The sequence below is a fragment of the Myodes glareolus genome, chromosome 5 (genome assembly GCF_982192425.1).
Source record: "Myodes glareolus chromosome 5, mMyoGla1.1, whole genome shotgun sequence".
NCBI classification, from domain to species: Eukaryota; Metazoa; Chordata; class Mammalia; order Rodentia; family Cricetidae; genus Myodes; species Myodes glareolus.
Genome location: NC_142030.1, coordinates 35,341,956 through 35,483,505, shown reverse-complemented (window position 1 = coordinate 35,483,505; position 141,550 = coordinate 35,341,956). Strand labels below are relative to the sequence as shown.

The window sequence follows — 141,550 nt, the reverse complement described above, 5'->3', positions numbered from 1 at the left end:
CACTTATTTAACATGAGCCATGTGCATTCAACACCTGCCATGGCTGAAAGCAGGGAGCCCAGAGTCACATCTAGACTCAGAGCATGGGTCAGAGAAAGCTTGGGTTTAGCTTCTGTAGGCCCAGACCAAGGCTCTGTTAGCATACACAAACTCTCCTTTCACTTCTATGGTACCTGTCCTCTCATTTATAAAATGCCATTTGGAATGAGGTGCACCTTGTGGGTGACCTAGCAGCAGTACAAGCTGGCCTGTTCTTGGTCTCCTGTCACCTAACAAGTTGGGTGTGAATTCTAAACCACAGCAAATAACAATTGCAACTCCCCTTTCTGACTGCCTGCCTCCCTGATGCCATCCTGTCTGAAACCTCTTGACACAGTGTTTTTTTTTAATATATAGTTGCCTTCAGTATCCATGGAAGAATAGTTCCAGGACTCCACAGATACCAAAGTGTATACGCTCAAATCCCTAGTAGGGAATGCCACGGGCCTTGGGTATAAATTATGTACATCTTTCTGTACTTTAAACAATCTCTAGATTACTTATAATATCAAATGCAATGGGAATACTATGTAAATAGTCATGCCATATTGTTCAGGAAATAATGACAAGAAAAAAATTATGTATGTGTTTAGTATAGACATGTCTTTTCCTGAATGATTTTGGTCCTAGGTTGTCTGAACCAACAAATGTCAGTTTTATTGTAAACTACGAGTTGCTTCTCAAATGTAGTCAACAATCTGTCCTGCTAAGAGAACTAGCGCTTGACTGAGTAGCTAAGGAAGACTCGGGATATGCTTGCCATAATTTGACTTCTGCTCTCAAGTTGCACCGGTATCCAGATAGGCTGTTGGCCACAGTCATAACACAGTAACAGCCCTCTGCACTCACCACCCTGGGACCTTCACTAATTGGAATGTAGGTAGGTAATCACTGGAGCCTGAGTTCCCTGCTAGACTGCCTTAGATCTGGATCGAGAGGGAATCCCCATTTCTACGAAACTTCTTAGTCTCATTGCCCCTTCAGAAACGGTTCCTTTTCAAGGCTTCGGCATATCCCGCAGCTCAGACACAAAGCCACTCTCTGGGACAAGAGCAGCCCTCTGAGCTCCACACACTCCCCATAGTTCCTCTTCCTCCTTCCTGGTCCCCACATCTGCCACATGGTAAGCAGTACAAGCGTGAGATGCCAACTGGAAGGGATGCTCACCTATGACCTCAGTCATAGTACCCTGTGTCCCAGGAATGTTTATGTCCCAGGCTGGCGGTAGAGGGAGGGGCCTGTGTCTTACCATGATCATGCTGCTCAGAGTCTTGCCGTACATCTTCTGGAACTGACCCTTGATAAGGTTTAGATCAATCTCACTCCTTGAAACGATGTTCCTTATCAGAGTCCCATCACGTGTCCCTGCTCCCTGGAGAAGACCGTGCCAATCAGCCATCACGTCTCACCTTTCCTATCTACCTCTGTGATGATGGACAGACCTGTGTGGGGGTTTGTGAAGGGCTAGAACTGCATGGGGGAGGCCTCTACATCAGTGGGGAGAACACCAAGAGGAGGGCTTGGCTAATACAGTTTTTTTTTTCCAAATTCTTTTTCTTGGTGGTGTTAGGGACAGAATCCAATGTCTTGTGCTTGCTGGGCAAGTGCTCTGGGACTGAGCTTCCTTTACAGTCCACGACAATGGGCCTCTCTTTCTCAGTCTCCTCACTCAGGGGCTGTGTCTTTCCTTAGTAGAAGCCCAATACCTCGGTTACCATATGCATTTGATTTGCCACATCAGGTTCTATACCCCAAACCCTCACCCCTCCAGGAAGGTTTTCTGTTTGACCAGCATCACTGCCAAGGTTACACAATTGGCCGTTTCACAAGCAGGACCTTCTGGCTCTCTCTCATCCCTGACTAGTCTCGGATCAGATGGAGCTTCATGACCAAGGAAATAGCAGACTTTCTCCTTCATGAGACAGTGTGTCTGGAGGGCTTGGGGTGCTGGTATGGCTCTCACGTTAGGTGGTGCCAGAGTCATGTACTAGCGAGGTTGGGCACTGATGTTAGTCACTGATAACTGTTTTAAATGTCTCTCTTCCTGTTTAGTTCTGGATCCCAACAATTCTCCTTGTAAAGAGCAACATGTCCACTTCTGTAGCCAGGACAGCTTTGTAGACAACTGGAACTCCGAAGCTAGCACCTGGTCGCGGGGAGGAAAACTGACACGCTAGATGTGGGAATGTCCCTACAGTCTGTCTGTGTCGAGGGTGTTATACGGCCTGCAACAACAAATGTGTTCTCGAAGAGGAGGGATAGCGCAATGAAAAGCCCAACCCAATGGGTTCAGGACTGGCACACGACTCTCCCACTTAGAAGTCATGTGACCTTGATCCAGCCTCAGCTTCACATTTCAGGTGCCAACTGTGTGTCAGCGTTCAGTGAGGCTTCAACAAACATCTGTCAGTGCACCTGCTCAAATGTCCCTTCTGGAGCTGTGGCTTCCCTTCCCTGGTTTGCCCTCTGAGAATGCAAACCTTTCTGACATATGAGGGATTAGAACAAAGGGACCCCAGAGTTCAGACAACAGTGGCTCTGAGCCCCCTGGTTGTGCCTCTGGCATTCTGTCGGGGTGACTCATTGTGAAGGAGGCGGCAGCCAGGATGGTTACCTTCATGGCGTAGTGGAGTCTCTCAGCAAAGTAGCTGTGGAGGTTCCGAGTGCATTTCACTGTCAAACAGAAAAACTGTATTAGCAACAAGAGGAGGGTACAGGCCGTGCTGCGCACACTTGCATCTGTTTGTGTGTTCCTGTGGGTGTTAAAGTTTAGTGTTGCGGAAAGGTTGACATGTTTCTTTGTGTGCCACCTAGCTTCAAAATGGAGGCTTTGTGTGAGGCAGGGAGAATGAGGCAAGGAGCAGAGCCTCGGGCAGTGGGCAGAACTCCAAGAGCCCAGAGCAGCCAGGTCAAAGGGGCAGATGTGAATGCAGTGGACAACTGTGGGTCTTTAGCTTAGATCTTGAGAAGAACGTCTCTAAACTGTCACATTCAGGAAGCCCCTCCATTAAGAACTTGACGACTTGGCTCCACACAGGTTGTCACAGCATGGTGGGATACACGTCTCAGAGTCCCTTATGAGTGGGAACCCCACAGTTTGAATTTTCATGTAACAAAAGAAGCTTGGCCTTAAAGACTAAGATACCAGGAGTCCTTGGCCTGGAACATGACCTCCATTTTTTCTTTTCCACAGAAAAATCTTTCATGGATTGTGGCATCTTTTATGGGGAGATAGTGTTTTAACCCAAGGCTGGGAGTGTGTGGGTTGTGTGGGAGCTAGGAATGTGTGTGAACTCTGTCTTAATTCTGTATGACTTTATTACCCAACCTTCTGACACATCTGTGACCTGAGGTTGACTAAGACTTTAAGAAAAAATGTGCAAGAACTGCCTGTCACAGTGTGGTCCTGCACACCTTTGCTGTTGAGGAGGCATTATTAAGTAGGGGCCATGGGTAGAATTCTAGGTGATGTCAGAGGGTGTGACTCGCTCTTGAAACATAAAATAAACCAAATACACTTTACCACAGCCATCAACACTGCCCTGGAAACAGCGCCTAGCCTGGGAATCCTCACCTCAGGTCCATTATGTGAGGTGGTACAAGGGTGGTCCTCTGCCTGGCTCAGGACTATGCTCTACTGTGACTCTTTCCATATGACTTCAGCTTTAGGCCCAAGATGCCCTATGGGCAGGTTACCATAAGCCGACTCAGTCCTCTGAGGCAGGCAAAGTTTTCCAGGTTTCTCTTGGCTGGGACTCAAATCATGCACACCCTCATTTCTTCCGTTAGCGACTAAGGTAATGACTTGGAACTTCAGTTAGACCCAGAAAGGTGTCTTTGAGCAGGGTACAGGAACAGAAGTAGGATGCTCACTAAGGAGTATATGTGGGCAGGTCTGGGCTCTGGTCCTGAAGTGTCAACACTCATGTACACACACACACACACACACACACACACACACACACACACACATTCATGCAACATGGGGCCCTGTATAGATAGCACAGATAATAGTTCTCACCAGGTCACACTGAGACTCTTGAGTGCTGTGAACCCAGGGACCTGACCTAAAGGGTATAGGTTAAGAGCATTGGGGATGAAGTGTGACCTTTGACTAGAGAGATCTCATCCTTTGCTTTCACCTTTATGGGTTGTGTATGCATATGTGCCAAGAATCACGCCCCTTCTTACCCACGGTGAGCATGGCCTCCTCCAGTGAACCATGGGTCTCGTTCTTGATGCTATCCTCAATGCTCTTATTGGCAATTTTTTCATATTCCTCAAACACTATGGGAGAGAAGAATTTACTCAAGAAACACATAGATTACACACTGCACATCCGTGTGCCATCTTTGCCTCCCTCTTGGCTCAGGGGAAAGAGTTCAGGTCTCCATGGCTTTCTTCCCAAGTTTAAGCCACGTATGACTATACATTAAATCTTCCCACAAAGGGAGAGGATGTGTGGCTAAGGCACCACATACTGCCAGGGCCCACGGACATGAGTCCTATTTCACCTTGACTAAAGGGCAGAGAGTTTGAGCTTATTTTTGTTCTTTCAAAGTTGTTGATGACAGGTGTGGCTACAAAGAATATATCCTGACCTAGGGTGTGGTTACTTGGTGTTTCAGATTAAGACGACCCACAGAGGTGGATCCGCTCCATCTTAACCAAAGGTCAGAGAACTCAAGCCTATTCCTGCCCCTTCATTTTGAAACAGGAGGTGTGACCCAGGGAGTGGCTGCCTACAGGATACTTGCTCTAGGGTATAGTCACTGCATATCCTGCCCAAAACACCCAATGTTTAACTCAGGAAATAGTGGCTTGGTGTCTCAAGTACTGAAGCAAGCAATTGTTCTGGTTGCCTTTGTGTCATGGTAAAGTAGTCTTTGGTCTCCCCCCCCCCTTTAGGATTGGGGAATATAAACAAAATGAAATATATGGAAAATAAACGTGGGAAGATTCAGGATTCAGTTTTAGTATTTACCGAGTTGCCCTCCTGGTATTATCCCATGTCTCAGTGTTTCTTTTCATATCTTTGTTCCTCCAACCTAATTTGTCTGATTAGGTTGTCCTCCTACCCCGGCATGTGCAAACCCATCGAGGCTGGACCCTGATCATGCACTCTGTGTTTCCCCCCTCCGCCCCGTACCTCGCATCAGGTGAGTGGCACTGCGTGTACACAAGATGGTGATGAATTTCATCTCATCAGTCCCATGGATCTTCTCACCCGCTGCATACAGATCCTAGGATTGGGAAACAAGGAGGTGAGAGAGGACTCCAGAGCCCCAGATCTGGAGTCAGCCTTCATTTCACTTGGACACTCCAATATGGTGGCTCACTGTCCTGGGCTCCTGTTCCACCAATAATGTTGGCTCAAGGCTCTTCTCTATCTGGGGCCAGAAGCTACTTTAGGAAATGCTCCTTCCCTGTAGCTCTGGGAACACTGAGCAACAAGCTCTCTACCGAGAAACAGATAATCAGAGATCCGTGTGTGAGTGAGCTCTGGGCTCTGAGAGAGGCTGTCTCTGCCAGGAGAGCCTTACTACTCTCCTTCCCCAGGTTCTCTAGCGTTTTCTTCTTCTAAGCTTTCCAGAGACTTCTCTTCCCTCTTTTTGTCACTACAAGGTGGAAGCTATAGGGGGAGGTCTGTACTAAAGAAGGCTCCCTTTGGCAAGGGGGATTACGAAACTCAAAGTTCCTTTGGTAAGACCAGAACACAGTATCACCTGTGCATCTTGGAGGGCCAGTCCTGGGTCTACGAAGCCGCTCACGTCGTCTCTGCTGCCCTAAGATCAGAGGAAATGGCTTGGTAAGGCAGGCCAGCAATGAGAACACATGACCGAGGGAACTGTGGGGCTCAGAGGGCGGGTAGGTAAGGACTGCTCCTTCTAGAGACCATGAGACCTGCAAGCCAGCTGTCCTCACCAAGTTTCATTTTTGACATTTGTCTGATATGAGCAGATTGCAATGGTGGATTCAGGGAGCTAAGCTAGGCAGAGCCTGGCACAGAGTCACACAAAGGTTGAGGGAAGAGGGCTCTGCAGTTAGGACACTTTTATCATGCTGAGGCATAGATAGTGTCCCCAGACCACTTAGATTCCCTATATCCCAGATGCTACTCAAAGACATTGCTCAAGAGTTGCTAGGGCCCAAGCCACAGATTCCTGAAACCTGGTTGTGATACCTGAAGAAGGCACACTAGAATCCGCTCCAGATAGCCACTTGTGTCCGCTTGGATGTCTTCTTCCAGGTTAGTCCCGTAGTCTGCAGGAGAAGAGAACCGGAAGGCATGGGCAGTGAGTGACCCAGGGCCTGAAACGTACTTCCTCCTCCATACCTACTTCTCACCTCTTCTTCCCATGGGAGGAAAAGTTCTTGGCACAGAAGGTGTACACATAACAGTTAGATGTCCTAGAGACATAGACCAATCTAGGTAATCATCCAGACCCCAAAGTGACATAAAGGAGCAACCTAGCTAAAGGGAGACACAGACCAGGCCAGAGAACCAGACCAAGACCTGCAGATGGAGGCCATACTGCTGCCAAGTTCAGTGAAGCTGGAGCCTTCAGGCTATCCTTCAGGCCAGTTGTACAGCATGGAGGGCTGGTTGGCCTTTGCTTGTTTGGCAAACTATGTACTATATGGGAGAGTTGGCCAGAGGGGTTCCCCTAGCAAAATGAGGCCCTAGCAGATAACTCTCTCCAGGGTTTTGGCTTAGTCCATGGGCATCCAGTAAGCCTTCTCCCATCCACTGCTGCCTCTGCTCCCCAATACGGTCACAGCATTAAGGGACATGAGCTTAGTTGACACACATCTCTCTCCCCAAGCTCAACCACTGTTGGGCATAGGATTTGGCACATATAGGTACTGGGACCAGTTTGAAAAGACCTCCAAAGGGACCTTTCCAATTTGGCATAGTTCCCTTGGGAGCTTCCCGACTCTCATTCCCTCTCAGTCTGCTAACACTTCAACCAGTCCCAGGTTTCCACCCCACCATATTTGCCACCCCCTTACCTTCCTCATAGGCCTTCATTATCTCTTTCAGATGGTTCTTGGTCCGAGAAGCCAGGATCTCAATGATGACCCCTTCTTTGGTTCCTAAGCCCTGGGGAGAGAAACCCCTATGTTCTGGAGTGTTCGGCTCCTTATCTCCTCCTGCTCTGTCTGCATTGTCTTCTCAGAAGCTACGGCCACCTCTCTGCCCTCCTCTGCTGGGGCCTCTGTTAGAGGGGTGGTATTGAATCCCCACCTTTGTTTCTTGTGACAGCCATTGGGGCAAACTATCTCGGCTCTCCTTCTTTAGCTGTATGGTCTCACACAGGTGGCTGCACCTGCCCATCCTTACGTATACTCATCTGTCAATGAGGATAATGAGCCAACCCTACCCTGAAGGTGGGCTTAGAAAACACAGCTAGAATTCCTGGCATAGATCACAAAGGTACCCTGCCCATGGGAAGGATTGTGGTTTCTGGGTCTCCAATGCCACCTCATCTATGAGAGTAATAGGAATGGTGAGGAGACAAAGATGGCCAAGGGGCAGTGCTCGGACTGTAGAGATGGGTTTCTGAGTCCCCTGCATTCCTTCCGGTCCCTAGTCTAAGAAGTACTGGTTGGGTCTTCGCTGTGACTGGCCAGCCCCACTGTTGGGTGGCTGTTTGAGCAGGTTGCAAGCTCATTAGGTAAGTTGGGGACCAGGTGGCCATTCTAACATATGGCAAAGTGGAGTACCTTCATGGCATCATGCAGCTCCTTGGCCTCGTATCTGTATGGCGGGTACATGAGGGCCACGATGAGTCTCTCAAATTTGCCACTCAGCTCTGACTTTAAGGTCTCAGTGAGGTCCTAGGGCAGGCAAAAGGAAAGGTGAGATGATGCGTCCTCCAAGCCCACTGGAGTCAGAGAGCAGGCGGGACCTGGCCTGGAGACTCTTCCTCTCCACATGACAGAGTTGTCATGCTGGTGTGATCTCTTGGGCCAGGTCCTGAGCCTCTCTTAGCATCAGCATCTGTGTCTGTTAAATAGGGACAACAGAATTTGTGCTTCATACCATTGCTTATGGGGTGACCATCATGTGTGACAGCTCTAGGAACAGTCCAATTCTGGGCACATTCTAAACTCCAGAAAACAGAATTGTCATCGCTTTCAAAAGGCAAGACCTGGGCATGGCAGCACCATGCTTAACAGGATTAAATGATTCAATGAGGGAAGGAAAAAACAATGAGAGAAAGAGGGAGGAAGGGAGAGGAGAAGATTCCAAGATTCCATCTCAAGCCTGTCTCTTTCTAAGGGCACATGTGTCTACAAGAAGCCACCAGGCGCCACACCCTCGATCTGTACAGGGCCTTGCCACTGTTGCTGATAGGCTCTGGAAGTAACTTTGGAAGTTACTCCGTCTCTCTGATGTTGAACACAGGACAATATGTAGTTTGAAACGGAAAGGAGAAGGAGTTGCAAATGTGTGGTTTCCCCTGGGGAGGCTTGCACCTCATCACTGGTGTTTTTGTGTCAAATCTGCTCACAGAGGGAGGTTCTCCAGGCGCCCATGTCTAGGCACAGACTTCTGGCATTCAGTGTGTACCTCCAAATTCCTGGCTCTGTGCTAAGAGCTGCTAGATCCCCCAGTGGCAGGAGAGATGAAGGACACGCAAGGGATCGTGAGAAGCATGTGTCTGTGTTGTGGAAGGGAGGAGGGCCAGGCATGCACTGTCAGGGTGCACGGAAGAGGTCAGGTAGTGGGGACAAAGCTGAAGAGAGCTAAAGCTGGCTCCTGAGGGACAATTGAGGACTGCAGTGAGAGAGAATGGGGGAGAAGTGGGGCCCCACCATGCAAGGCCAATGCCAGACCATGACTGGAGCTATGAATGAGTCTACCAGACACAGCAGAATGGCCAGGGAAATGACTATAGATGAATGGAAGGATCATTTTACTGCATTGTCCCCTATGCATATGTGTCCACCTCTGGAGGAGCTGCCCGGTCTTCAGCATGCACCCTGCTTACCTTGCCAAATTGAGCCTTGAAGGACTTGGCAATCTGCTGCCTCTGCACATTGCTTCTCTTGGTGAGCACGTCTATGATGGCCTGCTCATTGGTTCCTGCAGGGGTGTACAGTATGAGAATCCCCTCTACCTCTGGGGCATCAGAGACGACTGGGGAGGGGAGAGGGAGATGCTTGCTGGCTGGGTAACTGGGCCATACTAGCTGAATGCCACAAATGCTCAACTTCCACGGTGTAAACAAGACAGCCAGCTATCTCATTTCTTTGTTCCCCACCTCCAAGTTACACAGTGTTGGGGTGTGGCTCAGGCTTGACTTTATAGTATAGAACCCAAGAATTGTGGGCTTGGACCTTTGAAGTGTGGCCAAGTGAGATATCAAACTCTTTCCTTGTGGTGGTCACATTAGAGGAAGGTCCAGACCACTGTGTCTGAGAGCCTGTCCTGTAGATCATGGACAAGTAGGCTCATCTCCTGGAGCCTCCATTTGCTCAGTGGGAAGCGGGGATAACAATAAAGATCTTATAGGTATCAGTAGGTGGAAGAATTCAGTACAGGCACCCCTGGGAATGGGTGTTCTCTTTAGTGCCCCAGCTCACTAGGCAGAACTAGCCAATGGGTGACTCCCATCTGGAGTGAGACCAAGTCCTATCTTAAGCCAGTCCTTTCCCACTCAGTCATGCAAGGGTGGTACCAGAAGCAGTTAACCATCTGGTCAGTCAACACAGGACACAAGCAGGCGGACATCTGGTCAACCAACATGGAGCAGGGAACAAGCTGCAGAATCCACATGGCTGGTACCTCTGGTGCAGCATCCAAACTCCCATCCCCATTCCTAATGTAGGCCCTATGTCAATCCATCTTCTGAGTCCACAGTGACACAGTGGGTTCAGAGTTCTTGCAGCCATTTTTCAAGTGAGAAATCTCAGGCTGACAGTCTCCCCTGTCATTGTCCCTTGGGAACAAACAGTCACCCACCTCAGCTGGTGTGATTCCATAGGAAATGTAGTCACTCAGAATAAAATGGGTACACGTTTTATGCCTGACTGTCCCTGGTATCTCTTTCCTGGGGATATGAGCATGTGGGGCCCCAGTTGCCAGGCCATTACTCACCAATCCCCTTCATGGCTTTGTAGAGGGTCTCTGCATCAGGGTCTGGGTTGAAGTGAGAACTACCCTTCACGGTGACACCCTCCTGTTCAACCTGCAAGACAGCCAGGCCTACTCATCACAAGAAGTACAGGAAGAACATGGGTGCCTCGTCGTGCACCCTGTAAGGCTAAGGATCTACCCTAGGCACTGAGACCAGTGGAGCCATGTAGCACAGTGACTGACCTCTCCAGCCCCTTAGCTAACAGATGGGTGTGGCTGAGACCAGAGCTTGTATAAAGAAACCACCTTGGGGCTGCAGAGGTGGCTTAGGGGTTAAGAGCATTGGCTGTTCTTCCAGAGAACCCTGATTCGATTCCCAACACCCACATGGCAGTCTTGAAACTGTCTATAAGTCTAGTTTCAGGGTTTCTGATATCCTCATACAGACATGTACAAAGCAAAGCACCAATAAACATAAAATAAAAATAAATTATCTATCTATCTATCTATCTACACACACACACACACACACACACACACACACACACACACACCTATACATCCAAAACAAAGCAAAAAGCACCTGTTGACTGAGAGCAGGTAGCCGACTGGTCACACGTACCTCTTTCCAGTCCCGTATACAGCAGGATGGGAGGAAATGAATTCATAAGGAGTGACTTCTAAAAGTTGAGTAGCTGCCTAGGGAATGGGGAGCTGGACACAGGTCTTGCTGTGCAGAGAAGGGTCTAAGCCTGTCTTGGCCTTCCCTGTGATGAGGTGTGGGGATTTCAGAGGACCAGGAGCCAAGCTGAGCATCTCTCCCAGGCTCAGCTCATTTGCAAGGCCACAGCGTCATATGGGGCAGAGGGTTATGTTCAGAAAGAACTGCAGGATGTTCTTTGGAACTACAGGATGTCCTTAGATTGTGGCATAGACTTGAAAACCAAAGTACGCAGACCCTTGTCATACAAGCCTCCAATTCAGGGCTTGTACTAGGACCACTACTCTGTGAGTTCTGCATAATTTATTAGAGGCTTATCATGGATTATTCTTCTAAAGTGTGTGTTTGAGGGGAAGGAGTGACAACGAATGAAAGGAATTGAATGAGGGAGACCTGGGTCCTTCAAATGGAGAGAAGTTTAGTCAAATGCTAAGTTCTGGACATTCGCTCTCCTGCTCATTGTCTCCACCCACCCATCTGCGTTCTACTCACGCATCCTCCCAGCTGTTCACTAATTCTCCGCCCCAGCTAGACAACCCTTCCACCATCTGCCATCTGCCCGCCCTTCCCCTTCCTCCCCACTTCCTTCCTCTTTCTTTCCACTCCCCTCTCCTTTTCTTCCTCTCCCCATTTCTTTCCTTTTTTTCGTTTCCTTTCAAACATCCTCCATCTATCGTTCCTTTATTCCCTGCATTGATTCATTTCTCCAACCTTCCACCCAAGCCTCGTGTCAGATCCTGAAAATGCAGAACAGGTCCCCACAGATGGTATATCCTTAAGGGTCCTTCTTTTGAGTAAGAAGCAAGACATCTTTCTGTGTCCTTTGTTTGATTTTTCACAGGCCCAGAAATAGATCTTCATGTCCCATCTAGTGGACCATGGACATAACAGGAACTGTTAGGAGTAATTCCTGGGGTGAGCCAGGCCCTGGGTGGTCTTTCAGATGCTGCTCCACTGTCCACAAATGCATAGTTCTTGCTGTGAGGTCACGTGCTGCTACTAGAAGGCCAGGTGAGTGTCCCCTCTGCAAAGTGATGCTTAGATCACCGCCCCCCCCCAGGAGTCATATTAGGTGTTAATGCTCTGTGTTACAGGCCAGGAGGCTGGGCTTGGTGCTTAGCTAGTAAATGGCGCTGCTGGCATTTCACCCACAGCCTGACTCAGAATCCGAGCTCTGTCTGCCTCCCCCTCTCTACAGATGATTCACTCTTCCCCAGACACTGGTTTTCTTGGAGTGTTTCACTGGAGAGAGCCTCGCCCATAGGCATGTCAGTCTTCTGGGAGTGTGGAGGTGGGGAGCCTCTAAGTTCTCCCTTCCTAGTTTTGCTCCCTGCTCTCAGAGACCTAATGATTAAAGGGTGTCCCCATACCAAACAGGGATCGGCATTTGTCAGCAGCTTCAGGCCTGGCTGGGGGGTATCACCACATTGAGAAGTCGGTCTCACTTCCCTTGCTAAGTTTTTTTTTTTTTTTTTTGAAAGAGGGCAGTGTTCTGGGGGCCAAAGATCAGACAGATCCTGCCTGGAGTAGGGATCTGGAGGCATCTATCTATCCCAGCCCCTGTAGGTCGGTTTCAGGCTCTCAATGGGGCTATTCTGAGGTGGGTGGGTTCAGACAGATAAATTACCAGACAAAAGGTAATTCAGGCAGTACTGGATGCTGTGTCTAGAACACCTTCTGTCATGGGCACGCAGGAGCTGCCAGACTTTTGCCTGATCTATCACAGGTTGCCTCCTCAAGGGGGCCCCAAGGGGAACCTGTTCTGAAGACGGGCTCCTCTGACCACCCTTCCACTCCCTTCAGTCCTGCTCTGATCCGGATTTGTGCTCAGGGGACATTTGGTTCTCACTGGCTGCCCGGCCAGACACAAAGGCCTTGTCTTGAGTCGACTCTCCCAAGCGTCAACAGCCCTGGATGACTGACTCTGTGTCTGGACTCAGGCCACACAGACCTAGACACTTACTAGTGTGGCAACCTCGGCACCTGTCTAGTGCACCCAAGGCTGTTTCCTCACTTGTGTTTGAAGTCGTCGGTACCGGCCTTACAGACTTGCTGTGAGGCTCTGAGGGTCCTGAATGAGAGAGGCCTGGAGGAGGGTCCCCGTACAGAAGGTTCTGAGAGTGCCAGCGTCATCATCATTCTGAACCCCAGGAGGTTGGCCCCTAGCCCTGCCCTAAGCATTAGGTCACTGGGGCCAGCACCCACTGTTAGGAACTGCTCACCACTGAGATCTCCCTGCTCTCTGCACCTGCAGAAGGAGTGTTCCCAGCAGCTACTGTGAAACCAGAGGCAGCCACTGTCCTTGCTGTCGGCTGCTTCCCCTGAGGGTCAGGATGACAACCCCTTTCACCCTGCCTTCTAGTCTGTCCTATCTGTCCAGGGCATCTACACCTAAAGCTCCTCTGGGTGGTGACACAGCCACAGAGATTTCCCTGGAGTTGGAAAAGCTAGAATATTTTGCTACCTGGAGCCTGAGGACTATGCAGAGACCTGGGCTTTCTCTGGTATATGCTTCCAGTCCAAGGTACCTGAACCAGCGGCCTGATGTCCCAGGGCCGGCCTCTGCTTTCCCCTGAAAGTGCCCCAGCTGAAATGGGGAAGGTGTGTAGCATACATAGCCTTGTGCCTGCCCATGCAGTATTCCAGACATACATGGCTCCTATGAACTAGGTCCCACTGCCAACTCCCCCTTTTCCTGGCTTTGACACATAAACATGGGTACTCTTTGGTATGAGACTATTTCCTTTGGGACCTTGAACTGTGGACACCAATGGTTTCCTTCAATGACAATGTGTTCACCCAGAGCGCTCTCTAGTTTAATGTGTACCAGTGGCCCCCTGTTGTTCAAAAGTTGAGTTCCAGCACCTTAGCCTGTTATTCAAGGCCCTTGATGTTCCATCCTGACTGTTTCTCCAGATCTAGATCCAACCTACCCAGGACATTCAAATCACACAGGGCGATTTTTCTCCAGAGCTTCACATACCTCTGCAAGGTGCACCCCCTCCCCCCGCCGGAGTCTCTCCACACACAAATGCACACCCTGCACACATCCACAGAAGCCCTTCTCTTAAGTGGCCTTTGTCCTCAGAAGCCTCCCTCTAGACTCTTATCCTTCAGCTTCCTCTTACATTTCAAGATTTTTTTAAAAAAAATTTGTTTTATTTTAAACTGTCTTACTTTTCGCATTCTTGTAGTAACTTTTCTAAGCATAGACAGTTTTTTTTTTTCAGCTTCTTCACCAGGTCATGCCTAGCAGGTCCAGCCTTAACTCTTCCTGTCCTCACCGAGTGCTCATCACCCAACACGGAACAAGGACCCCTCCTCCAGATTATTCCTACTTACCCAGGCTTTCCACCAGGCCATCCTGTTCGCCTCACAGCCACTTTTCCCAGGGAGATGAAGATTCACCAGTTGGGCTCTACTCAGTGACTGAACACAGCTACTCTCCCGGCTAGTAGGTGTGGTTGTATACACAGGCCCAGGCCCCACCCAGCACTCCCTCTTTGCCACCTCAGGCTTGGTTTGGCTCTGGGCCCCTCCTGTGGCGCCCAGGCCCCACCCAGCACTCCCTCTTTGCCACCTCAGGCTTGGTTTGGCTCTGGGCCCCTCCTGTGGCTCCCAGGCCCCACCCAGGCACTGCCCAGGCTTGCCCTGAGGATCACATCATTGGTTGCAAATGTTTGGGCTTTGCCCTCACACATCTTGGAAACTCTGAGGTAGCCTTTGAAAGGCAACTTGGTAAACAAAACAAAACAAAACAAACACCAAAAAAAAAAAGCTGCTGCTTCTTCTAGGTTGGCTAGATCTCAGTCACAGAAGAACGGAATCCCACACGCAGCCCTTCAGTTTGTTGCCATCTCTATGTAATTTACTGCAATGAGCTCAGCAAAGGACAAGGAGACAGTCACCCCATTCACTGAGGTGCACTGTGTCTAAATCCCTCTCTAACCCCCCTGTCATGCTGTCCCCTTGAAACATTGTCACAGTCCTAGGAAGCAGGTATGAGGTGCTAGAGGGGGGAACATCTCAAGTGCCTAGATAAATTGCTCAAATGACAGGTCCAATGAGAGCGGAGTCACCGTCTGCCAGTTCTCTTAGACTAGGAAGCTGCTGCCTCCCACTGGGGGCCTAGGATATGCTAGTTGCCCAGGTGAAGGGCGATTCCGAACAAAATACTCATCTGGGGGATTTGTCTACTCTTCTTAGAAGGTTCCTCAGCACAGCTGTCCCTACCCCACCCCTTAACCTAGCTAACTCCCTCCTACCTGTCTACGTGAAGTCGCTGCCTCTGGGAGCATCACCTGTTACAGGGAGGCTCCTATAGAGCTCTCAGCTGCCATGAAAACGGTTCTGTGGTGACTTTTCAAATCTAAGAAAGCCTTGCAGAATGGCCTTTTAAGAATGACCCCATGAAAAGACCAAGGTTCCCACCCCGACTCCAGTGCTCTTTGTTCTACACACAGAGTCTTCAGCCTGCTCCTTTTCGTGGCATGGGCTATGGTAGGTAAGGGTAGACCCAGGCTGGCAAGCAAAGGGGAGGGCGGAAGCTATGCCCTGAGAAGGCAGCTACCGGGAAAACCAGAGAGCCACTGAGCAATAGTGCTGTGGAATGCTACCAAAGGAAGGAAGCTCCAGCTGCCTCTGCATCACAGGGTGATGGAGGATCCATTCTGGGCCTTGGAAGCTTGGACTCCCTTGCATTTTTAGGGTTGGTGTATACTCATGCTTGTGTACATTGAGATGCTTCTATCCAGGTACATTCTTGTGAGTTTTTGGAGCAGGTGGTTCTGGAACCAGAAGGGTCTGGCCAAAGCCTGGCAGGACAGGTGACTGAGATGGGTAGAGCGTCCTTGGATTAAATGCCAGCCTCTTTAGGGACACCTGGGCTCAACCATCCCATCCATGTATCACCTATTAAGCTTCATGTCACCATGTGCCTCTGGTGTGATACAGCACCCCCAATTTATCTATTCAACGTATACCCACATTCTTCCCTCACTGAGTATCAGAGTCATACAGAACCTGGGAGATTAAGTGCACTAGAAAGGGTCCTCACAGAGGAATTCACTGTTCCCTCTGTCTCCTCCCTCTGGGAGGACCACACAAGAAAATGATGGGAGAAACTTGCCTGGGATCTGGGGGTGCTCAGCACCCAGACCTAATCCCACTGAGTTCTGTGGCCCCCCAGATCCTACTCTGTGTGCTATCTATGTCTAAAAGTTCAAAGTGAGGCTTTTGGTTGTATTCTAGGCACTGAACTGTGCACCTCTAGCCCTGGACGAAGCATAAATAGTCCCACACATTAGGGCTGAAAGCATAGAACAGTGGTTCTCAACCTTCCTAATGCTGTGACCCTTTAATACAGTTCTTCATATTGTTGTGACCCCTCACCGTAAAGTTGATTGTGTTGCTACATCCTAACTATAATTTTGCTGCTGTTATGAATCATAATGTAAATATTTCTGGAGACAGAGGTTTGCCAAAGGGATCGTGACTCACAGGTCGAGAACCGCTGACTTAGAGGCAAGCATAGGATTTAGCTTGAGCGAAGGGCAGGAAGTCTGTTTAGCCTGGGACCTGAAGTGCTGGGAAAGGCTGTTCAGAACATAGGATTTTCCACTGGGTCATCAGTGTCATCGGAGCTCGCTATTTGGAGGGAGTCAAGGGAGGCCTGAGCATAGTGCTTGTGTATGGATGGAGCATGCATGCGGGGGGTCAGAGCATGTGCGAGCGTAGAGATGAGACTTGTGCCTCAGCTCACCAAAGAAAAGTCAGGCAGAGGAGGGAGAGGCATGCGAGAGCTTGTAGTTTGGAAGGGTGTGGCCTGCTGCAGTTGAAAATGAGCCGTGCCTAGGAAATGAGCAGGTGGAGTTTGGGACCGGCTGAGGCTCACAGACTGAGCAAGAATATCTGAGATGCTGAGAACACAGGGTAAGGTGCAGCAAGGGTTCCACCCAGCTGTACTCCCGGGTCCCACCCGACTGGTGGGAAGTGTGTCATACAATGTGTTCTTCTGTGAGGGCCTGGCTCAGGGTGCTTAGATGGCCTGCCAAACTCAGTATGAGGGTGGTTTAAAGGAGATAAGGAAGATCAGGCCAAAAAGGGTTAAATAGCAGAGGTTAGAATAGTCATGTGGTGTAAGCGAAGCTGCCCAGTCCTGGTGTTGGTTAGAGATGAGTGACCCAGCCTATCAGATCTGAGGAAACACCTATGTGGTGGTCCCAGAACATAGACCCATATAGAAGCCCAGCAATGGCGTTTGCTGTGCGAACAGGGCAGATTTCCACCTCTGCTCAGCTTGTCTTTTAGCCTCCGCCCATCCCAGGTCTTCTGGGATCTGAACCTCCTGGGTCCCCTCATCATAGCAGGCCCCTTTATGGAGTTTTCCACTGTTTGCTTAGGAGGCAGCACACCCAGCTTGTGGGGTTGTGTGTTCTGCTCAGGCATCTCCCTGTCACCTTGACCACTGAGAGTGGAGAGCTGCCACACACCCAAGTCTCTCATCTGCTCCTCAGAGGTCACGTTCCTCCAGTTTCCAGGGCTTCACCATGGCAGTCAACCCCTTTTCAGCTCCATCTAGCCATGCTAAAGTTTCTAAGTGAATTTGCTTTCAAAACATTGCTTTTTATTCTTTGCAAAGCCCGCCTTTCCCAGGCTTTTCTGTTCGCTCTTCTCATGGCTTCTCATCTCATCACTTTAAAAAACATTTTAAAATCTGTTCATTGGCGCTGGCAATTCTGTAATCTGCATGCGTAGCTATAGGCAGGAAAAAATCTGAACACGAAACTAACACATGACTGGCACTAGATTTTAACCTCTTGGCTTCTTGTATTTGTTTCTGGACTCTCCTTGTTTGGATGCAGAGGACTCCCCTGCTCCTTGACCGGCTTCTGCAGGAAGATTTTCCCAGGAAGCCCTAGTACGCTGGGTGGGCAAGGTGTCTCCAGGGGAGTTTTCTAAACCCATCAAACTCTATCAGCAGCGATGGGCTATAATGCTCATTTCTCTCTGCAGACTTGGAGCACTGATCTCCCACGAAGTCCACGGCAGGAGGCCTCTGAGTTATGTCTGGACAGGGGATGAGGTTTTTGGTCTGTTTTAGGAAGTTGGGATTGGGATAGCATTATCCCTCCCTAAATTGGCTTGTAGGGGTGCAGATTCCAACTCTAAAGTCTTGCAAGAAGCATTTTAATCCTTTAGGCAGAAGCCTTGTCCTTTTTTGTTTTTATTTTTTGAGAGAGGGTCTCTCTACATAGCCCTGTCCTGGAACTCACTATGTAGACAAGGACGGCCTGGAACTCACAGAGATCCCCTTGCCTCTGCTTCCTGAGTGCTAGGATTAAAGGTGTGCGCCACCACATGTACCTTGTCCTTATTTCCTTAAACAATATTTCAATAATTTGGCTTCGTTTTTTTCATTATGACATTCCTTACAAATCTTCTTATCTCTTCCTTTTAGCTAAATTTTGCATTGGTGAGTTGTGCTCTGCATGGAGGCTTTGGCTAAGTTGTGAGCATGCGCCTATGTGAGTGGTTGGTGGGCAAACACGTCTGGTGTTTGTTTTCCACTTGTAGCCCTCAGTAGCCCAGGACAGGCACAGAGAGGGCAAACAGGTGCCTCCATCCACCAGGATTCAGAGTGCTAACCTGAACAGGACACAGAGAAAAAAGTCAGAGACAGGTGTGGTGGCTCAGATCTGTAAACTCAACTCTGAGAAAGTGGAAACAGAAGGGTTCTCATAAGATTGAGGTAGCCTGGCCTATGTAATGAGTTCCAGGTCAGCCTAGGCTATAGAATGAGATTGTTTTAAAAGAAGATGAGGAGTGTGTGTGTGTGTGGGGGGGAAATCAGAGACACGTACGTAGCATGTTGTAATAAGAGTGGGTGGGCCATGAGCTGTACTCAGGGGTGGCACTGGAGAGAAAATGCAGGTGTGGTTGAGGGCTAAAATAAACTTCAGTTATGGGATGGGAGTATGTATATAAAGAATGTACACATTGGAAAGTTCCATGGAGCTGATAAGGGCATATCTGAGCTGTGTGTTTAGCAGATGGCCAGGTTCAAGAACTGGCTGAGGTGGGGGAGGATGATGGGCCCTAGTTGGTTATGTTCAGAGCTGGAAATGCGTGTTTGGTTGGGAAATGTGTGGCTTTGGGGAGCCCCATAGGCCGCTCCAGGCGTCTCCAGACTCTCGACTCTTTAAGGAAATATCTCTAGAAAGGGGAAAGTAGTTCCAACAATTAGAAATGTAGTACAACACCAGCTAAAAGATGGAACAAAAGTCTGCCTTGTAGTTGGTTTGTGGAATTTGGTATAGTGGGCAAACGTAAGCTCTGAGCGCCCCCTTCTGGAATAGTGGCTTTAACACCGGCTCCCTCGCCCTCATTCCCCAGATCTCAGAATGTCGCCTGGGACTTCTGGGCACAGAATGAAGAAAATGTGAAGTCGCCTAGGCAGGAGTATATTTATTCTCAGCCCCCTCTATCCTCAGGACACAGCTCCCACAAATGCAGCCTGTGTTCACCTCATAACTAAGCCCTGGCCTCCTCCTTGCCTGGAGAGTCCCACCAGGCCCATGGCTCTCTGGGTTCCCTTTCCTGAGACCTTCAGGCCACAGTAAACAGGGAAAAAAAAACTGCAGGAACTTTAGTCACAGGGATTATGCCTTTGAGTTTGAGACTCCTGAGTTAATTCTAGGCTCCTGAGCTGAACCTTGGCCTTTTAGCCTTGGTGTCCTTGACCTCCCCAAACTGTCACAGGGATGGTGAGTCCGGGGTCACCTCTCCCTCATCTGTCCAAGGGATGATGTCCCTTCCTTCACAACCTTGCAGCCTGGCCTGAGTGGCTGTGCCCCAGGTCACTGTGAGGACATATGCTTGACATGTGACAGGAAGCTGATGGGTGAGGGTTGAGTTGGGATATCCAGCCTCCAGAGAAAGATCTGCTGTTTTGGTCCTGGTCTGAGGTACTCGGTCAAGGCACCTCAGGAAAACCAATGCAACAATGATGCTGTTGACACCACACACCCATGTTTCATTTTTTTCTTAACTGAAGTTTTTCACACAATGTATTTTACTGTGTTTTCTCCTCCCCAATTCTTACCAGATCCTCCTCATTCCCTTTATCCACTCAACCTCTTGTTTCTTTTTCCATCTTTCCTCAAACAAACAAAACAAAAATCCAAGAAACCCACCCACACCCACAAGAACAGAAATAAAAATAAGCAAGCAAAGGACCAATAAGATGAAAAATATGCCAAACGAAACAAAAGGATACCATACGCATACCAGGTCCATGTTTGAGCATTTTTGCATTTGCCCAGTGACTCCTAGGAGTATGGCCTGCCCAAAAGTGTGATAATTCACATAGTGACACCCCACTGGAGAAGAACGATTTTCCCTTTGCCGGTGGGTATCAGTTGCAGATATCATCTTAGTCAGAGGCGGGAGTCTGTGCCCCTTCCAGTGCTGGGACCCTGTCTGGCTTGAACTTGTGCCTGTCTTGCTCATTCTACTATAGCGTCTGTGAGATGAGTTCATACGCAGCCAGATTCTTGAACACAGTTAATGGGACTTTCAGGCTCCCCATTGCCTGGGCCATGCGCACGTTGTCCATGTAGGCCAGTTTGTAGGATGGAGGCGGCAGGCAGGGGTGGGGCTCTCTCTGGTAGGAGAGGCTCTGCTTGGGTGGGTACAGGCTGATGGACTCTTCTCTGCCCACACAGCTCTCTGCTTCCTGGGGATCTCAAGAAAGGTGGGTGGGGGAACAGGAACGAAGTATGTGGAACAGCAGAACTCACACATGGGGAGACTGTGGGCCAGGTTCCTCAGTACCTTGAAGATCACTTTGGAGACACCTGCTCAGTCTGTGGTCACGTTCTTAAAGCCAACCCCCCTTCCCAAGGGCATTCAGCTGACAAGGAAGATATACACTTGCAATCTGGGGGCGCATTCTGAAGTGCCCTGTGGTGTTTTAGCAAGCTTTTTGTTTTATCTAAGAGATTTAAGAAAGAAATAGAGTTCTTTATAATTTGAGATATTTTTTATCTGGGGACCCTCTCCTCTGATGTTGGACAAAAGTCTTACGGCCAGAAGGCACCAACCGTGTCACCAAGTGCCCAGCCTGTATGGATATTTCAGTTCAGTTTCAGCCAGATGGGACAGGTAGGGCTAAGTCTCTAGGCCTGGTCACTACTTAGCCACCCTATGGTATTGTTACAATGAGGATGACCTCTCTGTGACCCTTGACTTCCGCCCCCCAACCCCCATGTGTCACCTCACTATTCTTAGACTCTGTCACCTTTTAGAAGCTTCCGTCCTGAAAGATGGATGGAGGTCCCCCAGGCGCATTGGTTCCCCCTGAGTCTGATCATTCTGGCAGCTGTGATAAACTGAGTGGCTTCGATAGAAATTTACTGCTCACAGCTCAGGAGGGTGGAGTCTAAAGCTGAGGAGACTTGTGTCAGTTCTGTAGCTCTTTGTGGGGACACTGGCGGTGTTCTCATAGGGCAGATGGAACCCACTGAGGGGACCCTGCTCTCTTGACTTCGTCACCCTCTGTGGTCTCATGTCATGTTGGGAGGGTAGGGGTTTCCATGCGGGTATAACCGGGGGATAGAACACACTGAGGTCTCATTGTAAGTTGGCTAGACTTACAGGGCTTCTCCCTCTCTGTCACCTCCTGAGCCAGTGGAGACAGTGTTGTCAACTGCTTCCTATACCCCATGCTGATCCTATACCCTTCTGCTGCTCTGGAGAATCCTGACCAATAAACATGACAAACCCCTCACTACTTGCCTGCTGGGAAGTGAAGTTGAGAACAAAATGAAGGGGTAGAAAAAAAAGAAGCTATGGGAATGAAGGGAAGGAGGAAAAAAGGAGGGAAGGAGGCAGAGGGGGAGGGAGAGAGATAGGGGGAGGGGGAGGGGGAGAGAGGGAGGGGAGGAAGGGGAGTGGAAGGGCAATGGGAGGAGGAGCAACCCAGTCTGCTGTGCTCCGCCTGTGCCTGTCACAGTCTTGATGCAGCACAGGTCTTTAGCAATAGGAGAGAATCCCGGGTATCTAAGTTCACACTTTGTCACCAGGAACCTCTATTTCAATTTGCCCTTACTTCTCCCAGAGGAGATGTTTGATTGACAGAAGCCAGAGAAGACTGGAAGTATGGGAGAGGCTCAGGTCCCATCCAGGTAAAAGATGGGACTCAAGTACATAGTCCAAGTTGTGACCGTCAAGGACAGTACCAAACAGGGAAGTTGGGGTAGTAACAGGAATCCCTTGAGTGAGTGCTTTGGAGGTCAATGCTATGTAATGGAGAGAAGAAGCCCACAAAAATCCCCTTATAGGAGGTGAGACAAGTGGGCATTGCCTGGTACATGCAGCATAATCTCACCTCAGACGACGAGCATCTCCCTAGATACGGAACCTGTGGATCAGCAGCCAGTTGTAGCTTTCTCGCTACAATCTAAGACCTGGTACCCATGTCCAACACAAGAAACAGACACCTCTTCAACTTAGAATTTTGGTTCTTTAGAGGATGGACGGCAAGGGTAGGTTTGACAAAGGGTTTCTACAGATTGACGGGTATGGGGATGGAGCAGAGGCAGCATCCTGGAGGGAGCCGGGGTACACCTGTTTGGGCATGAGGACTGTGAGCAGTCGAGAGCGAAGCACTTCTGACTCGGTGGGCACACCTTTGAGCACAGGGTTGGTGTAACAGGGAGACATTCTTGGCCTGCTTTAAGGCAGATCTTTGGGCCGCAGGATCCCTGTGAGATGCCGAAGCACTCCCCGCTAGGTTGAATGACAATCCTTGAGGAGCATGATGGTTTTGTGAGATGGAGACAGTCTCTATTGGAAGGAAGGCAAAGCTTTGGGCTGCAGGAGGCATGTGTGCAGCTGGGACTCAAGACAGTAAAGTTGGTGCATCTCCCCTGGGGGAAGGACAAACACAGAAGGTCACAGAGAGGTCCCTGGAATTGAGTCAGAAAGCTAAAGTTGCTTAACTTAAGGTGGTAGAGTGAGGACTTAATCAGGATTCGGCTGGCAGTGCTGGCCTTGTCAATGCGCCTTTGAATCAAAACAAATCATAATCAACCTGGAGTCAGGTGTGTCAAGTCCTAATAGGAACTATTAAATAAATTAAAAAATTTATTTAATAAATTTTTTTAATTTATTAAATTAAAATAGGAAAAGGTGATTATTTATGAAGGAGGAAATTTCATTCATATAGAAAAACTGTCACAAAACACTACTAGGACCCACACTGCCTGAAGATCTTTACAAGGTTTTCACATCAATGGCTGTGTACACACAGTAGCTCCATAGCAACCTGTAGCCCATATGCCTAGAGATACGTTGCCTTTTAAATCCCTTACACACAAGCATACGTCTTCAAGGACATCTGCCCATGAGTGACCCATTCCAAAGTGTGGACTGGTGCCATTGCCCCCTTTGTTCTTGATCCTTTATTGTTCTTTTATGATTCCTTGTGACAAAAGGTTATTGGCTCAGAGTAACTTGTGTGAGCCTTCTACTTTGGCCTTTAAAGTTTCCCTTTATTCTTTCTATGCGCACAGCCCACTCTGGAATGTGGGAGCATCTCACAATGCCGTAAAACATTTCCCAAGTAAATCATTATTTTTGGAGAATTTCTCTGACTGTTGATTAGACTGGTATCAGAAAAGTCCCCCTTCCCTCAGCTGTTTTAAGTAAGTTGCCTTCAAGAATCTGGCCTCTACCTCAGGACTGTGAGTAGTTTTCTACAAACTGTTTCTAGATCTGGTTTCTGTGAACGTAAAGTATGCCTGCAAAGACTTCAAAGGACCTCACAATTGTTTTTGGTGAATTCACACTTGGCTTTACGGGTCTAATAATTTTGCTTCCTTTGCACAGTTTAGATGCTGTGGAAATTCTTATCTCCATGTTGGTTTGTTTACGTGTGTCTGTAAATAATTAGGCTCTTTCCTATCTTGTTTGTTTGTAAACTTCAAGAACAAAAAGGAACATTCTGAATGTTGGGCATTAAATAGTCACTTTAAGGCCCATGCGATATGAATATTCATAAACACTTTGCATACATCACACTTTGTACTAGAAGATGTGCTGTCCAAATGTTTCTGTTGGTCACCCTGACACCCTGACTCCTGGGACAGAGCTTGGATGGAAGGGTCAGTTCACAACCTGGTTGTACCACTCAACAGCCTCACCATGCTGAGCCCCAAACTAAATGCCAGGGCCTCAGTTTCCACAGCTGTGAAGACAGCAGGACAGAGAAGGAGGCACACACACAATGCATGGAGGGTGCTGGTCTGACTGGCTCCTGACCATGACTGATGAAAGGTTTCTTGATTTTGCAGGGTTTCTAGTTTCCTCCCAACAAGAGAGTTATTGGTTTGGTTCATCATTAGCTTATGGGAAGTCCTTAGACCACGGCTATCTATACGGAAGTTACAGTTTCTCTGAGGCAGTCGTGAGAACGAAATGAGTTTCCAGGCTCCAAGCAGCTCCTGGATGGAGGGGGTAGGCATGGAAAGATGAGTGGGGTTGGGAACACCCCGTCATTATCGCATATACTCTGTTCAGGGCAGGGGGAGGTTTCACAGTTTTGTATATACTAAGCCAGATTTCCACCAGTTTAACAAGCAGAGAGACAAAAGCAGGGACTGAAGAGAACCCAGACCTCAGTGGATGTGACTCACAAACTCGACTGGATTTTGTGCATATTTATGAAGGAGATGGTGCCAACTAGACAAATTCCTTTGGGAAGTGGAAGGCCTTGGGGAAGACATTCATTCTTTCAAAGTTCAAGGCAGAAAAGCCACTTACTTCTCCTCCATAAATGCCCAGGTTTGCGGTAAACTGAAACTTGTAAAGAATTCCCTGGCTGAGGCACGGAAGCCTATGAAGTGACTGGAACAAGCGGGCTCCTTTCGAGTCCTCAAGCTTGTGCGCCACTCCCAACCAGGGTCAGGAGCTCAGGGACATCCTTCCCACTGGGTGACACAGAGCGGGAGGAGAGGCACACCCAGTTCCACCAGAATCTTATTCCTGTTGCTTTTCTCTAGGTGAGGTTGTGCCTTAAGGCGCCTTCGGGAAGGGTGGCAGGGGACACTCAAGTGGCCTACCGTGGGAGGCAGGGTGCGTGAGCAGGGTCCCAGACCACAACCTCCACTCCCTGCTGCTAGACTAGGGTTAAGGCCTCCAGAATGTTCTTAAGTGGGTCCCGCTTAGACAGTAATTCCTTGCTCAGGCAGAAGACCAGCCTGGTGGAGCATCCCAGAGTGCCTTCATACAGGAACCTGTCTGAACTTGCCAAGGGAGCTGGGTTAGTGTTTGGTTCCACTTCTACAAGCCCAGTGCTGCAAGCTGACTGTCCTGCAGGAGGCTTTAGGACCCAGATCAACCCCTACTGAATCACTGCCCTAAACAGTTCCCAGCTTTATTTATCCCTTTATTTGTCCCCACAGAGGGCACAGCAGTGGTCATCTTACTTTGTGCCTTGAAGGGAGCAACAGGTGCTGGTTGACACTCACTTAACTTTGTACCTTACAGGGGACTTCAGGCCCCTCCCACCACTTATTCACAGTAAACCATGAAGGAAGCCTTCTCAGCTAAAACCCACCCTTTCCAGTGCATGGCTCACGTGAAACCGTGGATCCAGAACACTGCAAGTTCAAAATACAAAAGCAATGGCCATTCTGTGCCCTGGAGTTTTCCTGTGTCTAGCTCACCTGGACCTTGGGATGACACCACATCATCGGTATCTGGTGATATCCTGGGTAAAAGCAACTGCAGCATGGATCCAGGTTTTCCTGAAAAACATACGGGACCATGAGCAAGCAGAAGGGCATGGGAGCTGCCCCCCCCAAAAAAAACACTGGGTTCTGCACTCACTAGAACTCTGTCAACATGGACACAAGAAATCAAATCCCATCCTCTCCTAAGAGGAACCAGTCTAAAGACTTGGTGTCTGGAGTGGGCACTGGGGGGCACATAGAAATTAGAACAATCTGGAAAAAAGGTGCATTGGAGATGTTCAGAGGCTTGAGGGGTATGTGGTGGCAAGTAGAGGCCTCCAGGGGAGCTATGGGTTTTGTGAAGTGTCTAGGTAGAAGGCCTGGGAGGAGAGAAGAAGCCAGAACTTGGGCCACATATGTCAGGAAGGCAAGAGGCTCATGTCTCAATCAGGGTCTGCTGCCCCATGGGCCCAGGTAAAGGAAGGTGAGGGGGCTGGAGGAACCCCAGGCCTAACTGTAGAGAACCTCATGGTCTCAGCTCTACAGCTCAGAGTCCTTGGGTCCTATGGAGTGAGCGGGGATGAGCCAGGGAGGCCAGGCCACTGGCAGTGACCATTTTCCTCTTAGGAGACCTGTGTTGGTTTCATTGTAGCTCACAGGCAGGGAATGGGCAGGCATGGTTCCAGATGTCCTTGGCGATGGCCAAAGACTTAGAAGCTCTCTGGAGGGAGCAATGGGCCCACCACAGATAGAGGCAGGGCAGGGAGGAAGACTACAAAGCCACGAAGGGACTGGGGCTCTTTTGTTCCTTAGCAATGTTCTTGCACTCTCCATAATGGGACCTGGGGCTGCTGTCTGTCTTCCCCCTTTCTTGAGGTGGCCTGGACCTTCTGGAAGGAGGGGCTTCAGATGAAAGGCTGCTGGCCTCCTGGAGCTCAGTTCCACATGGGAAGTTTGTGATGCCCCCTCAGAACTCAATGTCATCTACCTCCATCTTTTGTCCACCTCAGTGTCCGTTAAGACCACTCAATCAGCTCTTCCTCTTGTATAGGAAGAGCCTTGGTCCTGGCTGGCCAGGGCCACTGGTGTTTGGCCAGTTCTTGGTGGACAGATGGTAACTCATGACTGTTCTTTTTTGTTTTTACTGTATCAGACTTTGCAAGATATACCCAATACATCTTGATTCGTTCATTCACAAACTAAGGGGACAGCAAAGACATTGTTGGGCAGAGACAATGACATGGGAACCAGAGACTGGCAAGACAGGACACAGTGGCCATGTCCAGAGAACCTGCAAAAACAGGGCTGCAAGCACTTGGAAGACCCTCCTGTGTGCTGCTCCCCTCTAGCTGTGGGAGAAAGACAGGGAGCCTGGTGTTCTCAGACGTAAAGTGTTACATGTCCCACACCCTGTCCACAGTCAGACCTCTGCCGTGACGACTGACTGTGCCCACCCCCTCTGAGCTGAGCCTAGGGTCACAACATGCCCATTCCCCACTCACCTGGATGCCTCTGCTTCCACAGCCACAGCAGGCAACGATCACAGTAGGGCTTGGGTTGACAGGTGATGGAGATGAAGGAGGGGGGACCTGAGGAGCCGGTGATGATGTAGGAGGAGGGGAGGGGTTCTCTTCTGGATCCTGGAAGTGAAAGGGCTGGTGTGTGTCCTGCCTGCAGTTTCTTGAACAGGGAGGGGCACACCATACCTTACATACCCCTGCACTGGGGAGTCAGTCAGCTAATGTCGTGGAGCCAACGGAAGACTGTAACCCACACCCGGGAAGTCTTCCGTGAGAAGAACAGCCAAGAAAGCCCCTCTGGTTTGTAGATATTGAGCTTCCCCAAATGCCAAGAGCCCACTGCTGTGCTCTTGGTTCTCCTGGGACCACTCTTGCTGGCAGAAGCCTAGGCTGGAGGCTGTGCAGAGGGTGGGCAATGCCAGGTGACATTCTCCTCCACTAGGTTCTGACCTTTACAGGGGCAAGCTCCCAGGGCAACTCTGCAGCTAGCACTGTCCCACATGGATAGAAAAGCCGCTCCAACTCCAGCACAGGCCCAGGTCCCGGTTCTGCTTGCTCCGGCCTTTCGTTACCTCTTCTGGTCCCCACCCCCAAAGAAGGCACAGTTGCTTCCCCATCTGGTCCCTCTGCTCAGCTGGGAACATCTCTCATAGCTCACGGTCAGTTAGGATATCCTCTGTTTTCCCCAGTTCTGGACATCCTAGGCGGACCTCAGTGAAACCCTTTCAGCAGGTGACAGACAAGGAGTAGAGAAGCCCAAAGGCTCTGAGCCCGGAGACAGGGACCTGGGTCTGATGCATGCAGCTCCTATACTAAGAACTTGTTTGTGTCCTTGGTATTCTATAGGGAGTCCTGTGGGATCCACTGAAAGATACCAATTCATCAATGGATAGCTGCACACAGTGTAGCAGGTCACCAAAGCCCTGATAATTGTGAAATGCAGGGAGTCTGGTACTGGTGTTATCTGGGTGACATTATTTTGAGTCCCGTGACTTTCCCATTGATCTGCATTCCACCCATTCACTGCCAAAGTAGTGAGCAATTCTGGGCTTAGACTTCATGATGCCTCATGAAGACTTCATGATGTCATGTGACAGTGTCACCCTCTTCCCCTACCCAACTCACCTTCTCTGGTTCTGGTTTTGGCGGTGGCGGCTGCTCCTTAGGCTGGAATGTAAAACAAGACAGACGTGGGCTGGAGTGGGAAGGGTGGGCTTTGCCTTGGCCCTGCCGTCAATGGGGACCCTGACTTGGAACAGGGAGACAACAAGGCCTCTGGGTGCCTATGTAGGTGTCCACTGCCTGTGGTGCTGTGTCCAGTAGGCTCTACCTGGCCTAAGGCAGACCTCCTTCCTCTCTGGTGGAGGGGGAGGTCACATGGACCAAGGTTCTGGTCCCTGGAGAGGCCCACAACTGGAGCAGTGACTCATCAGTCCCACCACAACTATAGTGGAGCCCACACTTCCCCTTGGTAGAAGCTCACTCCTGTTCAGCCCGCGGCCTTCATCCTGCGGCCTCCTTACTCTCTGGTTTAGTTCCCAGATTTCTCTGTTCATTGTGCCTGAGAGGAAGTGGGCCCTGGCAGCTCTATGTTGCATGCTGTCCCCCAGGGCTGCTACTTCCTCCTCCTCCTTCAGCTCTCTGGAGGGTTCCTTCCATCCTAGCTCCCCAGCTCTTCTGCCTTCTCACACCCCGTCCCAGGATGCCAGTGCCATCTTTGCCTCTGGCTCTGCTTTAGCCAAGCTCTGGTTACGTCTCTGGATGGGTGCATTTCCCCCTGAACAGTAGCAGCAGCCCCCGGTGTGGGAGGGTGGCTCTGCTTCTTCTTTGTACTTCTGCAGCCCAGTATGGGGTTGTATGATATACCGGGATCAGGAAAGGAGCTGGTGTCAAGGGTGGCTCTGCCCTACCTAATCGTGTCTGATAGGCATCACCCTGCATACGGGACCACTGGGATCCTGTTCTGACACACAGGGCACCTCTGAGGTTTGACGACATGAGGCCTGTAGATGTGTAGCTGATACAAGATGATTAGGGTCTGAGGGTGCTGGGATGGCCTCTCTCCAGGGCCAGCCTCAGCCCATAGCCCAGGCATCTCAAATGGAACTCCTACTTCAGTGAGGCTGGAGAGTTCTCAGAACCCAGGCTGGTCTCGGGCTTGGGGCTTTAAACTTAAGAGTCTGGGTCTGTCCTGGATGATAGGAGGACCTTGGAACAGATGGGAAATTGCCAGCAGGCTGGATTATAATACTGTGCTTTGATACTGTTCCTTGAAGAGGGGGCATATGTGTGGGAGCCAGGGCAAGAGGGAAGGGTGGGCAGAGGTCTTAACCTTCCTGCGGCACAACTTCCAACAGCAGCAGCACAGCAACAGGAGGGCCACCAGCAAGACTGGTACGAAGATAAGAAATTTCCAGTTAAAGAGAGGGTTATCTCCCAGTGGCTCGTTGGGCGCAGTGGTCACTTTGCCTTGTGTTGTGTCTGCTGGGTCTGGGTCTGGGTCTGGATCTGGGTCTGGGTCTTCTTTCTGTGGCTGGTTGGGTTTAGTGTCTCTGCTGCTGCTGCTGCTGCTGCTGCCGCTGCTGCTCCTGCTGCTGCTGCTGCTGCTGCTGCTGCCGCCGCTGCTGCTGCTGCTGCTGCTGCTGCTGCCGCCGCCGCTGCTCCTGCTGCTGCTGCTGCTGCTGCTGCTGCCGCTGCTGCTCCTGCTGCTGCTGCTGCCGCTGCTGCTGCTGCTCCTACTGCTGCTCCTGCTGCTGCTGCCGCTGCTGCTGCTGCCGCTGCTGCTGCTGCCGCTGCTGCTGCTGCTGCTGCTGCTGCTGCTGCTGCTGCCGCTGCTACTGCTGCTGCCTACTGCAATCCCCTGTGATTGATAACAACATTGGCTTCTTCCCATGTGCCCACCCTTTGCTTCCTCTTTGTGCATACACTCTCTCCACCCAGCTTGCCTAGACCCAAGAGGCCACAGTCGAGTTAGTGGCCCAGGCTGGTCCTCAGAGGGCAGTCAACCTTTCCCAGCCTTGAACCTAGAAAAGGATGACTCGGTATCTTCCAGGGTCTGAGGTTGCCAGTTCTTGCTGTGGCCTTGGCGGGCAGTGCACTAGGCTATCAGTGATCAGATCTCAAGGAGAGGGTTGGGCTGCTGGGCCACTAAAGAGGTGTATGGCCGGGAGATGTGGGTCTCCCTTCCCTGGCTGCTCTCTGTGTCTCTCAGTTCTGTCTGAGAAGTTCACCCCTCCTTCCTCTGAATACTGAGAGAAACTCAAGAGTGGTCACAGATGGACACAAAGCTCTTTCTCTTGGGCATACCTCTCAGTCACACTGCACTGGTCTCAGGTGCATGGAAGACAGATGTGGAGTTGGGAAGGCAGCCCTTGAGGAGTAGCTCTTTCCCCCTCAGGGGCCCTGAATGAGCTGTGGGGTCCACAGGCCAGACAGCTCCCCCACCACGGTGGGAGAGGATGCCCTGCAGGTGATAGTAAGCCTGCAGAGGGGCAGCCAAGGATGAAGAGGAGAGGGGTAACTGAGGACCCTGGAAATGACAGGAGTCACCAAGCCAGCAGGTGCTTGGCGGGTGAGACTTGAGTAGGTTTGGGTCCACATTAGCTACTGGGACTCTGGTCCATTGGCACACGCCTTGGACTGTTGCTGGCAGAAACTCTGGATTTCTGGGCCTGGCACATCCATGTGGTGCTGTTGTGTACTTGCATGTCTTAGACAGTGTCTGGCAAAGCCTTGTGCCTGTCCCAGGGGGCTCTTTGAGGACCTGCCACAGACTACCTAAGGGACTTGTGTGCACCTCTAGGCCTTTTGTGACTAATCTTTGGACCTCTAGGTGGATCTGTAATACCCCTGGGCTCTTACCTTGGTACTCCCGCAGTTGTTGCCGGTTATGATGAGTTTGTTCCCAATGAAGGAGAGGCCATTGTTCAGACTGACCTGAAGAGAGACTTCCCTAGTGCACAGAAAAGAGAGTAGACAACTGAAAGAGCCCCGGAGACTTGGTTTGCTGAAAGGGTCACACACATCAACCCTCAGTGTAATGATGCTGACACTCTAGCAAAGAGCTCCCTGATAGTGAGTAGGTATGCAGGGAACTTTAATCCCCAAAGCATAACAAGTCAACCTCTCCAGGGATGGTGAAGGCTGCAGATGAGGTCAGAAGAGGACTTCATGTCATATGTCTATAACGGCCACGAGCTAAGGGATCAGGGAGGTATGGAAACATAGGTTTGAACCCTCAAACCCATCACCTCCTCCATCCTGCCCTCAGCAGTGCCTGGACACTATGTATTCCTGAATACTACCAGGGACACTAACAGGGGCCTGTGGAAGGGAAATGGAACCCACATATAGGCAGATAAGTGATTCACAGTAGAGGGTACACCCCAGATTTCCCAAGAATTGGTAAACACCAACCACTGCACTCCGCACTAAGCCTCTGGCAAGGGGCACTTACTCTGATAAACACAAACTACCAGACCTCCCCTAAAGCCTCCAGCAAAGGACACTTACTCTCCAGCTTGCTGTATCCTTGGACCAGGACAGGATATACTTTTGTCATTCATTTCAGTAGGGCCTTCATCTAAAAGAGAATGGCACAAGATTATCAATAGGGGTGTCCTCCCTCCGCTGTCACCCTGTGAAGTGTTCACACTGCTTGATGACTGCCTACATCCCCCTGCCTCTCTTTGTTCAAGGGCACCCACTGAGTCCCAGCACTGCCCACTACTGAACCCAGCAGGCACACACAGCCAAGGGCTCTTGCACCCCAGGGAAGAGAGAACACACACACACACACACACACACACACACACACACACACACACACACACGACAGTGCAAAAGACAAGAGTGCAGTGTGCTGTAACATGGGTGAGCAGAGAAATGGGTGGGTCATACTGGGGAGAAGACAGATGCTCAGTCACTGGTGACGTATCCCTTCTTTTAGAGATATGATTTCTTATTTTAAAAAAAACAAACATACGCACATGCAATGATACCTTGCCTGGGATTAGCTAAAGATATCCAGTGGTGAGACCGTCAGGCAGCTGCACTGGGTGGGTTGTGAGTTACTGAGCATAGGCCATGGGTGCGTCAAGACCATGGCCAACTCTTGGTACTTTTGGGTTTGGTGCACCATGTGCACCGACACTGATTCTGTGGGAATTGCTGATGTCTGAGCTAGGAGCAGCCAGGAAATGATCTTAGGGCTGGGGACTCTGGGCTAAGCGAGCGGCAAATGGTAAGGCACCTACTACTAGGTTGCTGGAAGCTTGGGCTCTGGGAAGAAGTTTGGACTTTACTGCTAGGGAGATGGGTCTGCCAGGGACTGTGGAGGCTCAAGATAAAGGCAAGATGAAGCGCTGGTGGACTCGGTACAGGGATAGGAAAAAAACGGACCAAGAGTAGCAACCAGGCTTAGACTCAGGAGGTGGGTGGATAGTTGTACTGTTTACTGAACTGGAGAAGGCTCATAAGGGAATAGAGATTCTTCTTTTCCTCCTTTGGGAGCCTGAGAAGAATTCTGTAACTGCGACAGAAGCCACTAATCTTTAACACACATCCCTTTCCTGATCCACTGAGCTGGGGCAAAAGTCAAGGGCTGAGCTGTATTCCCACTTTCTAGGCTTCTAGTTTTCCAATTCTTAGTTTCCCCCTCTGTGTGTTGTTATGAATGGTTTTCCAAAAAGGCTTCCCAGACATCTTCCAGGGTCAGTCTGGAGGCTGCTGTTCTGTCCTACCTGTAGGCACTTCTGGTATTTGACCTTTGGGAAGGGGAGCAGAAGACAGGCTAATCGGATGTGGTAGTCGGGGATGGGTCAGTGCTGTGTCAGTCTCCAGATGCCTTTGGGAGATGGGGGGTTATTCTTTCCTTATGTTCGTACGAAGGCAGGTGGGCCTAGGCATGCCACTTGGTCCTCTGTCCTTTGGTCCATGCTGCCTTTAGCTCCCCAGTGTCCATTGCACACAGTCAGCAAGGACAGAAGGCAAGGCTGACTTAGAGAAATGATTCTGTATGGTAATGTGGACTTCAGGGATGCCAAGGGACTACTTACCAACGATTCTGGAATCACTGAACGTGAATCTGCAAATAACTTGGCTCATGTCTTTCGCATTACTAAACCCACGTCCGCTAATGTTTACTTGGTAGGCTCCTGCAAGAAGAACATTTAAGCATTGGAGTGGAGGAGTTGGGTGCCACGTTCGCTCTGGTCTCACCTTTCATGAAGGGCTACTCCAAAGACAGAATTATCAGGAGCCCTTGTGAAATGACAGCATCCTTATCTGGATGTCACTGAGCATCCATGCTAATGTAACAGGGAGGGGCCTTGCCAAGTTAGGAGTCCTTCTGGGATACCTGAACCAACAAGTTCAAAGCTCATGTGGGAGTCCCAGTCCTGTTCCAAGCTAGGCTAGCTCAGCTAAAACCTTCCTGCTAGGAGGCCTCTGCACTCCTTAATCCACATGGGCACTGTACAGAGGCAGGGCCTTCTTTGCACAGGGTTAGGTACCAGCTTCCTACTTAATTGCCTGTGGTACCACTGAGCATGAAGAATATCAGTTCTTTCCTATGTTTATGGTATATGAATAGAGACCCCAAGAATAAGGGCTGGGGCATAAGGAAGTGTGTCCAGTCCCTGACCCACCCAAGAGAGTCCCTCATAGGAGATGGCCCTCTTAGATCCAGGTCCCGAGGCCAACACATCCTTCTACATCTTCACTCATCCTGCCAATCACTCTGAGGTTTAGCAAGGTCTTTGCGAGGATGGCTGGGTGGGTGATTGCACAGACTGGATTCCTCTACCTTTTCCTCATTTGCCTGCATAGCTGCTTCAGGGGCCCAAGGACAGTTCATTCCTGCAGCCCTTGTATTTCAGATGCCTCAGGGTGGTAGATCAAGGACCCTCCTCAGGCTCCATAGCACTTGAGATGACCCAGCACCACCTCAAGCAAACAGCCAATTCTGTTGTGTTTGGGGTCCTGTCTTCTGCCTTGGGTTTCCCTGAAATTGACCGGTATTCTCATGCGAGAGCTTGACACAAAATGGCCAGCACTTTAGCAGATCAGAGGCTGAGCAGATGGACATCTGGAAGCACCTGTTGCCTCCATTCAGCTTCAGGCAGGAAAAAGTGACAAACTGATGCTTTCATCTGGGGATTGTCACAGCTTTCCAGACACCAAGACCTGTGAGCTCCAGGGCAGTCAGAGGCAGGCTATACTGCTGGCCTTTTTATTTTTTATCCCAGAAGCAGAGGTCTTTTCTACCTGCATCTTATGGCATTGCAGATTCCTCACTTGTCCATAAAACAGGCAGGGGCAGGGGCAGCCCGGAGCCAATGACTAGGATGGAAACATCAGGGCTAGCTTCTGTCTTTAACACCTGAGAGCCTTCAGATGCTGCCTGTCCTCACACCTTCCGTTGTCTCTATATCTCACAACGTAGTTCTGTGTACTGGAGCTCCCACATACATGGTCCTCTGGCTTACATTGGTGTTGAGGGTGGCACAACCCCCAAGCAAGCTTAGTCTTGTCTTCTCAGGCCTGGAAACTTGGGCTCCCATTGAAGAACATGAAGGTCAGGACTCAGCTGCCTGAGCTAGAAGGCATAGGAAGAGCTGAACTGTCCACAGTGGTAAAAGGAGACTTAGGGCTCCCTGCCTCTCTCTCTTCTGCAGGACACCAGATCCAGCAGTATGGGGCCAAGTCTGCATGCAAGTACTGACAAAGGCATACTTCCTCTAGAAACAAACACATGCGTGTTCTTGGCACACAGATGCAGGGATCTGGGGATGGACAGAGGTCATCTTTGTCATTTCTGGTCCTGGAGGTCAGGTTTTGGCCATGACAATGCCGGAGTGCAGTAAGCATTCCTCTTTGTGCGTGTTTTTGCCAGGTACTGGGGGTTTCCTTGATTCCAGGAGCAATGTAGATGCCCACTGTGCCCAATGGTTTGTTCACCCGTCGATACGATCACCTTGTTACTGACTGCATCTTGTAAAAGTGGAAACTGCACACGGATTTCCTCTTTGGCAGCTCCTGGTCTTTCTAGCAAAGCCAGTGTTCTGAATGTGTTGGTGGTTCCATCCCATTTTCCAGGGTTTCCTTGAGAATTTCAAAAATACCTTCTTCTTAGCCTTATGACACCTTCTGTTTGAGATAAATAGGCAGTATTCGCACATAATGTGATGTATGTACAAATCACAGAATATACCTTTCAAATGTAGATCATACTATACCCAAACCATAGTCACCTCATGCATGCTCATCTCCCACATATACTGCAATACACACAGTACCTTCAGAGGAGCACATACACCATATGAACATATTTTATACACTGTGTAACACAAATATTAACTATAATATATATTATGTACTGCATACACATGCATACTGCCTATGGCATTTACAGCCATAAAACACAAGCGCACAAATATCATGCGTCTTTAGAAATACTACATTATTTAATCACCAATATCACAACTCTCTCTCTCTCTCTCTCTCTCTCTCTCACACACACACACACACACACACACACACATACTTCAAGCTGTTTAGTACCACACATATACTCATAAATGGACGTGCTCCATGTTCTACATAAAACAGCACACATGATTTATTCCACACTCACAGTTGAAAACATGCACTACAGATATCATATGTACTATTCTCATATAGCAGACAACATCAATGCATGCCATAAATCCCTTAAATATATACTAGACACCACATGCCACATAAAAATTCAGACATGTAGTACATGTCATAGCAAACACATCACGTGTTACATACACATTATATACCCTTCCACACCACATTACATTACAGCACAGAACATCCCAACATACATAGAACAATCATCACTTTCTCCTCCCAAGCCTATTTGAGCCATTTGTTCCACAGGCCTTCCACAACCCATATCATATTACATATACCATACACATACACACTGCTCATATACATCCATCAAAAGCACACTTACCACACACAACATATCTCTGCAAGACAGACTACAAACACTATCTATACCACAAGATACCATATGTATTCACTTCCCCAAATATCAAACCACACACATACCCTTCTTCCATAATATTCTCCTAAATTTTCCCAATGTAGAGGGGACAAGATATACTACATACATACATACATACATACCTTACCTACAAAACATACAAATCACACACAGAACATATAATTTATACAAAAAAACTCCAACTCAGTTTTCCAAACTTATACTACACAAAATATCACACCTACACATTCATCCATCATATATACCCACATGCATGCCACATGTCATAAACATATCACATACACACAAACCACATTTCCTATCTACATACATTTCTACATAGAAACACATGTGCACAAACCATACATCAGCCATACACAAGTTAATCACCTTTTTCATTCATTGTAACAAAATGTCTCATTAAAGCAGCTTAAGAAAGAAGGGCTTATTTTGACTGACAGTTCAAGAGTACAGACCTCGGAAGTCCAGCATGCTGGAGCTTGTATTGGCACCACTGGATCCAAAGGACTTGTGTAGCCCTGCCCTTCTGGCTCTGATTCCTTCAGCACACATAACCTCTCTTTGGCTAGCCCCACAGCGTGCCTGTAGCTTTCTTTAGTGAATGCTCCATGGTTCTAGAATTCCTAACATGCTGGGGTCTCCACTGCAACATAGGCTTCAATTTCACAGCTTTAAGCAAACGGCTCTAAGGAGCTCTCTCTGACTCTGCTACACATTGGTGGCCCAAAGAGCTCTCTCCAGTCTCTGTTACCCCCTGAGTATTGCATCTTGTGTGTCTACAAAACCAGTGCCACATGAATGACACTGCCAAGTTCTGCTGTCAGCTTGGGAGGGCGCTGGTCCCCGTATGACAAAGCTGTCGTGGTAATTATATGTCTTGATTTCTGACTCTGAGAAACCACTTTCCTAGAATGTTACTTTTGAACTGGAAATCCCTTCTGAGTTCAGGCTCTTTCTTTTCAAATAATTTTGCATTTTCAAAGAATAGACCAGTTTATAAGTATGAATCTTGCCCTCAGGGACATTTCTGACTGTCCTTGTTCTGAGCAGGAGATTTCTCTTGAATGATGCTAAGGACTTTAAATAACTACAGGTGCTTTCTCAATTCTAGTCTGGTTTGCAACCTTAAAATTCACTCCTTTTCTCCAGTCAAATAGCACATTTTTTTTTCATATCCTTTTTGCTTCTCTGGCTCTCTTCACCGTAGACCTGGTTAGCAGTGAGCAGTAACCATGACACACCCTGAGTATTATTATGTTTTGAGATTTTTTTTTCTGTCAAATAAATATTCCTTTAAGTTTGAATTCAGCTTCACTCGAGTTCTCAGGACACAAACACAATACAGCCAAATTTCCAGCCAGACTATGATGTTGAATGGCCTCTATCCAGGCTCCCAACAGAGTCTTTAAGGGTCTCTATTGTCTGTGTTTCTCCTGGCATTCTGGTCTTCCAACCTTCCATTAGAATGACCCACTGTGCTGGGCAGTAGTGGTACATGACTTTAATCCCAGCACTCTGGAGGCAGAGACAGGTAGATCTCTGTGAGTTTGAGGCCAACCTGGTCTACAAGAGCTAGTTCCGGGACAGCGAAGGCTGTTGCACACAGAAATCCTGTCTTGAAAAACAAAAACAAAAACAAACAAAACAAAAATGATTCACTAAGCTTTTCTTAGAGAATTCTTGGGCTTTTCTGTGTCAGTTTTCCAGACTTTCCCACAATTTTCTTCTACAAGCTGTTTTCAAAGGCTTGAGAACTACACAGTCAGAATTGAGCAACAATATCACTCCTGATACCAGTTTCCTGTATCAGAGACAGCGAAATCCCAGACCAAACAAGCTTAAGTTTACAGTTTTAGTTCACAGATCGAGAATACAATCCATCACGTATGGGAGAAAGTTCACGGTGGCAGGAATGTGAGGCCTTTGGTCATATCGAATCCACAGTCACGAAGAATGTACACGCCAGTGCTCAGCTCACTCTCCTCTTCTCCAACTACTCAGCTTGGGACCACAGGACGTTGGATGCTGCTGTCTGTGTTTGGAATACTGTCTCCACTCGAGAAACTCCCTCCCAGTCACGCAAAGGGGTTTGTCTTCTAGGTAATTCCAGATCACGTCAAGGTGATGATCACTATCAATACTACCACAATACATATATCACATGCACCATATATCATATATACCTGTGCAAACGTACACACCCTCTTGAGTTATACCATTTGCCCATGTCTGTGACCCCTCAGCTCTTACCTTTTATACACACATAGGAAGGCTGCACGGATAACACTTCAATACATGACTTGGCAGCAAGCTGAGAGAGAGAGAGGAGAGAGAGAGAGAGAGAGAGAGAGAGAGAGAGAGAGAGAGAGAAATGGGCAGTTTAGTAAGCCTTAGGGAATGCAGACAGGGTTCCCCAGTGTCCCACATCCCACTTGCTCACTGTGTCAATGATGCTCTGCAGAGCAGAGAACCCTTTTGTGACCGCGAAACTGTGACTTGGGCTGTCTGCAATCTCCATCATCTATGATAGGAGAAAACTCACCGGTTAGAACCTCAGAGCCAGAAACCAGAAGCCTGATGCAACAGGTTCCCAGACCTGGGGCAGTTACTGTTGCCCTAAGCCCATGGTGACAGGAGGGTGTCAGGCACACACTGACTTTCATTCAAAGCCCAAGCTTCGGGAATGGGAAGCTCTCCTGCCCACTCTATGAAGGGGGTTGGCTTACTCAACTATGTGAGCTACCCTTTTGCAGTGGATAATTCTAGACACAGCACCTTGGGTGGGCCAGAGTTTGGCTCTCCTGGCACTGTAAAGATGCCTTTACAATCTTGCTCTAATAGGCTCTACGGGGGCACTTGGTCACCTGGTCTGAAGTACCTGTACTTTGTCATACATATGCACACCCACGGTGAAAATGGTGGCTCCGAGTTCTCGAGCTTTTTTGGCCTAAAAGAAAGAATATGCTAAAACGTACAGCTCTAAATATCAGAGGCAAAGGGCTGATGCTGCTGGGCTGGACTCACCTCTTCCACGGTCAGCTTAAATGGCTTGTCCATCAGTGTCCCATCAGTCAGGGCAATAATCACACTGTTGACATTACTGCCTGCAGAAAAAGCAAGAAGTGGGTGGGCTTGGTGGGAGTGGCCTACTGGGTGAGGCTGCAGATCAATCCAGCACTATCCAGGGCAATAAAGTTGGTTGTTTCTAACTCCTTGGTCTCACAGAATGAAAAGACTTGGGTACTACTTGTTCCACAGATTAGGAGCCAGAGGGGTTTGAGATCCTCCCAGAAGGCCTGACTTCTTATTTCCTGGCCCTGGAACCTCTACCCTAATTAAAGGCTGTGCCACAAGCCCAGCCTCTCCCTGGACTGGTGGGGAAACAGGAGGGGAAACATCCTTCCTTGATGAGGCTACCCAGTGAGGCAGCTTCAGGCACAATGTTAGGGACATCTTACTGGAAACAGTAGGCCCAGTAAGTCAAGACCTGCAATGAGCATTGTGAAAAATGCCTTTTAGACATGTAAAAATAGCTTAATCAGGATCCCTACTGCACCCAAGGCCGCACCTGATAACCAGAACCCAGTGACATCACTCATACAAGATAACTGAACACAGTCCTAGAACCCCACGACACCCACTGGACACTCCATAATCATATACTTATATATAAGAGACCAAGAGCAATGCTCTGCTCTGTGTATCAGGAGAGACACCACCTTAATCTGCCCTGGGGCTGGAAAGTCTCCCCCAGGATCCTTGAATCAGAGACTTCTGTTGCAGGCTGGGCCTGACCTTCAGCTAAGATCCACACAGAGGAGAGCAGCCTTGGGGAGATAGGCTTAGGACTGGAGTTAGGGATTTAGAGTGTGAACCTTGTATGATGATCCTCAGCATAATAAAATATAGCTTTTGTTATACTAACTACTTTCTTGCTGGCCACAAGGATCCAAGTCAGAAAGTCTTAGGCAGGGAACTCAATGGCCACCAATCAAAAGCCCCACTGGATTCCACAAGACCCGTAGTCCAGAGGGACACAGGTCTTGGCTGGACATGATTGACTCATGGGCTTAGGAAGCTGACCAAACAAAGCAAGAGGTAGGAGAAGACTTAGCAGCCAGAGGAAAACCAAGCCCTGGCTCCCAGCACAGGGTCCTCAGTCTGCCCAAGTCCTGTGTTTTCTTCTATTTCCCAGTGCATCTGTATGCCAAGGACCCTAGTGAGAACAAAGCCAACACGTGACCACATACAGCTAACGGTTCTCTCAGAGTCTCCTGAGTGGGGTGCTGTGCTCCAGAGGGGCCAGCTGTGCACATGTGTGTGTGTGTGTGTGTGTGTGTGTGGTGGGGGGGGGGATGACAGGCTTCAAGAGTTAGACTTAAAGAGGCTCAGGATCTACACACAGACCCTGTAGGGAGCCCAGCTCCGTGGGTCCTGCCCCACTGAAGGCACAGGCAGCTCACCTTCCGAGTTGGCCTTTTTGATCTGCTCTATGGCCTGCCAGGAAAAGAAGAAAAAGAAACAGTGAGATGTGAAGATGTGGCCCTCTACACCGAGCCAGTGTGCCTGTGCCCAGAGAGGGCTACAGCTATCTGTACCTTCTGAATTCCTTTCTGCATGTGTGTGAATCCTGTAGGCACCTCTTCGAGGAGAGTGAGAAGGCCCTTTTGGATTTCTTCTCTGGAAAGGATAAAACAGAAACATGGCATGAAAGATATTGGCAGTGGTAAAACACCTCTAAGCAGTCGTATGGCCTTGTCCACCCTGCAGGCTGAGAGAGGGCACTGGACAAGGGACACTGTCTCTCCCTTCTGAGCCAGGTCTTCCTCTGATTTCATGAGCATGGAGGACAAGGCAGGGAATTCAAGGCACCCCACGGGAAGGCCTGGTTTTCTTTGAGTTTGTTTACGTTTTTAGGCACCCAGGGCCTTGGAGATTTGGACAGAGTCCTTGTCCATTAAGTCCTTGGAGAACATCCTGGGATTTAAGCTAGGGATTCACAATGGATCTCTGCCGGGGAGTTCCAACCACAGTTCTGCCTTTATCCCTTTGTCAGCACAGCCCAATCCAGTTCTCCCCCTGTTGGCCAGCTTAGCTCAACCCTATGCCAACCCCTATCCTTCTGCCTGAGCTAGCCCACTATCTTTTTTCTATTTCTATTCTCCACTCAGCCCAGGATAACCCCTGACACAGCCAGCGTCTCTTTCTGTTTCTCCTATGCCCCATGGCTTCTCTGCACTCCTTGCCAGAATCACCCTCAGGAATTCTCTCTGCCACTCAAATTTAATCAAGTTTCCCCCAAACCAAGCCACTAGGGTACACAGCATCAGGTCTGGCCTGGACTCTTGGGAGTCAGTCCATTACTGCCCCGCCTCCCAGATGGACCTTGGGTGCCGTGTCCATAAACTCAGAGACTCTTGTCCCTTCCTTGAGGTTGTCCCCCTTACTCTTGCTCCTGCCTTTTCCCCTAGGATGCAGGACAGAGATTTTCGCACCTCCAGACACCCCAATCCTTAATGTCCCCACAGACTCTGGCTTTCTAACTTTGTACAGAGTCTCCAGAAGAGCATGTAAAGTTGATCTTCCCTCTTCGTCAGCCCCCAACTTCTTACCTCTGGGATGCTCTCACTGTTGGGCCACCCCACTTTGTGGCTACCTGTTTCCCATATCTTCCTGTGACACTCAGTACAGGTGTCCTATGACCTCATCTTGTTGCTTCCTTATTGATGACCACAGGGGCCCTATGCTCCCCACAGGGAGCTCCCCATGCTCCAGTGTTCTCCTCAGACTTTCCCGGATGTCTCCCTGCTTCACTTACCCAAGCAGAGGGCGACTTGTTCATGGAAGGCCACACAGGCCATGATTCTAAGAGAACATGTATGTCTCACCAACTCCCTGTTATTATGGGTGATAAGGGTACTGACGTGTGTACCTCACCAGTTCCTGTATGTTGCCATAGGCAGGGCCTAGGTAAGATTCAGAGAATCTTCTAGAAGTATCAAGTCTATGAGTTCTGCTTAAGTACAGGCCCAAGAATGCTAGTAAACTGGGGTTGGGGGTCAAGTTGGGTACCTATGGGTGGGCAATGCTGGAGACGCAGGAGTCTCTACAAGCCCTCAGTTTCCTCGAGGTACCAGTGTCCTGGCCACTGGGCAATACCTACCTGTCTGAGGTGAGTGGTATGATAACTTCAGCGTCTGTTGAGAAGGTAATGACGGAAATCCGCATTTTTGGGCTGGGGACAAAGCACAAGCACTGAGAAGCCAAGACACTAGACCATCAGTCTGCCAGGGAGCAGAACATGCACAGAATCCCTGCTCCCACCCCAGCTCCTTCGCACTGGGGACAGTCAGAGGTGAGGTGTTAAGGTGAAGTCGGCAAAGGATTCTGAAGCCCACAGAGATATGTAGCTCTGGGGGAGAGAGAGAACACGTCAGGACAACCCCTGCTCCATCTCATGCTTCGCCTCTCTTCTCTCCCTCAGTCTCTCTTTCCCTCAGTCTCCCTCTCTTCCTGTCTCCCCTCACTCTTTTCTCTCCTTCTACCCTTTTTTTCACCTTCTACCGTTTCCTCTTTCATATGTGCACACACGCAAGTCACCCATTCCGAATAGGCAGAGAGGCTCACACGCTCCCCCACAGGGACATCATCATTCCTGGTCCCGGATATCAGATTCTTTGCGTCTCTAGCCAGCTTTCTTTACCCTTCCCGCCTCCAACTCAATGAGATCACTCTCTGTCTGGGAAGCCCTTCACACGCATGCCTCCCTCTCCTCCATCCCTATAACTCAGGAGGAAATCAGATTCCCTTGACTTAGCAAGATGTCTACTATGGCTTTGTCCCCAAACTACCTGTGGTCCTCTTCCCCCAGCCTTTCCTGAGCAACCTTGACTCCCCTAGTCTAAGGGACTGCCCACTTACTGGGGTCACTGCTATAGTTTGAGTTGGAAACATCCCTTATAACCCAGGTTTTGAGCACTCGTTCCCCATCTGGTGACACTATCTCAGGGGGCTGTAGAATCTTCAGGTAGTATCTAGCTGGTTGAGGCAGATTATCAAGTCAGACCATCAACAGTTAAGAGCCCGGTCCCTGTCCCTGCCATTAGCTTTCTTCTTGTTGGTCTACTTGGTGTGAACAGCCTTGGTTACACGGTCCTCTTTCCATGCCTGTGAGGGAGGGACTGAACCTGTTGGAACCTGTGAGTCATAGACACCTCTCTTAAGTTGTGCCTGATAAACATTGTGGCTACAATAATGTCACTCTTTGACCCTGCTCGTCCTCCTGCCTTGAGGACTCAGTTCACACTTCAGTTTCTTTAGGACCCTGAAACTTTTTTCTGAGGATTCCTGCCTTTTCCTTTGTCTTTTCATGACAAGTTCCCCAGCTCACTCCTCTGGCCCTGAACATGCTATGCTCAGTATAGATTACCACCTGTCATGGTGTCCTTCCTACTCTGAGGGTTCCTGGAGGGTGGACTCTGTCACTGTACTACACCAAATCCCCAAGGAGAATCAGCCAGTGTTGCTGTATCCCAACTAGACGCTGTCCCCCATGTTAGCACACCAGCCTGGGCCTATGCTCTCTCTTTGAGGGGATCTCATGCCCATCAAATCTAAGAGACAAGAAAACGACTCCCTGGAAGCACAGAGGAGACTACAGCCAGGAGAAGCCATACTTCTGGAATTTCTTCACCAAATCCTCGGCAAATGAATAAACGTGGATCCAGTTTGTGCCCACACTGCCTGACCTGAAGACAAAGGAGACATATGTCAAGGTATGATGTAACATCATAGGGTAGGGAAGGGCAGTTTTAGCCTTCCCAGGTGTTCATGGCTTTTATTTATTTGTTGGTTTATTTATTTTTATTTTAGCAACATGTTCCTGTGTCAGTGCTGACCATGGTGGATCATCACGAGAGGTGACTTTCTTCAGGGTCAGTAGTGAGCAGAAGGTAGCCAAACAGCTTCATCTGCAGAGACTGTTGGGTCCCCAAAGGGGCCTTTAGCGGTTCACCACAGTGCCTGATTATGCTCGGTGAGGGCTGTGTTGTCTCACAATGAAGGATGATGTCTTGATTGGAAGAGCTACCTATGTTTCGATATGTGAGGCTTTCCACTCTGCCTCTACTGACTTTAACTTACCAATTCTCAGTCCTGTCCATGAATGTGTGGGTCAGGGCTACCGGCACTATTGTTATCAGAAGGATTTTGAACACTAGGAAAGGTCTTAAGGTGACCCAGGCTTGGCCTGGAGCTCCCTTATTAAACTCTTGGGTTATTAGGTATCAAAGCTCCTTCTCAGGTGAGATTACTCTGGAGCTTGTGGAACATTTGGGGCATAGGTTGGGTCCTGAGGATTGTTAGGTCTTCCCAGCTCTTTGTTGGCCCCCATGTCATACCAGCTGTAGCTGTCATGTCTTGCCTTCCAGAATAGCTTAGTCCACTGAGCCATTCATGAACCAGAACAAAACTCTCCATTGTTTCCTGCTTGTCTGTTACAATATTCACACCATCGAGGGTCTGACAGAAAGAACTTCAAATCAAAACTAACCTGGAGATAAAGAAACTCACTTTCTTCTGATTATGGTGACTCCATCAAGAGGACATTGCAATTGTAAACACATACACACTGAGCATGGGCATGTCTTATTTCATTAAAAAAACATTACTAAAGCTGTGTGGTAGTGGCGCATGCCTTTAATCACAGCACTCGGGAGGGAGAGGCGGGTGGACCTTTGTGAATTGAGGCCAACCTAGTCTACTGAATGTGTTCTAGGGAAGCCAGGGCCACACAAGAAAACCCTGTCTTGAGAAAACAAAACCTAAACAAACTAAAACAAACAAACAACAACACTACTAAGCATAAAAGCACAACTTAACCCAAACACAGTAAGAGAAGGTGACTTTAACATCCATTGTCAGCAATAAATTGGTCTTCCTGATAAAGAAAAAAAACCCAGAAACATTAATGTTAAATGATGTCATAGTTCAAATGAACCCAGAAGACAGTTCTGGAACATTCCATCCAAACACTACAGAATGTATGCTCTTTTCAGCAGCCTGTGGAACTTCTCTAAAAGTGACTATACATTAGGAAATGAAGCAGGTCTCAACAAATTCAGGAAAATTGAACTTTTTTTGTATTTGCTCTGAACATAGTAGAATAAAGCTAGAAACAGCCACAGGGAAACTTGAGACAATGCACAGACTCATGGAGATTTAACAACACACCTAAACACACATACTAAACAGCAAGACCCATTCAACACACAGTCAATTAAAAAGTCAACTAGTAAGATCCAAACTAACAAAATTAAATAAAAAAGGGAGACATTACAACAGACACTAATAAAATTCAGGAAGTTTTAGACATATATTCCACTAAATTGGAAAATCTGAAAGAAATGGATGGATCTCTAGATGCATATGGCCTGCCAGAGTTAAGACAAGTAATTTAACCAGATCTAAAACAGCCATGAGATTGAAACAATAAATACAAAAAAAATCTCCCAACTAAATAAAGCTATGCTCAGATGAATTCACTACAGGATTCTACTAGATCTTTAAAAAATGAATGTGAATGAACACTAATCTTTTACAAATAATTCTTTAACATAGAAAATGAAGGAACTCTGAAGTTGCTAGTAGAAAAAGTAGAAAACACTAGAAGATACAGTCATAAGTGAGGATTTTAAATAGGACTCCATTTGTCAATAAATAAAGCCAACAATCAATAAGTGGGACTTTATAAAATTAAAAAGCTTCTGTATATCAAAGGGAATAATTAATCTGATGGCAAGATAGCACTCAGAGAAAAATCTTTGTTAAGTAAACATCTGACAGAGGATTAATATCTATAACAGACAAAGAGCTAAAAATCTAACTAATGAGACAATAAGCCACTCAATTAAAAGGGTAGTGATAGCAGCTAAGGAACTGAATAGAGAATTCTCAAAAAGAAGGAATTCAAATTGCTGTGGGACAAGGATCTTGCACCCTGTAAATATTTGTCACTATATTGTTTTAATAAAACACTGATTGGCCAGTAGCCAGGCAGGAAGTATAGGTGGGGTGACAAGAACAGGAATATTCTGGGAAAAGGAAAGGCTCAGTCTGCAGTCGTCACCCAGACCAAGAGGAAGCAAGATGAGAATGCCTCACGGATAAAAGGTACCAAGCCATGTGACTAACACAGACAAGAATTATGGGCTACTGTAAGATATAAGAGTTAATAAGAAAGCCTGAGCTAATCGGCTAACCAGTTTATAATTAATGTAAGCCTCTGTGTGTTTCTTTGGGACTAAACAGCTGCGGAACCTGGTGGGACAGAAACCTCTATCAACATCAAATGACTAAATTTTTAAAGGGCTCAACACCTTTAGCTGTCAGGGAAATAGCAATTAAAATTACTCTGAGAATCGATCTCAGGCCTGTCAGAGTAACTATGACCAGAAAACCAACAATAGTAAGTGCCCACACAGGTGTAGAGAAAGAGGGGTCCTTATTCATTGTTGGTGGCTGTACAAACTGGTGTAAGTGTTACGGATATTAGTATGGATATTTCTGAAAACAAAAAAAAAAACTAAAGCAAAAAGTACTATGCAGTACAGAAAAATACTTGTGGCCATACACTCAAAGGACTCTATATCCTACCACAGAGAAACCTGCTTATCTTTGTTTATTGTTGCTCAACAGCAGAGAAATGGAGTCCATGAAAACATGGTACATATATACAATGGTGTTTTCCTTTACTATAAAGAAGAATGAAATTATGTTAGCCCCATAAACAGTCATGCTACTATAGCACTAGTGAATACATCTTGCCTGGCAGGTCAGTATTGTGACATGTAGTGCCCAGCGCTAGATAAAGACCATTAATTTCTTCCCCCTCAACAGTCTGAATAGTACCTTCTAGGACTATGAAAGCTATACATCAGAGAGAGAGAGAGAGAGAGAGAGAGAGAGAGAGAGAGTGTCTTGGGCAGTTCAAGATTTATTTCTCTGTTCCTATATAACAACAGTATGCGGTGTCATCAGCAATCTGGTCTTATCATCTAGCTATGGTGGACAGCCAAGAGAAATGGCAATAACACGTGTTGTTATGGGTACCTCTGGGGATCCCCAAATCAATAATGTATGGAGAGCTATCCATGTCTCACACTGAGATTTTCACCTAATAACCCATGTCTTTTGTGAACAGCATTGTTCACCAATGTGGGGGTACTGTGTTCCAACTTCTTTTAAAATATTTTAAGTTAGTGTGCAAAGTAGGTAGGCTTCATAAGGCTTCCCCTATACCCTCAGCTTTGGCGAACCCACTCTTTACCGCTCCATTCCCTTTACCCACCTGTGCCCACTTCTGCTTTAACTTGAAGCTCCCAGGACCTCTCCCTCTGTCCTTTCATATTTGCAGGAATATAGATGGAAGGGGAAAGCACGATTTCAAGTGAGGTATGTGAATCCTAGATTCTAATTTTTACGTGTGCCACTTATATTGGAGTGTGCACATATCCTAAGACTTGAGAAAGAGGCCAAGCAAGCCTTGTGCCCACTGGTGCAATTGAAGCAGATCTGTTATTGATAACCAGTTGCTTTCTGGTTGAGTTTGAGTCCTACTCCACAAAAGGGACTTCTTATCTGGTCTTATAAAACATAGTCAAAAGCCTGTAGGGGGGGCTCATAGGCTTTAGTGGGGGAGCTAGTGCTATTGTTTTGCTAACAGGATACAATGTACCCATTAAACTTCTTTCTAAACAACTGTGATTACTACCAACATCGACTTTGACCAAGCAACCTTGGCCAAAGGTTTTGTTTGTTTGTATTTTGCCATGAGCAGCAGCAACAGCAGAGGCTCATAACTGGTTAAAGAGTAAGTAATTCCTTCCAAGTTAAATGACTTGAAATTCAGGTGAAAATGAGACATTTACATCACACACTCTAAGGTTAGGGGACTATCACCCAAGATTGGGTTAAGAAAAAGAAAAAAAAGGAAAAAACTGGGAAAAGATGGACCTGTAAACAACCTAATGAAACTCACTGGGTCATCAAAAAACAAACACGAGAGTAGATAGGGAGAGAGAGAGAGCGCGCGCAAAGGATTAACAGGGGAAGGAGCTGAGCAGGTAAATGGCAATGAAGTGGTAAAATACATTTCATACATGTTTGAAAATAAGAGAAAAATACAGACACATCAAATGACTAAGCTCAGGAGATAGAAGTGTAAGCAATATTTCCCATTTTATAGATGTTAAGAGCACACTGCAAATTTCTGTAATCCAAGAAACTGGATAGTTGGATGGGGCACCACCAGAGAAGCCCTGAGCCTATGTTGGTCTCTGACCCCCCTCTTGGTCTCTGACCCCATCTCCATACCCTCCCTTGGCAGTCAGGAGGGGTCTAAAGATCAGCCCAACTTTCCTACCACACTGAGAAAAAACAGGCTTTTCCTGGGATAGGAACTGTCCATGGCTCTTGTGTTGGGAGAAAAAAAGGGGAACCTTTAAGTCACTAAAATAAAGGCTACTTGGAGCAGCAAAACTGAGAGAGTGCCCACAGTGGCCATGGCAATCTCCAAGGTCCCTCTGTGGGTAGCCTGAGGGGCATGGCGACCAGATCAGGGTCAAGATGCTGGGGACAGAGTCATCCAGAAGGTCTGTGTCGGCCTCCTTGCATTCAGGAAGTCAGTGACAGCCTACATCCCGGGGTCTGACCACAATGATCTTGCCTGTCCTATAGAGTCAGACATACCGCTGATTCCCAAGGACTCTCTAGGGACAGTGCAGGAGGGCAACTCACTTGTCCAGGATGATGTAGAGGTCGAAAACGCCGAGGCAGTCCTCTGCCGTTTGGCCCTGGCCCTGGCTCCACTTTTGCCTCATCTGTTGAACCTCGCGTTGCTGGGAACTTCTGGAGCCCTTGCCCAGGCGGTGGAAGAGTTTCCAGCCACGGCCATGGTTGCCTAGGCTCTTAGCCTTAGAAATGGGAGGCGGTAATAGGAGCAGGAACAGAAGGAGTGCCAAGGAAGACATGCGGAGACCGTGAATACCCATGCTGTCTGTCCCCGTGGCCTTGCTAGCTCTAGAGATGCTGTGGAAGGTCACAGGTAGCTGAATGACAGCTACTCTTGGCCTTTATCTCCACCACCTCTGCTTGCACCCAGGGATTGAGGATCACAGCTTGTATTCTATCACCAATAGTAGCACTGCACCTGATAAACTCAGGACACGGGCTAGAAGGTAGTTACTCTGGGATATCCCTACCCCAACTACCTGCAGAGCCCTTCACCTACTGGGGGAAAAACACCCTAGGGTTGTGATGGGCAGAAAGGTTGACATGGTTACTTTGTGACCTGTCTCTCTGCTTAGCCTTTATGCTGACAGTGATAAGTGGCAGTCATAGGTCCTTTGTAGGAGTCTCAGATGAGGCCTCCTTGTCTCTGATCCTAGCCCCTCACAGGGCATCCTTAGGGGAACACCTCAAGGAACAAGGTGTTTTGTTAACTGAAAAGGTGGCTGAGCTCACTAGTTACTGTGGACAAAGCAATCAAGACACCAATGGCAAATCTGGGCTACTAAAGTGCTTATGAAACTAGTGAGGTAGCTCACAAATACAGTGCGAGTGTAAGCAAGTGCAAAGCCCTGGATTTGATGTTCAGCATTAGAATAAACAAATAAGAGAATAACATGCCTGTGAGGGAGCTTATGTGACATGATTGAAATATGTCTGTCTGCTGTGTCATGCACCCAGGCTTCGTTCAAGTTTCTTGGGGATGTTTTATAGTTTTCAAGGTCTCCTAACTGGACTTCATTTGGTCCTTGTGGTAGTTTGAATGTAACTGACCCTGTAATCTCGTAGGGTGTGAAAATGGGAGGCCAGTTGTGGGTCCTGAAATCAGCAGGCAATGCTGGTTTCAAAAAGAGATGGAGATTGTGGACTGCTGCCAGTGTCCCCTGTGAGTGGGGATAGATCCCCTGTCCACTGCCGTGTGACAAGGGGCCCAACTGATGACTTAACGGAACCATTTTATTGTGATCTCAGGTTAAGTGGGTCGGACCCTCAGGAAAGGTAGAGTAGGAGGCCCCTAGAAAAAGAAACCTGGGAAGTGCCAAGCACTAGCAGGGACTGGAATTGTCTGGAAGCTTCCTCATTGTCCCCGGTGGCACCAGGGTTGAGGAATTCTAGGGTGGGACTCAATTGGGATTGTCCTTAAGCCCTTGCCTGTGGTCTCTTCTTGTGACTTGGGCCTCTTTACAGCGCCAGTGGGTATGAACTTTCTTTATGGAAGCTCAAGGGCTTGAGGGGACAGGGTTTGCTGTGAGCAGTTTGAGATGTGGAGCCCTTTATGACATCACTTCAGGGTGTCATTTTATGCTGTCTTCTGGTCAGAGCTTCACCAGCCTTTCCAGGTTGAGAGAGGAGTGTGGGTGGGCTCTCCCTCTTCTTCACCCTTCTGTATTAAAGTAGCTGGAGTGGCAGAGGGGGCATGATGTGGAAAGACGGTGCCAGCACTAGACATCTGCCTTCATAAGGGATTCAGAACCAGCCAGAGCGTGAGGGAAATCACATTTCAAATACCATGCTCACTTTTCTTTTTAGGACGGTATGCTTATGAAAGACAATAAGAACTAAAACTTTTCCTTTAACTAATTCTAAAATTGATCTCAATACATACAACATAAAGAAATCTTGTGTTTTCTTTTGTTGTTGTCTTTAACGACTACCTCAAATAAGTAACATGTTGAAACTGATCAAATTTAGGATACTTGCTTTATCACATTGGAGTTCTTGTCATATCTTCCATGACAATTCTTATTGTCATAGTTTTATAGATATCTCTTAGACTGTGACCTTAATCTGCCTTTTACCCATTCCTAAGTGGACTGGCCATCTGTTTACATGACCTGGGCACTTATATACTTTCAAGAGTGTGGTGATATTTTGTTTGTGCTTTAACAAATAAAGCCTGAAGATCAGAGTGTAGCGTTAAACCGCTACAGGCCAGGGAGTGGAGGCATACACCTTTAATCCCAGGACTCCAGAGGGACAGAGGCAGAGGGATCTCTGTTAGTTCAAGACTACCTTGGGCTACAATGTCACTACAGTCTAAGAGAGAAAGAGAGCTCAAACAAAGGTGACCCCAGCACTTGGGATCCCATGCCTTTAACCCCAGCACGAGGGAGGTGGAGACAGGAGTGATATGGTTGCCAGAGAGAGTATAAGGTAGGAGAAGACAGGAACTCAGTGCCATCTAAACAGGCAGTCTGAGGACGTAGTCAAGGACACAGTCTGCTGACAAGGTCGTCCCTTTCGCCTGAGCACAGGTAGAGGTTAAAGATCTCTCCATTGGCTGCTGCTCTGCTTCTCCGATCCTTCAGCTTTTACCTCCCTCATATCTGACTTCTTTTTTTTATAGAACAATTAAAATTTGTGCTACAGAAGAGCCTGTGTGTATGTGTTCTTTCTCCATCTCGGGTGCTTATCCTTTCATATTGGCCCATTTACTTTGTATATTCTGCACACCAGGACCTTTGTCAGGCGTGGCAATATCTTCTTCCAGCTCATGGCTTGTTTTTCAGTTAATTTTGAAAGAACAATGCACAACTTCTTAGTTTTGATACAGATTGCTATGTGTTAGATGAAAGATCCTGGTTTCTAAGGTAGCAACCTGTATCCTAATGAAATTTTTTCCTTACTGGGGCATCCTTTAAGGGGCAATGAGCCCGCACTCTCTTCCATTTCTTTTCCTGGCTTGTGAGCTATGCCGGCCCACCAGATGCTGACCGGAAGTTTTACCTTCCTAAAAAGTCCCAGCCAAATAAGACTGCCTGATTTTGGAGTTTTCAGAACTGTGAGCCGAAACCTGGATGGAGGAGATGCTGCTAAAACCTCTCTTCTAGTTGGGAGCTCTTGGCAGCTGTGGTTGCCAGGGGACAGAATGCTTTCTGGACGGGTGCTGCCCACACTCTGTGCTGACTCTATACCCATGCATGCCTGCAGTTCTAATTAGACTCTATGGTTTACAAAGAGAAAAAAATCTTACAGTTTGAAATTTTTATGCTTAGTTTTAGAAATCTAATATTTTTAAAATGTGATTTAATTGGCTACTATTATAGAAGTAGGTGATATTGTTAAATATTATTTTTTATAGCCAAACAAATAAGTTCTAAAAATAAACTCATCTTTTAAAATAGTTAATTGCTTCAGGTGTTTTGCTATGGCACCCCAAAGCTAACACACAGATTAACTGTTGTTTTCCACCTTTTACTACTCCCAAGGCAGTTGTGTCCCTGAACACCTTCAGATTCTCCAGTGTCGCAGAACTTGTCCTAACCTGGTACAAGGCTGTCTTTCTACATGTGGGGCGTGGAGGCAGTAGGAAGCAGCGTGGAGGTGATCAGAAGGGCAAAGAGGTCGTGGCAAGCTTCAGCAAATACCCAGGAGAGTTTGGAGACCCCGGGAAGACCCAGCTCTGGTGGCTGCTGGACTGAATCCATCCATGAAGATCTCGAGGATGCTGGAGGATTTTAGGGAGTTTGGCAGAGAAAAGGCAGGAACTACGGAAGCAGAGGTCAGAGTGGCACTAGTGGAGGAGGTGATGGTATGAGCGTGAGGGCCAGGGATGTTGGGGTGGGGAGGGGTAGGGTAGAGGGATGGAGTGGAGAGGTGGAGTTAGGTAGTGAGTGGCTGGGGTGGGAAGTAACCTTCAGCAGCAGTGACAGAACCAGACAAGTACCCCACTCTTGTTTTAATTGAGCTCTACATTTTTCTCTGCTCCCTTCCCTGCCTCTCCCCTCCCCTTCAACACTCTCCCATGGTCCCTATGCTCCCAATTTACTCAGGAGATCTTGTCTTTTTCTACTTCCCAGGTAGATTAGATCCACGTATGTCTCTCTTAGTGTCCACATTGTTGTCTAAGTTCCCTGGGATTGTGGTTTATAGGCTGGTTTTCTTTGCTTTATGTTTAAAAACCACTTATGAGTGAGTACATGTGACATTTGTTTTTCTAGGCCTGGGTTACCTCACTCAAAATAATGTTTTCTAGCTCCATCCATTTTCCTGCAAAATTCAAGATATTTTTTTTCCTGCTGTGTAGTGTTCCATTGTGTAAATGTACCACATTTTCCTTATCCATTCTTCGGTCGAGGGACATTTAGGTTGTTTCTAGGTTCTGGCTATGACAAACAATGCTCCTATGAACATAGTTGAGCGCATGTCCTTGTGGTATGATTGAGCAGCCTTTGGGTATATACAAAAAAGTGGTATTAGTGGGCCTGTCATTGGAATAAAAACAGACAGGAGGACTAATGGAACCGAATCGAAGACCCGGATATTAATCCACACACCTACGAACACCTTATTTTTGGCAAAGAAGCAAAAAATTATAAAATGGAAAAAGGAAGTATATTTAACAAGTGGTGCTGGCATAACTGGATATCAACATGTAGAAGAATGAAAATAGACCCATATCTATCACTATGCACAAAATTCAAGTCCAAATGGATCAAAGACTTCAACATAAAGCCAGCCGTACTGTACCTCATAGAAGAAAAAGTGGGAAGTACACTTGAATGCATTGACACAGGAGACCACTTCCTAAATACAACCCCAGTAGCACAGACACTGAGAGAAACAATTAATAAATGGGACCTCCTGAAACTGAAAAGCTTCTGTAAAGCAAAGGACATGGTCAACAAGACAGAAGGGCAAAAGGGCAGTATACAGAATGGGAAAAGATCTTCACCAACCTACATCAGACAGAGGTCTGATCTCCAAAATATTCAAAGAACTCAAGAAATTGGTCATCAAAAGAACAAATAATGCAATAAAAAATGAAGTACAGACCTAAACAGGGAACTCTCAACAGAATAATCTAAAATAGCTGAAAGACACTTAAGGAAATGCTCAAGTACCCTACTCTTTTTTTTTCATTTCCTATATCAGCTTTATTTAAAACACAAATAAATATTTCTCTTTCAGTAATAGCAAATGGTTCAAATAATGTTGAACACAAATCATTGATTAATACAGGATATTAAATATGAACAGACTTTTTTTAAGCAAAAGAATAGAGGTTATATACAAAAGGGACTTACAATCTACAGGTCAATTCAAAAAAGAAAATGTGTTTATTAAATGTGTGATGAAAGCAGAACATTCCACCCCTGCTAGCGTACAACATTCAGTCAGTTGAAGATGGATTGGTCCAAGTGTCTATACATAAATTTCAAGTCATTTTGGTATGTGCAGAATCATCCAGATCTTCCCAGACTGAATGGGCAGGCCTGTGGCTTTCTTCCTTTTCCATATTCCCAACACGGCTACATGAACTTCAACTCCTGGTGAGCCGCTTACAACAGCAGTTCCTTAGGAGCAAACATGACAGGTGATCCAGGATTTCCCTATGAGAAACAAACTGGCCACCTACAGAAAGTACCACAATGAACAAGTCTTTCTTTCTGCCTTTCAATTCTGTACAGTGTCTCATTTCAAGACTATTACCCTCATGAGACTTGTTTCTTCACAAGTCTAAACCCTGAAGTGATATGAAGACCAACATCAAGAAAAGAAAACTCAATCCAAAAATGAAGAAACTGGAGGTATCCAATATACTGCAGAGCATCCGCCATTCCTGCAACAGTACGGCTCGGTGTGGTGCTACAGTCCGAAGATCAATACAGGCAGCTTGAATGAGTTTTTTCCTCCTCCTCCCAAGATTAAAGCACATCAAGTAAATACTAGGCAAGAGGAGTTTTTTAAAGTACCCTATTCTTACACAGGCACCTGAGCCTGGCTACAGTTAGAGGCAGTTGGCCCAGGTTCCGGGAGCTGCAGGCTGCAGACCAAAAACCTGGGACTCTGTTTTGGTAGTGTCTCCTGTGTGCCTACTAGCCTGGTTCCTCTTACTGGGCAGTGGGGATGCGGGGCTACAGACTATAAACTCTTGAAAATGTGGGTTGCAGAGGTACTAGCCCTCCTTGTGTCCCCCACCATGCAAAACCCGGAAGTTATGGGAAACCAGATCCATGTCAATGCTCCCCTCTCAGTTGTCTGCCTCTCTGTCCTCCCTTCTTCCTTAACTTCCCTGATGCGGGAGAATTGTCTGTATTCTGTCAATCATATTTTAATAAAACGCTGATTGGCCAGGCAGGCAGTATAGGCAGGAAAGCCAGACAGGAAGTAGGGGTGGAGCAAAGAGACTGGGAGTATTCTGGAAGCAGAAGCTCTCTCGCCACTTCTGCGCAGACCACCGAAGAGGCAGCATGTAACATGTCCAGCTGAGAAAGGTACGGAGCCATTATGGCTTAACATAGATGAGAATAATGGGTTAATATAAGTTATAAGAGTTAACAAGAAGCCTGACCTAATGGGCCAATCAGTCTATAATCTTATGGAGTCCTGTGTGTAATTTCTCTTTGGGATTTGCCGGCTGTTGGGGTACCGGGCGGGATGGAAACCCCAACAAGCCGGCCCCTCATGTTACATATGGCACCAACGTGTGGACAACTGTATCCACACAAAGCCTGAGACAGCTTGAGAAGTAATTCTAGAACAAAATAACAGCTTTATGCATGGTTTCTTGGTAGCAGCAATTTCTTGGGTCTGCTCTGTTTGCTAGAGGCAAGCAAGCACTCTCATCTAAGAGAGGCTTCCTGACTCAGCTTTAGCTGCAAAATCCTGCAGCTCTTTTAAGAGGTCCTGCCACGAAACACTTAAACGGTGTTGATGAAAAGGTGAATGCATGCTTTTCGGTTTTCAGCCGTAGCAGGAAAAAAGCTGCGCTGTTTTAAAATGCTGGCTTTCTGGTCTGTCCTGCCAGGGCAAACTCTGACTCTTTCAGGCAGGCAGTCCGACTGAGTGTGGTCTGTGAGCAGAATGCTGCAGCCTATGTGCTGGCAAGGACCTTGAAATGCCATAGAGTTGTGGCAGTGAACACAGTTCTGGCTGGTATCTCAGCCATGAGACTGGAGAGCTGGGGAGCGGGCTGGATCTAGCCGTCAAAGCTACTGCTCTCCATATTGCTTAGTAAATTAAAGGCTCATGTGGTCAGAAAAAGAGAGATATACAGTAAAGAGAGATTCAAATAGGAAGAAAACCTCTAAATGGTTTACAGTGTGTTAAAAAATATATGCAGGCTAAAGGTTAAAGTCATTAAAAATAAAAAAGAAAGAAAGGGAGAAATAGGGTGTGGTGGTACACACCTTTAATCCCAATGCCTGGGAGGCAGAGCAGACAGGTCTCTGTGAGTTCAAGGTGTGGTAGCATACACCTTTGAGTCCAGCACTGGGGAGGCAGAGACCAAGGGATCTCTGTGAGTTCAAGGACAGCCTGGTCTACAGAGTCATTCCAGGACAAAGATATACAGAGAAACTGTCTCAAAAAGTAAAAGTAAAAATAAGAGAAATAGAGGTTAAAATAAAGCCACATAAAGATGAAAAATACATGGAGAATCTTGATACTGTATGTTATTATGCTCTCTTTGAATTGTTTGAGTGCTGAAGAAGGAGCAACAGCTGCTAAAAGACTTTTGTTTATAAATACTGCTGAACTAACCCAAGATAGGCATTTTGGAAATACCTTGGCTTCAAAACTGAAGTCAAAAGGTATATTACTTTGGAGAAGAGATTTTGCTTTTGTTTCCACAGAAAATGAGAGGCTATGGATTCATTCTGAGTTAAGAAAAATCATCTTTGCTCAAGGGAGGCCACCTGAAAAATCTCTGACAGGAATAGGTGGCCCAGATGTCTGAGTTCTTCATCCAGAACAGGTTCAAGACTGCTGCCTGAGATGATCAAGACTCACAGGATACTTCAGTCAGGACTTGAATGTAACTCTAAATTTTCTTTAGGTCCCCATAAGATCATCAGCGCCCCCCAACCAGCAGGAAGTAGCTTGAAATACTACGCCCCCATTCCCAACAAATGGACTATGGGTATTTTCCTTTGTTTAAAAAAAAAGAGGGAAATGATGCGGGAGAATTGTCTGTATTCTGTCAATCATATTTTAATAAAACGCTGATTGGCCAGGCAGGCAGTATAGGCAGGAAAGCCAGACAAGAAGTAGGGGTGGAGCAAAGAGACTGGGAGTATTCTGGAAGCAGAAGCTCTCTCGCCACTTCTGCGCAGACCACCGAAGAGGCAGCATGTAACATGTCCAGCTGAGAAAGGTACGGAGCCATTATGGCTTAACATAGATGAGAATAATGGGTTAATATAAGTTATAAGAGTTAACAAGAAGCCTGACCTAATGGGCCAATCAGTCTATAATCTTATGGAGTCCTGTGTGTAATTTCTCTTTGGGATTTGCCGGCTGTTGGGGTACCGGGCGGGATGGAAACCCCAACAAGCCGGCCCCTCATGTTACATTTCCCTGCAGATATAAATTCTGACTTTAATTTCTTTCCTCCCAAGTTGACTTTCTGGGTCTTGTTTCCATCCATAAATGAAGTCATCCCTGGTGAGTGTTCTGTTCTTCTCAGTCAGGGTGTGTACTGGGCACGGGGTGAGGACCATACCCCAGCCACAGATCTTTCTTGGACATGTATTTCCAAACATCTGGAAATGTAGCATGCTCACTGCCCATCATGGGAAAAAGGAACAAATGATCTAATTATACATTTCTGGGTTTTCAGGGTGAGAGGAAAGAAAGTAATAGTTGGTTTTAGATGTTTCTGATTGGTGCGAGAACACGGAAAAGTGACAGAAAACTGAATGCCTGTGAATGTCCGACAAGACACACAGCAAGCAACATGTTTTTACTGCTTAGTGAGGCGTGGAGCATTTTTTAAATTCTAACTGTGGTAGTTGAAATTAATGTTCATGTGTTTGTTAGGTAGGAGGGCCATTGTGAAAGTATTTTTTGTGAATATCAGGTTTTCTTGGCCACATTTCAAGTAAGGATGTCTAGAAAAACAAGTCTGTTTAATTTGGGGAAAAAGCAGAAATAAGATATTGAAACCTTATATTTCTTGTAGAATTCAGTCTTGTTAGAGAGACGTGACTTTATTTCTGATATGTATTTTATTATATATATGCCCTAAGACACAAGATACTGAAGTTGTTTGTTTACCATTTAAAACCGATTTTGTAGTTTACTATGTTCTTTAATGTAAAATCAGTCGGCTGAGGCTTTTATCTGAATCTTCACAGGAAACTTGGCATAAGGTTACACAGAAATGAGCAGAAACCAAATTTTATGTAGGGAGTTACATTGCATTTAGTGAATTTGCCACGTCATGTCAAAGAATACTGAGCAGTTCTTGTGTGTGTGCATGGGGCTTCAGTTTGAGAGGTTGTAGCAAGAATTTCCTAAGCTGTAAAGATGGTTTATTTGTAGAAAATACTTTTGTGTATAAAATGAACATTTAATAATGAGATTATAACTTCATATCATGTTCCTGTAATCTTAACACTATGGATGAGAGAGGGGAGCATGTAGGATTTAAAAGCAGCCCTAGCTACAAAGTAAGGCCCTATCTCAAAACAAAAAAATAACCCACCCCAAGTAATGTTATCAGTTTCTGCAATAATTTAAAATTTTAAGCAAAATACTTTATTTAAAAGGTCATACTGCAGAAATGAAGGGAATGAAGGGATAAAAACATTACCTGTTACAGTAGACCAAGGCAAGTGCTTTAACACTCCCAAATTAACAGTGATACGTTCAGATTAACTTCAGCAGGATGGAGAAAGATGCTCAAGAGGGATGAAGAAACTCACCGTTACCCAAATAATCTTTCATTAGGATGTGTCCATTCCCTTCTGGAACCAAGACATGTGAAGGACACAATAGACTCTGATAGGGTAGAATGTGACTGATGACTTTTCTAATTATTGATTTGTGGGTCCTTCAATTCAAGTGTCCAGTTAGCTATATGTGGACTGAGGTTTCAGTCCCACTCGCGACCCACTCGCGACCGTTTGTCCCAAAGAAACACACAGAGGCCGACATTAATTATAAACTGGTTGGCCTATTAGTCCAGGCTTCTTATTAACTCTTACATCTTGCATTAACACATAATTCTTGTCTGTGTTAGCCACGTGGCTTGGTACCTTCATCAGTGAGGCAGTCTCATCTTGCTTCCTCTGCATCTGGGTGGCCTGCAGACTGAGACTTTCCTCTTCCCAGAATGCTCCTATTCTGGTCATGCCACCTATACTTCCTTTCTGGCTACTGACCAATCTTTACAGGGTACAAGACCATTGTCCCACAGCAGCTATATCTACAACTCTTGCCTTGTGAAAATCACAGAATATTTGAGGAAATGGTGAAACTTCTTTCCTAAGCATTAAAGAGCAACCTGGTACCCAGGTCTGCCATTGGGGAGATGTCTCCCAAGAGTATCTCTGGTGCAACAGGCATGTTGTCTGCTGGAGAGGGCAGAGCATCCTTGGTTAAGGGTGGTTAACCTCTGTCTCTCATCAGTGCCCAAAGTCACCCTTGACCAAAGGCAGAGTTGCACTTTTGGCCTCTGGGAAGAGGAAATCAGAAACTGAAGTCAGATTGAGAAGGAGATTTCTTCCCTGAAGTACAGATGGCAAGACCCCTGGGATCCTCTGAGTTCACACATTCGATCCCACGGAGAAGCAGTTGGGGACCAGGGAAGCGGGGGTCACATAGACAGAAAGCTGGGGATCTGGTTGCTGGGGAAATATCTCTGCTGTTGTACCAAAGGCCAGCTTCAGTCAAGTTCAGGTCCCAAAGAGGAGGTGTGGAGTCACCAAAGGGATGAGTGTACATCTGCGGTTCAACACAGCTTCCTCCCTCAATCAGACTCTCCATCTATACATCATATCATTTGTGTACATAAGTCATTGGACAAGCATCAGAGCCCGGATCTCTTTTTCACTTGTCCATTAAATGTCCAGGGTGAAGAAACAAAGCACAATGCAGACCATCTTATCTGAAACAACATCTTTTTACAGCCTGTGTCTAGGCTGGCTGCTCATGGGGTTATAATAGGTTAGACAGTCTGAAATTGTTTTTAACTTAACCAAGTTGCCTGTAGAATCATTTGATGTTTTCTAAAATGTAAACTTTACAAAATACCTCATAGTAAGTGTTTAACTTATTGACAATAGCATTTTTCTGCTCCTCGGGTTTTTATTTATTTATTTATTTTTATTTATTTATTTTGGTTTTTCGAGACTGGGTTTCTCTGTGTTTGCTTCAGAGCCAGTCCTGGAACAAGCTCTTGTAGACCAGGCTGACCTCGAACTCACAGAGATCCGCCTGCCTCTGCCTCCTGAGTGCTGGGATTAAAGGCATGCGCCACAATCGCCTGGCTTGCTTTTCAGTTTTATAGTAAGGGCCAGATTTTTTTCATACGCTCCCAGAAAGGAAGATTCTGGTACCTCATTCTCTTTCCATCATCTCTGACTATTCTTATTCTCTCTATGTAGGGCAACCGATATATGGGTGACATCTTGTATCCAGAGCTGAGCAAGACATTCCTCCGAATCTACCTCCTTGGTACCACAGTCCTTGGGGCACCAGGAAGACTCTTCCTTCTGTGATTTTCCCATCAGGCTCTCTGTCTTCAGAGTTTCCTCGGGAACACAGATATATTTGCCCAGGGTCCCTATAAGCAGAAAGTTCCCCGTTATGCAAGCGACTGCTCCAAAAAGGGAAAGCAGGAGCCAACACACTGGCGACCGAATCTCTCAGCCAGGTTTCCCTGGAACTTTGTCAAGCAGCATCCTCCATCTCAGGATCCCTCGTGCCATGGCCTGCGCCACTCTTGTCTCTTGATCACAATAAAGGGCAGACTCTCTCAGACATCCGCAGGAGTCAGGCTGCTCTCAGCAGGTGTCCATGAAACCCTTCCACTCCTACTGAATCCTCCAGGGCCCTCACACACTGAGAGGAGCGCTGGAAGGCTCAGCCCATCAGTTAATGTTTTAATTCTGCCTGGCATGGAAGCTGCTCTCAGAGAGGTCTGTGTAGAAGGTAGCAGAATCGACTCTCTGTGTGATCATGTGCCACCCATGACACCTTTTGTGGCCTGTGTTGGGACCACACATTACCTCGCCCATCAGGGCTCATTTTGACTCTTCTAAGACTGCATCGTGTGACTCAGGTAATGTTCAGTCATGGGGTCTCTACCCTCCTGGCCAAGGATAAGAATTGCCTCTGTCTCCTTTGGTTTGGTGATGCTTCACAGTGAGAACTGCCTAAAAATATCCTGTGTACCCCAGAGACACGGGAAGGACAAGAGAAGAGAGGGACAATGGAACAAAGGGCAGTCTCCCTGCAAGTCAGGTAACGACACCCCACCTTCCTTTAATCTAGGCTAGGAGCTTTGTTTTCTACTAAGACAGGGTGGGTTGAACTAGAACAGATCACGAATGACCAGGGAGACTTGTCACGGGCCCTTTCCCCTTGCTTTCTCTGACACTGATCACCATACACAGCCTGCTGCAGTTCCCTGTGGACGGCCAGAGTGGAGAGAACTTTTTGTCCAAAGTCCTATGGCTCCTGAGCAATGCTTTACTCCTCCATTCAGGGCTGCAACTTGAGTTCATGGTAGCCAGAGCACTCAGACGGTTTATTCATTCATAAACCGGCCTTTCACTTTAAGTGAGCTAGCCTGCTGGACCAAAGCACATGGCAGGTAGGGTTCTCGCCTCTCTAGGACAGGCTACATGACATTCATACAGAGAACTCGGGGCTGACTTCAGAGAAGTGTGAACTGTTTCCAGGGAATAGACTCTTTTGCACACTTACTCTTTTCTGGGTGTCATAAGTACCATAAATATTTATTCTCTGGGTTTCCAGGGATCCACTGTTCCGAAACCCTTTGTAAGCTTGCAGGTGGCTGCTCTAGCCACATCTGCAAGTCCCCTTAGGTAACATACACAGGGTAAACATAGATGACAGAGATATCTGTGTCCCTTCTCTCTGGACCCTGCCCCATGGGGCCTTGCCACTGTCCGGGTAGGTTTCATATGGCATTATCCTATATACCTCTTCCTGTCTAATAGTGTAGTGTGAGCACTCTGGCCTTCATTAAAATTTGTATGTAGATGACTTGAAACTTCTTTGCAAACCAACCTAGATAAAGAACAAAACAAAAGACTAACCAGGGGGCTAGAAAGTGAAGTACTTGACACACAAGTATGAGGACCTCAGTTTGGGGTCCCCAAAATCTCCCTGAAAGATAGGTGCAGTGGTACACATATATAGCCCTGGGGATGCCTCGGCAGCTATTAAACTTACTCAGGATCAATCAGGATACATTTGGGATTGCTCATGGAGATCTTGACATAAGAACCCTATGTGTCACAGATCTGGTGACAAAGTGGTGGGACTCATCCATACCTAGTCACGTGACACCAGGAGGTTTGGTAAACCTCAGCAGAAACACTTCGGAGGCTTATCTCCGGATGAGAAACTTCCTAATAAGCAACTCCAACTAACAAGCAGCTCCAAATTCTTTCAAAATTAAAATTCAAGAACAGATATACATGGTCCAGTTTAGCAGCAAAGACCTCTTGGTCTTGGCTCTGGGGCCTGCTACATGGGAGAGAATGACAGAGGGGTTCTGGGAGACTCCTGGACAGGAAGTGGCTGGGAACAAGTGTCTGGGAGATCATGGCCCAGATAACAGGAGGCCAGGGGCAGGCTGGCCTTAGAGGTGCAGGGAACAGGAGAGCAGAGGGCCTTCAGGAGGTCAAAGTTGATGCACTGCCTCTGCGGAGAGAAAAGAAAGATGAGGGCGCAAAAGTGTCATTGAAACTAGCTCAGAAGGTACGGTCCCTACTCAACACAGAGTGGTCCTGAATAAACTTCTCCTCTCCCCTGGAAGCTGTCCTCCAGCCTCTACTCTCTTTCTAGATGCGGTGCTAGAGGCAGAAGCTGGCCTGGTGTGAGGTCCCAATGATTTGGAGCCCCAATTTTTGGAATCAGAGGCTGTTGTTCCTATCAGAAGGGACTCTGTATCTTAGTTAGGATTTGGGGAGGGAGAAGACATGCTGGGGACCTGGGTGGGAGACCCTGTGCAACCCAAGGGTCTCCATGAGATGAACACCAGGAGACATATCAGAAGCTTCCTTTTGAGGTCTCAGGGCAGTGGGAGGAGCTTCCCTGGGAAGATGCAGGCAAGTGGGGCCCTGGAAGGCTCACTTTGCAAGTAGATGAGGGGGCTACATGCCAAAGAAGGCTGAGGCTTCAGTTCTAGAAAGAGTTCTGCTCCAGACTCCCAGATACAGAATCTCAGGACAGGTACAGAGGCTGAGAGCTACATCCATGCTGGGCAGGAACGGGGTGAATGCAAGGTTAAGCCATAGCTGGGCACTTTTAGTAATTGGTAGGTCTATCAGCAATGGCAATCTAGTACTGTCAATCATGCCTGCCAGCCAGTCCTCCTGGACCTGTGATCAGCCATGGACTGCCTAAGTGCCATGTCCAGAAGCCACCTGGGGGGTTCATGAGCACCAGGTCCCACGTGTTGGGCTTTTCTCAGCTTATATTGAGACCACGGCTCTGCACGCCCATGTTCTCTGACACAAATCAAACCAGGGGGAAACCAGTACAGGCAAAACAAACAATCCCTCCAAAGCAAGACCCCAGCTCTTCCCAAAAGAAACCAAAGGTCATTCTGTTCATTAGGAGTGGCCCTGGGTCTCACTTACCTGGTCACTAGACTGAGACCGCATCAGTGGCAATTGGTGGCGGCTTAGGGGATTGAAGTTGCACACGGTCACATTGCCCTGAAAAGCAGATGCAATCGTGAGGAAGAAGGTGGTCATGGACTCGGCCCCAGAAGGCCCAGTGGTCATCATTTCATAGGACTCTCCTAGGGAACCAGGAAGAAATCCCCAGCATGCCCTTGGGGAGTATACAAGCTTGAATGCTTGGGATGCTCGCTGTAGGACAGAGTTTCCGAATCTGGGACAAAGCAGTGTTTATGTGGAAAGAAAAGCCAGTACCTGGCTTTGGAGATGTGTAGAGGCTTGAGGGATTGTGTGCTTGCAAGGCTGGGCCTTTAGGGGAGCCATGCTGTGGGCACAGACCTGGAGAGGGGCACTGAAAATGGAAGGGCCTGTACCTGGGGCCACACTTGAGAGGCAAGTTAAAGGCCCATGTCCTGTTCAGAAGCAGGTACCCTGGACCAGAGCAGAGAGAAGAGGAAGACAAGAGGCTGGAAGATCCCTGGCTCTAATGGCGAGGGACCCTGTAACCTAGATTCTGTGGCTCAGATGCTAAAGGCCCTGAGTGGGTGGGAGCAGGATCTTCAGGGCTAGGTCATGTAACTGTCAGAAGCATCCTCGGTTTCTGGAAAGTGCGGATTGACTTCTCTCTGGTCACCCACAGGCATGGAAGGGGCAGGACTGACTCTCTGCTGGCCTGAATGACTATAGAGAACCCAAGGTTCTCAAAATGAAGTGGTAGAAGTCCCTCACAGAGAAAGATCAGTAGAGAAGAGAACCAAGTCCGATGGGAGCTGGGTTTTTTTTTTTTTTTCTCAAAGTTGGCATCATGAGTCCTCTCTGCCCAGGGCCCAGGGCTGCTTCTCTGCTGGTTTCTCCCTCCCCATGATGAACCTAGACCTTCTCAGACTGAGTGGCTGCTTCCCAGGGCTTGACTCCATACAAGGCCTTTGCAATGCCTTTGTCGGGTCTCTGTGTCAGCAGGAAGCAAAAACACCTGGGCCAGCTCCTTTTCTCCATGTGCATGAAGAGGCCCAGAGTCCAGGGCCACTGGCTTTCAGCAACCTTCACGGAGGGCAGAGGTTATGCAGGGCTAAGCCTCGCTGTTTTTACTGTCTCTGACTTCGTGAGCATCTTTGTCACTCAGTGTGCCTTGACTTCCCACATTCCTAAGGGTGACACCAGAGACACTGCTGGGGTCAGAACAATGACTTTGAGGACTAGGGACGGGACTGGCTAGTTAGAGTGCACAGTGGCTACTGTCCTTACACTTAGACTGCCAAAGGGAGACTTCAGCATTTAGAGAGTTCAGGTGGGGGAAGGGGAGGAACAGGCACTGGATGTGATCTCAAACCAATGGCTTTGGGTCTGTCCCACCGAGCCACATTCCCTCCCACACCCAGACACTGCTCTCAGGTCTAGGTGAGCCTGTGACCCTGAACCCAGCCTGAAGTCACGACCTCCGTGGGGTCCTCTCACCTCTATGTCTCTGCTCACACACACGTCGCAGCAGGTACAGCAACAGATGATCACGATGGGAGGCACGTTCACTGGTGGTGCAGGCACTGGGGGAGACGCTGGAGGAGAGCCCTCTTTCTTCTTTCTGGGCTGGTCAAAGGGTGGGAAACATGTTTGAGCTTTGTCTGCAGCTTCTGGAAAGGGGCATTGTGTGTCCTGTGCAGCATCTGGCATTGCAGGGCCCCTCAGCTATTGTTTTGGGGTGAACGATAGGATGCACCTTATTATCTTGGAGAGGTCCTCCAAAGTAACTGAAGGTGAATCCATGCTCCCTACAGTTTTCGTATGTGGGGTTTCACAAATTGACAATCTATCCTTGGTTCTCCCTTGCTGGCAAAAGCCTGGCCTAGAAATTGCATTAGGCCAACAATAGCAGGCAAATGTCCCATCTGTCTCTGGCCTTTGCATGGGCATCCTTACCCAGACCAACACAGTCCCATCAAGACAGGAATCCTGTTCCTATCTCATCCCAAACAGAGGTCCACCAGCCCCAGTCTCTCACTACAACTTCTGATCCTCACCTGATGTGAACCACAGATGCTCATCCACCTTGCTCCTGGGTTTCCCTGGTGACACCCCTCACAGCTCAGGGTTAGCTGGGACTCTTTCACCACCCTTATCCCTCGGGTCCCTAGGCTGATCCCAGCCAGTCCCTCTACCCTGCCAGGAGACAGGGATGAAGACAGATCTAATGGAGCAAGAAGACCTCCAACATGGGGATGGGGACCAGAGCTTGACAGAGAAGCCTATTCTCAGGAAGCTGCAACCTCAGCATCAAAGAGAGTTCACGAGAGTCTCCTGAAAGCCACCGATCGTGTGACCAAAGTCTGTTTGTTATCTGGTGACACTGAGAGTCCCACAGCACTGCAGCCTTTGCTTATCTTTTCTGAGGAGTGGGAGGCCCTGGGTACAGGCTGCACAATACCTCGTTTGCTGGTCACAAGATACAAAGAATGACTCACCTTTGGCTGTGGTGCAGGAGAGGGCTGTGCCTTGGGAGGCTAGAGGGGGAAAGAGGAGTGAAATGAAGGCTTGGCGGCACTATGGTTTAGATCACAGTTCCTCAGATGCCCCATGGCTAAAGTCTTGGTCCCAGCCTATGGTGCTCTCTGGAGGTGATACAGCCCAGGGTGGACATCGGGGGAGCCGTGTGAGGAAGTTAATCATTGGCCGTGTGTCCTAGAGTGGTTCTTTCTCTTTCAGAACTGGAGATGAGGTGTGGACTTCCTTGCCCCACGGTCTCATCACAATATGCCCCTTTGCCACAGGCTCTAAGGAATGGGACCTTATGAACTAAAGCCTTCAGATCTGTGAGCCAAAACAAAACTTTCCTCAAGTCGATGATTTCATGTATTTTGTTGCCGTACTGGAGGATGAATAACAGTCCCGTTGCCCCTCACCCCACAGGTGACCTTCATCTGGAGTAAGGGGTTGAAAATGCTCCCATGGGTGCATGTGTAAGCACTGCACGCTGTGGTGCTGGAGTGCTCCATCTGACCCCAAGGGAGCCCCCGGAGAGCGCTCAGCTCCTGCTTCAGCGGGCTGTAAGTGTCATGGTGTTGTCCCATATCCGTGCGCCTGTGTGGGCAGGGGCTGCTCACCTGTCGCCAGCAGAGCCACCAGATCCACCACAGCATTACAGGGATCAGCAGCAGCACCAGCACCATGGTGCTGAGCAAAACTTGCTTGCTTGGCTCAGCTGGTGGGGGCACCATGGCCAGTGGTGGAGGCAAAGTCGGAGGGGGAGGCAGAGGCAAAGGTGGAGGGGGTGGAGGAGGAGAGGAAGGTGCTGGAGGTGGAGGAGGTGGTGGTAGTTGTGGAGGAGGTAGTGGAGGAGGAGGTGGAGGAGGAGGTGGAGGAGGAGGTGGAGGAGGAGGTGGAGGAGGAGGAGGTAGAGTAGTGGGGACAGTAGGCGTTGGGATAGTACTTTCTGGGGTAGAGGTTGTCGGTGAAGTTATGGGAGTTGTTGGTAGGGTGGTGGTCTCAGGGATGACAGTAGTGGTCAGTGGTGGAGGTCTCTGTGGGAAAGGAAGATCGCCATATTTAGCAGACAGTCTAGCTTTGTTGTGGGACACTGCAGGGCATCCTTTCTGGATGCCCAGTGCATCCTTTCCTTTCTCCCAGGTTACCTGGTCTCAAGGTACCATAGTTGGAGTGGAGGATAGGTCTTATGCCTAGCTCAGTCCTTGCTCCAAGTCTCTGCTCTGAACCCAGGTAAGGACAGCCCCAGCTCCTTTGCACCCTTTGGATTTCACCTCTCACTGTGTTCTCAGATGACAGTATGCTGGACTAGGGGTGACCAGCTCGATGAGAAAATGGGCCAGGTTGCTGCTTGCCCAACCCCCACCCCACAGATATAGGACTTTGCCTTGCCTGCCACCTCTACAATGTGGAACTTGCCCCTCCTCCTCCTGGGCCCTAGCCTGCCATCTGTACAGAAGAAGGAGTACCTTCCCTTACAGGCACTTGCAAGCTTAGCACTCAGACACCATCCTGGCTGCTCTATGGGTTGTCACTCACATGAGCTGAGCCTATCTGACCCTTCCCCAAAGGGTCACATTCTTGCTTAGAGCAAGGAATACAGATAGCACTGATGTGAGGTCCTTGGAACTTAGGAACATCTCTTCTGAAACACGGGTCACATGGAGGAGGGTGGCAGCGATGGTGATGATTGCTGCTAGGGGTGGGTAGCACCTCCATCTTTCTAGAAACTAGATGGGCCACCCAAAGTGCTTGTGTATCATGAGCTGCCCCTGGTCTTACCTAGAACCCTCCCCATCTTTGACATTTCAGGAGAGTCTGCTTGCTCACAGGGCCTCTGCCATTACCCACTTGGAATACTCACACAGTCAGAAGTCTTCACAGGGATGGTGTGGGCAAGGAAATCTCTTCCGTTGTTCAGGCTAACTTCAACTGAGATGGTTCTAATGCACAGAAAGGCAGACCTTAGGAGGCAGCCTAGGGGTCAGGAACTTTCTTCATGGCAACAACACTGGACTTCCAGGACTTGGGCCTCTCAGAGTGGGCTGGTGAACCATGAGAGATTATTGCTCAAAGCTCAAAATGTCTCCTTGTGCAATTATGGCCACATGCATGGCTCAGGACACGAGAGGCCCTCATTTGCTGTCATCCTAGATGTTCTGTGGGCGTACAGAGTTGGTTGTTTTAGCTTTATACAATTGTCTGAAATACCAGGTATTGGGGTTTGTTCTTATCATCCCTTGCCCACAGTTCTGAACAGGGCCTGGACACTGGGCAATCCCTGCCTATCATGAAGAATACCAACAAGGTCAGGAGGTAGAGCATCCAGATGTTCTCCAGTAGAGAGGAAACCAAATTCTGTGCACTATAATGACGACATTGTCTCTAGATGTACAGGACCAAGAATTATGGGCACTTACTCTCCAGGTTGCTCTATTTCTGGTCTAGGACAAATGACGACAGTGAAGTTCTTATCAGTGGGATTTTTATCTAAAGAGAGAGACACGAGAAAAATGTCAATTGTCATGTTCAACACCTACCAGGTCTCCCCAAGCTACATATGGCAGGCAGAGCTGACATCTTAACACTCCGGTAATGACTGAAAACACATGGTTGGTGCTTCAAACCCACATACAGTTCTTGGGAGTTTTGCATACTGTGGACCACGGCCATCCTCTTTGAGCTGATGTTTAAAGCTGAGACCAACAAGTGAGAAGAAACCAGGGAAGAAACTGAGCTGAGCTGGTGAGAAGACAAGGGTGGGTAGGCAGAACTGTGGGAGAGGTCTGGGTTTCCTTTCAAGCTTACTGATTCTTCTGGGGCTATACAGACACTGGACATAGAGGACCCAGGACTTGCTGGTGGGTGTGAGGGTTGGATTAAGATGAGTCAAGGGTAACATTGAGATTTACGGCCAGTGTGATTGCATGGATACCATTTACCAAGTTAGGGAAGCCAGGAGAGAGGTTTTATGGGATTATTTCTGTGGGGACCTGAGAAGGGTACCATGATTGTGATAGTTTCATCTCACCTCCTAAGCTTGATCCAGAGGAGGCAGCTAGCTGGATTTCTACTGGCAAGGATTTCACTTTTCTTGCCTGTCCATCCCCACCTTCCTAGGTGCTTGTTTTCTCCGGGGTGAACTGGACTGTCTGGCCTCAGAGAGCCCTGATGGTCCTGCTATTTGAACTCGATGGAGGGCAACCATTTCCCTGTTATGACCTCCATTTCCTGAAACCTGCTGAGTTTCTCCTTCCCCAAAATTAGAGCCACAGCCCTGTACCTGCTGACTTCTGGCCACCAGTAAGAGAGACAGGAATTTCCTTGATGACCTTAGCCCTGGGACCAGGTCAGAGGGTAGGGAGACTACTCTGCCATCTTTAGTAATTGTCATGCCCGTCCTCCAGGGGGCACTAAGGACATTTCCCTGGTGTCAGAACTAAGTTTATAGGTCACTCTTAATTTTTGCACAAGCAGACTCTTTAGCTATTTAGGATGTTCTGGGGCAGAGTTATCATTGTGGCCACCTGGACACTTCAATCGTGATGCCTACATACAGACCAGTAATCTAACAAAGACCACTAGTCATGCCCCTGACCTCTCAGTGTTTGAGTGGTGCCCTTTACATTTGGGGCACTGCTAGGAACATATCGGTCATAACAACAGTTTCTCTGTCCCACTTGAGTTATCTGCTGTAAACCACATTTTAGTGGAATTAAACTTCTTATTGCGTATTTGAAATTATTAACTCTTACTATTGAAAAGCGTTAATGTTCTAATGCTATCCACTTCTATTTTGCAGTATGTAACATTTTTATTAGAGAAATTATAATGAACAATGTTAAAAGAATACTAAGCCCTTGTAACATTGAATACAAAATTAAAATCTCATCTTATATTATCCCTTTATTTTCTATCTTGGGTAAGGGATGCTGTGTATGAAATAGTTTATTGTTCCCTGGACCAATTTGTTGGCCATAAGTCCAGGTAAGTAACCTGATCGGGGAAAGGCTTTGCTCCCATAGATGGAAGGGTTGAGATTCTGGGTGGGAAGGAAGTCCCCTCAAAAGGGACACTGACTGAAGACAGAAATCTGCTTGGTCAGAAAGATGGAGGGAATCAGATACACCAGGCCCACTGAGGCAGCCACTCTGGATCAGGGTGGGCAGAGACACTGTAAGGTGCAGGCTGATGAGACCCAATTCTGCTTGTCATAGAAAATTTCATCTTATGTTGTAAAAGCACAGCCATATAAAGGGACCTATACTTGGGACCTCTGTGTACAACTTCTAGGCTCTGAGTCTCGCAGCTGTATTCAATGTTACAAGGGCTTAGGATTCTTTTAACATTGCTCATTATGATTTCTCTAATAAAAATGATACATACTGCAAAATAGTAAAATAGAGGTGGATAGATAGCATTATCTGTAGACTCAGGAGGGGGTAAACTGTGAACAAGCTGGGCAGATTCTGTGACAAGGACCTGTCAGTATCAGCCCAGCCTCCCTGAGGAATGAAGCCTACGCCAGATGCCCACAGAGGCAGGGGACTTACCAATTTCTTAAGTTCCTATAAAGAGAGGTGGCTGCCTATGCTATGTGGACGTTCTTCATAATGCCTCACAGTGTCCACTGGGCATGGGCTATCAAGGGTCGGATGTTTGCCTGGTTGAGAGGACGGATTTGTGTGGAAGATGCGTGAGTCTGAGTTACTGAGAGGGTTTACTTACCGATGACCTTGGAGTCGCTGAACTTGAATCTGCAGATAACTTCGCTGAGTTTCTTTGCATTATGAAAGCCATATCCTTTTAAGATGAGTGGGTCATCTTCTGCAAGGACAACGTGAGGAAGAGGTGGTATGGCCCTGGTTGCGTTGCTTATGATGGCCCCGGACAGGATTTCCAGGGCCCCATGAGAAGCAACAGCCATGTCTGTACCCACATCCATGGGCTCCACAGGCCAAATTCTTCTATGTCACCAAGGGGCCATGCCAATATAGCTGAGTGGAGCCTCCTACATGCTGGTTACCTCTCTCCACCATTCCTGATTTAATAGTCTGCAAAACCCAACAAGTGTACAGGGGACAGTCCTAAACTCCCCTGCCTCCAGGTTGGAGACCCTAGAAATAAGGTTAGAACAAGAGGGGACAAGGGAGGTCCCTGACCCACCCAAGGGTGTCTTTCACAGAAGACATTTTGTTTCAGCTGCAAAAAGACAGAGGCCAACATATCCCTTTCTCACCTTCTCCTTCTGCCTTACCAACTGAAGACTATAGCTCATTAGCAATTTCCTTCTGACAGCAGTGGGGTTGCTCCCTGGCTTTGAGTTCAGTATACAGGGGACACAAAGAGGGAATCTTGCTAGCTATTCCCACAGGAGAAAGGCAGGATTCTCTCATCGCCATTTATCTGAGCAGATTCCATGGGGATGGGCCTGGCTTATTCCTGGCCCCTGAATGTTTCAGATGTCCCGTGCAATGTCCCTGCTTCAATCTCTATGGCACACACGTTGACTCAACTCAGGGAAATAACCCATTGATGTGGGGTGTCCTTCTGTATGTGTGTTGCTTTTATTGCATGAATAATAAAGCTGTTTCAGCCAATGGCTTAGCAGAGTAAAGCTAGGCAGGAAGTTCAAACACAGAGAGAGAGAATAGGCCGAGTTGAGGAGATACCATGTAGCCGCAGAAGAAGCAAGTTGTGAGGTAACAAGCCACGAGCCTCATGGTAAAATATAAACTAATAAAAATGGGTCAGTTAATAGAGAGAGCTAGCCAGAAATAGCCTAGCCATTGGCCAGACAGTTGTAACTGATATTAAGCCTCTGAGTGGTTATTCAGGAAAAGGCGGCAGAGAGAAACTGGTCCAGGGGAACAGTGGAATTTACCACCCATTTGGGCTACTGGCCTTTGGAGTTCCCCAAAGTGACAAGTACCCTGTATATCCCAGCTTTGCACAGGACCAACACTAGTTTACCAGGTCCGTGGTTAAGCTGGTGCCTGGAGCTGCTTGTCATTGTGACTCAGCTGCAGTGAGGAGAATGACAACTTGTATTTTCACCTGGAGTTTGTCATAGCTACCCAGACACCAAGTCCTAGGTATGTACAGTCTAGGGACAGCCAGAGAGACATGTAGCACTTGGGTAGGTTGCAATGCTGGATTCCTTTACCCAGAAGCAGGAGAGAGCCTATAGAAGGGTCTTCTATCCCTTCACCTCTCAGTTACCAAACCAGGTTCTGACACACACACACACACACACACACACACACACACATATGTGAAGAAAGAGAGAGAGAAAGAGAGAGAGAGAGAGGGGAGAGAGAGAGAGAGAGAGAGAGAGAGAGAGAGAGAGAGAGGGAGAGAGAGAGAAAGAGAAGGCAGAGTCAGAGAGATGCCAATGTAGCCACTGAAGGAGAAAGATGTGAGCCACCAGTCAGAACCTTACTGGTAAACTATGAGCCTCGTGGTAAAATGTAAAACAATAGAAATGGGTCAATTTAAGATATAAAAGCCATCTAGAAATATGCTAGAGTCATTAGCCAAGCAGTGGCACCATGAATATAGTTCAGTGTGATTTTTGTGGGTCTGGGCAGCCGGGAAACAAACGAGCAGCCTCTGCCCACAAGAGTTAAAGACTAAATGTTGTAGCACTTACAACCTCCAAATGCTACATCTACTGCTTCTTATCTCCCAACTGACCTGGCACAGTATTTTCATCCATTGAAGGAAACACTGCAGCCTTCCCCACATGTGGCGCCTCACCCCAGACTGGGTACCATGGGTATCGGAGCTTAGATGTGAGTATAGCCCTGTCTTCTCAAATCTAGAACCAGGGCTCCCACAGAAGGCAAAAGCCAGGACCCAGCATCTGGGCTGGAAGCAGTTGCATAGCTGACTGTCCCCACAGGAGACTTGGGGTTTCCTCTCCTCCTTTTTATTAGGGTTCAAATGCCATCCACGTGAGGACCAAGCCTGCTGTACACAAAACTCCTGAACAAAGAGGCAGCCTTTCCCTAAGACCACACCAGCATGTTCTTGGCACACTGAAGTGGGAATTTGAGGCTTTAGAGAGGGTACCCTTGTCAGGTCTGTGAGTGTGACTGCCTATGTGGATATTTCTGTCAAGTACGTAGGCTTCCCCCTGTTCCCTGTAGCACAGTGGGTGTTCACGAGGCCTGATTCTTCCTTTTCATCCACTGACATGATCACATCGTTGCTGTCCCTGTTTTATGGATGTGGAGGAACCAAATGGTTCTTGACATGCAGCTTGGACATTTTTCATCTGAACAGGTGGAGTCTGAAATGCTCCAAAATTGAGAACTTTTTGAGACTCAACAGGACTCCAAAAGCGGAAACACTCTGAAAATTCACATTTTAATCCTGCTTGAGTCTTAGGTGAAATGCAGTTGCTCCAGAAGTGATGTCTGATCTCACCTTCAGCCTGTATGCACGCAGTGTATGGTGGAACCTGAGTCTCAAGTCATCTTATTATATCTATGTAAATCTTAAAAACTGGAATAGTACACTATCCAAGACCAATTCTAACAGTAAGGCTGCAAATAAGGGTGCTTAGCGTGTGATAGCTTTCTGTGTGTGTGTTTTTCCTACATTACAACTAAAAGCTCTGTTTTGAGACAAAAAGATGGTAGTTGCATACATGCCCACATTGCCACCACTGTCACACACCCTTTGACAAATGTCCATTGCATTATAACTAGTCATGAAGATAACACATCTACTTGCCCCCTCTAAACCACCAAATCCATGACATACTCCAGTTCACATAAGTACATAAGACACACAACACTGAATGTTCCATGTTTACTTGCTTCAATACTGTATCACATATCACACTTCTTAAAGATACACAACAAACACACAATAGCACACACCCCATACCCTACACACTCATCATATACATTTACCACACATACCATACACAAATCACACGAAACCCCCATGAACCACATGTGACATTAGGTATCACATAGAGCTTATGCAACTAGAATAACACAGTTCACACCTCACAAACACAACACACACATAATGGAGACATGTACACATGCTCCATTTGGTATCATAAACACCAAATGTGCTACATAGATACACACGTCACATAGACAAGTTGTACGAAAATGTATATCATATATACTATATACACATATGTTCATACTACAAGTAGGGGGTACAAAAAACAAATACACACAATATGAACACACTCTGCCACCCACATTATATGTCATGTGACTACTTACACCACATCCACCCACATCTGCACTGGCACATATATCACACAGCGCTTGTGCAAACATGCCACGCTCATTCCATGCATCCTAAGTACCCATTTGCATACACACAAATGACCTGTACCCAAGCAGCTACTCCACAAATCTCACCTCCTATGCACAGAGAGGAAGGCTCAATACTTCTGAGTTCAAGGCAGGTCAGTGTTCCAATCTGATAAAGAAAGAGAAGAATGGCTAGGCAGTGAGAACCCTGGGGGCCCAGTGAGATGCTGTGACCCACGCTGCTTCTCTCTACCCTACTCACCGAGTCTACTAAGCTATGAAACAGTGTAGCTGGACCTTCCACAATGAACACCTTGTCTTCGCTGTCTGCAATTCCATTCAGCTACAAGAGAGAGGATGCGTCTTGAGACCCAAGCTAGAAGACAGGGGACAAAAGGGGTCTCTAGATGTGAGACACAACCTCTTGCCTTCAAGTGATGATGACTATGAGGTGCCAATGTCTGAGGACAACTTATTCAACCGTTAGATATATTTCTGCAGTGAGACCTGTTGTTTGTGTCTCCTGGGACAGGCACACACCATCCTCTGGGAGGTAGGGTAGCTGCCTTTGAGACCTTCCCCCAGTTGGCTTCAAAGAGCACCTGCTTACTTGGGCCAAGATACCTTATTTCTGTCATAGAAGTCCATACCGACACAGTAAACATATGCCCCCATGCTCCGAGCTTTATCAGCCTAAGAGAAAGGAGGTACTGATTAAACAGGCAAAATGCATAAACTGCTTGGGAGGATGGGTTAGACTCACCTCCTTCTTAGATGCCTTCAACACTCGTGGTGACATTTTCCCCCAAACCGCAATGATAACCAGACTAGATCTTGTAGTGGCTGAAAAAGAAGCGAAGAGTAGCAGGTTGGATGGGGCTGCAGCCCCGTACTGTTTAAAACAGGCAGGCCTGGCGGTCCCCACTACTCGGCCTCCTGAGACATCACCCACTAAATAAAACTCCTGGAGAGTTAGGGCCCTGCTATCCAGTGACCAGGACTCCCAGTCACATACCATGAGTCCAGCCTATCCCTGGATGGCAGGAGGAAAGGGCAGCCCTTATGCCAGGGAGGTTTGTGCCAACTCTAGATACATTCCCAGGGCTGCCCTTCTGGTAATGGTGGGCACAGTGAGTCAGCAACACAAACAAACTGGCGCATCTTGGAAGAAAGAATGCCAATTTCCTTAACATTTTTTTTTTCTACATGGTTCAACTTATTTGAGGTAAATGCCACAGACCTCCACTCGGGAGGAACATGGGTCCTAGCTTTGCGTGGAAGTTATGCTGGCAGATACAGAGGCCCAGGAAGCAGGTCAAACAAAGGAGGAAGTGAAAGTAGCCTAATAGCCTGACGGGAGGGGGGGGCGGTAATTAAGCCCTGGCTTCCACACATAGGGTCTTTAGTCTGCTCAGGCCCTGTGTTTTCTTCTGTGTATTCTCCAGTCCATCTGTATGCCAAGGACCCTTGTGGGAACAAAGCCAACACGTGACAGCATGCAGTTTCCGGCCCTCTCAGGAGCCTCGTGAGTGAGTCGGGTGCTGTGCTCCAGAGGGGCCAGCTGTGCAGGGTGGGGGCACCAGCTTCCAGAGTCCAACTTGAAGAGGCTCAGAATCTGCCCACAGACCCTGTAGGAAGCCCAGCTCCGTGGGTCCTGCCCCACTGAAGATGCGCAGGCAGCTCACCTCCTGAGTTGGCCATTTGGATCTGTTCATTCACCTACCAGAAAATGAAGAAAACTCAGTGACAATGGGGTGAGATGGCCCCAGGGGTAGTCTACGCAGTGCCAGCACCCAAATGTGGTTCTAGACCTCCGAACCTTTTCCAGTGCTTCGTTTAGATATGTTAATCCTTGTATCAGAAGCGTCTCCACGCTGGTGAGTTCATGGCGGATTTTTTTTCTGAAGTGAAACAAGGGTTAGGTGAGGTATGCGGACAGTGCCAAGCTTGCTCCAAGCTCTTGCACAGATTCATTCATTGTACAGACTGCAAGCATGGGGCGAGCACCGGGTCCCCATCACCCTGTCTTTCTGTCTTTCTTTCCTGAGTCTTTCTCTGGCCCCTTAGCACTGAGGAAGCTCAGAAGGTGACAGTGTTGCCCAGTGGGTCCCAAAGAAAGGTTTGGTTTTCTCTGAGGTCATTCAGACTTTGGGTACCTTGATAGAGGCCCTACTTGTATCACCCTTGAGGCATAGAATGGCATCTTAGGGATGTGTGACTGAGTCACGGGGCACTACACTTCTAATGGAGAACCTAATGCCATAGACGTTCTCCTTTCCTTCCGTGGATGGTGTTGAGGAGGTCCATGCCACTCTCCTGGGGTGAGGTTGAACCACTGCCTGGCTCCTATCCCATGGCCACAGAGCCCTGGCCTGCCACGCTTCCTTCTGTTCTACTTAAGGCAGTGGTCAGTCTGTTTATACTTGGGGCCTGCTGCAGACTCCACGTGCAGAAGACCCATCGTTGAGAATGAGACCCAAGGACTGTCCGCGAGGCTTGTGCTCCCAAGGCTGGAAAGGAACACGGTCTGTCGGGTGCTATTAAAGCGGACAGAACACACTGGGGTCAGCAGTGACTCTGTGACTGTTCTAGGGCAGGAAGGAGATACACGTGGGATTTAGGATAATCCAATGTGACAAGGCAGTGCAGGCTCAGCAAGTGACCGAGAATAAACCCAGAGTGACTTTCTTCTGGGACAGTGAGACCCTGCTGTGGACTAAGCTTCAAGGGTCCCATGCCTGGCCCAGCTAAGCACTGCCTAGAAGCTGAGGACAGCATACCCATAATCCTCAGTGTGGGTCTGACCAGGGCTTGCCCACCCCACTCCAGCCCTTCCCCTCTGTCCAGTCCAGCCCCTTTTCTCTTGTCCAACCTCGCTCTATTCCCCAGTCCAGTCTAGCCATCCTCCCTCTGCCTAGGTCAGCTGCTTCCTTTCTGCTCAGGTCAGCCTTTTACTCGGTCCAGCCCAGCCCCTGCTGACTCTCTGGGTTCCCTACTACTCTCCTTCCCCTCCCTGCTACCTCCCACTCAGTCAGGAGGCTTGAAAACTGTGAGCCTGTTTCCGTACTGAGCAGAAGTCAGAGAGCTGGGATTTCCCTCTAATTCCTTCAAGGTTACTGTGCTTCTACCTCAAAACAAAGGTGCCACCTAGTTGTTGACCAGACAGTTCTGTTCTCTCAAGGTTGTTGTCAACAGGTGAGGCTAATGGCCAGACCTTGTGTTCCAGGAAGAGAGAAGTAGATTGTTCCTACCTCAAACAAGAGTCTAAGGACCCAACTAAGTTCCAGTTCCCTTTATGGAGATAATGTGGGATTCCACCCAGGGAGTGGTTTGCCTACAGACTGTTTTGGTCTAGGGTGTAAAAGTTTTGCTCTAGCAACAGAATATTTAACTAGGAATGTGGCCCTCAGCCTTCAACTGATATGTTTATTTCCTTGTATCCTGTTAATGCAGTCTTTTGTCTTACTCATACCTTTTGGGGTAAGGGGTATTTTAAGCCATTGGAAATTAAATGTGGGTGAATTTCAGTACTCACTGGAATTCCCTCCCCATATTGTCCTATATGCTTCTATATTTTATTATATTCATATTCTTTTCTAAATTCCCATGCCTTTATCTTGGCGAGAGGTATTTTTGTCGTGGCTGGTCTCCAACACCAAACCCAAACCACTATGCCTTCCTCAGGCCCCGAAGAGATTCCCTCCCTATTCCTTCTGGGGTGCTATCTCTATAAGTCTGGGGTGCGTCCCACTTCCCTCCTAATTTCTAGCTTTCTCCAAGGGCCCTGGACAGAGGGTCCCATAATTCATTACACCTCCAATTCCACATATCCATGCCTCCTTCTCTGTCTCCCTTGTTCTGTAGGAATCCCAGACAGGGCATCCAAAATTTTCCATTTCAGATAGACAGAGATCTCCAATTTTTAGCATCTGGGACTGTGGACACAAAAGGGCCACCCTCCCCCAGTGGCTGCCTGTCCCTCATACTTCCTCCTAGTACCTAGTTCTGGGCATTCATAGTCTCATGCTGAGGTTTCTCTACCTATAGTCAAAGGGGATACTAGATGCAGTCCATCTATCTCCCTGCTCACTCTACTGGTCCAGGGAGATGGTGAGCAACTCAGAATAGAACATGCATAGGCAAAACTTTGAGGGGATACACATATCTGCCCTACTGGCTCCCTAGATCCTACAGGTTTTCACAATCAGGGCCAAGGGAAGATTCTGGAGTGTGACGGAGGGAAAGAGTGGAGAATTTCTGGAATTGCAGGGGCCGTGGGTTCTAGTGAAGCAAGGATTTAAGGGGACTGGTGATCTGGGGTTAGAAGTCAGTTTGGTGCTGGCCAGCCACCCTAGGGACAATGGAAGTCACATGGAGGTCTTCTGGAGCCTGGAGATGCCTTGCCCAACCCACAAGGCAAGCCTTGTAGTCAGACAGTACCTACCTGTCTGCAGTGAGTGGCATTTTGACTGTAACTTTATCATCAAAGAGAATGAAGGACATCCGCAGATTGGGGCTGAGGACAAAACACGGTTGTGAGAAGCTGATGTAACAGGTCAGTAGCCCGATAGGAAACAACAGGGATGGGATAAGCCAAATCTCTGCTCCAACCCCATCTCTTCTGCATGGGGGACATTTCATAGGTGGGGAGTCCAGACAAATTCAGTGAAGGATTCTGAAGCCTATGGAAATGTAGGGCTCTTAGGAAGAAAGATTGCTAAGATGACCCCATGCTCCCTTCCTGTGCTCCAAACCCAACACACACACACACACACACACACACACACACACACACACACACACACAGATACATATTTAAATGGATTCCTACTTTCTGTGACAGAAAACCCTGAGCAAAGGCAGCTAAGGGGGAGGAAAGGGAATTGTTAGCTTACACTTCTAGGTGATAGGTGATAGTTTTAGAGAAATCACAGTGAGGGGATCTTGAGACAGCTGCTCGAATTAGATCCACAGTCAAGAGCAGAGAGAAACAAATACATCCATGCTTGCCTTACTTCACCTGTTCTATGTAGTTCAGGGCACTATGAGCTTGGTCTTTGTACACCTTCAATTAACGATCAAGGCAAGCCCACAAAGATGTACATACCCACAGGTCAATCTGATAATTACTCAAACATGAGAGAGTATGCTCATGAAGGGGGAAGGACAGAGGAGGAGAGAAAGGAAAGAGATATCTTGATAGAAGGAGCCATTAGGGGGCTAACAAGAAGCATGGCACTAGGGATATTCCCAGGAATCCACAAGGATGACTCCAGCTAAGACTCTAAGCAACAGTGGAGAGGATACCTAAGCTGTCCTTCCTCTGTAATCAGATTGATGACTACTTTAATTGTCATCATAGAACCTTCATCCAGCAGGTGATGGAAGCAGATACAGAGATTCACAGTGAAGCACTGGGCCATGCTTCCAGAGACCAGTTCAAGAGAGGAAGGAGTGATAATATGAGCAAAAGGGTCAAGATCATGATGGTGATACCCACTGAAACAGATGACCTGAGTTGTGAGATCTCACTGACTCTGTACTGAAAGCTGGGGAATCTGCATAGAACAAAACTAGGCCCACTGAATGTGAGGGACAGTTGTGAGGCTTGAGCAGTCTTTGGAGCCATTGGGAGTGGGACCAGGTTTTATCCCTAGTGCTTGAACTGGCTTTTTGGAGCCCATTCTTTTTGGAGGGATATCTTGTTCTGTCTAGATATAGGGGGGAGGACCTTGGGCTTGCCTCAAAGTGATGAGTCAGATTTTCTTGACTTCCCATGGTAAGGCCTATCCTCTCTCTGGAATGGATGGGGGAAGGTAGGGGGAGTGGGAGGAGGGGAGGGAGTGGGAAATGGGGATAGCCATGTAAAATGAGAAAAGATTGCAAAAAAAGAAAGACTGTTCTAGGTGGTGGGAGCTGACATCTAAAACTATCCAGCATACATGCTGAACAGGCAAGTTGACAACAATATTTCCATGGGTCCCTCCCACCCACCTGGCACTTGGACCGTCATGTCCTTCACTTGTCCAATCACCCTTTCTCATTCTTGTTCCCCATTTCTGAGGCAGGATTAGCTAATTCTAAAGAGATCCACGGGACCAATCTTCTATGTCCCCTGGTCTGCCTAGCACACTAGCTTTGATCTGTACTCACTCCACAAGGGATTCCCATGCCCTCCCCCAAAACCTAATCTGCTTGCCAGTGGACCCCTCCTGACAGGAGTCTTTAGGGCACAGACATACTTCAGGTATTTCTCCACCATATCTTCCCAGGCTGTGAACATGCCAGCCCAGTCTGTCACGGCACTGGACCTGCAAGGAGATGAGACTTAAGTCATCAGAGTGAAGTGGATGATGGGAGAGCCAAGTGGATCACACATCTTTCTACTTTTCTCATATTGCCCCCTATCAACTTCCCTCCCCTCTCCCATGGTCTTATTTCCTCCTCTGTCTCCTTAAAAGTCCCACTTTAATATCATTATCTACACATTCTCCTCTCTCTCTCTCTCTCTCTCTCTCTCTCTCTCTCTCTCTCTCTCTTACACATGCACACAGAGGAAGGTTCTGTACATGTTAAAGTTACTTAGTATCCAAGTTTCCTAGGAGCCTACCAAACTTGGACATTCTGATTGGGAAGGCTGTTTCATTCAGGCACCTTCACATGAGGGTAGGTACAGGCCTGGTCATGGCTACCCTGACATCACAGGTCCCAGCTGATGTGGGACTCCCCTCTGTATGCTGTGAATATGTTTTGTTATCATTGATTAATGAATAAAACTGCTTTGGCTTACAGCAGGGCAGAATAGAACAAGGCAGCAATTCCAAGCAGAGATAGAGGAGAAAAGTAGGTAGAGTTGAGGAGATGCCATGTAGTCACCTGGAATAGGTGGGCCTTCTGTGTATGTGTTACTATTATTGGTCAAATAAAGAAACTGCCTTGGCCATTTGATAGGACAGCAGCTTAGATAGGTGGAGTAGACAGAACAGAGTGCTGGGAGAAAGAAGCAGAGTCAGGCAGAAGCCATGGCTCTCCTCTCCAAGATGGACATAGGTTAGACTCATCCCGGTAAGCCACAGTCACGTGGTGATATACAGATTATTAGAAATGGGTTAATTAAGATGTGAGAGTTAGCCAAGAAGAGGCTAGGTATAATGGGCCAGGAAGTGTTTAAATGAATACAGTCTCCATGTAATTATTTCGGATGTAAACTAGCCAGGCGGCCAGGAGCTGGGTGGCTGGCGTGGAAGCAGCCTGTCACTCCTTTTACAACAGATTGGCTGCCCAACATGGTACCTAACTCCACGTAAAACCTAAGAGGGCTTAAAAAGGAATTGTAGACACAAATATAGCGTTTAACATAGCTTTTTACTGTTTGCTAGGGTGTCCTGACTCAGCAAAAGCAACAGAAAAAAAGTTGCGCCATTTCAAAAAGTGGCTTCCTGGGCCCTGCTGCCTGTGCAATCTCTAGCTATGGAGCATTTCTGGGCCAGAATGTTTGTGTGCCCACTCGGGGTTGGGAACAAAGTACCTGAGACTATGCCCGTGGCTCAGCTCTTCCTGCCTGAGTAGGCAGCAGGATCAGGTCTACCAGAAAGTGGAGACTTTGAAATCCCAGTTTCTGGGCTGTGCTGCCATCGCTATCTCTGTCAGGCTCCTGTGGGAGACAGAGCTTTTGAATGGAGCATTTAGAGTAAAGCGCTATGGTTTATTTGATGGCAACTAGACTTGTGTGTGCCTAAAAGGGGGTCATTGCGTGCTGCGGCTCAGAGGCACAAGCAGCAACACAGGCAATAAGCTCCGCTATGTTGGACTGGCTTGGGCAAGCAGGCAGTACCTGTTTTTGACATAGGAATGTCACAGCTTAGATTCTTAAGAGCTTAACGATTTGAAAGTGCAAAGCAAAAGTGTTCCTGGACAGTTAAAAAAAGTTACAGGCAATGCAGTAGGACAGATTCAGACATAAAAGACCTCTAAATGGGTCATAGTGTTAGATAGACATACATAGGCTTGGGAGAGAGAATAAGAAGAATATAGACAATAAAGTTAATGCTTTAAAAAAGGGAGTAAAGTCTTTTAAAAGACAGAGTACAGATAGTTATAGATTAAAAGAAATAAAGAAAAGTAAGCCATGTAAAAATGAAAAATTCACAGAGAGTTTGGATTCTATATATTGTATTTTCTTTCAATTTTTTGACTGTGAAGGAGCTAAATACAGAGAGACATTTCATTTTGTGGTCTGCTAAGCTCATCCAACATGTGTATTATAAAGCTTTCTTGACTTCAAAATTTGGATCTAAGGATATGATACTTTGGAAAAGAGATTCTTCTTTTGTTTTCACAGATGATGAGACCCTGTGGATTGCATCTATCCCAATATGGTATGATAGACCACGCCCTCCTGAAAGGTTGCTGTGAACACCCTCAAAAAATTACTTTGCTCAACTGCCAACTAAGATGAACCTAGCTGACAGGTTATGCCATGAAAGACCTAATTAACAGTGCCCCCATACAGCAGGAAGAAGTTTGGAGAGAAATAATTATGTCCATATTCCCAGATATTGTTTAAAAATGTTCTTTTACATTTAAAGGGGGATATGATATAGATATGAATAATTTACATTGGTATAAATCTTGATTTATTGATAGAAATTTAAGGTCAATTTTGTTAAATGTATATGTATTTCTACTCTTGATTAAAGTATTGTGTTTGTGTAGTTCATTTAAAAGTATAATGTATAATTAGGAAATATAGGTTGTTAATGGATAATCATTGATAATAGTCAAGCTTATAGTCATGTTAGATTTTCTAGATGTGCATAGATATATTTCAGATAGGCATTCTTCATATCTTTCAAAGACTACAGAATATGGCATTTAATGTTTTAATAACTTAGGGCTGTTCATAACAATGAGACACGTCTGTTCCTGGCAGCACCAATCTACTTCAAGAGGAAGATGAGCATTGAAGAGGCTCCTTATGGAGCTGGTTAGTTATTTGGGCAAGAAACTGCTCTTGCCTGGACTGTTGTATAAACTGGACACAGAGAACCCGCAGAGGGAGGACTGCTGAACTTGCCTAAAGGTGAGATGATCCTTCAGGGTTCCTGGTTCATGAAAGAGTCTGTGAGACATTCTGCAGGACACAGAAAAAAGTGACTGAACTGTTTTGAATTTTCCTGCTTCATGAACATGTCTGCTGGAAACTATGGGCCTGTAGGTTGAAGATGAATACCCCAATGGTACAAAAGAACTTTGGATGACTGTCCAGGCAGCGAGATGTCTCTGTCATTTAGAGTTTTGAAAGTTGCTTATTTTTTGTTTGCTTAGGTAATATTATATCCTTCTGGAGTCTTTGATGGAGTTGAAGAATGGTTAGTTATAGTTATAGTTTTCCTTAGTTATGATAAAAGATAAAATAGATATAAATATCGTAACTGTAATTCTTGCTTGATAACTGTTTTGCTATATGTAATTTTACTATGTTAAAGTTAAAGCCTTCCTTTTTGTTTAAACAAAAAAGGGGAAATGGTGTAGGAGGGTCTTCTGTCTATGTGTTACTTTCATTGGTTAAATAAAAAAAAACTGCCTTGGCTTTTTGATAGGGCAGAATTTATATAGATGGAGTAGACCGAATAGAATGCTGGGACAAAGGAAGCAGAGTCAAGCAGACACCATGGCTCTCTTCTCTGAGATGGACACTGGTTAGACTCATGCTGGTAAGCCACAGTCAAGTGGCGATACAGATTATTAGAAATGGGTTGAATCAATATGTGAGAGTTCTAGCCAATAAGAGGTTAGAACTAATGGGCCAGGCAGTGTTTAAATAAATACAATTTGTGTGTTGTTATTTCAGGTAAAGCTGGCCTGGAGCCAGGCAGTGGGAATGCAGCCTGCCACTCCTTTTACAACAGTCACCAAAGGAGACATCCACATAAAACCTGAGAGAGTTTTAAAAGAAATTTTAGACACATAATAAAAACAGAATTCAGCACAGCTTCTTGGTAGCTACATTTGCTTTCCAGATGGGCTCTGTTTGCTGGCAATGAGCAGGGCACCACAACTCCTTTAAGGGAAGTCTTCCTGATGCAGCATTGGCAGTGAAGGCTGTGTAGCTTCTTTATGGAAGACTTCCTGGTTTGTACTAGTTGTGTGAACAGCTCTGGCTCTTTTAGAAGGCTGAGCACTTAAATGGGGTCTGTGAACAGCATGTTACAAAGTGCTTAATGGTAACATAGATCTGCTACAACCCTGGAGCTGGGACAGTATGCATGGCTCTCAGAGACAGCTGGGTGCAGCAAGCAAGCAGGGCAGTGGAGTTGTTCCTAGCCATGCCTGCTTAGCATTTAAAAGAAAAAAACCACTCCTGGTCAGAAAATAATTGCAGATACACACACAATAAAAACAAATTCAGATGAAAAAGACCTCTAAATGGGTAAACAGTGTTGGATAGATGTACGTAGACTTGAGAGAGAAGGGAAATATAGAGAGAAGAGAGAGTATAGACAGTTATAATATAAAAGAGTGCAGACAGTTATAAATTAAAGAAGTAAGGATAAGAAAATAAATATTAAACTTGTAAAAAAGGTAACAGAGTAAAAACAATAAACCATGTAAAGATGGGATATACAACAGAGAGTTTGGATTTTGTATATTACTGTGTCTTCTTTGAATTTTTTGATTGAAGGAGCTTGAGCTAAGTACAGAGAGACATTTTATTATATGGGCTGCTAAGCTAAGCCAACATATATATTTTAAAGGTATCTTGATTTCAAAATTTGAGTCTAAGAATATGTTGCTTTGGAAAAGAGATTTTGCTTTTGTTTCCACAGAGGACAAGAACCTATGGGTTCCTTTCAGCTAATGTGGTTTGTTAGACCAAGATCCCCCAGAAGGTCTCCATAAATCCTCAAAATACTTCACCCAACCAGAACCAGGAAGCAGTTTGGGAAGAACTATGTCCAAATTTACAAATATTTTTTATAAATGTTTGTTTACATTTAAGGGGAGATATGATATGCAAATTAACTTTGCATTGGTATGGATCTTGGTTTATTGATACAAATTTAATGTCAATCTTGTTATATGTATATTTCTGCTCTCGATTGAGGTATTGTGTTTGTGCAGCTAATTTAAAACTGTAATGTAAATTAATAAATATAGGTTAATAGCAATCTATAATAGTCAAGCTTGTAGTCATGTTAGGTTTTCTAGATGTATAGAGATATATGTCAGATGGATAGTTATTCTTCAAACCTTTAAAGGACTAACAGAATATGGCATTTAAAATGTTTAAGAACTTAAAGCTTTTCTCAACAATGAGGCATATCTGCTCCTGCCAGCACCAATCTAGTTCAAGAAGATGATGGACATTGAAGAGGTTCCTTATTGAGTTTGCTAGCCAAGAGAAACTGCTCCTGCCTGGACTTCCTGATGGTATGTTATATAAACTGGACATGCAGCACCTGCAGAAAAATGACTGCTAAAGTTGCCTAAAGAAGGTGAGACAGTCCTTCAGGGTTCCGGCTTCATGAAAGAGCCTGCCAGACATTCTGCAGGACACAGAAGAAAGTGACTGATAAACTGCCAAATTCTACTTTCTACTCCCAAAGACTTGTAGCAATGTCATAATGCAAAAATGCATTCAGCCCAACTTCAGAAGTCCCCATAGTCTATAACAACCTCAAACTTATTTAAAAGTCTAAAGTTCAAAGTCTTTTCTGGGATTCATGCAATCTCTTAACTGGAATTCCCTGTAAAACTAAAATAAAAAAAAAAAAGCAGATCACAGACATCCAACAAATAATGGCACAAGATATACATTATCATTCCAAAAACATAGGGAAGGGAACATAGTGAGGAAATACTGGACCAAAGCAAGACTGAGAAACAGCTGGGCAAACTCCAAACTCTACATCTCCATGTCTGATGTCAAAAATGCTTTTCAGATCTCCAACTCCTTTCAGCTTTGTTGACTGCAACACACTTCTTTCTCTTGGGCTGATTCCACTCCCTGTTAGCAGCTCTCTTTTAAATTTGGTGGTTTGAAAGAAAATGGACCCCAAAGGGAGTGGCACTATTAGGAGGTGTGGCCTTGTTGGGGGAAGTGTGTCACTGTGCGGGGAGAGGAGGGTGGACTTTGAGGTCTATGCTCAAGCCATACACAGTGTCACAGTATATCACTTAGAGATCTCCCAATACCTTCTCCAGCAGCATACCTGCCTACATGCCACCATGTTTTCCACCATGATGGTAATGGACTAAAGCACTGAGAAAAGAGCTGTGAGAACAATCCCACAGCTCTGTCATCTCCAACATCTTGGGCTCTCCAAGGCAATTCAGGTTTCATGAAATGGCCTCTCTGGGCCTCCATTCAGGACACCCCTGACATGTGCCTGACCTCAGCAGCTGTCCTTAGTCACAGTTCATCAAATCATACTCAACACCACTATCTTCCATGTTTCTACTAGCATGCCCCCACTAGGCAGTACTTAAAGCATCCAACTACTTTTCTAATCCACAGTCCCATGTTCTATATTCCTTCAAATAAAATCATGGTCAGACCTATCACAGCAATACCCCAATCCCTGGTACCAAATTCTGTCTATCGTAGTGAAGAGACACCATGACCATTGCAACTCTTATAAGGGAAAGCATTTAATTGGGGTGACTTACAGTTTTGGAGGTTTAATCCATGGTGGGACATGGGCACTCAGGCAAATGTGCTGCTGGAGAAGGACCTGAGAGTGAAGTTTGAGCTAGATCTTGACCAACAGGCAACAAGAAATGATCTGAGACACTGGGCATGGATTAATCATATATGAGACTTTTCTTTTTATTTTAAACCACCACACCAAGCTTAGAATTCTCAAAAATAAAGAAAAAATAATTTTGAGAATTTGGATAAGTGGTGGTGGGGGATAGATGGGCAGTTAGCATATGGATTTTACATCACATAGAGCTAGAAAATGAAAGGAAAATAAGCACTACACTATCAGAGGAACTAAAATCAACTGTTGTGTCTCCCTCAGTCAGCTGTGAAGTGCCCAAGAAAGTATAAAGGGGGCTTCTCTGGTCAAAGACGCCTGAGGGAAGCTGACGGGTCCCCTGAGAGGGCCAGAAGGAAGGTCCTTCCTCTTTTTCCATAGCAAGTAGTGATTTTCTCTCAAGCTGCTGTTCAACCAACAAGGGCTGACACTCAGATGCTAAGTTCCCTTTACTGGCAGAAACTTGCCCACAGGTTGCTGGCTGTGGAGGGAAACAACAGAGAGAAGAAATCCAGGCCAGAGAAGGCGTTAAGAGGATCAGGGACTGACTCAGAAGCACGGCCTCCACACTACTGAGTCCTAAGAGCAAAAGGCTCTCAGTCCTCACAGAGCCAGGCCAACATCTTGTCCCTTGTGCACAGCTGTCATAGAGGCAAAGCCTTGACACAGAGAAACCTGGGTAAGAGTTACGGGCTGTGCAGGGATTGGGATTAGGGGGTGTCCATGTTCACTATAAAGACAGACAGTAGAAGACAGGAAACACAGACCTAGGAAAGCCTCGTGCCTTGGGCCCACATCTCCCACCCCAGCCTTTTCTTTTCCTTTTTAGGACAGTCTAAAGCAAATTCACCCTTTTCTCACTTGGACTCCCTGGTGACGTGTTGCAGAGAAGGAAGGAAACTGAAGTCTCTGACTCTAGAGCTCAGTGACTCGGATGTACTTTATCCGGCAGCTCCCATAGTCACCATACCCAAAGGAACAGGGAGAAGTGGAGCCCGAGATGGCAGGTACCAGCCATGGAGCCTTAGTTGGTTTTCTCTTGCTGTGTCCAGTACCATAGCCACAAGCCACTTGAGAGAAGAAAGTGCTTATTTCATCTTGGATCTTACAGTCTATCACGAAGGGAAGTCAGGAGAGGAACTCGAGGAGGAATCTCAAGGCAGGAACTGAGTCAGAGGCCATAGGGAGCACCCCTGCTGACCTGTTCCCGTGGCTGTCTCAGTCTGCTTTCTTATACAACCCAGGAACACCTATCTAGAAGGGGTACTGCCCACAGTGGGCTAGGCCCTCTCATGTCAATCATTAATCAAGACGATGAATCACAGGCACATCCACAGGTCATCTGATGGAGGCACCTTCTCCGTCAAAGTCTCCCTTTTCCTAAATGACGTTATTTCGTGACAAGTTGACAAAAGCCAAGCAGCGCACCCGCGGGGAGCGTTTTTTCTTTCCAGTGAACCAGGGCTGCACTACGCTGAGCCTAGCTCTCAGAGCACGCGGCCATCAGTTCGACCTTGCTCCTGTCCGCCAGCTTCCCTCTCTGTCCACTTCAGGCTTGTGGGTGTCATCCTGGCTTCTATCTCCCTGCCCCCTTCACTAGGTATGGCCACCACAGAGCTTGCAATCTGCTGTCTCCCAGGCACTGCGTGGGCTTCTGAAGCCCACTCCGCTGCCGCCCCAGATCCACCCCCTTCAGTCATCCAGGCAGACAAAGTGCTCCTCGGAAAACACATATTGGAGCCACCTCCTTTTTCTCAGTGACACCCTGTTATATCTGTCCTCTTTCTTATCTTGCCCCTAATCCCTTCTTCTTATATTGTGATCCTACTGCAATCATCAGAAGTTTGAATCTCAGAGTCTTTGTCCAGGTGGCTCCCTCCCCTGGTCCTCAAAAGCTACTTGAACTAGAAAGCAGGTGCACACTCGTTTTCTTCAGATTCAATGAAGAAACCAATGAAAGATGATAAATAAAAAAAAATGGACAAAATCTACCAAAGGACCTCCTGAAGTTTTCCCTCTCTAGGCATAAAGGAAATAAGAGAGATCCAATTTTCTGGATCTCTCCAGAAAAAAATTTTTTTTTGTCTTCGGTTTTTAAAAACAGGGTTTCAAAAAAATAAAATAAAATAAATAAAAACAGGGTTTCTCTGTGTAGCCCCGACTGTCCCGGAACTCACTCTGTAGATCAGGTTGGCCTCAAACTCACAGAGCTCTGCCTGCCTCTGCCTCCTGAGTTCTGGGTTTAAAGGCATGTGCCACCACGCCTTTAATCACTCACTGCCTGGCTTATCACTCACAGACTTTCCCTGCTTCTCTCCTGGCAGAAGCTACCATGCTGCAGGCCTTGTTCCACCAGGGCATGGAAACACATGGGGGTTATCTAGGGCCAGGGTGGCAAGGGCTACTCACTTGTCAAAGACAAAGTAAACATCAAAGTCACCGTCACAATACTGTAGAACCTCTTCCTCCTCCTCCTCCGCCTGCCTTGACCTCCAGTCTTCATAACCATATAACCTAGCAGCAATCTCATGGTAGGGATTTGGTTCAGAGTGATGGCGCAGGGAACTCTGGACTGGGGCAAGTGGCACAGACAATAGCAGCAGTAGCAGCAGCAGCAGCAGGAACACCGAAAGGGACACCTGGGGACTATGGTCTCGCATCTTCTTGGCTGACCCTGTGACTCTACTAGAAATGGGGGCTCTGTGCCAGAGTCTATGCAGGCTGAGTTCTAGCTACCTCAGGCTTCCTTCTCGTCTTCCTCATCCTGCATTAAGGGACATAACCCTTGTGCCTTCTCACGGGTCCTCACAGCTGCTCTCCACTCGATGGCCTCAGAACCTAGAGACTGGGTATGTAGCTGCTCTAGAGCATCCTTCCACTCACTGCCTGTTTCACCCTGCCCCCAATAGCCTGGGGTTATGACGGACAGGGGGGTTGACATGGTGACTTTGTGACTTGCCCCTTTGCTCACTGCCTTCATGTTGACAGTGCCAAGTGGCAGTCATAGGACCTTTGCAGAGGTTTCAGATGAGGCCTCCTTGCCCCTCATCACAGCTCTCCTCACAGAGATCCTTAGGGGCCACCTCAGGAACCCAATTATTCTTTTCACTAGGAATGTAGCAGAGGGAGTGAGGTTACCAGATCACTGAGGGTAAGGAGGCCAAAGGACCAGGAAGCCTATGTGTGGGACACACGAGGCCAGTTGTGTGCTCTCGAGTAAGCCAGGCAGTAGAAGGGTCTAGAAAAGGATAGAGATCGTGCACTGCTGCCAGCATCCTCTGTGAATGGAAGCAGTCCAGGCATTCTTGGTCATGTGACAAGTTGCCCGATCTTGGTGACAACACAGAGCCATTTACTGTGCTCACGAATTCCATGGATCAGACCCTTGAGGAGTGTGGAGTGAGAGCTCCTGGAAAGATGACAGCACCGAGGCAGGACTTGTGTGATGGAGACTGAAATTATCTGGAAGCATCTTCACTACCACCTGTGGTACCCGGTGTGGATGACTCCAAAGGCTCATCTGCAGCCATTCACAGAACCCTTGTATCCATGGATATCTACAACTTGGGGCTCCTCACAGTGTGGTACCATCAAGCGGAGGTCTAGTATCCTAATGGAGGCACATCTCTTCGAGAGCATCTACAGGGGGCAACGTTAAAATATGGAACCCTTGATGACACCAATGTTTGTAGATCAGAGCTCCTGCAGCAGAGAACGCTTAGAAACAAGGACACGGCCCCCGGCTCTCGGATGATTGTGGGTGATCTTGGCCCACGATGACATCATAGCACTTGCAGCACAGGGGAATGTGCGATGGAGAGACAGTTGTGTTTAAAAAGGTTTCAGAACCTTCCAGCTGAGGGTGAACAAGCTTAGAAATACCCCAAATCATTTTTTCTTTGTTATTTATGCATGAAAACAAATCTGATAAAATTGTTATTAGTAAGTCTAAAATAGATCTTTTAATTCATATAACATGCAAATGCCTTACAGCACACTGTGTTGAACTGGTGGGCTTATGTTTTGTTTCAGGAATTATTTGAGAGAATGTTTGGTATTTTAGAATTCATGAGCTCCCCATTAGCATATTGTGGGTCTCTTGACTCACAACTGAGAAATGCAGCAGGGTCCGAGCAGGAGGATGAACGTTAGCGTTAGCCCAGGGGCCACTGAGGAAGCCACCAGACAATTATGACTCCTGCTGGAACTCTCCCTAAGGAGCCCTATCCTGAAATATACCCTGTCCTTCTGAGAACTCCACCCTGCAAATATAGTAAAATGATTAAGTCACTAAGTTTGGGCGGCTTGTCACACGGCATTGAATAACTGAACTGCCCCTGCTCACAGAAGATTGTGGCACCTCCATCCCCTTCTAGACTTTGTCAGCTGACTTAGGGACCCACAGTTTCCCAGTGTCCACTTCCTCACTATTGCTGACTCATGATCTTGACCACTTTGAAATACCATCTCAGGTAACAAATGTCTGGATTCCTTAGCTAGGTGAGGGACAAGGAGCCTTTGTCACAGATTATTTGTGACTGCCTCTGGGCACTGTCAGCATGCAGGACATTGAGCAGAGGGGCAGGTCACAAAGTCACCATGTCAACCTTCCTGCCCATCATAACCCTAGAGTGTTGGGGGAAGGGCTATGCAGGTAGCAAGAGGCAGGAACACGCAGAGCAGCTGTGTCCCCAGTCCCTAGGCTCTGAAGTCACCGAGTGAACAGTAGAAGTGAGCACTGGAAAGAAGACACAAGGGCTATTGTCCCTAAGTGCAGGCAGTGGCAGCAGAAACAGAGCAGGAAGTCAGAGGTGGCCTGTGGTTTGCCTATCTGGGACCTTCCTAAGACCACCACGAAGATGCTGGGCTGCTGCCCCCGAGGATCTCACTCTGTGTTCCTGTTCCTGGGGCTGCTGCCCCCATCACTGCTCAGCACAGGGAACTTCCTGTCCCAGTACTCTGAGTGGGAAAGCTACCCTGGCCTGGCCTTGGCCTCCAGAAATTTCCACCACCATGAAGCCCAGAACCCAAGGCATATGTGGCACCGAAGGAGTTCGAAGCAGAAACCATGCCAGGCCACCCCTGACATCTACTTCGTCCTGGATAAGTGAGTGGCTTTTTCTTACAGGGCACACTGAAGGCCCAGCCTCCCTGGGGGCCATGGTGGTCAGGACCCAGTCTCTGTGACTGACTTATTTCCTGAGGTCAGGGAGGCCGCCATGGTGCTTCCTGGTGACTCTGTCTATAGTGTCTTGCCCCCATCTGGGTTTACATTGTCCTCCAGCCCACTGACAGTTAGGAGCTGACTTCTCAGCCCAGTGAGGGGTCCACTCAGGGGCTCTACAGAGATAATTGCTGGCACCATGTGGCCTTTGCTTAGCTAGCCTAAGTGATCAACTTTCTCCTATACAAAGAGCCAGAGCGTGACTCTCGGTAGGAAGGGGTTGTGGGCCAGTGCTGGGAGAGCTAGCCTGGCTTCGCTTCTCTGAACTTCCTGGTAGGCTGGGCCTGGATTTTCTGCCCATCCAACAAGAACCAGGTTGAGGAAGGGCTGTCTGGGCTCTCTTGAATGCTTGCCTCATCAAGCATCCTGGGCTGCAGAGTAGCTTGGGGCTTCTATCATGGAGTGCACTCTTGGGTTGGCAAGGTAACCTTGGTGGTGACAAGACCTTGCTTCCTGAGCTCTGGTGACAAATCTGGGCCCTGCTCATCAGTTCAGGCTCGGATCTTCTCATTTCTGTCATTCTTCTTGAACACTGGTGGGTGATAAGACATGGGCCTGGCTCTTTATTTCTAAGCTAGGCCAGCAACAAGAGAACCTTCCTAGCCACTCAATGAGAAGCCTTTTCTCTGTCCAGCCCAGGGACTCTGAAAAGAATGGGTATATTCTGTCCCTTTGATAGCACTGCTGAGGTCGTTGTTTCCCCTTGGGTATCAGGGCTAGATGAAGATGGGCCCTATGGGGCTGTGGGACCGACAGCCTGGTGTAGCCAGTCTTTCTACAAAGTGGCCCTTTCACGGTTAGCCTTTTGTACGTGTCCCAGCTACTTTTCTCGGGCTTCTGTGGGGTGCAGAAAGGAATGAGCCCTTCTCTGTGATACATGGAAAGGATTATGGGCACAAATAGGGGGTGTGGAAGATAATTAATTATGCAGCCCATTAATGTAGCCTGCTGGTTCACAAGAGAACGAGGGTAAATTGGGTAAATTTAATGCCAACACTTATAAAGAGCATCACAGCTCAAGGCACCTGTCAGACTCGCCACTGCTGATCCCATTCTTTCAAGGCAGGTACATGCGTGTCTAGATCTTTCCTGTTGGTATTATGGCCTTGTCTACACCTAGCAGGATTATACTGAGTCCCTTCTGTTTCTATATGAAGTTTGTAGCTCCTCTATCAACCCATGGCTAAAGGAAAAGTCTTTAGCTTTTCCGTAGCTTGCTTTCCCTGAAAGATTCTGTCATACCCCTTCCCCTCCATCATGTTTATATGGCTATGATGCTTGGGTCTCAGATTTTAGCACAGAAGGCATTCTCAGACACCAGGTGACCGCTGTTTGATTTCAGCAACAGCATTAATTCACAAACGAGGCAGTGTTCTGAGGTTCAGGGCCCCTGTATGCCGTATGCTCTTTCTTCCCACTGTCTTTGAACTCTCTATCTGTCTTGAGTTCTGGAGTCAAGATTCTCCTTCAGTAATAATCTCAGACTGAAAACTTTTGGAGTTTGTGAGCAGGACAGATACTCCGGGTCCTTGTGACTCCTCACAAAGGGATAAAAACAGAAGCCCTGTCACCTCCTATTAGGGAAAAGGATTCGTCTGGCACATTGGCCTGGGAGTTCCCCAGAGAACAGCTCTGTGTTCAGTTTTTAGAGTCAAAGCTTAGCTATTGAGCTAAGACAAGCTGTACCAGAAGCTACGAGCAACACATGGGATTTGGAGAAAGTTCTAGATTCTCCTGTAGTTGGTTAGAATGCTGTAAAAACTGGTTCTACCTTTCAGAGCTTTGTTCTTTCTGTTGTAGAGATTAGCTGATATCATGGGGTTTATCGATAGGTACGTGGGTGCTGCGTTAGTATCATCTAGCAGTGAGTTTGCCCATTATCTTCACACAGAGTTCAGCTGGGTAGAGGGAGCAGCAGGGTGTGAATGGGGCGATCGCTACTTGGCGTGGAACTGTGATAGTTAATATTGACTGTTAACTTGACAGGGTTGACATCATCCAGGAGAGATACCTTAGGGAATGTTGTTGGGGGGAATTTCTAGACTGGGCTGAGTGGGAAGACTTTCTTTAAAAATTGGCAGCACCATGCCAAGGGTCCCAGAGTGGATAGAGAAGGAGAAAGGAAGGTGCTTAACTAGCATCAGTTTCCTCTCTGCTTCTGGGCTGCAGCTACAGCATGACCAGCTGCCTTCTGGTTCTGCACCCATGGCTTTCCTGCCTCCGTGATGGACTACGCCCGGAAATCTGAGGCAAAATGAACCCCTAAACTGCTCCTGTTAGCAATTTTGTTCCAGCTACTGAGAAGTGGAATCGTTGCCGTGATAAACCAGACAATGTGATTTTTTAAATTTATTTATTTATTTATTAAAAGTTTCCACCTCCTCCCCTCCTCCCATTTCCCTCTTACTCCCCCTCTCCCCCTCCTTCTCCCTCTCCAGTCCTAAGAGCAGTCAGGATTCCCTGCCCTGTGGGAAGTCCAAGGTGATTTTTTTTAAAAAGACTTTTAGAACTGATTTGCAACAGAAAATACGAAAGAATTTGGACATTCGCGCTAGAAAATCCCTACAGTACTGTAAAATAGAGCTTCATGGGTCACTCCAGTGGCTGTTGGGAAGACCAGAATGCCAAGATGTATGTGGGAATGGGAAGGATCTGCTCCTGAGGTTTCAGAGAGGGACGGGGACTCTGGGATCTGGGAAAGAATATGTCTGCATTACACTTATGTTCTGAGAACTTGAGTGAGAAAGTGTTTAACTGAATGGGGTAGCTTGGCCAGCAGAGCACTTCGGCTAAAATGCATAAAGTCTTTAGTTCCATGCTCAGAACCACACAAAATAGGCTTGGTGGTGCATAGCTAGAACCCCAGCACAGGAAATAGAGGCAAGAAGATCATGAGTTTGGGGTCATTCTGCACAACAAGTTTGAGGACAGCCCAGGATACATGAGTGAAGATTTTCACAGCTCTCTTGAGGATGGGGAACTATGATGTCATGGCAGCAGTGACTGAGCCTGCACCTGCCTCTCCTAGCAGTGTTGGCTGGAGGAGCCCTTCTTAGCCCAGGTTGATTGGGTTCTGTAGGCTGATTGAAGGCTCCGTTCCAAATCATACTTTCATGGCTACTAACCACAGCTAAGGACCATCTCCCAGAGAAAATGCCTCTTGTGGATGCTGGGAAAGCTGGAGGAGTTTAGAAACAGGGGAATGCCATGAGAAAAGAGTGTGGGTGGCACACAGGTATGAAAAAGGATCCGTATATGTTAGGGAAAATCTGATGTTCAAGAACTCAAGAGTATAACAAAGAAAATATGGCCCAGGCCTGAGCCATCCTCTGGGCCTGGATTATAACATGCAAGGACTCCTGGCAACAGCTGTGTTAAGTGATAAAAATGGAAACAGAAAACCAAGGGTAACTGGGGACCCCAGAGAGACTACCTACAAGCACTCAGGGGCTTTTCCAAACAAGGGACACTTCCTGATTTCAAGACTTCAGTCTGTACCTTGCTGTGCTCAGCCAGACACACCAATAAGCCTCTAGCATGGGGTCCTTTCTGTTCCAACAGATGGGGGCTCTGTAGTCACCCTCTGCCCATTGCTGGCCCTGGAGAAAGTTACCTCTCAGGCTGTTCTAGTGTGGTTGGCACTGTTGGTGCAGAGACCTCTAGTTAAGAAGCCTGTGGAAGGCTGGGAAGAGAGGAAGTGGGCTGATCCACTGGAACCCTGTATCCACTGAAAGATATCTCCTTTGTCCTCAGGTCAGACCGCATGTCAGACGCCTGGCCGTACGTCTACAAGTTTGTGGCGGATATGGTGCAGAGGTTATCGAAGTACGACTTGATGGTGCAGGCTCCTTTGTGATGAAGGGGGCGTGTCCTGTCGGCAGAGGACACACTTTTTGAATTTGGGAGGCACAAGAGGGAGGATCTTATGGAGAAGTCTTGGCTTGTTAAGCATGGGTGGGTGTGTATGAGTGTGTGTAAGTGCGTGAGTGTAAGGCATGTAAGTGTGCACGTGTTTGAGCCCAGGAATGGAGTAGGGGGTTGATTTCGCTGCCTGTTTTTCTCAGGGGTCACGTTTCCATAGGGTTTGGAATCTTTCACGACATTTCCTCAACATCACTATGCCTGTTAAGGCCTCAAAGGGCAAGTGATGAGACCAGAGGAAAGTGAATTTTGTTGAGTACCTTCCTTTACATGTTGACGACATCATGTTGAGGTGGTGGCTTCTCATAAACACCTGCTTCCTCCCAGTCAGGATCTGCGAGTGTCCATCATCACCTTCTCCTGTAAGGGCAACATCATCCTGCCCATCACTGGAGACAGGTACGTGCTCACATGGAGGCTGGCTCAGGCTTGATGGTTCAGCCCTCCGTGGAACTGAGGACTTACAGAGACCTCCACGAGGGCTCCTATGGAGCCCACGTTGGCTGTTGCCATGTGCCTATGTCCTGTTATTCTCTGCTAACTCCAGCCTGTCAGCCCCTTGAATTCTGACTTCACTGGAACACATCACCTTGTGCTTTCAGAAGTTCTCTACATTCCTGCTTGTCTGCCTTCTAACACTCTTGAATCTCTTCTGGGACCTGACTATGTCAAAACATGGGGTTGAGGAGGAGTGGAACAGATACATGGATCCCCCAAACAACCCTGGCTTATATAGAGCCTGTTGGTCATTTTCCAGTGGGACACAGAGATATCTGGGAACCAGGGGAAGGTTCCGGGACCCAGGGAAAGTCAGCTGAGACTCACTTTGGGAAGGGTGAATCCCAGGATGGGAGCATGAGTCCACAGCATGCCTGTGCACTACAGGCAGATATGCAGAGCAGGTACCTAAGAGGAAGGTGACCCACTTGTCCCCAGAGTAACAGCGGAAGGATGTTGAGGACTTCTGGGAGGAAGAGCTTTGGATGCCTGGGTTGGAACTCCATATAGAGCAAACAGAGAGAAAGAGACATGGACATTTAGGATTAGGAATGTGCAGAGGTCTAGGAACCCCCCTGTCCAGGGCCTGGGGGAAGAGCCAGGCTCAGTGAGTGCAAGAGGACATGTTCCACACCTATGATGATGGCAGCTCCTTTTCATCTGGGGAAAGGAGCAGGGGTACTGGCCCCAAGAATCCAAGAAAAAAAATGATGTGCCCTGTGGCTTAGGCTTGGAGAGACCTGAATGGGTTTGAGGTGGCAGAGAGAACACCTATGGGAAGGATTTGTGTAGGAAACCCAGAGAGGCAGTAGGATCTGGGCAGATGGATGGGGGCTAAGATGAGGTTGATAGACTGTGATTTGACACCACTGGGCCTCCTGGATGTTAAACTCATACTGCCTAGGCTGGGCTAAGCTGGGTTAGGACAGGCATAAAGTCTTCAGAGCTCAACTCATGGCACGATCTCTTTATCCCCCAGTAGGAAGCCACTTTAGAGTCCACTGTGAGTCATCTTGCTGTATCTGTATAGTCTTGTCACATTGGATTATCCTCAACCCCCACTTCCTGTCCCAGAACAGCCACTAGACCCAGCCCTGCCTGCCTCAGTGTGTTCGATCTTTTTTAACAGCACCTGACAGGCCATGCTGCCTCTAGTCCAGGGACCAACACAGATACCTCGGGAAAGCCCCCATGGAAGCCTTCAGGCTTCTCTGTTGGGCGCTGTGGAGTCCACAGCTGGGCTCATATCTAAGTACACAGGCTGCTGCCTTTAACAGGCTAAAGGGAAAGAAGTCAGGTCAGGGTCCTGCAACAGTGGAGATGGAAGCAGGCCAGTAGCTCAGCAGGGTGACATGGCCCCACTTCAGCCCTACCCACTGAGTAATAGACTACTCATGAGTACGCCTGTGTATTCATGGCATCAGAGACAAAGAAAGGCCCAGGGAAAGCTTGAAGATATTTTGTCACCACACATAATCTTCATGTCACCTTTATTTTTGATTTTTTTTCAGAGAAGAAATTCTTAAGGGCATTGAAAGACTGAAGTATAGCATACCTGCGGGACATGAGCACATTTACCTAGGATTGTGGAAGGTGCGGAGGGCTGGAGCTACCTTTGCTTTGAGGACCATTGGGCCATCTCACAATGACTCCCTTTTTTTTTTTTCTTTTTTGGTTTGTTTCTTTGCAGGCAAACAAGCAGATAAGAAAGATCAACTCAGGAGGTGAGCTGCCTGCACTTTAGTTGGGGGGGGTCCCCACAGAGCTGGGGTGTCCTGGAAAGCCCATGTGCCGAATGACTCTGTGGTCCCTTCTCTGAGCTTCAGGCCCCTGTGAGCACAGTACTGTATTTGTGATGCTTCTGAGAAGGGTAGGAGGCCCCATGTGACTATGTGTGGGTCTCGGTCATTCAGAGGTCTTTGTCCTAGAGATGGCCCCATGAACAGAAAAGGGTAAGGCACAGTGACCCATGCTTGAAACCAGGGCTTTGTGTCCCCTTGGCTGCCAAATCTTCCTTTTCCAGTTCTTTTTTCTCATGACCTGTCTCTTGCATCCATGTATCAGGCAGTATAAGGTGCAATGCATAGCCAGGACCCAGGACAGGGAGTTGTAAACCCATAGCACTTGTCTGGAGTAGGTAGGAGCAGGGGGCAGGATGCTGAGAGTTGTGGTGTCTGTTACCTAACTCCTTCTGACCTATAGTCCTAATTATCAGGCCCACTATTACCAACAGGACATCTCTAGGACTGTGCCCAAGTTTAGCACCAGCTTCCCCCACCTCACTGGGCATCCTCAGCCTCAAGGATAGGCTGAGTAGAGACTGGGCTTCCCAGTCTATAGACTGTTCCTTGGAGCTGGAGAGATGGCTCAGCGGTTAAGAACACTGGTTCTTCTTCCAAAAGTCTTGAGTTCAATTCCCAGCAACCACGTGGAGGCTCATAATCATCCATAATGGAATCTGATGCCCTCTTCTGGTGCAAAGGTGTACATACAGATAGAACACTCATACAAAGACTGTTCCTGACCCCTCTACCTCCTAATCTGTAGAACAGGTAGTGAAAAAAGTTTCTTCTCACTCTAGGGTCACTGACTGGTGGGTTCTGGGTCTGGGTTCCTGACCCAAGTGACTGGGAGAACTGGGCCTACGTTGGGTAGTGTTGGGTTTGATAGCCTGGAAGGTGGGCCCCAGCGGTTCTGCAGGTCTCTCCTGGGACCTCAACCACCAAGTCACTTGCTTCCCTGCAGATGTCCAGCGTCCCAGCATGATCATCTCCTTACTCAACAGCCCTCTGGATGATGAAATCTATAAGTATTCGATGGAAGAGGTGAGCCCAACCGTCTTCAACTGCATCTCTTGCACGCTGTATACGTTGGTGGCTTTTATGTAACTCCTGTCTTTCTCTCAGGCTGATGATGCTCGGAAAATGGGAGCGTCTGTTTACTGTGTGGGTGTGGGCCACTCTGACAAAAAACAGGTAACAGTTTGAGCCCCAGTTAAAGCAAGCCCTTGCAAAGGTAGTCACCATCTACCCTGGTGGTATGGGCAACAGGTGGTCACTGAAGCAGTATGCAGTGGTAAACATGGCAGACTCTTCCCCCAGGTAGGGTGAGAGGAGAGCTTGCTGTTTCCAAAATCTAGGCTGTGGCCAGAAGCCAGTGTTTGAGCTAAGACTGAATCAAAAGATTCACGACTGGATGCCCAAGTAATGTCTCTTTTTTAGATACTAGGACTTGCAAAGGAACCAGGAAATGCATATACAGAAAAGAAAGCTGAACACCTGAATGACCTCATTTTCCCAGTGAGTGCAATGGGTGCAGGCAGAGGCATGCCTTCTCACAGGATTCCTGCATCTTACTTTTCTAACCTTGTTTACTGTTGTCCATGTTCCAGATAGCTTCCAAGGCCTGTCCATCCCTTAAATCTTCAGATACACACATTATATGTATCAGAGGTAAGGGCTGAGGGCACCATTGTAGGCAGACAAATGTATTGTGTGCAAATGCATGAGGTTTGTGATGTGGGGGTGATACGTGTACAATGAGTATGTGCTGCTTCTGGATGGCGTGTAAAGTTTTGTGTGCATGTGGTTTATATGGATGTATATTCTGTGTGCATGTGTTTTGTGCTGTTGTTATTGTATGTCCGTATGTATTGATTTTTGTGTTATACATATGGTACATGATATGTATATTTGGATGTATTGTGTGTACAAGGACTTTATGCGTGTTGGAATATGGACCGTTGTGGTAAGTGTATATGCAGGAATGAGCATGTATGGGGTGACTTTGATTTGGGCACATTTGGAAGGTATATGCTGTGGTGGTATAGCAGTATGTGTATAATTTCTGCTTACTTATCTCATAGCAAAAGTGTAATTATTAAACTAGAAAAAGGGCACAAAACTCTCAATGAAGCCCAGATGTAGCCACCAGTAAACCCAGAGAAGCTTAGTTCCTTCCAGAAAAGCCAAGCATTCAACACTCACAAAATGAAGACAGTAGCATGGCAATCACATTGAGGAATGAAGAGAAAGAATTGGGAACAGAGGATATTCACGATGTTACTAGAAGCATGAGGGACTCTCACTGTCTACAGAATTAGCTATGCTCACCTCAGCACTGAAATAGTAGATGCCTGACCCCAGGGACTGGAGCAGACAGGGATGGCATCTATCCATTCTAGCCCCCCCCCCAGGTCAGTTTACAGAGGTCACACCTTTGTATAGTCTTGGGAAACGGATGCTCCTCTTTGTCAGGATCATGGTACATTCAGGCTTGGTCTCCACAAGGCTGGCATTTGTGTCCTGCAAAATAAGTCTGGCTCTGCTTCCTTCAGTCTAGGCAGGTGGATCCTGACCTCTGTGTCCTCCAAGGGAGTCCCAAGACTCTAGACTTGGACAGACAGGACTATGATCACGTCTGAGCCCTGCTCTCTGTGACAATCAGCCTAAGTCAAAGAGGGGCTACAGTGTATTCTCTTATGGAAAGAAATGGCATGCACAGGCTGTCGATGAGATTAGACACAATGGATAGAAAGATGACGGGTCAGCATCTAGAAGACGGTAGGTGCTAGAGACAGAACCTGAGCCTGGTATTTCTATTCTAGTACTTAGCTCTACTCTGCCCCTTGTCCTTCCATATGCTGTGTAAGAGAGAGGAGACAGCTGTGTAGAAAAGGGAAGGGAAGAAGCTGCCTTCCCTACAGGCTCTCTACTGCTTCTGGATAAAGAAGCCCAGCCATGCAACCTTCCTGCATGTTTCTGATTGTCCCGTGGACAAAAAGGCCTTGGTGTCTGGGCATCTGAGGCAAACCCCAGAAGAAAGCATGAGTTGTCTCCAATAAGACAGGTGCCGCCAGTTCAACCACAGACCTGTGAAACTGTCGGCCATCTTGTGTGAACCTGGTACATACAGGAGGGAAGCCCAAGACAGAATGCTACATCCCAAACAAAGCAGAGTGGGCTATTTCCTATGGCTAGTTCTGAGTCAGCCTATGTTCCAGGGGTGTGAAGAGGGAGGAGCATCCTTGGTCTGCTACCCTTGGGTATCTATCTGTGCACTTCACAGTGTACCCTGTGCAAGGAAGGGTAAAGGGACCAGCTGTCTGGGCCCTAAGGCAGCTGGGCAAAGGCTTGGGCTGAGGAAATTCTGTCTGGCTCTTGTAACAGCCAGTCTGCTGCCTACTCTTTGTCTCCTGTACGTGAGCATCAGTGTCCAAGAGCAGCTCCCCCACTGTGAGGAAGGGTCTGTCAACAAGTGGGAACCAGTACGAATGCTGGTTCACCCACAAATTTTCTCCTGTTGGAGGCCACCTGAAAATTCCATTTTAGGAAGTAGAGAGTCCTGAAAAGGTAGAAAGAACGAAGCATCCAGGTCTCCTCACGGTTTGACCATTGTCCTTACAGAATCAAACCCAGTCATACTTCGTGGATATGGCTTTGACTTTGCCATGCGTAAAGAGGAGGTTATTTGCAGGTTCCATTTCTACGACATGGACAATAGTTTCAAAGGTAAGTGGAGTCACTTCTCTTGGTCACGTCTCCCCGCCTTCATTGACTGTCCTGCTGGAAATAGAAAGTGTGTAGAAGCGAAAAGAGCCCTGGCTGAGACACCTGGGAGGTCCCCTCCCTCATCAGTACTGTACCAGTATTTCTTTAAACCTATTTCATACCAGAAAAACACATGCTTTTATTCTTTATATTTTATCTTACATTCATCCAATCTTATACATTTTTGTTATGGGACGATCTTTCAATTTATTCCTAATTTTCTATTATTTCCTATACTTCTTTAAACTTCTACTGTCTCCCTAGACCTCAATCCCTCTCCAATCCTATCCTGCTTTGCTTTGTTAGTGTTACACATATAAAGCTACAACCTGCTGGATCCACCATTGTCACCTGTGCATGACTCCAGGGCTGGGCCATCTGCATTGGATAATCATGGAGGGCTCTGCCCTGGGGAGACTTCTTCACCCTCCTACTCTCAGAATCCCTTAGTGGCCTATAGATTTTTGCCTTGGGTAGCAGTCTTTTTTTCTTTTCTGTTTTCAGGTTTTCTCATTATTGGGAAATATGACTCCCCCCTTTTTGCTAATCTCACACTATTTTCTTCTCTCTTGTCCATAGCTTTTTGCTCCACTCCTCTACTTATTTAAAAACTCCCTTTCTCCCCTTTCCCCATTTAAGTCCTTTATCTTGTTTACTATTCTGACACTTATTCTAAATAAATATATACACAATGGATTTTTCAGTTAAAAATACAAATGAGATCATGTCATTTTTCAGGAGAATGGATAGAAGATCGTGTTAAGCAAAATAATCCAGATCCAGAAAGACAAATATTACATTTTCTCTCACAAGCAGATTTTTTCCTCACATTGTGTGTGTGTGTGTGTGTGTGTGTGTGTGTGTGTGTGAGAGAGAGAGAGAGAGAGAGAGAGAGAGAGAGAGAGAGAGAGAGATGTTCGCTCATGCGCACTTAGCTTATGAAAGGGAAAGTTGATCTCAGTCCCCAGTCGGTGAGCCCTGAGGAGCAGAGGTTCTTGCTGTTTGGTGCTAGGGTGCTGGGCGGAGTTGGGGCCTACCAGGATGTCTTTGTGTTGAAGAAGGTAGAGATGAGATTGCAACAATGGTGGACAGACACATCCATTGACAATTTTTGTCATTTTCTTTTAGATGTAAAAGCCATCAATTTAACCAAGGCTACTGTTACTTGTCCTGGACCAATCGTAGACCAACCAGGAAAGTAAGTGCCCCTTGTTGGAGGGAAGAGGTCAGTGGTCAGTATTGACCAGTGTAGTGCGGGATATAAGGTGTGGCAGAGCACCTGTCTGCCTGCAGGTGAGCTCCAGTACCCTCCCACCTGGCCTTGTTGGTGGGCCCCCGTGGTGCTGAGTGGTGCACAATGCCCAGGCTCTACTGAGGGCGGGATGCAGGAGATAATGGAACTGACAGCCAGAACATGTTCTCTGACCATCTTTCTGTGACAAGCCAGCCTGGTGGTACTATACACACCTCCCTAATGCCTTAGCTCAAAGCCATGTGATGCAGCTGCCTCGCACGGTCTAATCTGCAGTCCTTCACTGTCATTGCAGAGGCTCAGTCCTAGTTCCTCTGGAAATGAGCTCTCTTTGCCCACAAGTCCACTCTCCAGCAATTCAGAGTGTCTGCAATTTAGGATAACCCAAGAGAAGAACTGGGATTATTTCTTCAGTCAAGCCCAAAGTCCTTGTTACCAGGCTGTTTCTAAGTGTCTGTCTCTGTGTTAGAGTGATCTATATTCTGCTCAGCCTGGACAATGGAAGAAACTTCCTGAATAAAAATGTATTCGTTGCCAGCAAGCTATGTGTGAGTACCAGGGTCGGGCTGTGATCCCATCTGTGTAGATCCTCTGGTTGGTGCAGATCTACCCTCTAGGTCAGAGGGGCAGAGAGGGGGTGGTTCCAGGCAGGACCCAAGGGCAGCTTGTTCACCCAAGCAACTTAGGTGACCCAGCCCAGTTTCCAGAAGGACCAGTGAGGCATGTACCAAGCTGTCTGCCAGGACCTGCCCATGATGTCTAGGGCATGTGGCCTTTCCATGTGGGTGTCCCAGGTTCAGAAGTTCACTCTTGCAGTCCGGGTGGGTGTGGTAAAGAAAGGGAGCCCTGGACACTAATGTGGCCCCCAAAATACTCTAGACCCCCTGTCCTCAATCATATTTGGTGGCACCAAAGTCCAGTGCAGTGTAACCAGAGTGTGTCCAGGAAAAGGTTGTTTCACCGATCAGCTTATAAGAAACCCACAGAGTTGAGTGGCTCACCCCTCATATCCACACATAGGTTGAGAGAGTGAATTCAGATTTCTGCCCCTTAGGCTCTCACCCACTAACATCCCCAGACCTAAATACAGAGGCAGAGAAGCCCCGTGTCTTGAGCTCCCAGCAGCAGCTACTGTTACATCTTCCAAGTGCTCTCTGCTTTTTTCAGTCCGGCAATCGTGGGGTCCAGGCACCTCTACCCAGTGATTGTTATAGCTTTCCCCTAACAGGCCTCTGCCTCAGTAGGGTTGCACAGGCTGCAACCCACTCTAAGAGGTAGCTGGGAGAATAGTCCCAATCCTGAAGTTCTCTGTCCTGAACCTGAACCAGGACTGTGAACTCTGACCTTGCTAAGTGCTCACAAAGGTGGGCACTGTTTGAGTCACAAGATGGAGCTAAGAGGGAGAAGAGGTGAGTACCAGGCTGTGGAGTTGTGAGGTAGGAATAGAAATCTTAGTCTTGTAGCCCCATCTATCTCAGAACTGCAGCCTTTCCTAGAGATTTGGCCACCCATAGCCCAGTGCACTGTCAGCTGAAGCCACCCGAAGGCCATGATCTTCAGACCACAGAGGATCCTGAACCATTCTTACCTTGGCAAGAGCCTTGGAACCGGACCAGAGATAGGGTATCCTGGTTATCTTTCAGTTCTGAGAAGCCCAGGAGTAAGAGAGAGAATGAGAAGTCAAGCTGCAGATACCTAGGAGGGCCTTGCACAGTTGCCTTTGGTCTCTGTGGGATGTGCTTCTGGCGGTGGTGGCATCTAACCTTTCCCTCTCACAGGGCAAAGACCCATTTACAGTTACAACCACCACGACTACAACCACGAGGAGGCCCACAACTAAAACAACACGTACCACTACCACCAAGACGCCATCTACAACAACGACACCCACGACCACAACTACACCTACCACGACCACAACAACTACACCTACCACGACCACAACTACAGCAACCACTTCACTGACGACCACTGAAAGTCCCACTACCATCCCGCTGGTCACAGAGAAACTGAAGCCAAGCGTTGATATATTCATTTTTGCCCCAATACTCCTGGGCCTGTTGCTGACTCTGTTGCTGATTGGTTGTTTATGGCAGCTGTGCTGCCTTCCGGTGAGTCCCCTAACCTGCTCAGTCTGGAGCCCGGGAACACACCCTCCATGCAAGAGGCATAGACGCAAGGTGGCGCCATGACCCTGGGGATGACAGAGGCAGACCTGTCAGGTCCCATGTCTATCCAGAGGTGTAGGCAGTAGAGAAAGCTGATGTCAGCCTGGAGGTCAGGGGAGACTGCAAGACACTGGGACTATAGGCACTGATGCAGGTGGGGCTTGCTGTACACAACTGCACAGGCAGGGACACCCACGCAGGTTCCAGGATATGTGCATCCCAGCTTCAGATCAGACACCCCAGTCTGCAGAGCTAAGGCAGAGGCCAGTCTACATATACCAGCTTCTTTTTTCTGTTTTACCCTCCAGCCTGTCGAGGAACCACCCCCACCTAAGCCCCAACCAGAGGTAAGTCATGCTTTGGATGCTGACTCTGTCATGTGTCAAAGGACAATGACCTTCAAAAGAGGTATCGGAAGACCCGTCCATACTCAGGAAGGAAGAAGGGTGGAGAATCTGAAAGGGTCTAGGAGGGGGCTCATGGTGACATCACTCAGACTTTTAGGGCCTCCTGTCTTGGCCACACAATCAGTACCTCGAGGAGCTGTTTCAGTGAGAGCAGCTGTTTCTACAGACTCAGTGGCTTGCAGGAGACTCCAATGGACTCTGTTTGATGCTGAGGTTGCAGCTTCCTGAGAACAGGCTTCTCTGTCAAGCTCTGGTCCCCATTCCCATGTTGGAGGTCTTCTTGCTCCATTAGATCTGTCTTCATCCCTGTCTCCTGGTAGTGTAGAGGGGCTGGCTGGGATCAGCCTAGGGACCCGAGGGATAAGGGTTGTGAAAGAGTCCCAGCAAACCCTGAGCTGTGAGGGGTGTCACCAGGGAAACACAGGAGCAAGGTGGATGAGCATCTGTGGTTCATGTCGGGTGAGGATCAGAAGTCATAGCGAGAGGCTTGGGCTTGTGGACCTGGGTTTGGGCTGAGATAGGAACAGGCTCCCTGTGTTGGTGAGACTGTGCTGGCTGCAGAGTGGCCTGGGTGAGAATGCCCATGCAAAGGCCAGAGACAGATGGATGGGACAGTTGCCTGGTAATGCTGGCTTACTCTACAGCAACCAGGCCAGGTTTCTACCAGCCAGGCTGGCCTCAGAAGTGGGCTGCTCTTACTTCGTGAAGCTCCATATCTGAAAACTGTGGGGAGGGAGCTCTTTGCTTTGTTTCTAGTGGAAGACCTTCCCAACTTGGGGAACACACCCTTCTATCTACCCCAAAACAAGAGCTGAGTGACCCCACAGTGCCAAGTATAGGGCAAAACACAGACGAAGATCCGACAGGTTTTTCTCTCCTATCAGCCCAGAAAGAAGCAGAAGCCCCCAGCACCAGTGTCTCCCACAGCACCAGCACCACCCGTAAATCCGTCGCCCATTGTGATCATCTGCTGCTGCACCTGTCGTGGCCTGAGTGTGATCAGAGACACGGAGGTGAGAGGACCCCGTGGGGCTGTGACTCCCTCCCTGCCTGGGTGTGGGAGGATGCATCTCTAGGGAATAGGATCTGAATTGATATGTGTCTGAGGACAACCTTATTCTAGGGAGGAGAGCGTGCAAGAGGGTCCCCAGGACACTTGCCCTCTTCTTTGGCAGCATCCAGGCTCTGGGACAGTGTTGTGGGATATCAGTTTAGCTATGCAAAGTTGTATTGCATTTGCCAATGTTTTGGGCTATTAGTTTAACTATGTAGAGACGTGTTGCATTTGCTTATGAAATCCTTGCTTAACTGTGCAAAGCTGTATTGCATTTGTTTACCTTGCCTGCCGAAGGCAGCGAATGGGACTAATGAAAAGCCAAATGACCAATAGCTAGGCAGGAGATCTAGGCAGGACTTTCTGGCTGAGGGAGTAAGTAGGAAGAGGAATCTAGACTTGACAGAGACAGGGAGAAACAGAGAAACCAGGGAGAAGCCAGAGGCCTGCCAGCCAGCCATGGACAAAGCAAGAAAGCAGGTCATTCAGAATGAAAGGAAGGTGAAGAGCCCCAAGGCAAAATGTTGATCAATACAAACAGGTTGGAATAAGTTATAAGAGATAATGAGACAAATACAAGCTAAAGGCCAAGCATTCCTAATTAATAAGTAAGTCTTCATGTCATTATTTGGGAGTTGGTTGGCGACCCAAAGAAAATGCCAACAACAGGACAGTGATTACTACTGCCTTATATGACCAGGCCCTGATCCTCAGGTTCATTTTCTTAGCTCTGACAGAGCCTCTCATGCAGGTGGATAAGTCAAGATATACTGAATGACCAGGAGGTTTGGAAATCTAGGGACAGTAGAAAAAGAAAGACCAGTCCCCAAACACATTCGCCTACCATGAAAACTGGGGAAAATCCAGTGTTCCTGGCCAACTAGCTCCAAGTCCTACGGGTCCACAGAGAAGAGTTGACTCCGTGGTTCTATTGCCAAGACCGGGCAAAGGGTTACAGGTTGGCATGGAGACCCTAATGGGTGTCACAAGAAACCTCCATAGAGTCAATCCCTGGTGGGTAGGCAGTCCAAGCCTGTTTTCATCTATGAGGTCTCGGTCTGAAGGAGAAAAAAGTTGGCCTGACAGTAGCCTGGGCTTTCGTCTCTAGTTTCTTCCTGGATAGTCCTCTTCCTCCTTGATCCTGCCTCTGTGATGGTCCCTGCTTGCTTCTAGAAGCTTTTAGTTCCTCTGTAGCCTCCCAGGCTAGCTGAAGCCCAGTGCTGCCTACTTCCTTCCTATGGCATGAAAAAATGCCAACCCAAGTTCTCTAGAGAAAGAGGCTACTGGCCATGGGACTAACCTGATATAGAGCGCCTGGCCCAGTCCACCGCACCAGACTTATTGAATGTGAACTTTAGAACTGAGACTGCGGGGTTCTCAAAGCCTAGAGCTCAGGCCCTTCTTCCCTCTATGCTTCTGCCTTGGTCTGTGTCGCCTGCCTCTGAGCAAGACATGGGCTGTTTACCTGCCTCTCCCGTGTGTCCCTTCTCCAGGTCTGTGCCCACCTCAAGGCTCTCCTAAAGGCCTCTGCTTGCCACTACACACCCCACCAGCCTCTAAACTTCTCCAAAGTCAGCTGCTGGCTTCTCCTCCTACAGAAACACTACTTTGTCTCATCCCAGACTCTTCAACTGTGTCCCACAGTGGCACTTCCAGACACTCAAGGTTGTAGGCTTCCCTCTCCAGGAGCACATTTCGGCTCCTCCGAATTCCTTGAGCACAGAACAAGGATCCTTGTGCCTTCCGGGGCAGAACCCTTGCCCTGAGTCTTCCTCATGACTGTATGTATCCGTTTTTCAGGGCAATGTGACTGTGCGCAACTTCAACCCCCTAAGCTGTCACCAGTTGCCGTTGATGTTGCCTCATCCTGGTGACCAGGTAAGTGGGACCCAAGGACACTACAAAGGGGCAGAATGGCAACTTATTTTGCCTTTGATGGTGACTTTCTGGGACTGTGGCTCAGAACCATGTCCCAGCATGAGCAGAGGAAGAATTCTCAAGACATGAGACCTGATACTCAAGAGCCTTCTAGAGCCTCCATGAAGTCAATGACTGGTCACTTTGGCCATGGGTAACAGTGCTGTCTGAACAATAGTGACCCCATTTATCAAGCAGTAAAGGTCTTTCGTGTGTGTGTGTGTGTGTGTGTGTGTGTGTGTGTGAAAGAGAGAGAGAGAGAGAGAGAGAGAGAGAGAGAGAGAGAGAGAGGAGAGAGCAAGCATACACATGTATAAGCATGTATTCTTGCCTGTGTATATGAGTGAATGGAGGCCAGAAGTCAACAATGCATGTCTTCCTCTATTGTTCTCCCCTTAATTTCTGAGACTGGGTCTCCTATGAAACCTGTAACTTGCTGTCTCTACTATATTGCTTTGCCAGTGGTCGCATGGAATCTGCTTATGCCTTGCCCGGTATTGGGGTTAAGAATATCCATGACTATGCCCAGCTTTTATGTGGGTGCAGGGGATGTGACTAAGGTCACTCTTCCAGGGTGGCTTCCAGTTTGGGCTCATCCTAATGGTCCCTTCTGGGTTCTGGCTGCCCAATTTATTGTCTGCATCCCAGACAATAATTGTGGTTGGAAGGGTGGCATGTGAATCCTGTCTTGAGCATAGAGAAAAGAGGGCATTTGCTTTCTCCAGTCCAAGGTCTGTAGCTGCTCTGCTAGGAATGTGGCGTGTGGCAGAGTACAAGGTCTGAGAAAGTGAATAGAGGAGCCTGCAGGTCTATGTATAAGGTCTCTAAACTGCGTTATAAAATACATTAAAAGTACCAAAGAAAGTCAGAGGGTGGCTTACACCTTTAATCCTAGTACTCAGGAGGCAGAGGCAGGTGGATTTCTGTGAGTTTGAGCCTTGCTTGGTCTACAGAACTAGTTCCAAGATAGCCAAGGCTATGCAGAGAAACCTTGTCTTAAAAAGCCAAACCAAACCAAACCAAAAAAGTACAAAGAGAAAGGAATTGTGAGACAGGCTTCATTTTGGAAGACACTGATTTGAGAAAGCTTAGTGCCACCAAGAAGTTTTATCGAAATGGCTTCATCTTACATCTGCAGCCACACATTCCACAGGCTGGCCTGACAATTCTTTGGTCAGCCAGACTCATGATTTTTCTCCACTCTTACAAAGTGTCTGCTTGTGCTCTGATACACGCAACAGTACCCCAGGGAGGAGGAAGGAGGAAGTGTGAGAATGGGGCTTCTGGAGAAATGCTACCCCACAATTCCTGTCAGCTTTCCACTTGTTGAAGTGCGACGCGCTTCCTGACCAGCAGGAATGAACGCCACTAAAAACGAGAATTCCTTCTCTGTACACGTCTTTATTCGGAGCATTTGGTTGAGGAAAATTGGGGGAAGGGAAGAGAGAGTTCAGGGACAAGAGAAAGCTTAGAGAGAGGAAGTAGAGCCCAGAGGCAGCTGCTTTTAAACGGTGGAGAGGCTTGAATGCTGATTGGTTGATGCCAATCTGCTGTTCTGAGCATGTGCAGGCAAGGGTGCTCAGCCTCACGTGACTAAGCCAGGTATGGACTTGTATACCTCCAAACTGCAGGACCACCTGTGCCTCCAGGTGGCTCCCTACATTGAAGCTCACTCCCTTAGCCATTTTGAGACACACCACTTCCCAGCTGAGCACCCTGCATCCTTTAGCAAAGTCCGCTTAGTGTTGCGAAGAGGGTGCATGACATAGGGCTCCTTGCCAGCCCCCTTAAGAGCTGAGTTACACAGACAGCGGGCAGGGACAGGCATAGAAGCGGCCCCTCTGCTCTGACTTGGAGTGAGCAACATGGAAGACTTTTGTAAAAGGCCTAATAAAGACCTCCAGGCAGTAATGTGGGCACAAAAAGCTGGCAGAGGGACATATAGGCAAATGTGGAGTGAATCCAGCCTGTGTGGCTCAGGGTTCCAGGTTGGTGTGTGTGTGTACGTGTGTACTGCAGTGAGGGAGGGGGGAATCCTAAGACTGTGCACAGTGGGGGTGGTAATAGAATGAGACAGAGACCTCAGGGCTGAGAGGCGGTGTATTGAGGACCACCTGTTCATCCCCCATCTGACTTCCTTGCACCTACTGTGTGAGAAAACAGGGTCCTTCCCTTTGAATGGCCTTGCTTCAAATTACCTGTTAACATTCCCGAACTCACCCCTCTTGCTTGTCCGGAAACCCGCGCTTGTTGAGGTGGTGGAAGAGTCCTTTTCCTTGCCCTGACCCCTGGAGCTAGGGCCTTATCTTCCATAGCATCAAGAGCCCCCTGGCCATCTCACCGCTGGTACTGTGTCCTGCTGGGGTTTGCATAAGATCCTCTCACGTCTCTAGCCGACTCACCACCCCCAAATCCTTAATCGCCTTCCCAGAAATCCTGCTGGGTAAGGTACAAAGGGCCAAGTTTTTCAAGATAAGAGCCTGCGGATCTCTCTGTCTTCACACCATTCAGACTCCTACTACCTGCAGCAGATCTGGAATTAGAGTGCAGGTGGGAGGGTAGGACCCAGGGGAGAAGAGGGGTCACCCAACTTTACCCTGTGGTTTTGGTGGTGCTTCCCGCTACCTGGTAACCAAGCCACTGCAGCTTGGGGGCCTGTTTGCTGTGGTATCTCAGCCTTCTGTCTCTTCTCTCTCCTGCAGGGGCGGTGTACCAGCTTTACCCTCCTGAAGGCCCTTTGTGCTCAGGACTCCTGCAGCCCCAGGATCAGCCTGCCACCTAGCCAAGAGTATCTGCCTCTAGCTTCCGGGTCCCAGTACCACGAGGTCCCAGTCAGCTGCTCCAGGCGTCCGTTCAGGTTGCCATCGGTCACCCCTCCTTCCTGGGTTCCTAGAGCCTGGATGTCAACCCCACCCATGCACTATACCTCTCAGGTTCCACAGAGCCAAGATTGAGAGATCTTTGCTGCTGTATTCTATGTATCAGGCTAGGAGTTTAATAAAAGAAATAATAGATTGGAACCTGATACTTATTAACAAATCTGTTGCCCAGGGAGATGCTCTATTTCTTGAGATATATGCACCTGTCAGGACAGGAATCTCTTGTATCATATGACTAGACAAGGCACTGTTAGTTCTGACAAGTTAATCTGTCACAAAGGGAAAACATTTCTGTAAAACTCCCCTTCTCCCAATTTTTGAGTTACAAAGTCTAGTTTAGTCCCTTTCTTTCAATCTGTATAAAGGAAAGCATTTGAGTTTCTCATCTGCAGAATTCTGTGATGTTACTGGGGTCAAGGACACAAATCAAAGAATCCCAAGTGGATCTCAATCATATTTCTTTATTGTAAGGGGCAAACTCATGGAATAGGAATGGGAAGTCCAACCTCAGGTGTGTAATGCAGGAGTGTGTGTGTGTGTGTGTGTGTGTGTGTGTGTGTGAGAGAGAGAGAGAGAGAGAGAGAGAGAGAGAGAGAGAGAGAGAGAGAGAGAGGAGAGGGAGATCCCTGATCTCTGGGCAGGCCTATGGTTTTCTCTGGGTACCCAAAAGGTCACACCCTCTTAAAGGTTATTGGCTGAAGGAGGTTTCCCATCACTTTGACCCTGGTCTCTAGCTTTAGGCTACTCCTGTCTTAGAAACGATTTAGAGGGGGACAAGGCCACTTCAGGACCAAGACTTCTCTTTACCATGACCCACCATGCCATCCCTAAGTCCAGCAGATTTTCCAGGGTTCTCTGGAGGAGACAAATATCTATTGTGTCCTTCGTCTGTATCATATATGCTCCATGAGAGCGGTGCCTTGTGTGAAGTGCAACCATCCAGCATGCCCAACTGTGTCCACGTGACTACCCAGCTGGTAGGCACACAGGAGCTGATGGAAAAGGCCAGCAGTTGCTACACTGTGGATCTTAAACTGATATACTGTAGGTTTTGCATCTCTGTGTGTAATCTCTTGGAGGATGAAGAACTTCATGTTGGCCCCATTTTCAGACTCATTTCCAAAGTGCCTGTATGAACCTGTGCTGGTTAGGTGTTTTAATCAACTCGACACAGACTCAAGCCCCCTGGAAAGATGGAAGCTCAACTGAGAAATGGAATTGCCTCTGTCAGATTGACCTGTGGCCCTGTCTAAGCACTGCACTTCCTGGCTTTAGAATACCTTTGTCTGGCAGTGCATCACCTAAGGGGTGACCAGAGCAGTTGTACGAAGTTCAAAGATTTTTCACATCTCCCCTTGAGTCAACAGCCCTCCCATCCATCCCAGGGTGTGGCTTAGCGCCCCTGGCCCTGACAGCAGACTTCCATGGGAGAAGGTACGACACAGGTAACAGGGTGACCATTGAGCGTTTTCTTTGGCCTCACAGGCACTGTCTGGAAGAACTGGTCCAATGAGACTGCCATTTCCAAAAGCTCACCCTCCACCTCCCCACCTGTGCTGGCTTAGCCACCAATGGTCTGTTCATTGTTCCTGGGCTAGGCAGAGGATGGAATTCTCTTTCAGAGGGAAGATTGCTGGCCTGGCTTGGGAGCTGAAACCTAGGACCATGATTTCCAAGAAGGAGGAGACATGAGAGAGAGGGTGGCAGAAGGAACCCAGAAGAAAGCCTCCATTTTGTCACCAACACCTAGGATGCGAGCACCATACCCAGGACACCAACCACCTGGGGTGTTGAGAGGATGCAGACAACAAGGAAGAAAGCACTCAACCAGTCAGGATTCCCTGAGCCCACCTTCCATTGGCTGCACTTCTGCTGTGCTTCTGCTTGCTCAGAAAGGAAGGAATCCAGGCAGCTCTTTCAAACCCAGTCCCCATATCGTTCTTTGACAGCCAGGAAGGGCCTGAGGGTCAGCGCAGTCTACCCAACTCTGCTTTTAGACAGGTTAGACTCCTCTTAGGACAGGAAACAATCAAATGCAGAAAGCAAGGTGTTGTAGGAAGGCCTCTAGTTAGTTCCCGGTTGCTTGGCAGCACAGACCCGAAATAATCACACAGAAACTGTGTTAATTAAATCACCGCTTAGCCCCTTAGCTTTAGCTTCTTAATGGCTAACACTTACATCTTAATTTAACCCATTTCTATTAATCTGTGTATGGCCACGTGGCTGTGGCTTACCGGCTAAAGTTCTGACTGGTGTCTGTCTCCTGCAGCTACATGGTGTCTCTCTGACTCTGTTCTTTTTTCTCCCAACATTCAGCCTCGCCTTCCCCACATAGTTCCGTTCTGCCATGCCATAGGCTCAAAGCAGTTCTTTATTAATCAATGGTAATCTTAGCATACAGAGGGAAATTCCACATTACAAAGGCAAGGGGCTCTGAGTGTCAGAGAGAAGCCCTTGTGGCCTGCCCAAATGGCTGAGAAGGAAATCTCTGGTAGCCAATGGGCTGAGCAGTATCAAAGACCCAGATGGGGCAAGATATTGGTACAGTGCTAAGAAGCCCTGGAGTGGGCTCCTTGCCTTCAGGAAGTAAGTCGGTCACAGACGGCTGTGATATGGTATTTGATCACAATGGCCTTGCCTGTTTTTCCATAGAAACAGGGGTCCCTGAGCTGCTGTGACAGTACAGTGACAAGGAGAGCAGCTGTTACTTCACAAGAGTCACTTGGAGGCTGGGCATTTGCTTGTCCAGGAAAAAATGGAGGGCTTGGTGACCTGACATGACTTCTGCCCTGTGTCTATTGGTGTCAGTTCTGCCCTGGACCTTTGCAATGATAAAAACTTCTGGAGCACAGGCTCTAAGATCTACTGTACTTTTGTTATTCATTTAAGATATATGTTTCTTTTAAAATGATTTCTTTTTATTGATATTTATTGAGCTCCACATTTTTCTCTGCTCCCCTCCCTACCTCTCCCCTCCCCTTCAACCCTCTTCCAAGGTCCCCATGCTCCCAATTTACTCAGGAGATCTTGTCTTTTTCTACTTTCCATATAGATTAGATTTATGTATGTCTCTCTTAGGGTCCTCATTGTTGTTTAGGTTCTCCGGGATTGTGATTTGTGGGCTGGTTTTCTTTGCTTTATATTTAAAAACCACTTATGAATGAGTATATGTGATAATTATCTTTCTGGGTCTGGGTTACCTCACTCAAAATGATGTTTTCTAGCTTCATCCACTTGTCTGCAAAATTCAAGATGTCATTATTGTTTTCTGCTGTGTAGTACTCTATTGTGTAAATGTACCACATTTTCCTTATCCATTCTTCAGTCGAGGAGCATTTAGGTTGTTTACAGGTTCAATGCAATGCCCATCAAAATCCCAGCAAAATTCTTCACAGACCTCAAAAGAATGGTAGTCAATTTCATATGGAAAAGCAAAACACCCAAGATAGCCAAAACAATCCTGAACAATAAAAGAACTTCTGGAGGCATCACTGTCCCTGACTTCAAACTCTATGACAGAGCTACAGTACTGAAAACAGTCTGGTATTGGCATAAAAACAGGCAGGAGGACCAATGGAACCGAATCAAAGACCCGGACATTAATCTACACACCTTAAATCATTTCTTTTTCAGTTCCTTGAGACTTATTTTGCTATTTATTTTCTAATGTATTTGGTTAAATTTCTAGTTTATTTATGTCTCCCCTTTCTGGTTAATATAAACTTTTTGGGTTATAAACCCCATTTCTTCTTTCATGGAATATTTAAAAATTTTTATGTGTGTTGTTTTGAGTGATTTCTCCTAAGACACATAATTATATGTATGGATTAAAGCTTTCAGTTTTGTGTGTGTCTAACATTCTGTTGGGCCATCACTTTCCACACTAATTTCACTGTAATCAGAGAACCTGACTTGCTGAATTGACTGTTGAAATTTTTTTTTTGGGAGGGGAGGGATTTATCTTAACACATGATTCGGAGGAGCCCCATTTAATGGAACCTAGTAATTAATTGTCTTGCTGTTTAAATCTTCTAAATTTTGGCAGGTGTTATATCGACATTCAGTGTAATGGAGAATTTGACAAAACGCCCCTTTTTAGACATCATTTGCTTTCTTTATAGATGCTTGCACATTTCGAAAGCTTGTTGTTTTCTTGGTTAATGAATCGCTTTCATTAGGAACTTGTTCTCTTTAAGTTTCCAAGGCTGAAGACTATTTCTTTTGGTCTGCTCACCATCCCTGCCCTATTTATTACTGTTTCTTGTTTTTATTTTGCTTGTCCTTAGGTATGTATACCTTCTAAATGTATACAGCTCGACAAAATGAGTTTTACTGCCCGTTTGAGTGTGTCATTCAATGTTACCATTTGGGTCTCCCTTCTGTGTGTGTCATTTAATGTCACCATTCAGATCTCTACCCCAACCCGTGTGTGTGTGTGTGTGTGTGTGTGTGTGTGTGTAACTGGAAGGGAGTATCACTAGAATCTACCCCATTCTCTTACTCTACGACACAACCCCACCAAACAGACCACCTCCCAGGCTGCTTCTAGCCAATGACTGGGTCTAACAGTCTAGAAGTCAGCCCATGTTAATAACTTCAGATACCCTATCTGCCCTGGTTACAACTTCCAGGCAGTCAGTACTCTGCGTCTTCTTCCCTAGTCCTCTTTCCTCCACTCCTTCCTCTTCAAAGAACTTTCCAACTGATGCTAACAATCATCCACCCAGCTTAGTATGCTTTTAGCCCCTTTGCACGCCATAACCTCCCCCTACCCCCAACATTGGTGGTGGCTTTGCACCTCTGAAGATATCTTTGCTTTGTGCTCACTCCTGAGTAGCAGTGCAGGTGGACGCAGTGTAAATACATACATTGTTTTCCAAGGCACCCAGAGACCTTACAACCTGATGTCCACGAGCACTAGTGGCTGTTTGACAGTTAGCATCGCCTGGGTAATCCACGTTTTGAGCTTAACGGCTTCTAAAATGTGTTTCTCAGACCTGGATGGTTGCCTGCGTGGGTGCTTGGAGTTCGGGTCAGGTGCTTGGTCACCAGGGAATGGCATTATTTGTAAGTATTAGAAGGATTAGAAAGGGTGGTCTTGTTGGAGGAAGTGTATCACGGGGGGATGGGCTTTGAGGTTTCAAAAGCCCATGCCAAGCCTAGAGTCTGTCTCCCTGCCTGTGGACCTGCTGGATGCAGCTCTCAGCTACTGCTCCACCACCTGCCTGCAGGCTGCTAAGTTCTCCACTATGATGATAATGTACTAAACCTCGGAAGCTGTAGCAAGCCGTCAACTAAATGCTTTCCTTTATAAGAGTTACCATGGTCATGGTCACAGGAATAGAACATTGACTAAGACCTGTGATTCTAAGGGATGTGCAGCTCCAACCTTACCCACCTCCCATTTACTTTGGTAACAGATTCCCGAAGCCCGGGGGAAGGCTCTGGAGAGTCCACTGTTTCTCAGTGTATCCTGCCTCCCTGGTGGCCTCACTGTGTCAATGAATGAGTGAAAGGAGCTGGGAACTGGGTGCGGTTTCCTTTTAGCTCTCAAAGGAGTCTCCTTTCCCTACTGACTTCAAGACGATTAGCGACCCAGGTTCAAACATCAGGGTTCATTCACAGGGGTGTTGCAGCTGGGCCAAGTACCACCCTGCCCCTGACTACCCCATCTTCCCGGAAAATCCCTGGTCCTGCAGAACATGGCCTTATGGGCACCCATCTCAGTCATCTCTCTCACAGAGACCCTTTCTGCCTGCCTCTACCCCCTTTTCCAGAATAGTTCTCTAGAGGACACCTGCTGATTGATGGCAGCCAGGGACCTCTCCGCTGTCCACAAGTTGGTAAAGCAGGGGGGCAGCGGATACTCCAGTGAAGGCCAGGAGAGCGCGGTGAAATTGCAGCTCTGGAGGCTTTTCTGGCAGTTAGGGGAAAGCAGTTTGAGAGCAGACGGGTCCTTGTACATCTCATGCAGGGCACGCGCCACCAAGCTGTCAGTACAGCCAGGGCCAGGACGATTCAAGAGCCTAGATGCTGAAGTACACTGTGCAACAGCTCAGAGGTGAGAGAAGACACGACTTCCAAACGCAGCAGGACTGAGCCTAGAGCTCCTGACGTCCTTCAGTCTCTGACGCCTGAGGGCAAGGCGGGAGAGTTTGGGAGAGTCGAGTTCCAGACGAAGGTCCCTGGGAGCTTACAAGGGCCAGGGGTGGGGAACCTATGGGCTAGCGACCTGAAGGTCCCGCCCCCGAGGCGGGGCCTGGACTCCCGTGGGCTCCCCAGCCAAGTTCAGCAGCTCAGGCTGGCCGCCCTGCAGCTGGTACCCGGTACCCGCCGGCCTCGCTGGTGATGCGCAGAGCCCAGGTGAGACTCGCGCGGGCAGGAGACTCGCCAGCGGGGGAGGGCGGCGGCAGAATGCCTCTCCATCCCTAGGCCTTTTCCCGGGCAGAATTCTCAAGACCGCCTTAGCTCTGGGGCCGGGATCTCCCTGGTCTGCTCCTACATCTTTCTCTAGTCCACTCCCTGGGGCCCATCTTCTTGTGTCCTCCTGTGTCTCCTCTCACTTTTTATCCTTGTAGGAATTTATCTTTATTGGCGGTTCCTCCTTGCACTCCCGTTCCTCTCCTTTCTTTTCTTTTCTTTTTAAAAAATCTTCTCTTCCTCCTCTTTTCTTCCCTCTGCCCTCACTTCTTTTCTGTACATAATCCTGTTTTTTCTCCCAGACTGACTTCTGTGTGTGTTCGTGTTGCGTTCTTGATTTCATACTTTCATGCATGCATTCCTGTACTCTATTATTCTCAACAGGGCTTGTGCTGAGTGCCATGTTAAGAACCATGACCCGATCACAGATGTGTTCTTCAACAGAAATTTACCAAGATCTGGAAAGGTAACTCAGTGTCTGGTGTGGAAAAATACATAAATGTCTGAGTCTTCATGGTTGAGCAGAAAGAAAATACCTTGTTTTGATAAGATGCTGTGTCCTTTTCTTGAAACCGTTTTCTTTCCTAATAGGCACAGACAGCACGCCAGGAAAGCCAAGTAGCACTGGGGGGACAGCTGCAATCATGCGTGCCTTTTGGGCGAGCTGTGCCTGTCAGGGTCTGGGGCACCGAGATGGTGGCTTTCTGGGCTGGGCTGTAGGAAGACAATGGGAGCCCATGGCTGGGTGTGTTTTGTCTCCATGAAGTAGAAGGACAGATGTGAATTCATTTCATGTTGCCCTCAAAGATTGTCTTACTACATTTTAAATGGAAGAAATCTAGGGGAGTCAGCCTGCTTAAATTGTTAGGGAACCAAATTCAGCATGCATATCACAGCGATTTTAATCACTTTGTTAAAGGGTTAGTTTTGGCAAAGACACAATTTCATGTTTAATGATATTTATGGTATTTCTTTATATTCAAAAGCACATACCAAACATACACAGACTTGCTTGTTTTCAAACATGTTAATTACCCATTAAGGTTGGCAGCCTTGGCTTCTTAGACACAATTTAAATTGACCTTGTAGTTTATTGTGCCTCTAATGATAATTCTGCCAGCTTAACTTTTCACTGATGCAGAAAAGGAAGCTTGACCATACGTAAGCCACACAAACCTGAGCAAAAGTAGAATCTGGTCAATGAGGATGGTGTGGTTAGTAGAAGAGTATGCAATGTTATATTAAAGAGTTCCAGACAGTTAATGAGCATGATCTGGGAGCTTCGGTTTAGAGACTGTGTTCTGCATTGGAGAGTGCAGTTGTCTCGTGAGTCCTCCAACCCCTGATGCCAGTGAGACAGAACTGGCAGTGGCAGTGGTGAATGGGGAGCTTTTCAGCTGATTTAGAATTGCATGGCAGTTTTGTTTGGCAGATTTCTTTTCTAGAAATCCAGGAGTTGGCGACGTACATTTAGAACAGATAAGCCATTTAAAATGTATATGAAGCGAAGTCTTGAGTCTCAGGGTTTTAAGTTTTATTTCCCTTTATTGCACAATCTGTATCTTTATAAAAATGTCCCTACTCTTTTCTCTTTAGACAGTGCTACTACTTTAGTGTAAAAGGGTCTCCTGTTGAACAGCCTGGTAGATAAGCCATGTACTTTATCCTGTGAATTCTGTCCTGGAGGTAAAACCCTGGCTAGGGCAGGACACCTGTTCTCCCTTTCCAATAGTACCAGCAGCAAGAGCCTCCTGTATTGAGATCTTACACACTCCTTATTGAATCCAACTAGAAGTACCCTGAAGTAGACATCACTGTTCCAGTATTATGTATATGGTGATTAACACCCTGAGTGGTTGTCCTGGGTCATGCACCTAGTGAGTGGCTAGGCTGAGACTGCAGCTCAGGCTACGTCTTGGAATCTGAATCCATAGGGCTAATTCAGCCCCACAGGTTCTAGTTGAAATATCACCCCAGATAACACTACTTGCTGACCGGTTGATGTTTATTGGAGTACTGCTCCTTGCTCTAGTGTCCTGCCCATCCTTGGCCATAGCTAACCCTGAATCCACCCAGCAGAGCTCCTGCGAAGCACCGTCTTTGCCCTCTGAGTTCATTGGCTCTGTTTCTGAAGATTTCTGGGCTTGGAGGGGTGAAGATATGTCCTCTACCTCTCTGTGGCTTCACATGGCTAAGCTGGGTTAGTTCTGTGTCTAGCTTCACTGTAGTCCTGGGAACTGACTTTGCTTGAGTTTGAGCAGCATTGCTCTAGAAGACTAAAGCTTTAGATGGACATGGGACACCCCCCCCCCCCAGGAGCTGGCTAGACAGCCCTTGGCTCTGCTTCTCTATGAAAGCCTGGAAAGCTCTTATGGTCCCAATGTTTCTAATATCCCAGAGCTAGGAGATGCCTAGAAACATGAGCATTCCCCACAGGGAGACATAGGTGCTCACCATTCTTATACAGATGTTAATGCATTATTATAGTCTGGAATCTTCCAAAAATGAAGATTTCAGCGACTAGGGACTGAAACCCAAAGACTGGAACACTGGAGTTGTTTTATGCTTTCTTTTGTTTCAACTGAGAAGCAAATGCATGAGACAGACTAGCAGAGTGTGCGGTGTCATGGAGCAGAACTAGCTTCTGAACTGCAACTCAGATCCATGAGAGTTAATACAGTGTTCAGAGGACTTTCAGAACTCTGAGGCATCCAGCTTAACAAGAATCTTATTGTCTATAAACAGAGCCAAAAGGAAAGAAATGCCCTTGCTATTTGCTTATTCGTTTAACAACACTATGTGCTAGTTTCTTTGAGTTCACAAGCAACAAAAAGGTAGCTATGAGGTGACTCTGTCACTTTGTGATAAGCATGACACCCAATTTGTCTTTGCACTGAGTGCTGAGCCAGTTTCCTTGGAACTTTAAATATACCATTGTAACCAATCTTTATGGCAGTCCATGGGGATGGAGTATCCATGCATTTCCTTTACAGAGGGGGAAGCAGAGGTCCTAGTGTGGATAATGGCAGAGAATGATGGAGTCCAGGTCTTCTGTCCCTAGAGTCTATGCACTTGACCTTAATGATGTAAATGGGGCTCCACAGTAGCGGGAGCAGCAAGGCTGCGTGGGAGACTATAACCAGAGCCTTTTAGACATTGGACCGATGAGGCTGTAGTTTCTACTCAAGCATGAGTAATAAGACTGGAAACAGACTGATCTCTCAAAATGTAGCACTTGCTGTGTTAGTCAATGGCAGTACCCTGATTGGGAGCTCACAAGATAGGCGCTACAGGGAGAAGTATCCATGGCAGGAAAGACGGGCCATGGTAAGATATCTACCTTGTTGATCTGGGGATCCTGGTGTCAGAAAGCACTCTGGATCATATTATCATATGATCTGAGGACTCCGAGAATAGTGGGAGGGTCTTAGTTTGTCATCTTTTTTTTTCTTTTTTCCAGATAGAAGAACATGGAGTGAGTGACTCTGAATCATTTTGTTCATTTTGTGCCTTGCGGACACCAGAGTGAAAAGAGCCAAGAATGATAAGAAAAGCGTTTTAGTGGAACAGATACAATGATGGAGTGATGAGCACCCATAAAGAGTGTCAGGATGGAGAGCCCAGGATGAACTGAGGCCATTGAGGACAGCCCAGGACAACAGAGAGTCTTTTCACATGAGGTGCAGAGCAAGGAACAAGGGCTGCATAGATCCGTCACTGCCTAGGGCAGCTGGCATCTGTGGGAGGAGAAAGGGGAGGGGGCAGTTTCAGTCTGCCCAGAAAGCAGCTGCCCAGGGCGCAGGTCCACAGACACACAGGGTGGCGGGGGTGCAGGTGAGATGGGAGATGTGCCAAGCGCTGTGTGAAGGGTCAGGCTTCCGACCCACAGAACTCTGTGGTCGGGGTGTGGAGATGAGCTCCCCCATCTGTGGTGGCCATCTGGGAAGCACAGGGATGAGGGGATGTAGATGCGGCTGCAGAAGGATGAGACTGACCCCTGCCCTCAGACAGACGCCAGTGTTGAAGGAAGGGCTGGGAGTCCATACAGGAGAGGTGAGCACACGGAGGCAGCGTGGTTTCTGCAGGAGTAAGCCACAGCAGCCTCACGTTATATTCCATTTCGAGAGGCTTACATCTGGCAGTTTTCTCTACCCTCTATGTTTTTTCTACCCTCTATGGAGAGTAGACATGGGAGCAGGGCCTGAGATGGGCTTTATAGGAAATCCGGAGACTTGCCTGCAATTAACCCCAAACAATGCTGATTCACGAGCCAGAGGTAGTCTCAGGGAGGCAGGCAAAGATTCCACATGTCAACATACACGTGCACATAATCGTGTACAATGGCATGTACAGCCAAATGCACATGCTGATAGGTGTGCACTCTCATATATAAGGACATGCACACATCTCTCTCTCTCTCTCTCTCTCTCACACACACACACACACACACATACACAGCTCAAGCACGTGCATACACACACACACACACACAGCTCAAGCACATGCATACACACACACACACACACACACACACACACACACATATCCTTCGTTGTTCCTTCCTCTGTTTAGTTTTAGTTTGCTTTTGTCTGTTCCAATTCTCCTTTCGGTTTCTCCTTAGTAACATTATTCTTTCCCCCTTTCTCCCTTTTCTCCCCCATCCCATTTTTAAGGATTGGGATGATGGCATCCATGGGACATGTGGTGGGACAGGATATCTAACTCAATATCTGACATTCTCCAGATTCACAATGGTGTCAAAAACTGCCCTGTGCAGTTGAGCAAAATGACATGGGATAGGTTGGCAAAAAATGTTGAGTTGAGAAACACAATGCACCACAATTTTTGTGTGAAAATTAAATGAAATCAAATACAAGGAACTGTTGGTCTATACACAATTAAATAGAAGATTATCACCACTTTTTTTTATATAATGGAGCATCCTGGTGGCCAACTTTCTGCCCTGCAAGGCCCTCAGAAGTGGGCAGTCATATCTCCTTGCATGCCACTGAAAGTTCTGGCTCCTGAAATTAACTGTCTCTGCTTGGAAAATGCTGCCTGGACCATGAAGGTGGCACTATAGGGTCTCTGCAGAGGTGAGATCAGGGAATTTTGATGCAGGTTCTTGAACATCCTTGGATATAACATTATCTGGACTCAGCTGACTCTAGAGAAGTATCTGAGATTAGAGAGGAGATAGAGTGTGTGTTTTAGTTTATAGTGGGCGTGTTTGTATTAATGTGTATGAATATGTTTGTGCAAACATGTGTATGTTAGTGTTTGTGTGAAAGTATATGTGTATTTGTCTGTGTTAGGTATATGTGTCAAGTGTGTTTGTGTGTGGACACAAGTGTGCCTATGTAAATGTATATGTGTGTCTGTGTGAGCTCATGGAATAGAAACTTACTGGTGGGGATAATAGCAAACAGACCTGCTATTATTTGAGAAAGGGAGAAGCAATTTATCAATTAATTACACCTGGGAGATCAGGCATGGTCTTGGAGATTTTTTTAGCCCATTTTACAGGTAGAGACCTGGGATACTGAGGGGCTGGCTGCTTTGCCCAGGCTTACCCTGTGACTGCTGTCACCTCCGCACTCTCAAAATACTTGTAAACATGATGTCTGATGCTAGAAGCAGCCCACTGAAGCTGTGGTTTAGAAAGGATGCTGAGGTGACCCATTTCATCCTGTAAGCACACAGTATGCATAATGAGGGACTTGGGGACCCAGACCCACATGGAGGGGGCTGTGTTTGCATTTATTTTCACCATAGTGGCTGTGCAAAAGCTTTAGTCAGAGAAGAGTGTGTTGTGGTCCCCTTTCCTGCACTTTGGGTAACGTTTGTATTTTAACTCTCTCAGAAAGTTGATGCTGCTTTAATCTCTTTGGGGACTTCTGAAAGAAAGGGGCAGGCGGAAGATGCGTGTACTGTGTGCTCCCTGCACCGGGAGGCAGAGGGCAGCTAGTGGATGCAGCTGCCCAACTAGCCCCCGAGTCCCTGGGAGTAAGGAGCCTGGTCACTTCCGCATACTCTGGCTCAGGGGAAGTCATTCCAGTGATGAAGCCGCTAGAATGCTGGTCCAGACATCGCTGTGGCTCTGCCAGCACCTGTGAAAGGAGAGGGTCTGGTTCTATTTCTTAGTTTTGGAACCAGATGGCTGGGCCTACGGAGATAGGGCAGTGCTGAAGGCCTTCCTTAGAGAGCTGATGACATTACCTCCGAGGTGTCTCCCTCTCAACCATGGCACCTGCAGGGCACAGTCAGAAGCTAGTTCATCCGTGGATGCCCGATGGTTTGGGACAAGTAGACAGTGGGCATGGGTCGAGGAGAAGTGAGTGGGGTTAGTTGTGGGATGGGTCAAGAGTGAGTCTGGTGAGTGGCCAGGAGGAGGCTCTAGGCAGGAACAAGGCCAGGTGGAGAGTGGACAGTGCCTCAGTGTGAGGCAAAGGCCAACACAGCCCAAACCCATCCTGCCAAGTGTTCCTCGGACCCTCTGGTCACTTGCACCTATAGAAGCCCTTGCCTGTCCCTCAGTACCTGAGGTGGCTGGCCTAGCACACCTGACAGCAGGAATTAAAGTCAGCCTGCCAACCAGCAAGAAAACCTGCTAATGTGGGCATAAACACATTAGAATTGTCAGAAGAGTCAAGCTGGCAGTTGACGCTGTCTAGACTCGGCTAATGCCGTACAGGCTGTCCCAGTACTGACAGCCGCAGGGATGGTGCCCTGGGTGGTAGCCTCGGCCTGTGTGTTTGCTCACACGTGTGCACATGGGAGTGTGGGTTGTGTTGACATCTCCCCTGATAGAGTCCTGGAGGCGAGCTCTCAGAGTTGTGTGCGGTTGTCACTTCTAGAACAGTCAGGGTGCTTTGGATAGAAGTGGTAAAAGTCAACTTTGTCCAAATCCGAGAAGGAATTCATTAGAATAAGGGGCCAGAGTAGGTCCCACTATCAGAGGGGTAGCTGGAGACCTGGACTGGAGAAAAACAGGGACGGAGTAGCGGCAGAGAATCTCAGTAGTAGGAGCAGGACTTGGCTGGGAAGATGCTGGGAGACACAAACGATCAGGTATCTGCTCTATGGTCCCAAGAAGCAATAATCTCCCTCCTCTTTTTGGCTAGCATGAGGGCCTTTTGGTCCAGACAGTGCCTTCTGGTTGCTTTCTGTGTGCCTCACCCAGCCTCCTCTGGGGGCTGCAGAGGGTAGACAACAGCATAGGCTCTTTCTTCTGGGCCGGAGAGGTCAGCAGAGTAGAAGGCTCTCCTCTTGCCCAGGGAAGGCTGTGCCTAGGGCTGCAGCTGGGCAATACGGTGACCAAGGCAGGAGAGGGCAGGGTGTTGATGGAGGCCATGGCTTTGCTTGGTAGGCAGGCTCCTGAGTGACCCTCACATCTGCACACTAGAGGACATCTGCAACTCTCAAAGGAAATGGTGCTGAGTTATAAGCTGCACTGGGAGCAAAAGCCACTTCTAAGCATGTGTTAGGTGGTTAGCTCCCACAGTGTGGGAAGAATGGCCATAGGACCCTGCACTGGCATCCCTTGGGACTCTGGGACTGCTGTTGCACCCCGTTGTGGCTGCCCGTGTACCTCCTTTCCACTTGTACTGTGAGCCCTCCATAGTTTTGCTTTTGTGACTCAGGGCGGCCATATCCAGGTGAGGTGAAAGCGAGGTCTCTATGAAGCATCCCCAAAGTCTTTCCCCAACAAAAACCCACCCTTCTTCCCCCATCCTTGGCTTGTCTATCAAGTCCTTGACTCCCAAAGGATTCCACAGAAAGACTCCCTATCAGGGACCAGAGCAGGGAAAAGCATGCATAAAGCTAGCAGTGGCCACCGCATTGTCTCAGCCAGAGCGGGGTCTACAGGGAGAGCAGCCTGACCATACAAGGCTTGGGTGGGAGTAGGGGGAGAGCAGGCACAAGGACTCTAAGATGGGTCCAGAGGAATCCAAACAGCCAGTGCAAGCAGGCTGGAGACGTAATGTAGAGAAAGGAGCTGCTAGTGTTAGAGACAGGGAAGGAAAGGCACATCACAGGCGCCAAGGTAGTGAATCCATGAACCATCCACATTGCCTCCTCCTGATGCTATGGCTTCCCTAGGACTCTGGATCAGTCAGGGCCAGACAGCTTCTGGAGCAGAAGCTGTGGTACTCTCTTCCTCCTAGCAGGATCAGCTTGTTGGTAGGTGTCAGGATTTCCCGTTTTCTGCCCCAGAGCAGGCTCCCTTTCCTACCTCTCCAGCTTCTATGGTTCTGAACCAGACTTGTTAACCAGTCGGTGTTTGTGAGGCTTCCCTGCCTTTCCCTGCATGGAGCCATGGCATATTCATCTGACATCACGGCTCCAGGCCTCTCTCTGGGAGAAATCTGCCTCTGCACACGCTGGAGTCTAAACTATCTCAGCTCACTGTCTCTTTCTCCTCAGATGACCCTGCTCCTACTTCACAGACATCAAAGGAAGGCCAGGAAAAGTGGGTCTGCCTGGTGTCAGCCTACATGGGGCGCTGAATGACCAGTGCCTGCCTCACTTTTTCTGCAGTGGTCAAGTGCATCCAGTCCAGGCTTCACTGCGGGGACTTTCTGGTCGCATTAACTCCTCCTTGAGCTAGGGACCAGTCCTTTGGAACTCCAAAGCCCTGTAGACTAATGACTGCTGGAACATCCACCTTGCTTAGCCTGTCAGGCCCTGCTGATCACATGGCTGAGGAAAAAGGGGCTTCTTTGAGTCCTCCGGTTGACAAAAGATGGAGGCTCATGGGACCTAAGCAGATTCAGGCAGGGCTGCTCAACAAAGCAAGCCTCCTGGACTCTGGAGCTGCCGCAGGGAAGGGTGGCCAAGATCTGGCCCATTCTGAACTGAGCCTCTCAACAGCACCGGATAAGCCCGGACTGCACAGGCCCCTGGGCTACAAGGCCTGCACAGAGCAGAGGCAGGGTTCCTTTACAGAGCTGTCATGTCTCCAGGAGAGGCCAGGCGACATTCAAGCCCTGAAGAGGAAGCCAGAGGACCCGGAAGGCCAGCTTGGCACTCAGCAGCTGCCCCAGGATCTCCCCAGAGCCTCAGCTGATGGCACAGAGTGCTCAGTATGGCCGGGTGCAGTCCGGAGTGGGAAGAGGAGCGCTTTCAGGAGGCCAACCACGCGCCCTGTGGAAAAGCCCCGGTGCTCCCCCGTATTTCCGGACGGTGGAAACGCGGAGGGCCCATGGGAGCTCTCGGGACTCATCACCACCGTGGATATCCCATGTTGGGCTCAGCTGTCAGCTTTCAAGCTCACGGGAGACTTCTGGAGACTGCACATGCTGTCCCAGAACATTCTATTCTGCAATGCTTTCCATGGGGCTCCAACACCGTGGCTGGACCACACGCAGGCGCAAGCATCCACATCCTTGACCCCTTCCGCCACAGCCTGCCGGGTTCTCTTGCCACCCACACTCGCATCCCCAGGCTTGCCCACTCAGAACTGGTGTGCAAAGTGTAACCTCGCCTTCCGTCTGACGGCTGACCTGGTCCTCCACATGCGGTCCCACCACAAAAGGGAGCACGGAGGCCCTGACCCACATTCTAAGAAACGCAGAGAGGAAGTTCTCACTTGCCCCATTTGCCATGAGTACTTCCGGGAGCGCCACCATCTTTCCAGGCATATGACGTCACACAGTTAGTGGGTGGCTAAGGAGGAACCCGATGGCCATAGTATCTGGTGCTCAGTGGTGAGGCACGGCCGACTCCTTGCCTGAGTTGAGAAGGTGGTCACAGGTGTCTTCACGGTTGTTCCCTTTGCTTCGCAGAGGTGAACGGCTCAGTTATAATTTGTCAGATGTCCCGCCCCTTGTTTTGTATTTTCCAGGAAAGCCATTCACTGAAATGGTGAGCTTCACTCATGGGATTAGGGGATAAGGGGACCCATGACTTGGGGAGCAGGGCTGTTCCTGGCTCTGCTCCCAGTGCTCTGCCTGGAGCACATGGAAACAACACCTTGGCTTTTCTGACCAGCAAGCCTACATTCACTCTGGGCTCTTTCACCGCTGCGCCGCAGACTTGGATATGTTCCTTTAACTTGCTGACCCTCAGTTCTCTCGTTTTAAAGTGGTGCAGTAGCAGAATGTCATCGGTCTTGAGGAAGGTGTGTGGGAGGTGGCAAGCTCGTTTCCTGGTAGGTTGTGAGCACTGAGCGCATGGAGCTCATGGCCACTGCTTGTGCAGGTCAGCTACATGACTTGTGAAATCTCAGGGGTGAACGAGGACTGTGTTTCTCTGCCACGAGCCTGCAGCAAAGCTGAGGGTGAGCTTGACTTGGTAGACATGCTCAGGTTGCATTCAAGCCTATTCCCCCATCCCTGCGGGGTCATACGTTGAAGCTGGGAATACCGGATGGCAGCCAAAATGCCCATCTAGATTCCCAGCCTCTGCCTTGGTCACAAGCCTAACCTCTGGGTCAGTGTAAATCCAGGCCTAAGGTGATCAAGTGGAAAAGTGGCCTGGCTGAATCCATAATAAGGGAGTGGTTAGCAATTCACCATCCTGTTCTCTCGGTCTTCACACCGTGAATATGTGAGGAGAGGAAAACAGAAATACATCACTTATTCAGCATGATTTCTGGGTGCCATCCTTCCTTGTGATCCTGAGCTGGGCAGGAAAGAGCAACTGGAGGGCACTCAGAATGAGGTCCCCATCCCCACAACACTACAGGACAAACTTGAAGAGGTTGGTGACTTTCCCAAGGCCACCACACTGGTGTATCGGTGGAAGAACAAAATCCTGTGACCTCCAGATCTGAGTTCTGTTTCTTCCAGCATGCTGCATGTCTGCTTAGCTAGCGTGGTCGTGGAGCATACGGCAGGACTCAAGAATTGGAACTTGAGTCTGACCTAGTCTCTTCACGTCCAGTTTCAACTTAATCTTGCTACTTATGCACAAACACAGACACATAAACACATAGAGACACACACACAGGCACACACAGACAGACTTACATAAACACACAGAGACACACTGACACAAACACACACACAGATATACACAGACACACACAAGCACAGACACACAAACAGAGACCTACATAAACACACACACAGACACACACAGAGAGACACACACAGATACACACAGGCACACACACACAGACTTACATCAACACACAGAGATACACACAGACACAGATATACATAGACACACACAGATATAGACACACACACAGAGACACACAGACACAAACACACACAGATATACACAGATACACACAGGCACAGAAACACAAAGACACAGACACACACAGATGTACACAGACACATACAGGCACAGACACACAAACAGAGACCTACATAAACACACACACAGACACACACAGATACACACAGGCACACACACACAGACTTACATAAACACACAGAGATACACACAGACACAGATATACATAGACACACACAAATACAGACACACACACAGATACAAACACACACACAGATATACACAGACACATACAGGCACAGAAACACAAAGACACAGACACACACAGATGTACACAGACACATACAGGCACAGACACACAAACAGAGACCTACATAAACACACACACAGATATACACAGATACACACAGGCACAAAAACACAAAGACACAGACACACACACAGATGTACACAGACACATACAGGCACAGACACACAAACAGAGACCTACATAAACACACACACAGACACGCACAGAGAGACACACACAGATACACACAGACACAGATATACACAGACGCACACAGGCACAACAGACACACAAAGACATAGACACACACACACACACACACCCCACTCGAGTACTTTTCTCCGTCCTATATACTAAGTAGCATAAGATCTGTCTTGTTCACTGTAGTGCTCCTCACTAGAAGGAACGGGAGTTTTGCTGTTTGTTCCCTGCTGTATTCCCATCACCTTGGACAAAGCAGACACGCAATAGACACTCAACAGGTATCTGCTGAAAGAAATAATAAATGGATGAGTTAATAAATGAATGATCTGCTTGACTCTGGCTTTGTTCCTGACAACTCTGGTATTGGCATTGGGGGACAGGAGATGGTATCTGTCAAGAGCGTGTCCACGCTTATTTCTGGCGCAGTGGATTGACCCACGGTTCCTATACCATCTCTTTGGAAGGGCAATGGTTCTGCCAAAAGGTGCAGACTATGCTTAGGATTGTTGCCAACACAGGCTGTTTGGCAGTCATTCAGATTTATAAGTTCAAGGATGTTCAGGAGCTCATGACTTAGAATTTGTTAGTGACTCAGCTCCTCAGAATGAGCACGCTGGGGTCCCCTACTTCCTCAGAGTGAGCACACTGGGCTCCTAGGCTTCCTCGGGAAGTGAAGGCCCCTCTCATGTCCTCGTCCTTCACGTCACTTTAAACTATGGCTTCCTAAATTTTCTCTTTCATAAAAAATAGTCTGAATATTTTTCATTCCTCAAAATTCACATTCAAATCCCAGCTCCCTGTTTTCTCTCTGTTGTCATGGCTAAAAAGAACAACCTCTGACCTTAGAGGAGGTCTTCACATGAGACAGTTCATCTGCCGACACCTGTCCCTAACAGGAATCTATGGCTCTAAAACTGTGAGCCATAGATTCCTGTTGCTCATAACCGCCCAGTCTAGGGATTTTGTTATAGCTGCCTGAACAGAGGGGGCAGCTGCTTCTATACACAGTTCACTCATTGCTTCTCGGGCATAGGGATGACTTAGTGGTCCGCAGTTCTTGATCTTCCACAGGACCCAAGCTGGGTTCCCATCACCAGCGCGGAGCTGTCACAGGCCTGGAACTCCAGCTTCAGGGAGTCTGACACCCTCTTGTGACCTCAGGGGTGTCGGCACCCATGGAGCACAACCTCTCCCACATCCATAAATAACAATTAAAGAATTCTTGGGAAAATTAAGGCTTCTAAGAAGTCCTTAGGGCCAAGGGCTTATGACTCAGTAGTAGGGTGCTTGCCTAGTATGTGTGAGATACAGAGCTCAGTTTGCAGCCATGCAAAAAGAAAAAAAGAATTTGGAAATGAGACCGAAATAAGGCATTCTGAATTCAACTTACTAGGCAAGGTCTTTACCCAGTTCATATCCTGAGCGCTTAGAGTGCTGAGGTTAGACCACTATTGAGGTTTTTTTTTTTTTTTTTTTTTTTTTTTATCTATCATCTTGGAAACAGCTATAACCACTATGATGATGATGCCAGGTCCTCATTCTGAGCTTTTTGCAGATTCCTGGATCTTTAGGTCAGGGATCTAAACGCAAATGACTGTGTATGGTTAAGAAAACACATATAGGCGAAGGTGCTGGAGCGCAGGTATCGCGGGTGGCACACCTCGGGGTGACAGGTCTTATCAAGAGCTTGGCTAGGTTTCCTCGGGAGATCCTCTTCAGGTCCAGCCTGGAATTGGATAAAAGAGAGAGCAGCATACCTGGGTGCCACCTCCAACCCCTCGACACCTCGGTGCGGGGCATGGCCTGAAATAGACTAAAAGAGAGAACAGCAAGCGAGGAATTAAAAAAAGTTGTTGCTGACTAACTCAGATGCTGGTTAATGCAGATGGACAGATGAGTGCCTTCTTGGGGTGACTCAGAGGAGGGTTTCCGGGACGAGGACTGGGATCTTGATACCTTGCTTCCTTTCTGTGCATCCTGGCATGGCAATGCGAGTGATGTGGGCAATGTGGCATAGACTTGCTGATCCGTGTCAGTGTAGAGGATGAAAGAGTCGTCACCTGGTGCCCCCAAGTCTGATAGACGTCTAGCTGTTGAATGGGCTAGGGGCTAGGCCCAACCCTTCTAACCTCACTCCTGGCCCTCTCCTCATGAGCTCTGGAAGAAGACATGCTACTCAGGACAAGAGCATGAAAAGCCCAATTCAGCCCTTGCCTCCTTCATCCCCCCCCCCGGGAAAAGATGGCGGCCCCTAGAGGCATCCGTAACCCATTTCTCCAAATATTTCCCTTAGCACCGTCATTTTCACAAGTTTCTTTTTACAAGTCTTGTTACAGGTTTAATGGTAATATACTAAATGGAATATAAATCCGCTGAGGTAGCCCCCTCCCCCTTTAAGGAAGTTATTCTGTAATGTGATATGATTTAAGACACTTCTTAGGTGAGACTGTTTCGAGATCATTTGTATGAGGGATGTGGAGGAAAAGAAGGAGGTTTTAAATTTAGTTTTCCATCTTTTATCCATGTGTGTGTCCCAGGTCTGGGGGCAGGGGACCTCTCAGGTCTGGTCCCCTTGCTATTCTAAGATCCTGAGATTAAGAGACTATTTTCAGCACTAGCCAGCAAAGCAAAGCTGAGGTCCCTAGGCCAGGTGGCAGCAGCTAAGTCCCTCTGGAATCAGTAGGTGGTAGATAAGTGCCCTCCTGTGGACACTTGAGGGAGAGCTTCCTGGCACAGAAGTGGGATTTAATATGCCTAGCATCCTTTCATTTCACGCGGTAATTGTGGTGACCCTGGGCATAGTAAGGTAAAAGATAGATCAGGGCCTCTCCTCTGCTGTGTTGGTCCAGCCTCAAGATAGGGGTTCTGTGGGGATCGCTGTATGGTCTCCTCCCCTTCCTTGTTGAATGGGGTGTGATCCCTGATGCTTTGACAGAGCACAACAGAAGTTCCTTAGGCATGTCTTGCCCCACAGCCAGTTTGGAGTCTAGGACTCTTACAGTCCTCTAACTTTGCAGGTGGTAGCGATGCCTGGACTATTAGAACCAGCCGGACTCTCAGGGGCACTCCAGCACCCTGGACAAAGGTCATGGGAGTTGCCCCAACTCTTTCTGCTTATAGTATTTAGCTCCTTCTCCATCTGGTCTGTAGGAAGGGCCAGGTAAGTCTGACCCTTGAGAGGAATGCCCCTAGAGAACAAGGCCTTTCAGTAAGATCAACCCCTTACAGCCCATATATGAGGTAAAAGGCTGGGCAGCAACCAAGCTGGGGGCCTCAATTCAAGAGAGAGAATGACAGATGGTACCAATAGTAATGTCAGATATTAACTCGCCGGACCCTGGTGTCTGTGTGACCGAGGGGCCTGGGCAAGAGAGGGTGTCTGTCAAGTGGTCTGAGTGTCTTAAAGTAATGTATGGGAGAGTCCAAGGTGCTAAGTTGGGGACAGGAGTTGCCTTGGCTTGATGGGCCTGAGAGTATGCTGGTAAGAAGTGCAGACATGAGTTTCTGGGACGTGTGTGTGTGTGTGTGTGTGTGTGTGTGTGTGTGTGTTGTTCCTTTTCTCTTTTACTCTATCCTTGTCTCCAGGTGGGTATCATGAGATGCTCACATAAGGAAGACTGACTCGTTTTGCTATACAGAGACTCTTAGTGTCTTTCAACTTCAAGTCCCTTTCCCAGGCCCAGGTCAGGGGATACTGGAATGTGATGGAAACATTGGACTCTTCAGACAGACAGATACGGGTTGAGGTCCCACCCATCTCCTCACCAGTGGTGCCAGACTGCTCTACTCTTTGAAAGGAAACAACCTGACTGATGGAGGCAGAGGGGAACCTCTGGAACGAGCCTGGATTGTATTCAGTCTCCGAAGAGTAGTCTGAGGGATACGGCTGGAGAGTGGATGGAAAAAAAATCAGTGACTTAGGACCACAGCTTGCATCATCCCTGGGAGCTGCCTCCTGAGGATGCTGCTGCTGCCAGTCTGCCCCTGCCCCCTGGGCATCTGGAGGGATGTGGATGTCTCAACTCTCTGGTCACTTGTTCCAGATTTAATCTTCGCCCCAGGTTCCTCTAACCAACCAAGGTAGAACCAGCTCACTACCAGGGAGGTGGGCTCCCAAGGCATCCACCGTTGAATTAGAAAAATGATAGCCTCTGACTTTGGCTATGCAACATGAAAAGGCCGGGCCTGATTGTTCGGATTTCTGTCCTGCCCAGCCCCCCAGCTGCTTAGCCCCAGAGAAAATGACACAGAGGACTCCGTAAGTTATAATGCTGATTGACCCATTAGGTCAGACTTCTTACTGGCTAACTCTCATGTCTTGATTAACCCATTTTTCTGATCTATGTTAGCCATGTGGCTCAGTACCTTTTTCAGTGGGGCAGCTCACATCCTGCTGCTTCAGTGATCTGGGCAGAAGTGGGAGGAATCAACTTCCTCCTCCCCAGAATTCTCCTGCTCTCTTTGCATCATTTCCACTTCCTGTCTGGTTTTCCCGCCTACACCTCCTGCCTGGCCAATCAGCATTTATTTAAAACATGATTGACAGATTACAAACAATTCTCCCACACCATGGCTAGGCTTCTGATTAACTGTAATTTCTCACAGATGTTCTGTTTACCTCCCCTACTGAACACATGAGGGAACTGAGGCCTGTAGAGTGAAGTAAGCCTCTTGGAATCACACTTGCAGGGGGAGACTAGACTGGTCTTTGCACTGAGGCAGGCTGACTCTAGTCTAGGGCCGTTGGCTCTTAGGGACTCTTCTCTAGGCAATGCAGTTGGGACTAAATCTCCCCAGAATGCAAACTCTAGGTGGCCCAAAGAAGAGCAAGCCTACTGTGTGGCCTCAGGCTGGTTTCTGAGCTTCCTGCATCCCAGTGGCCTCCCTTTTGAAGGGTGGTGGTAATGGTTGCTCATGTGAAGCCTAAGAACCTTGATTATCCTCCCTGTGGAACATTCATGGGCTCCCTGCCATCTGCTGCCCCCAAAACTCTTGGTCTCAGCCCTAAAATCTCCATCCATAAATGCCTGCAGTGCCAGACAAGGGGAGAAAAGAATGCACAGACCAACCACTGGTGCTGTGATTCCAAACACACTTTTGTCTTTCGGGATGACTGCTATATCTGGAAATCATGCTATATGCTTATTAAGAGGATCTAGAAAAGGAACAAAGTGTTAAAAGGAAGATAGAAATACTGTTGACAGGTCTCTCAATAAGAATTTAATTTAGGTTATAACCTAAATTAGAGGAAGAAGCGAGAGAGGAAAGAGAGGAGAAGAAAGAGGAGGAAGGAGGGAGGGGATCCCTAAAATTTAAATTCTTAAGCACTACAGAGCACTCACACATTTACCTTATGAGGAAAAACAGAGGCTATGTCATGAGATTACTAGCAAATTCCCCAGCTATGGTCCTACTCTAATGTAGCCAGACAGGACCCGCAGTGTTGCCTTGCCTTGAATTGGAGAGAATCTAGACCGTGTCCAAGCATGTCCCTTGAAGTTTGGTGGCTGTACTTGGAAATCTTGTTGTTTGGTTGGGAGGTTAGGGTTCCATTATCTTAGGAAAGCTCTGCCACTTTATCAGGGCCTGGCCAGTTACAGTTTAACCTTCCCAGATGCCAGGGCTAAACAATATAGGTGTGTGGTTCAGTTTTTTTAATTATATTATCTTTAAATTAGTTTACAAAGTAGTAGGAGCAAGTTGTATGAATTCCAGGTCACCAGCCAGAGGCTTTGCTCTCAGCATCACCTCTGGGCCCTAGAGTTCTTCGCTTTAGGTAAAGTGTCTGGGGGATGCAGCTAGGGGGCAGTATAGACTTGCATCCTGTTATCCTGCCATTCAAATGTGATGACTGCACACCCAAGACCACGGGGCAGAGGAGAACAAAGGTGATAGATAGTGTTTGGTGGGTCAAGATATAACCACAGGGTCATGGGGGAGGGATGGGATCCATAAGGAAGGGCTCTAACCTCAGAAGCCATGAGCTGCAGGTGGCCGCTGAGTACCAGAAACACACAGATGTGCAACCGCCTCAAACTCCACACCACAGTTAAAGATCACACAGAAGCCATCCACTCATCACCGTTGTTATTCTTCAAGAGTCTCAAGAGGGCATTGTGGATACAGGAAGTCAGATAAATGACACAGGCGGGCTCAGACTTAGGGTGGTTTGATTTGGGATCTTACTCTACCATAGGCTTGTTTGGATGTTAAAAGCATCTTGACCCAGTGACAGTATCTATTAAGGAGGAACTTGCAGAGGATAGTGCCGTCCCAAGTTAAAGAACAGCTGAAACATTGGAAAGTACTACCAGCATTACACACTTCTTTCCTTGGCTTCTTGAAAAGATGGCTACTACAGAAAGCTACTCTCATGTGCGCTTTACATCTGTGGCTCGTGATAGGCTCATGCTAGAGCCCCGGTAGTGGCCCAGGGGACCTGCCATTGCAACTCTGGCCGTGGAGACCCTTCTTGGTGACCCTCAATTTCTGCTTCACACTCCCAGGGCCCGCTGGAGGGTCTCCTTGGCTCTTGTAAGGGCCACTTCTGAAGGAACAATCATATCCGGTGTCACACCCACCCCTTCCCAAGAGCTGCCATCTGCGGCACCCACAGAGCGAGCTGTGGGGATGGTGATGTAGAGGTGGGTGTCATCTACGTGATAGGTCTGTGGTGGCTGGCAGCCTCCACTGGTCACTTCTCCAATGACCAGTGCCCGGCCCAGCCTCTTCATGATGTAAGTGAATTCCTCTGCAGCACCGGATGTCACACCACTCGTGAGGATGGCCACATTTTTCTTGGAGCCGTAGCGTTCACCTGGAGGACAGAAGCCTTTCAGCATGGGAGCAAATCAACACTCTATCTTTTCTGCACTATCCAGACGAGATGAAGAGGAACACAGGGTTAGTCTTGCTCTTTTGTGTCAATATGTGGCCCACTGACCTCAGGCTGCCTCTGTGATTCAGGCAAGGAAGGCTTGCCTCTTCCTGAGTTTTTGGCATGCAGCTGTGCCCTGAGTAATGGTACCCCTAACTCTAACCTGAGAGTCTCTTTGCTTTGGGCCCCCAGAAGAGCAGCATTTATTACTTTATTGCTTGGTGGTTGTTTGAAACTTTTGAGTAGCTACGTTAACAAGTATAAAAATAAACAGACAAAATTAACTTTAATCATGATTTGATTAGACAATATGTCAAAGTTACATTTATTTAAAATGAAATCATTGCACCGAAGCACAGACGTTCAGCTCTCTGCTTCTCCCTGCCCACTTCCACTGCTAGGGCTTCCCCTCTCCTTTCTTTCATTCCCGAAACAGGTGTTCTAAATCTGGTGTGGATGTTACAATGAAAATACATCTCAGTACGGACCACTCACATTTAGGGTCTTAGTAGCAGAAGGTGGATGGTGGGTCCTGTATCGGACCCCCAATGTTCTCGAATCTTTAAATCTGAGGTTATCCCATCCTTCTCGTTTTGAATACCTGTTTAAATTTAGAATTCACCTGATTCTGATTGGTTTTCTCCTTGAGAATTTTCAGTGTTGTTGGATAAATCCTGGAAGCTATGGTGGCAAAACACTTATGTAATGAGAAAGTGTCGAAGCGAAACTTACCAGGTACATCTCTGCTCAGAGGTACCCTATTGGCATCACTAATGGCCTCTTGGGGGTGGGGTGGGAATGCAGGGTCCACACAGGGCCCTTGATTCTGCATGCTGGACGGAGGGTGGGAGGCCATTCACCAAGAAACATGGCTTTGAGAGTCAGGGGTCTATGAAATCCAGGGATGTTTCTGCTGTTCTGGATGTTCTCGGGCCCAGACAAGTAAAGGAAGGCCTGTTAGAATCTGGATGTTTCTCCAGGCAGTTGCGATGAGTTGCAACCAGAGTTCAAACTAGACGAACTCTGAAAACACCCATTTGATTAGCAAGGTGAGGGGGGTGTCCTGGTTCTACATTTGTTCTATAGGCTTCTAGTACTACCATCAAGAGTGGGGGACATGCAGGTGTCAAGCAAAGTAACATTCAAATCTTGGCTCTCTCACTTGTCAGCTGAAAGATCCTAGACAAGACACTCAAGCCATCTAATATTCACTTTTCTTCTCTAGATCCTGAAGGGTGTCCCGGTATTATGTCCAATGGACCAGAACAGGGACTTTATGATCTGTTATTGTTATTTTTATATACTCTCAAGTTGTCTTTCTCTGTTTTTTTTCCAAGAAGATTTAAGAATGATAACATGGAGAAAAAGGCTCCATTTACCTGTGAGCTGTGTGTGGGTCCAGAGTTCGCTGACAGAGTCATTGGGTCGGCTGTAAATCTTGTCCAGCAGAGTGGGGGGTGACTCATCAAAGAAGTAGGAACACAGGGCTGAGATGGAGGAGGTGGGGCCACCAATGTTGAACCTGAGGGAAGCAGAGACGAAGAGGGGTTGGGCTCACAGAGAGGTGCTCAGAGTCCCCTAGAGCTTGGGTCTTTGTCCTGTGCAGAAGGGTTCTAATTTCAGGACATCTCTGCCCTTTGTCCCTTGTTAATGTAGCTACTCAAGGGGATCCTTCACAGTTCCAAGGGATTCCACAGAACACTAGCCTCTTGTGACGAAAAAAGTCTGTGATCAATTACTTTCAGAAAATACTGGCCGGGTGTGGTGACTCGCACTCTTAATCCCAGCACTTGAGAGGCAGAGGATGGTGGATCTCCACAAGTTCAAGGCCATCATGGTCTTCATAATAAGTTCCAAGTCATCTGGGACTACGCAGTGAGACTCTATCTCAAAACAACAACAGCAATAATAACAAAATAAAGAATAAGAAAGAATGAAAAGAAAACACTGGATTTGGAGCCATGTATATTATGTGTATTAGAGGCTCTGATCAGTCCTGTAATTAGGGATTTGTTGAAATTGTTTTCCCACATATCAGCCATGGACTGCTCCTCTGTATCCATACTGCGTGTGAATAGAACACAGAATCCATCAAGAGTAGCAACCCAAGTTACTAGTGACCCTTGATGTGGTAGTAAACTCAAGATTGTGGGAGTATAGGCGGTGGGTTACTTTCAACCTTGCATGACCGTTGCCTCTCTGGGGATGACAATGTATCAGGAGACTCTTCCAGCGGACAGCCAGGAACCATGGGGGCCCTTGACCTCAGCATCTGACCCCCAACCCCAGATCAGAACAGTCTAGGCCAAGGGTGTCTGCAGCTGGGCTTCCCCTTAAAAAATGAGGAAGATATTTAATTTAAAAAAAAAAAAGATGCTTGTCCTGGTGGTGGCTCTGGTGTTCGTTAAAGTGTTTAAGGAATAAAGAGACCAGCTAAGTTTCTGGTTGTATAGAAAACCTGGCTACAGAAAATGATCTCACTGGGAGGAAGCCAGCCTTGCAGTGATTTAGCGCCACCTAGTGATCATTTATAGTTATGCAAGAGCTGCAATTCCAACAGGCCTGGGTGCTTAGGTGGGCAGCTGCTTGAGTCTTTCTCCAGCAGCAAAGAAGTGGAAAAGGTTCCCATGGGAGACAAGCAGCCTGATTGTTCTTGTACTGGTGGGTGGTGCCGGAACATACCCACCAATAGGCCTAGGAAGCCTGAGTCTGGCCACTGCCCGAGGACTCTTCTGCTTGGAGGAGTGGGGCTAGTGATGATGGGGGTCTGTGGGAGGAATTCACCCCATAAAAACTGCTTTTTTTTCAGAAGCAAAAGGAGGTGAGTGGGTGAAGATGTCCAACAACCATTTTGTCATGCAAAGCTTTCTTGTTACAACAGCATCTGTTCATTTCCCAGTTGTCCTGTGGACCCTGGCTTTGTGGTGCCCAGGAGAATGACTGTCTTGGGAGTGATGTTGCAGAAGTACAACCACAGTGGAGGGCTGACAATCAGGATTATAGATTATATAACTCCCTCCCTCCCCCGGAGCTACTGACATAGGGCTGGCATGGGGCCACGGATCAGCAGTTTTTATCTTTCTTATCCCTGCCCCCCTCATCTGATTTCTTTTGCTTGGTAACAGATGTGGGGTAACTCTTCATCTGAAATACATATTGGGATCATTGGGGAGCTTAATTACCAGTGCTGAGGTCCCTTCAGCTAATAAGATCTGAACCTCTGGGCTAGCTGGCCAGATCCCTGGAAGGCTGGTGGCCTGGTTCCTTTCAGCTCTTTGATTGTGTCGTGGGGACCCCACACCCTCCGCCTTGGCACGGAACTCTGCCTGTCTTCAGCCAGTGCCACGGCTCAGCCTGGAATCTCTGCCCAGTGCACTGACCTCATGTCGATGATCAGGGCGTCCGTGTGCACAATCTTTTTCCAGACGTGTTCCACCAGCAGCTCAGAGACCTGGGTAAGCAGCTCACAGTCCCCAAACATGTCGAACCTCAGGTAGCCAATGTTGTCCTCCAGCACATTTGTGTGGAAAGAAAACTTGATCAGATCTTCGAAGGCTTCTGGGGAAGGGATCTGAAAGAGCGGAAGCCTCGCTTAGATCAGGAGAGCAGTAAAAGGCAGTGCCTGGGAGAGCGGTGCCGCGGGCTCCCGAGGGAATGGGAAAGAGTTAGTGGTGTCTGGGAGGGTAGCATGCGGGCGATGGGCCTGGGATGGGAGCCCATGGGTGACATCCTTGCAGCGAATGCTCAGTCTACCTGTCCCTCAGCTGGTGTCTGGAGAGGTATGGCACTTCCAGCTTCACCAGACACTCCTTATGTCCCTGGGCCCATCTCCTCTGCTGAGACACAGAGGGGAGACATTAGCAATCTTTCTCAGGGGCCTGGCACCGGTACTGGCCCTTCGTAGCCTTCATCACGTTTGACAGTCACCCTGTATAGTGACACTGTTATTCTCATCTTTCCAGAACATTCTGAAGCACAGACAAGGCGACTAACTTGTCTGAGACCCTCACAGACAGGAACAGGTGAAAAAAGAATCCACTCCAAATTCAATCCACTCTTTCACTCTATGACCCTGGCTGTGCTGGCAAAACAAAACAAATAAACACATGACAATTTTGGAAATTAGGATCCTGGAAACCTAGTAAAGACCCCCCCCCCCCCCACTATGATTCTACTTGTTCTCTCCCAAATACTGCTGTAAGTGATGGGACTCAATGACATAGACAGAGGGCAAAGAGGTCTGTGTGGTCCTGTCAGTGGCCCGGAGCCCTCCCTTTCCCGTAGCTCTTGTCTGATGTCAGGCGATTGCCCTGCTGCCAGGCTCCCTGTGGAAACTTGAGTCGGGTATCTTTGTGCTCTCTGCCTCT

The 141,550-nt window shown here is 47.8% G+C and overlaps 6 protein-coding genes across 7 annotated transcripts in view; 2 read left to right on the top strand and 4 right to left on the bottom strand.

The window, feature by feature from the left end:
* LOC125391821 (annexin A8) overlaps positions 1–14,346 on the bottom strand; it is a 15,578-nt gene extending 1,232 nt beyond the window's left edge. The window contains exons 1-11 of the mRNA XM_048421436.3: positions 14,190–14,346; positions 10,148–10,238; positions 9,039–9,133; positions 7,768–7,881; positions 7,054–7,144; positions 6,224–6,303; positions 5,766–5,825; positions 5,189–5,282; positions 4,231–4,326; positions 2,654–2,712; positions 1,289–1,411 (exon numbers count right to left, since the gene is read on the bottom strand). Coding sequence (XP_048277393.3) covers positions 1,289–1,411; positions 2,654–2,712; positions 4,231–4,326; positions 5,189–5,282; positions 5,766–5,825; positions 6,224–6,303; positions 7,054–7,144; positions 7,768–7,881; positions 9,039–9,133; positions 10,148–10,238; positions 14,190–14,210 — 924 coding nt within the window. The 5' untranslated portion in view covers positions 14,211–14,346. The remainder of the gene's footprint in view (positions 1–1,288; positions 1,412–2,653; positions 2,713–4,230; positions 4,327–5,188; positions 5,283–5,765; positions 5,826–6,223; positions 6,304–7,053; positions 7,145–7,767; positions 7,882–9,038; positions 9,134–10,147; positions 10,239–14,189) is intronic.
* Positions 14,347–22,351: 8,005 nt separating this feature from the next.
* On the bottom strand, positions 22,352–49,423 carry Antxrl (ANTXR like). The gene is made up of 18 exons (XM_087906639.1): positions 48,938–49,423; positions 43,819–43,890; positions 42,306–42,377; positions 40,741–40,822; positions 40,606–40,639; positions 39,167–39,246; positions 39,021–39,089; positions 38,583–38,663; positions 38,393–38,453; positions 33,159–33,257; positions 31,615–31,684; positions 30,964–31,054; positions 29,897–29,962; positions 29,435–29,686; positions 28,228–28,269; positions 27,085–27,222; positions 25,577–25,657; positions 22,352–22,777 (listed from the first exon to the last, which is right to left on the bottom strand). The coding sequence occupies exons 1-18, from the start codon at positions 49,189–49,191 to the stop codon at positions 22,358–22,360; spliced, it is 2,064 nt and encodes a 687-aa protein (XP_087762765.1). The 5' UTR covers positions 49,192–49,423; the 3' UTR covers positions 22,352–22,357.
* A 12,806-nt stretch (positions 49,424–62,229) lies between these two features.
* On the bottom strand, positions 62,230–90,205 carry LOC125391790 (anthrax toxin receptor-like). The gene is made up of 17 exons (XM_048421377.3): positions 89,747–90,205; positions 80,816–80,884; positions 79,018–79,089; positions 76,393–76,474; positions 76,259–76,292; positions 75,337–75,416; positions 75,198–75,266; positions 74,836–74,916; positions 74,682–74,742; positions 71,017–71,115; positions 68,709–68,778; positions 68,153–68,231; positions 66,909–67,325; positions 66,270–66,308; positions 65,269–65,397; positions 63,772–63,849; positions 62,230–62,830 (listed from the first exon to the last, which is right to left on the bottom strand). The coding sequence occupies exons 1-17, from the start codon at positions 89,995–89,997 to the stop codon at positions 62,654–62,656; spliced, it is 1,887 nt and encodes a 628-aa protein (XP_048277334.3). The 5' UTR covers positions 89,998–90,205; the 3' UTR covers positions 62,230–62,653.
* A 1,148-nt stretch (positions 90,206–91,353) lies between these two features.
* Positions 91,354–112,285, top strand: LOC125391739 (anthrax toxin receptor-like). Its single transcript, XM_048421297.3, has 17 exons — positions 91,354–92,444; positions 96,315–96,386; positions 96,810–96,881; positions 98,492–98,573; positions 98,671–98,704; positions 99,726–99,805; positions 99,887–99,955; positions 100,202–100,279; positions 100,372–100,432; positions 102,386–102,490; positions 103,658–103,727; positions 104,251–104,329; positions 105,560–105,892; positions 106,258–106,296; positions 107,241–107,369; positions 109,211–109,288; positions 112,030–112,285. The coding sequence occupies exons 1-17, from the start codon at positions 92,197–92,199 to the stop codon at positions 112,279–112,281; spliced, it is 1,881 nt and encodes a 626-aa protein (XP_048277254.3). The 5' UTR covers positions 91,354–92,196; the 3' UTR covers positions 112,282–112,285.
* Positions 112,286–118,479: 6,194 nt separating this feature from the next.
* On the top strand, positions 118,480–130,640 carry Znf488 (zinc finger protein 488). 2 transcript variants are annotated; one of them, XM_085687847.2, is made up of 4 exons: positions 118,480–118,569; positions 119,011–119,092; positions 122,087–122,101; positions 127,054–130,640. In XM_085687847.2, exon 4 carries the CDS (start codon positions 127,275–127,277, stop codon positions 128,286–128,288), a length of 1,014 nt encoding a protein of 337 aa, XP_085543973.2. In that variant the 5' UTR covers positions 118,480–118,569; positions 119,011–119,092; positions 122,087–122,101; positions 127,054–127,274; the 3' UTR covers positions 128,289–130,640. The 2 variants fall into 2 exon arrangements, with proteins under 2 accessions (XP_085543973.2, XP_085543972.2); XM_085687846.2 differs by having other exon boundaries at positions 122,087–122,306.
* A 4,523-nt stretch (positions 130,641–135,163) lies between these two features.
* The window catches only part of Rbp3 (retinol binding protein 3), a 10,083-nt gene continuing 3,696 nt past the window's right edge, over positions 135,164–141,550 (bottom strand). The window contains exons 2-4 of the mRNA XM_048421458.3: positions 140,564–140,754; positions 138,563–138,705; positions 135,164–137,123 (exon numbers count right to left, since the gene is read on the bottom strand). Of these exons, the coding sequence (XP_048277415.2) occupies positions 136,801–137,123; positions 138,563–138,705; positions 140,564–140,754 (657 nt within the window). The 3' untranslated portion in view covers positions 135,164–136,800. The remainder of the gene's footprint in view (positions 137,124–138,562; positions 138,706–140,563; positions 140,755–141,550) is intronic.

What these genes read in the sequence shown, in the direction of transcription:
- Antxrl (XM_087906639.1), bottom strand. Translation starts at nt 49,191, where the DNA reads ATGGGTATTCACGGTCTCCGCATGTCTTCCTTGGCACTCCTTCTGTTC. An exon ending in ACAACTGCGGGAGTACCAAG is followed by an intron (nt 29,963 to 30,963) that starts GTAAGAGCCCAG and finishes TATCAATCACAG; the next exon opens with GGGATTGCAGTAGGCAGCAG. An exon ending in GGAAGTTGTGCCGCAGGAAG is followed by an intron (nt 28,270 to 29,434) that starts GTTAAGACCTCT and finishes TTTACATTCCAG; the next exon opens with CCTAAGGAGCAGCCGCCACC.
- LOC125391790 (XM_048421377.3), bottom strand. Translation starts at nt 89,997, where the DNA reads ATGCGAGACCATAGTCCCCAGGTGTCCCTTTCGGTGTTCCTGCTGCTG. An exon ending in TTCATAGCTTAGTAGACTCG is followed by an intron (nt 74,743 to 74,835) that starts GTGAGTAGGGTA and finishes TTTCTTTATCAG; the next exon opens with ATTGGAACACTGACCTGCCT. An exon ending in GGTCTCAGTCTAGTGACCAG is followed by an intron (nt 62,831 to 63,771) that starts GTAAGTGAGACC and finishes TTCTCTCCGCAG; the next exon opens with AGGCAGTGCATCAACTTTGA.
- LOC125391739 (XM_048421297.3), top strand. Translation starts at nt 92,197, where the DNA reads ATGCTGGGCTGCTGCCCCCGAGGATCTCACTCTGTGTTCCTGTTCCTG. An exon ending in CTGCCCATCACTGGAGACAG is followed by an intron (nt 96,882 to 98,491) that starts GTACGTGCTCAC and finishes ATTTTTTTTCAG; the next exon opens with AGAAGAAATTCTTAAGGGCA. An exon ending in AAGAAAGATCAACTCAGGAG is followed by an intron (nt 98,705 to 99,725) that starts GTGAGCTGCCTG and finishes GCTTCCCTGCAG; the next exon opens with ATGTCCAGCGTCCCAGCATG.
- Znf488 (XM_085687847.2), top strand. Translation starts at nt 127,275, where the DNA reads ATGACTGCTGGAACATCCACCTTGCTTAGCCTGTCAGGCCCTGCTGAT.